This window comes from Andrographis paniculata, unplaced genomic scaffold (genome assembly GCF_009805555.1).
Source record: "Andrographis paniculata isolate CXL003 unplaced genomic scaffold, ASM980555v1 Contig78END, whole genome shotgun sequence".
Lineage (NCBI taxonomy): Eukaryota > Viridiplantae > Streptophyta > Magnoliopsida > Lamiales > Acanthaceae > Andrographis > Andrographis paniculata.
In genome coordinates, this window is record NW_026137615.1 from 4,390,311 (window position 1) to 4,527,806 (window position 137,496).

At 32.8% G+C, this 137,496-nt stretch overlaps 18 protein-coding genes, 4 long non-coding RNA genes and 2 other non-coding genes across 52 annotated transcripts in view; 10 read left to right on the top strand and 14 right to left on the bottom strand.

Moving 5' to 3' along the window:
- Positions 1-438: 438 nt before the first annotated feature.
- LOC127239649 (uncharacterized) lies at positions 439-3,523 on the bottom strand. Its single transcript, XM_051257895.1, has 2 exons — positions 2,269-3,523; positions 439-670 (listed from the first exon to the last, which is right to left on the bottom strand). Exons 1-2 carry the CDS (start codon positions 3,132-3,134, stop codon positions 664-666), a joined length of 873 nt encoding a protein of 290 aa, XP_051113852.1. The 5' UTR covers positions 3,135-3,523; the 3' UTR covers positions 439-663.
- An 837-nt stretch (positions 3,524-4,360) lies between these two features.
- On the top strand, positions 4,361-10,203 carry LOC127239648 (importin subunit alpha-9). 2 transcript variants are annotated; one of them, XM_051257894.1, is made up of 12 exons: positions 4,361-4,412; positions 5,661-5,733; positions 5,997-6,219; positions 6,503-6,656; positions 6,756-6,858; positions 7,720-7,904; positions 8,170-8,249; positions 8,353-8,503; positions 9,023-9,104; positions 9,182-9,240; positions 9,353-9,658; positions 9,854-10,203. In XM_051257894.1, exons 2-12 carry the CDS (start codon positions 5,682-5,684, stop codon positions 10,016-10,018), a joined length of 1,560 nt encoding a protein of 519 aa, XP_051113851.1. In that variant the 5' UTR covers positions 4,361-4,412; positions 5,661-5,681; the 3' UTR covers positions 10,019-10,203. The 2 variants fall into 2 exon arrangements, with proteins under 2 accessions (XP_051113851.1, XP_051113850.1); XM_051257893.1 differs by lacking the exon at positions 4,361-4,412 and having other exon boundaries at positions 5,484-5,733.
- A 77-nt stretch (positions 10,204-10,280) lies between these two features.
- On the bottom strand, positions 10,281-10,352 carry TRNAE-UUC (transfer RNA glutamic acid (anticodon UUC)). The gene has a single exon. It is a non-coding gene; the product is annotated as a tRNA-Glu (tRNA).
- Positions 10,353-10,439: 87 nt separating this feature from the next.
- On the top strand, positions 10,440-15,285 carry LOC127239647 (DEAD-box ATP-dependent RNA helicase 57). Its single transcript, XM_051257892.1, has 12 exons — positions 10,440-10,852; positions 10,987-11,101; positions 11,617-11,735; positions 11,905-11,996; positions 12,504-12,600; positions 12,801-12,881; positions 12,968-13,200; positions 13,369-13,563; positions 13,753-13,843; positions 14,088-14,210; positions 14,391-14,541; positions 14,877-15,285. Exons 1-12 carry the CDS (start codon positions 10,778-10,780, stop codon positions 15,077-15,079), a joined length of 1,575 nt encoding a protein of 524 aa, XP_051113849.1. The 5' UTR covers positions 10,440-10,777; the 3' UTR covers positions 15,080-15,285.
- Positions 15,286-15,721: 436 nt separating this feature from the next.
- LOC127239943 (protein OSB2, chloroplastic-like) lies at positions 15,722-17,204 on the top strand. Its single transcript, XM_051258329.1, has one exon. It carries the CDS (start codon positions 15,894-15,896, stop codon positions 17,202-17,204), a length of 1,311 nt encoding a protein of 436 aa, XP_051114286.1. The 5' UTR covers positions 15,722-15,893.
- Positions 17,205-17,881: 677 nt separating this feature from the next.
- LOC127239944 (beta-1,4-xylosyltransferase IRX9) lies at positions 17,882-19,446 on the top strand. Its single transcript, XM_051258330.1, has 3 exons — positions 17,882-18,573; positions 18,778-19,018; positions 19,149-19,446. The coding sequence occupies exons 1-3, from the start codon at positions 17,882-17,884 to the stop codon at positions 19,257-19,259; spliced, it is 1,044 nt and encodes a 347-aa protein (XP_051114287.1). The 3' UTR covers positions 19,260-19,446.
- Positions 19,447-21,756: 2,310 nt separating this feature from the next.
- LOC127239777 (tyrosine--tRNA ligase, chloroplastic/mitochondrial-like) lies at positions 21,757-28,899 on the top strand. Of its 9 annotated transcripts, none has more exons than XM_051258089.1 (8): positions 21,757-22,047; positions 22,131-22,254; positions 23,260-23,388; positions 23,655-23,832; positions 24,158-25,736; positions 25,812-26,446; positions 26,784-26,920; positions 27,253-27,264. In XM_051258089.1, the coding sequence occupies exons 3-5, from the start codon at positions 23,369-23,371 to the stop codon at positions 25,715-25,717; spliced, it is 1,758 nt and encodes a 585-aa protein (XP_051114046.1). In that variant the 5' UTR covers positions 21,757-22,047; positions 22,131-22,254; positions 23,260-23,368; the 3' UTR covers positions 25,718-25,736; positions 25,812-26,446; positions 26,784-26,920; positions 27,253-27,264. The 9 variants fall into 9 exon arrangements, with proteins under 9 accessions (XP_051114046.1, XP_051114047.1, XP_051114048.1 ...); XM_051258090.1 differs by having other exon boundaries at positions 21,757-21,910; positions 23,255-23,388; XM_051258091.1 differs by having other exon boundaries at positions 21,757-21,910; positions 26,781-26,920.
- Positions 28,900-31,206: 2,307 nt separating this feature from the next.
- On the bottom strand, positions 31,207-36,080 carry LOC127239566 (haze protective factor 1-like). Of its 4 annotated transcripts, XM_051257774.1 has the most exons (10): positions 35,844-36,080; positions 35,276-35,431; positions 34,920-35,189; positions 34,334-34,374; positions 34,131-34,259; positions 33,902-34,061; positions 33,132-33,763; positions 32,332-33,012; positions 31,704-32,247; positions 31,207-31,533 (listed from the first exon to the last, which is right to left on the bottom strand). In XM_051257774.1, exons 1-9 carry the CDS (start codon positions 35,917-35,919, stop codon positions 31,720-31,722), a joined length of 2,673 nt encoding a protein of 890 aa, XP_051113731.1. In that variant the 5' UTR covers positions 35,920-36,080; the 3' UTR covers positions 31,207-31,533; positions 31,704-31,719. The 4 variants fall into 4 exon arrangements, with proteins under 4 accessions (XP_051113731.1, XP_051113729.1, XP_051113728.1 ...); XM_051257772.1 differs by having other exon boundaries at positions 31,207-31,530; positions 31,704-33,012; XM_051257771.1 differs by having other exon boundaries at positions 31,704-33,012.
- Positions 36,081-38,149: 2,069 nt separating this feature from the next.
- On the top strand, positions 38,150-40,945 carry LOC127239719 (probable glycosyltransferase At5g20260). The gene is made up of 4 exons (XM_051257997.1): positions 38,150-38,379; positions 38,470-38,619; positions 39,089-40,096; positions 40,833-40,945. Exons 1-4 carry the CDS (start codon positions 38,150-38,152, stop codon positions 40,930-40,932), a joined length of 1,488 nt encoding a protein of 495 aa, XP_051113954.1. The 3' UTR covers positions 40,933-40,945.
- A 1,346-nt stretch (positions 40,946-42,291) lies between these two features.
- Positions 42,292-42,410, bottom strand: LOC127240021 (U5 spliceosomal RNA). The gene has a single exon (XR_007836286.1). It is a non-coding gene; the product is annotated as a U5 spliceosomal RNA (small nuclear RNA).
- A 3,860-nt stretch (positions 42,411-46,270) lies between these two features.
- Positions 46,271-49,718, bottom strand: LOC127239836 (AP2-like ethylene-responsive transcription factor TOE3). 5 transcript variants are annotated; one of them, XR_007836243.1, is made up of 12 exons: positions 49,585-49,718; positions 48,896-49,464; positions 48,446-48,471; positions 48,316-48,346; positions 48,145-48,232; positions 47,910-48,055; positions 47,774-47,818; positions 47,577-47,680; positions 47,401-47,486; positions 46,882-47,296; positions 46,718-46,799; positions 46,273-46,622 (listed from the first exon to the last, which is right to left on the bottom strand). XR_007836243.1 is itself a non-coding variant. In XM_051258178.1 (10 exons), exons 2-10 carry the CDS (start codon positions 49,363-49,365, stop codon positions 47,099-47,101), a joined length of 1,194 nt encoding a protein of 397 aa, XP_051114135.1. In that variant the 5' UTR covers positions 49,366-49,464; positions 49,585-49,718; the 3' UTR covers positions 46,271-47,098. The 5 variants fall into 5 exon arrangements, 1 of the variants encoding a protein (XP_051114135.1); XR_007836245.1 differs by having other exon boundaries at positions 46,271-46,622; positions 46,718-47,296; positions 48,896-49,276; positions 49,585-49,712; XR_007836244.1 differs by having other exon boundaries at positions 46,272-46,616; positions 46,718-47,296.
- Positions 49,719-54,699: 4,981 nt separating this feature from the next.
- On the bottom strand, positions 54,700-58,254 carry LOC127239924 (zinc finger CCCH domain-containing protein 11). The gene is made up of 8 exons (XM_051258308.1): positions 57,948-58,254; positions 57,762-57,846; positions 57,517-57,657; positions 57,311-57,402; positions 56,215-56,403; positions 55,926-56,056; positions 55,750-55,846; positions 54,700-55,229 (listed from the first exon to the last, which is right to left on the bottom strand). The coding sequence occupies exons 1-8, from the start codon at positions 58,116-58,118 to the stop codon at positions 55,041-55,043; spliced, it is 1,095 nt and encodes a 364-aa protein (XP_051114265.1). The 5' UTR covers positions 58,119-58,254; the 3' UTR covers positions 54,700-55,040.
- A 3,946-nt stretch (positions 58,255-62,200) lies between these two features.
- LOC127239850 (uncharacterized) lies at positions 62,201-64,020 on the bottom strand. Of its 2 annotated transcripts, none has more exons than XR_007836253.1 (3): positions 63,852-64,020; positions 63,065-63,676; positions 62,201-62,764 (listed from the first exon to the last, which is right to left on the bottom strand). It is a non-coding gene; the product is annotated as an uncharacterized LOC127239850 (long non-coding RNA). The 2 variants fall into 2 exon arrangements; XR_007836252.1 differs by having other exon boundaries at positions 62,201-62,397; positions 62,689-62,764; positions 63,065-64,020.
- Positions 64,021-68,872: 4,852 nt separating this feature from the next.
- Positions 68,873-84,041, top strand: LOC127239668 (uncharacterized). 6 transcript variants are annotated; one of them, XR_007836190.1, is made up of 8 exons: positions 68,873-69,095; positions 69,159-69,414; positions 70,079-70,280; positions 70,569-70,659; positions 70,935-70,999; positions 71,173-71,277; positions 72,557-72,647; positions 83,682-84,041. It is a non-coding gene; the product is annotated as an uncharacterized LOC127239668 (long non-coding RNA). The 6 variants fall into 6 exon arrangements; XR_007836192.1 differs by having other exon boundaries at positions 71,176-71,277; XR_007836191.1 differs by having other exon boundaries at positions 70,952-70,999.
- On the bottom strand, positions 71,980-78,103 carry LOC127239669 (uncharacterized). The gene is made up of 9 exons (XR_007836193.1): positions 78,043-78,103; positions 77,708-77,974; positions 77,038-77,639; positions 75,698-75,964; positions 74,754-74,957; positions 74,021-74,083; positions 73,687-73,951; positions 73,352-73,618; positions 71,980-73,283 (listed from the first exon to the last, which is right to left on the bottom strand). It is a non-coding gene; the product is annotated as an uncharacterized LOC127239669 (long non-coding RNA).
- On the bottom strand, positions 79,918-80,912 carry LOC127239670 (uncharacterized). Its single transcript, XR_007836194.1, has 4 exons — positions 80,800-80,912; positions 80,646-80,715; positions 80,063-80,125; positions 79,918-79,992 (listed from the first exon to the last, which is right to left on the bottom strand). It is a non-coding gene; the product is annotated as an uncharacterized LOC127239670 (long non-coding RNA).
- A 4,200-nt stretch (positions 84,042-88,241) lies between the features above and the next one.
- Positions 88,242-91,088, bottom strand: LOC127240005 (thioredoxin-like protein AAED1, chloroplastic). Of its 2 annotated transcripts, none has more exons than XM_051258424.1 (9): positions 90,831-91,088; positions 90,530-90,674; positions 90,391-90,436; positions 89,926-89,985; positions 89,779-89,815; positions 89,136-89,215; positions 88,947-89,038; positions 88,539-88,599; positions 88,242-88,425 (listed from the first exon to the last, which is right to left on the bottom strand). In XM_051258424.1, the coding sequence occupies exons 1-9, from the start codon at positions 91,024-91,026 to the stop codon at positions 88,357-88,359; spliced, it is 786 nt and encodes a 261-aa protein (XP_051114381.1). In that variant the 5' UTR covers positions 91,027-91,088; the 3' UTR covers positions 88,242-88,356. The 2 variants fall into 2 exon arrangements, with proteins under 2 accessions (XP_051114381.1, XP_051114382.1); XM_051258425.1 differs by having other exon boundaries at positions 90,530-90,671; positions 90,831-91,087.
- A 772-nt stretch (positions 91,089-91,860) lies between these two features.
- Positions 91,861-94,263, top strand: LOC127239664 (adenylate kinase). The gene is made up of 4 exons (XM_051257913.1): positions 91,861-92,295; positions 92,593-92,733; positions 93,441-93,713; positions 93,811-94,263. The coding sequence occupies exons 1-4, from the start codon at positions 91,876-91,878 to the stop codon at positions 93,952-93,954; spliced, it is 978 nt and encodes a 325-aa protein (XP_051113870.1). The 5' UTR covers positions 91,861-91,875; the 3' UTR covers positions 93,955-94,263.
- Positions 94,264-94,567: 304 nt separating this feature from the next.
- On the bottom strand, positions 94,568-100,062 carry LOC127239663 (uncharacterized). The gene is made up of 5 exons (XM_051257912.1): positions 99,160-100,062; positions 96,032-96,073; positions 95,807-95,945; positions 95,338-95,720; positions 94,568-94,927 (listed from the first exon to the last, which is right to left on the bottom strand). The coding sequence occupies exons 1-5, from the start codon at positions 100,032-100,034 to the stop codon at positions 94,678-94,680; spliced, it is 1,689 nt and encodes a 562-aa protein (XP_051113869.1). The 5' UTR covers positions 100,035-100,062; the 3' UTR covers positions 94,568-94,677.
- Positions 100,063-100,546: 484 nt separating this feature from the next.
- LOC127239948 (kinesin-like protein KIN-5D) lies at positions 100,547-106,495 on the bottom strand. 4 transcript variants are annotated; one of them, XM_051258336.1, is made up of 23 exons: positions 106,207-106,495; positions 105,852-105,889; positions 105,566-105,746; positions 105,343-105,472; positions 105,085-105,243; positions 104,536-104,997; positions 104,361-104,458; positions 104,117-104,273; positions 103,940-104,009; positions 103,770-103,858; positions 103,615-103,695; positions 103,415-103,526; positions 103,252-103,338; positions 102,994-103,169; positions 102,746-102,907; positions 102,549-102,656; positions 102,290-102,448; positions 102,115-102,198; positions 101,815-102,020; positions 101,617-101,718; positions 101,429-101,538; positions 101,183-101,334; positions 100,547-100,966 (listed from the first exon to the last, which is right to left on the bottom strand). In XM_051258336.1, the coding sequence occupies exons 3-23, from the start codon at positions 105,694-105,696 to the stop codon at positions 100,799-100,801; spliced, it is 3,003 nt and encodes a 1,000-aa protein (XP_051114293.1). In that variant the 5' UTR covers positions 105,697-105,746; positions 105,852-105,889; positions 106,207-106,495; the 3' UTR covers positions 100,547-100,798. The 4 variants fall into 4 exon arrangements, with proteins under 4 accessions (XP_051114293.1, XP_051114294.1, XP_051114295.1 ...); XM_051258337.1 differs by lacking the exon at positions 105,852-105,889; XM_051258338.1 differs by lacking the exons at positions 105,566-105,746; positions 105,852-105,889; positions 106,207-106,495 and having other exon boundaries at positions 105,105-105,243; positions 105,343-105,471.
- A 4,633-nt stretch (positions 106,496-111,128) lies between these two features.
- On the top strand, positions 111,129-114,544 carry LOC127239949 (ankyrin repeat-containing protein At5g02620-like). The gene is made up of 6 exons (XM_051258340.1): positions 111,129-111,295; positions 111,373-111,582; positions 111,663-111,984; positions 112,456-112,865; positions 112,962-113,343; positions 113,889-114,544. Exons 3-6 carry the CDS (start codon positions 111,669-111,671, stop codon positions 114,395-114,397), a joined length of 1,617 nt encoding a protein of 538 aa, XP_051114297.1. The 5' UTR covers positions 111,129-111,295; positions 111,373-111,582; positions 111,663-111,668; the 3' UTR covers positions 114,398-114,544.
- A 5,316-nt stretch (positions 114,545-119,860) lies between these two features.
- Positions 119,861-126,742, bottom strand: LOC127239947 (phosphatidate phosphatase PAH1-like). Its single transcript, XM_051258335.1, has 10 exons — positions 124,471-126,742; positions 123,807-124,384; positions 123,587-123,660; positions 123,182-123,266; positions 121,071-121,157; positions 120,830-120,902; positions 120,647-120,690; positions 120,441-120,569; positions 120,278-120,376; positions 119,861-120,191 (listed from the first exon to the last, which is right to left on the bottom strand). The coding sequence occupies exons 1-10, from the start codon at positions 126,740-126,742 to the stop codon at positions 120,132-120,134; spliced, it is 3,501 nt and encodes a 1,166-aa protein (XP_051114292.1). The 3' UTR covers positions 119,861-120,131.
- Positions 126,743-126,744: 2 nt separating this feature from the next.
- LOC127239950 (uncharacterized) lies at positions 126,745-130,941 on the bottom strand. Of its 3 annotated transcripts, none has more exons than XM_051258343.1 (5): positions 130,823-130,941; positions 128,997-129,472; positions 128,752-128,900; positions 127,271-127,417; positions 126,745-126,892 (listed from the first exon to the last, which is right to left on the bottom strand). In XM_051258343.1, exons 2-5 carry the CDS (start codon positions 129,438-129,440, stop codon positions 126,847-126,849), a joined length of 786 nt encoding a protein of 261 aa, XP_051114300.1. In that variant the 5' UTR covers positions 129,441-129,472; positions 130,823-130,941; the 3' UTR covers positions 126,745-126,846. The 3 variants fall into 3 exon arrangements, with proteins under 3 accessions (XP_051114300.1, XP_051114301.1, XP_051114298.1); XM_051258344.1 differs by having other exon boundaries at positions 128,752-128,894; positions 130,787-130,938; XM_051258341.1 differs by having other exon boundaries at positions 130,787-130,938.
- Positions 130,942-134,709: 3,768 nt separating this feature from the next.
- The window catches only part of LOC127239860 (ABC transporter G family member 6-like), a 3,093-nt gene continuing 306 nt past the window's right edge, over positions 134,710-137,496 (top strand). The window contains exons 1-3 of the mRNA XM_051258206.1: positions 134,710-135,130; positions 135,416-136,001; positions 136,563-137,496. The exon at positions 136,563-137,496 is cut by the window's right edge and continues 306 nt beyond it. Coding sequence (XP_051114163.1) covers positions 134,723-135,130; positions 135,416-136,001; positions 136,563-137,496 — 1,928 coding nt within the window. The 5' untranslated portion in view covers positions 134,710-134,722. The remainder of the gene's footprint in view (positions 135,131-135,415; positions 136,002-136,562) is intronic.

Genomic DNA, 137,496 nt, shown 5'->3' on the forward strand with positions numbered 1-137,496 from the left:
AATTTAGTAATATCTAGGAATTCGTAACTCAACTAAAATTGCTAATTTAATAATATTTAGGAATTCGTAACTCAACTAAAATTGCTAATTTAATAATATCTAGAAATTCGTAATTCAGCTAAAATTGACAAATTAGTTAACATGCAAAGAGTACTCTCTCTGTCCCAATACATCCCAATATAATAATTTTGTTTATTATTTTTGTCCGTCCCAAAACAATAGCCTTATTTTTATAAATAATCTATCACTGTATAACTACCCTTACTCTTTGGGTGTGTTTGTTTGGGGGTTTGTATGATGTGATATAAATAGGGTTTGATGTGATGTTTTGAATGTAAAATTGATTTTTAGTATAATATAAAAAATGAAAAATAGGTGTTTGATTTGATGTTTTTGGGGGGAAAAAATTGGATGAATAGTGAAAATCTACCAAAATCCTTCAAACAAACACACCCTTTCATTATTATTACACAATTGCCACTATATTTTACACTAATACACTCACAAAGACAAAAATATTTTTTATCTATATTTTTTACTCACTGTTAATATAATATCAATATTCCTTAAATCTCGTACCGAATATAACCATACTATTGTTTAGGGACGGGGGGAGGAGTATTATTTATGCTGTCAACAGTCAGTCCCATGTGCATGCGTAAGTTAATATCTGCAACAATAAAAACGGTCAATAAATAGAAGTAACTCGTGGCTGTGCCTATAAGAATCCCAAATTTGTTGTTTCGTTATTGAACTAATTAATAATAATACTAATTTAATTAAATTAATTTATATTTTTTAACTATATAAAAAATTAATAAATTTGTCGAAAATAAAAATAAATATTTTTTTATGAAATGAAAAAAAAAGAAAAAAAAAAAAAAAAGTCGACCGGACAAAAAAGGAGTATTATTATTTATGTACCATACTTTCATAAACGTAACATTAAATAATCATTTCATTACAATAGGCTTTTTAAGAATAAAAAAATTTTAAACTTAAAAAAACATCTATATAACAGATTAATTTATATATATAATATATGTGTGTGATATAATTACAATTTAAAATTGATTTGAAATAAAAAATTAATTTAAATTTTTGTATAAATAGGAGTAATATTCGAGGAGATCACAGTTCAAAATATTATTTTTATTATTTTTACATGTTAAATTAAAAAATATCAATTTTTTAATACAGTAAAAATACTTTATATACAAATATCAAAAAATATTTTTTTTACATAATTTACAAAAATATATTAAATTTTTTTACAAACTTTCACTGTCCCAAGAAATACTAATACTTTTTAATCAATTAAAAAAAATAAATGACCGTTTTACAATGTAACAAACGAAGTATATATTTTTATCGAAACATGTACTAGTTTCATCCACTTAAAATAGTAGACATTTATTTGGATGGGACAAAGTTTGACGAAAATTTTGATATGTAAAAATTACTTGCACTCTATGATGTGTAAAATGTGATGTATCTATGTAAATAAAAATATATACATATATTTGTTGAGTAATGGGATCATACATATTAACAAGTGGATGAAGAAATACTTCAACCATTTAAGTATATTAGTAATAAAATTTTAAAAAAAATGTAAAAAATGTTATGACTCATTGCATTTTTTATAGTTGTCATTTGTTGCTTTTGCCAAGTCATCTGTTCAACAACTCATTGCATTATTATAAGTGTCATTATATTATGATGACACACATCTAATTTTAATGACTAATTGAATTGAAAATAACTTATAAATAAGCACTGTAATTAATAAAAATAAAATGATAGAATTTAGTCTCACTTTATCTTTCTTCTCTCGGTTCTCTCTCCATCAATCCCTATATCTCTATCTAAATTATATACACACCTATACATATATATATATATTATATTATTACTATAATATTATTACTATACTTATATTTGATATTCTCTCTGTCCAAAAAAAAAATATATATACAATTATTTTTAATATGGGCAGTTAAAAATAATGTAATGACATTTTTGTTCTTATTTTTTAGTGTAAAAGTAATGATGTGATGTAAAGTAGGGGGGTATTTGTGAAAAAAAAGTAAGGTATTTAATGAAACTTTTACTTTGTAATTGGACGTTCCAAAATAAAACATATATATTTTCTAATTTTTTTTTTGTTTTTTTTTTTCATTTGAATGGTAAGCAGCAGCAAAGTCACAATTAGCCTAAACAGTATATATAAATTCAAACTCTTTGAATGTTAAATGAAGAAATTACTTGGAACTATGCAAAGAACAAAGAAGGCTCTGCTCCACTGTGCTGCCGAATCTTCTCTGCCGCCAAAAACTGGTCTCTGGATTCAGCCTTTCCCCTGTTTTTGCCGGCTCCGATTTACATCTTGTCAGCAGCAATGGGTGGATTGCATCAACGGTGATTCCCTTCGATTCGTCGACGCAATTACTCGTTGAATTCCGCATTTCGTTTGTATTTTCATGGCTAACCCTAGTTTTTGATTCAACAGGCATTTTCGAGCCCTCTGGTTTCGCATTAGTTGCAGTTTCGGCGTCGCGGAATGGAGAGCCCCAAATTCTGCCGGCCAGGGATGAAGATCTGTACGGAGCGGATCTGCACCTCGTCAAAATTAGGGCATTTGTCGGTACGGAAATCGAATCGGTTTTGGTTTCTGACTGCGGAAGGCGCGGATTTTGCGGTAATGAATTGTTCTTCTGATCGGAATAGGTCGAAATTGAATTCTTCGTTGTGTCGATTTCCGTGCAGTAGCTCGATTTCGAAAATAATCCGCAGTTGCAGAATATTCGCCGGAAAATCCCTTTCTGGCGCCGGAACCCTAGGGAGAGATTTCCGGTGGTCCTCCTAAACAGCCAGCTGCGGCGGCGGTTGCCGGAGGTGGTTTTGGCGTTGGATTTGGCGGTTCTGACCTGGCCGAAGCAAGTGACCTTCGGGGAAGACGGTTCCTGAGCCGTTTCGGCAGCGCTTCTTTTGGTGCGGATGTAGAACATAGGGCTGGAACGTGATCTTCCTCTGCTTCTACTGGCTGTGTTGGTCCTCGAGAATCTCAGTAATGGCGGCGGGAAATTCTCTGCTCTGTTTGGACTCGAAATCGGCATTGGTATACCTTTCATCTTTTGGTTAGTTCCTAATACGCAGGAGATTGATTCTTCTTGACTAGACTATCGAAGCACCTTAAAAAATTGCAGAGAGAGAAATTCTCTGGTTCTTGATTATCTGAAATTTGTCTTTCTCTCACTATATCTGTGTGTATGTGGCTGTGGGAGAGAGACGACAATGGCTGTTTTTCAAGAAATTCCCTTGCGTTGTTCTTGTGTGAGAATTTGCAGAATTTTTTTGTTTCCTTTTCTCTTTTGTTGTTTTTTGGGATGAATAGATGGGTTAGGCTTTTCTTGCATTTACACCCATTTATTACTCTCTCTCTAGATCTCTCTCTCTCTCTACATGGAATTGAATATTTGTGTTTCAGTTCCTATTCAGCTTTATTTCTTTCTGTACTGTTTTTGTTGCAGGGAAGTTGAACCAAAATTTGACTATCATTGAAAAAAGGGCTGTTCTTGAAATGGAGGGATGGTATTTATTTTAAATGATATCAAGTTTGTTTAGATAGAGTTTTTCGAAATTTTTGAAGACTTGGAAGTATGAAAATAAATAAATAATATATTAGTATTTGATGTGATATTTTTTTGAAAAATGAATAATATCAAATGAGTAAAAAAAAAAAATTACTTATATAAACAGAGTTAATTATTTAATATAATATAAATAAATATTTAATATGATTGTATATTGAAATTGTTGTGCTCAATGATGCTGATGGGTTGTAATATAAATTTAATTCAAAATAAAATGTTAACTTAAAATTTTTATTTAAATAATAATTTTTTCTTTTTTTTTTCTTTTGTATGTTTCATTAAAAGATACTCTTTTTCGTCAAATTCTACATAATTTGTTATTTTTATAAATGTTTATAGTATTTTAAATTTTAAATTTATAATTTTTTAATCTATTAAACTATTATTTTAATTTTAAAATATAATTTTTTTACTAATATACTTTTTAATTATTTATTAATTATATTTTACATGAATTCTCGTATCTACATTAATACGCCCGTATTATCTAGGACGGAATGACTAATAATTTTTTATTTTTAATAAATTTATTTAATAAATATAATTATTTATGTGGGTGGAAATTGGGGTTTTGTGGGAAATGTGAGGAAGAGGACAGTTTGATTTGAAGTGTAAACTAGTCCTAGTTGTTTTTTTGCGAGTGGATTGATTATGGTTGTGGTAGGCCACGTTTTGAACTTGATCAAATTTTGGATCTAAATAAAAGGCCGTACCATACCAAGCTGGCTTGCTGGTGGAGACCAAATGTCACCTTAGGTACGTACACGCACTTATGGTTATGTCATATGTGTGTTCTTTTATTTTCCTTTTCTTCTAATCCAAGCCCACCGCAGGCTTTTACATGGCTTTCCAACATTAACAAATAAAATGGCTTTAGAATATAGGGTTCCTTAACTTTATGATACTTTCTTATATCAAATTTTTATTATTTAATATTTTTTTCTCTTAAAAAAATTAAATTACATTTATTTTTTTATTATTTATATTATATGAAAAATTAATTTTACGATCAAAATATCATATTAATACTTACTTATAATTAAATTAAATTAAATTAAAATGTATAACTTTTTTTTGACATGATAAGTGGGACGTAGAGAGTATATTTTAAATTTCTAAAAATTAACATATGTCTAAAAAATACTATAAATTAAAAAACACTTTAAATTAAATTTTTATTTTTTATGTTATATTAAAATTTAATTATATATTATATTGAGATATTTTAGATATTTAGTAAATTTATATTTATATTTGATCTTATCCATAGATTAGATTACGAATGTATCGAATCTGTTTTTGTATAATCTGAATAGACAATTTTATTATTTCTCCCAAAATTTATAAGATATTATATTAGTGAAAAGACTATTAGGATGTAAATTGAAATTCCACAAAATTTTCAAAAAATTCTCAATCCAAAACTTTTGTGGTGTGTTTGTTTGGGGAATGGATTTAATTTTTACTATATATCCCTTTTTTTTCCAAAAATATCAAATCAAACACTTATTTTTATTTTTTATATTATACTAAAAGTTAATTTTACATTTAAACATCACATCAACACCTATTTATATCACATTATACAACTATTTAAATTCAAAATTTTTGAGTTCAAATCCCAACTCAAAATCCAAAACCCCAAAACAAACACACCCCAAATGGATGAAGTATATACGGTGTGTTTTCCTTGTACATCTTATAAATTTATTTAATGTTTAATTTAATTTTTATACTAAGAAAAATTGAACTAATCTTACAAACAAAACAAGCAAGGCTGTCAAAAGTATTTTTTCAAGGCTCACATGTTTTTAGGGAAATGTTTGAAATGAACAAAAAAGGGTCAACCTAAACGCAGCCTTAAATATCTCCCTTTGATTTGGTCCCCCAATTCGGACAAACCCACCACCTTCTTTGGCCGGCGATCTCCCCAACCCTCCGGTGGGCTGAAATTCAAACATTTCCCTCCGGCGCGGGTTTTCAATTGCTTGTTTTTGCCGTCAGGAAGCCGAAAGGATCGAAGTGATGGCAGAAGATACTTCAACGCCGCACAAAAGAGCACCCATGAAGTCATCAGGCAAACTTCATTCTCTGTTCCTTATGCATTTCTATGGCGCGACTGAAAGCAGTTACTAGTTTGTTTGAAGATGCTATAGTCATTTCGGGCGAGCATATTATTTTTTAGTACCTCTGCGAGGGTTTTGCTGTATCTTTACTGTTATTTTGGAACGATACGATTGTTTGGTTAGATTCTTCAATTGATTTGAGTGAGTAGCAGTTATTGTATGTTTTTTGTTCTTTGATTTTTCGAATGAGGATGTATTGGCTTCTGTTTTTCAGTTGGAAGTGTTGCGGTGCAGAGGAGACGGGAAATTGCAGTATCGGTAGGGAAGGAAAGGAGAGAAGCTTTAATGCGATCAAAGCGTCTGTGCAGACAGGGCGTTAGCAATGAGGATGCAGACTCTGCTATTGATGAAACAATGGAGACCGATGAAGAGCAATCAGTTTTGGTGGATCAGACGTTGAAAGCAGTAGAAGACTTGAAACACGCCATTGGATATCAGTATGCTGAATTACCTTTTCATTTTCTCGAGTTTATCCACATTCTGATGGTTGGTAGTATCTTGTGTTCATATATATATATGTATATATATCATCCAAATTGAACATTATCTTGAATTCTTATTCATATATATTAATCATGCTACTGCACATTTGGTTAAATTTAGGGACTGCAGGAAAGTAGTTTTATATGTTTTTTGAAATATATTCTATTTATTAGTTAGAATCGTTTGAGATCGTTTGATGGGGAAATGTGGGTTGTATAAACATTTTCTGTCACCTAGGGGAAAAGGAGCAATACATAAAAGAGTTAGTGCTCTTCGGCAGTTAAGACGACTGTTATCAAAATCGGAATGCCCACCAGTTGAAGCTGCTCTCAATGTTGGAGCAATGTCTACCCTAATTCAGTGCCTTTCCTTTGGTTCACCTGATGAGCAGGTTTGAGAATTTGTGCTAATTTCTATGTGAAGGGTTATAAAAGTTTATTGTCAATTGAGTGGCCTTTTGATGGTAAATTTTGTGAAATGGTACAAATAGTTACTCGAGGCAGCTTGGTGTCTGACAAATATAGCAGCTGGAAAACCAGAAGAAACCAAAGCGTTGTTGCCTGCATTACCATTACTTATTGCTCATATGGGAGGTTGGTATTTTACGGGTGTTTTATTTTGTTTTAATTTTTGTATTTCTTGATTCCTCATATCTAGGGCATTTGAGCTTTGGTTTTATTGGATGGTAATGATGCATAAAATTGGTGGGTTCATTGCTTACACTTGGTTCACGAATTAGCCAAGCTTAATTGGGTAGACAAGCATTTTCTTCTCTTGCATGACCTTTTGTAAGTGTGGGATTCATCATCTTGGAGGTTGTCTTTGTGTCTTGTGATCTAATCAAGCACTATATAAATCGTATTGAAGCTGGGTTGATTCTTTTGATATTATTAAATTCCAGGCAATTGCTACACTGCTATCCTTAAATGTCTTAATCCAAGCCACTTCAGATAACCTTTGGTGTGACTAAGATAATGATTGGAAAAGATTCATCTTGGCTTAGAAAACTGTATTCCAATTGTTCCAGAAACTACTTTATTTTGTATCTCCCCAAAAATATTTAGGGTGGTTTGTTGTCACTGAGATTGGAGATTTATTCTAGCATATAAAATAATTTGGAAGGGAGAGACTGTTGGTTCCAACCTGCTCGTTGGAACTTCCTACCTATATTACTGTGGATGATAAGTAGATGGTTATGATGGTTGTGTCGCCGTTGTTCTTGGGTTTATGAACCATCTATTCTGCCCATTTGTTATCTTCTGTCGTTCGTGTAAACGAAGATGGATCATTGATCTCTCTCTCTCCCCAGCTCTCCTTATGTGTGTGGTTATATTATCCAGATTAATCCTATATAACATAAGAGGTTCACCAACGCAGTCATTATTCATTCATGATAATTTCTGTAGTGATCTTCTACATTCTCTTTAAATGTCAAGAAACTAACTGCGTTGCAGAAAAAAGTCCGCTCCCTGTTGCAGAGCAATGTGCGTGGGCACTGGGAAATGTTGCTGGTGAAGGCGAGGAGCTAAGGAACATTTTGCTATCGCAAGGAGCTTTACAGCCTCTCGCAAGGATGATGCTGCCAAACAAGGGGTCAACTGTGAGAACAGCTGCTTGGGCATTATCAAACTTAATTAAGGTGAAGCATGTTCTGAGCTGCACGTGTTTGCATCAATTTTAAAATTTTGCCTTATTAATATGACAACGATATATAATATCAACTTTAGAATGGTCGTTTTCTTGTTATTTTCAAAGTCTGCATCAGCTTATGCCGCCATCTTGCATTGTATTTTTACTATATATAACTACTCTGTTGGTACCTTGGTCCTGAAACGGTGCAGCTTAGTTTTGAAAGTCTACTTTCTTCATTTGAGATATATGCATGGCTTGCTATATTTGTGCAGGGACCAAGCGGAAAAGCTGCAACAGATTTAATAAGGATTGATGGTGTTCTTAGTGCGATTCTTCGACACCTGAAGAGGGGGTGAGTACTAAACTTTGTGTTTGTTAATCAATATTTGAATACTTAAATTTGTTTTTCACACTTGTATGGAGTTCTTTCATAATTTATTTTCTGAATTAATCAGGGAAGAGGAATTGGCAACCGAGGTAGCATGGGTGGTTGTGTATCTCACTGCTCTGTCCAAAGTTGCTACCAGTATGCTAGCAAAAAGCGATCTTCTGCAAATACTTGTAGAGAGATTGGAATCTTCAAATAGCTTCCAACTTCTTATTCCGGTAATGGGCTATAACTAGCTTATATTCTAATAGAATATTTTGTTCAAATGCTGCTTAAAATGTATTGAGTAAATCTAATATACTAACGGTATATTTGAGTGCTAAAACATGTTGTAAGCCTCTCTTCTAGATCTATTTTTAATTTGATATACTTTTAATCCATAATGAGCACACATAAAATAGGGGCTAGTACTTGTTTTATCTGATTCTCAATATACACACACTATCAGAAACATTAACTGGCTGATTAAATATGACCATGGAAATATCCAATATCCGTACAATATTTTCTTGTTAGCAATATTTATTTCAAATGGCATCTTTCAGAGTTTGTAGATTTCAGTGAGAAAATCTGTGAGCTGCAAGAATGCTGCTTACTCTTGCACTAATATATTTGAATTGATAAAGAATCACTGAATATCGCCATTCTCCACAACCTGAATGTTACTGTGCTTTTAGAGTTCATTTAGGTTCTTACTATGTCATGATGTTGGGCGTGCTGCTTTTTATGATATACAGGTGTTGCGGGGTTTAGGTAACATGGTTGCTGGCGACGCTTATGTAACTGATAATATTCTTATTGTCGGGCATGAGATCACAGGTGAATCCAATTCAGTATCTTGTTGTATGTTAAGAGATGCCCCCTATGCTGACACTTTTCATTTTCTAACCCTGCAGCAAATTTAAACAAAGCAATTATCAAATGTTTGAAAAGCGAACATCGTGTCTTAAAAAAGGTGGTGTGAAAATATTCTTGCCTGGAATCATCTTGATCAGATTCAGATTAATACAGCTACTGCTATTTTTTGTAGTGTGAATATCTGATGTGTCTGTCTGTGTAACTTTCAGGAATCCGCTTGGGTGCTGTCTAATTTAGCTGCTGGTTCTATTGATCATAAAAAATATATACATTCTAGTGATGCTGTGCCCACATTAATACATCTGCTGTCTAATGCGCCATTCGATATAAGAAAGGAAGTGGCATATGTTCTTGGTAACCTCTGTGTTGCACCTGCTGAAGACACTGGAAGACCAAAGTTGATTCTTGATCACCTAGTTTCTCTTGTCAGAAGTGGGTCTCTCAGTGGTTTCCTCGACTTGATTAGATCTGCAGATATAGAGGCTGCCCGACTCGGTCTTCAGTTCACAGAACTGGTAAGCAAACTCTGACTATCACCATCGATCATGAAGCCTTGACGACAATTTTCCATATACTGGTTGTCATTAAAATTGAAAAAATGAGCTGATATGAAATCAGTCTTTTTACAACATGACCAAAAAAAAAAAAACTCTCATATCATGGTTTGAACCTAGCATTGATGTCAAAAAAATATGCCCCTTATCCCACAGGTTCTAAGGGGAATCCCAAATGGCGAAGGGCCGAAGCTTGTTGAGGAAGAGGATGGAATCGAGGCGATGGAAAGATTCCAGTTTCATGAAAACGAAGAGCTAAGAAACATGGCGAATGAGCTAATTGACAAGTACTTCGGTGAGGATTATAAGTTGGATTCATAGAAACTAGTTGATGTGAATTGAATTATGTTGTTGGCATTCGAACATTGAAATCTTGGTTGTGTTAAAAGTCAAAGCTTTTTCTTGGTGGAGCGTGTATTTGTTGTTAGTGGTAATTATTTAAAACAGACTACTCTCGGCTACTTCTAACGTTTACTAGTGTGGTAATTTTGTGTTTTTATTGTTCAGAGAGATGTGCATTGATTTCTTCTTATGTGTAAAGATTTGGTTGGTAAAAATAAAAATTTGATGGCAGGTGAAAAAATTCCGTTGCCGGGAATCGAACCCGGGTCTCCTGGGTGAAAGCCAGATATCCTAACCGCTGGACGACAACGGAATTGTTGATGTTTGTAGTGTAAATTAATCTATGTAATTGTAACCTTGGATGAGTATATATTATATAATAATTAATCTTTTTGATTAGGAATGGGCCTAAACTCAAGTCCAAGAAGAAAGTGGGTCTTGTAAGCCCTCTCTGTCGTGGTGTCGCCGGATTCCTCCAGGGTTCTCTCTCTCTAGGATTTTTTCCACTCCTCTCTCTAGTCACAGGAAGGCATTGGAATTTGGAACTGTTTTCTGGTGGGGTGGCGGTGGAACTGCTCCGGCAGGACGGGATCAGTGCTGAAATTGTGTTGCCGGGCTGCACCTGCTGTTTGATTGAGACTTGCTGCTTGTGGGTTGCAGCGGCGGTGAGACCCAAAAATCAATTTGTAGTCCCGAAGGTTTGGTTAAGTATTGCTGATTTGTTCGGTACGACTGGTAATGGACTCCTCGTTTCTCTTCGCTGGGATCACATTCAATCGGAAGAAATTTGCCAATGATTTTTCCAGGTTCAAGGTGAATTTATTGTATAGTACCTAATCTTCGTTAAATTTTCGATACATGAGGTTCTTCGTTGTTACCGTTGTGACTTAAATCGATTTATTTGTACTATTTTTTTGCTTATCAATTGTTATTGAACTCGAAATTAGGAGAAGAAAGAAAGTGATGATGTGGTGGAAAATGCGAACTTAGTTGGGTATGAGAGTATGGCCATGGAGGAGGGCATTTCAGATAGAAAGAGAAAGAGAAAGGCTGGTGCCTCAGGTAAACTTTAATTGAGGGGTTTGACACTGTAGAAAAGGAAGGATATCTTGTTAAACAATGTTTTTTTGTTGGTGTTCAGTTCAGCTAGATAAGCAGATTTTTTTATCTTATTTATTTCATTTTATTTAAATTTAAATTTAAATTCAATTAATAATTGTAATTGTTAATTATTAGAATAGATTTATATTAAAAAAATTAGAATGATGTATAATATTCTAAAGAGATATATATATTTATTAAATATAAAAATATCAATTTAACTTGTTAACAAATACTATCTAACATTAGTTCGAACCGGTTCACTAATATATCGAACTAAAATTTATATTCGCGTTCGATTTGTTTAGTTTAGCGAACGAGTTTTTAATAAGCAAACTGAGCTGAGTTCGTGAACACCTTGTTTGCTTTACAGCTCTAGATAACACATATTGTGTGTAGTGTATACTATCGAATTTTCTTGTTAGCTAAGAATTAACGAGCTAAACTTTTTCATATCCCATTCCTTTGGTTTTCAGACCCAGTTGAAGGATTCAGTCTGTTTAAAAAGTCGAAATCAGAGGGTGTAGCTGGTGAAGGAAAGCATGATGAAGATGAGCTTTTACAACAGAAGAAGGAATATCATAGGCAGTTGGAGGTTCAATCTTATTCATTTGCTGCTATTTTATTCTAAATATTTGAATGATATAATCCAATTTGAATTGTAGTCAATAAAAGAAAATGTTTGAGTCTGCATTGATTTTGTATTAAAGTTTTATCAAGGTAATATATCTCAATCTTTGTCTGTCATTGTTCTTGGTTTATAGAGGGATGCTCTTTTACGGAAGAGGCATAATATTCATGTGTCAAGGAGCAATATACCATCTCCGCTTCAAGACTTTGAGGATTTGAGATCTAGGTAATAACTGATCCTTTTGATATTTGGTATGGGTTCAAATTTGCTTCAGTTTTTGCTTGCTTAGTTTCCGCTACTTAAGCATTGGCTTTCGCTGTTGTATCCTAAGAATGCAAGACGTATACATAATATACATTTTTTCGCTAAATATAGTAAAAGATATAGGGATATTTGAAGTATACTAGTGTATCTGTAATGTGACTATTCAGGACAGCATTTTAAAATATAGACATGAATGGGATTTCTGGAAAATATGTATTTAAAAAATAAAAGTGAATGAAATTACTAATTTACTCAATGAAGTTGGTTAAACTTCACTGTTTTGTAGGTCCTGCACTTATACATGGTTGAACATTCCTTTCAATTCTAATATGTACCTTTGCCAGTTTGTTGCTGTATCTGGACCCAAATGCTTTATTCTAATTAATATCATCACTCATCAAGTACATAATATTTGTCCTTTCCCTATATTATTATCACCAAAATTAATTTAATAATCATCCTGTGCAGGTATAAGTGCAAACCTTACCTTTTACGGAACTTGATGGAACTGGGTTTTAAGGAGCCAACACCAATCCAAAGGCAGGCTATTCCCGTCTTATTATCCGTATGTCAAATATTTGAGCTGTTTGTTATATGTTCCTCACTTTTTTTTCTTCTCTATGGAATTGTCTGGGAACTTTTGTGAAATATAACGCTCCTCTAAATCCTGTTGCTATTTGAGTGTATCCAGGCCCAATATATTTTGTGTTATATGAACATGTGTGTGCACAAAACTTTTATATGGTAACATTGTATCTTCTCCAGGGAATGGAGTGCTTTGCATGTGCCCCTACTGGTTCAGGCAAAACCTTTGCATTTGTCTGCCCGATCCTTATGAAACTCAAGGTATCTAAGATACAATAAAATTCTTGACAGGTATATTTATTATATTTGTCAAAGTTATTGCTAAATTATCTCTTTCCAATTATAAGCATGCTTCGAAAGATGGTATACGGGCTGTGATTCTGTGCCCTACACGGGAGCTAGCAGCCCAGACAGCAAGAGAATGCAACAAGTTGGCAAAAGGGAAGAAGTTTTACATTAAGTTAATGACTAAGCAGCTGGCTAAAGGAGCTGATTTTTCAAAACTGCATTGTGATATTCTCATATCTACTCCTTTCCGGGTGCAGTTTGCTCTCCGAAAAAGAAAACTTGATTTAAGCAAGTAAGATATATTCTCTACTGGTTTTGCAGCTTCAATTATGCAATGCATCTTGATATACTATTTTTAGATATTAATTACTCCCTTGATCCATGAAATAGATAAATGAAAGTTTAAAACCATGGTTCTGCTTAAACATGTAACACATTTTACCCTCTCTATTACGTTTAGGGTCGAATTTCTTGTCCTGGATGAATCCGACAAGCTTTTTGAGTTAGGATTGGTTGAGCAGGTTGATGCGGTCGTCAAAGCATGCTCCAACCCTTCAATCTTGCGCTCGTTGTTCAGTGCTACTTTGCCTGATACTGTTGAAGAGCTTGCGCGTACCATTATGCATGATGCTGTCCGTGTTATCATTGGGAGAAAGTAACTAACTTTTTTGCATTATATATTGTATATTATGTTTATCATTTTTTGATGGGATATGTACAAACAATAACTATTGTCAATTAATATGTAGAAGTATGTATTTACTGATAGCCAATATCAAGATGGTATCTGTTGGATATGTTTTCCCACCAGGTTCGTGACGGGTTGTTTTTTTATTTTGAACAGGAACTCTGCTTCCGAATCAATAAAGCAAAAGCTCGTATTTGTAGGAAGTGAGGAGGGGAAACTCCTTGCTCTTCGTCTTAATTTTGCTGAGGTATGCATCTTACAAGCAAAGTTATTTTTCTTCGTCTTTATTTAATGTTTGGCCTGATTAAAGATGTATATATGTATTTTTTGATCTCATCAAATATGTTATAGAGGGATCTTTCTCCTACCTATTACACTCGTTATTGTTCATATTTGTAATTTTATTGTCGATGCCTCGAAGGCGCTACTTTTGCTAGTAGAATGAAGATTGTCATTTTGTCACAACGTACTGATTTAAATGGTTATTTCAGAGCTTGAACCCACCAGTTCTACTTTTTGTCCAAAACAAGGAGCGAGCCAAAGAACTCTACAATGAACTGAAGTACGAAGACTTTAGAGCTGATGTCATCCATGCCGATCTTTCCCAAATACAGGTAGTATTCTTTCTCATGTCTGAATCGAATATTAAGTGTACAGAGTGGGGACAGGAAATCCACGGTTCTTCCGGAACGGAGCAAAATATTAATTGTTACTGTATTTCAAGATGGTGGGTTTTTAGCTTTGCACAGAACTGATGTTTTGCTTGATGCATCATTATAAAAATTTAAATGCAGAGAGAAGATGCTGTCAGTAACTTCCGGTCGGGGAAGACTTGGGTCTTGATTGCCACTGATGTTATTGCCCGTGGCATGGACTTCAAAGGCGTCAATTGTGTCATTAACTACGATTTCCCTGATTCACCTGCAGCTTACATTCATAGGATTGGTATGTTGATCTCTATGTTTCTTGCGGCCCGAGCTTTTATTATCGTCTGCTTGGCCCTGCACGGCTTTAGGGGTTGCTTTGTTTACTTGCTACTGCTTTCTACCTACCAATATCCAATTTAATCTAGCTTCCTGCGAGATCTCTACCTTCTATTAATATCTGTGTTTCATTGCTTCAAATACGAGTAAATGGAGTCATTGGTGGGAAGTTTACTCAACCCGAAAAAATAGGACTAAGAATGCTCTTCAGACATTTTACCTGTAGTTCCTTATCTGTATTTGGATTGAAGTATTTATTGGTCGAGCTTTAATAAAGATGTTTCCCTTTGTGTAAAGGTCGATCTGGAAGGGCCGGGAGGAGTGGGGAAGCCATAACCTTTTACACTGAAGCTGATGTGCCGTTCCTGCGGAATGTGGCCAATGTTATGAAAGCCTCCGGGTGCGAAGTTCCCGAATGGATCATGTCTCTGCCCAAGAAAAAATGGAGGAAGCATAGGCCGCAGAGGGAATCAATTTCTTCTACCAAATCTCAAGATTAGGATTGATATTTACATGAAAAAAAATAAAAAAAATGAAGAAAGAAAGAAAGATATTGAGAGCCTTCAATTTTGTTGTGAATCCCTATTCAATAGGGCCTTTTTTTGTTGTGCTTAACATAGATTGTTTATTTATTCTTGTTTGACATGTTCTAATTTAATTCCTGAAAATTTTTGTTAATGTTTGATGAGGTGATGCTTTGGTTAGAGATTGTTGCCTTGTGAATTGTGTGTTTTGGGTTAGAATTAGTTCAACTGATATTTGAGAATATTTTGTTTTAGTTAAAATAATATTTTAGCTCATTTTATAAAAAAAAAAAATAGAAAAATGAATATTAAAGTTTAGTTAGTAACTAAATATAACGTAGATATAACATGGTAGTATTTATTGTAAAGAAATATTAAATAAATAATAATAATTAGATATTATATCTTTTAAACGTAATAACGAGGTAAATATAGTAATTAAAAAAGTAAATTGAGAGTATTTTTAAAAATGAATTATATTTTATTGTTATTTAAATTTATGTAATAATTTATTTTAATAAACAATTTCATCACTTGTAATTTTATTATCTTCTTAAGAAATAATAATCCATTTGACGGGAAAACTTCTATGAGTGTATTAACAATTCAAAAAAAATGTGGAAGGCAAACAGACTAACAGAGCCATAGCATTCTGGCTGAGTCGGCATTAATGCTATCCGCTATCTTCGTCTTCGGTCCTCGCTACGTCTTCTACAAATAACAAATCTCACTAAACCCTAAAGTTTCTTCTGCACTGATTATTTCTTTAGTAACATTTCTTCTACGCGGCATGAATTTACTCGCCAGATCGAAATCATTGACCAGGATTAGGTCTTTTGTCGTCAGACAACTGGATTTGTATTCCACGAAAACTGCCGATTCGATCCCCAAAACCGTGAAGTTAACCAGAGCTAGAACACAGAAAGCTTCTGGATCGTCGAAGTTTTCTCAGGGAGTCAAGAAGCAGAATGAGGCGCGAACAGTTTGGCCGAGGCCAACGAGCATTCCATACCAAGCAAAAATGGCTAACTCCTTGAATTTGATAGGCTACGTCAAAGCTCCAGTACGATTCGACGCAGCTGCTGATGGGAAGCACTTCGCCGCCGTTTTGATTTCTCCGGAAAATAGCGATGGTGAGAAAAGTTCCTCGCTCATTCCTGTTGTGTGCGAAGGGGATTTGGCTCACGCCGTCGCTTATCATGTGAAGGAGAATGATCGCGTCTTCGTGTCGGGGCAATTGCGTGCAGAACCGTTAGGGTTTACTTTTAGCGATAGCGTTGGGGGGTTGCATGTTGTGACGGAAAATCTTAAATATGTTGAAGGCATTGATTCTGGTAACGATTTGGATGTGCAAATTGGGAAGCAGAGCTCTGGAAAAAGTGAGGAAGTCAGAAAATCGATGGATAAACATGATCTTAATTTGATTGTTCAACACTTGTTTGATCATCTGAAGAGTATACTGATCGAAAAGGACAATGCTGAAGCTGTTGAAGTTAAACCAGCTGAAGAAGGAGATGAGAACAAGCAGAGGACAGATAGGGATGAATCTTGGAACAATCTGCTGATAAGATCCCATGAGTGGTGGGATTTTCGATCTCACAAAGCTAATGGATTGGTGAAAAGAAAATTCCCGGATTTTAGGCACAAGAACACCGGCAAGGGACTTTGGATCAATACAGCGCCGGAGTGGGCATTGCTGCAGATTAAAATGTTGAAGTTTGATGTTAAGTCTATGGAAGCGAATCCGGTTGAGGGAGGTGGGAATAAAAGTGAGTATAGCTCTAAGAAAGCGAATCCTGTCGAGGGAGGTGGGAAAAAAAGTGAGAATAAGTTTATGAAAGCGAATCCGGTCAAGGGAGGTGGGAAGAAGAGTGAGAATAAAAGGGAAGATTCATGGAAGCATTTGGTGGAGAATCCGAAGAAATGGTGGGATAATAGATTGACAAAGAAATCCTCGAAATGGCCGGACTTTAAGCATAAAGAGACTGGTGAAGCTCTGTGGTTGCAAACTGCCCCTGATCAGATATTGTCAAAGTTGCCGACATTAGAAGATGGCAAAAATGCTTCGAATGGCAAGAAGAAGAATGGACGTACACCTTGAGGTCTATCTTTAATCGGGAGTATGGTGTGCTCTAGGTTTTGTAAGTAGTTATGATCTCCCTTTTCCGTTAGTTTTGATGCATAGACTTGTGTTCTAATGAGCTCTTCTGATTGTAGGAACCTGTGATCTTTTCAATTTGATCTCTTTTTATTGATAGTTATTATAATCTTCGAGGTGACTTGATAACAACATTATTGAACAATTTTTTAGTAACACTTTTGTACCAAAATCCCAACAATTTATGTTATAAATTCTCCCTCTTATGTTTTGAATTTGAAGTTTTTGGGCTGTGTGGACTTTAATTGTTTAGTGATGATGAAGCAGACAGTGTGTAAACTTCTTAAGAAGGAATTAATTCACTGTCAAGATTAGTATTTTACAATCCAAACTATTTGGTGTTATTCTTTTCAAAATAAATTTAGGTGTATGAATGCACATCTCAACTACTATTTGGTGCAGAAAGCAATATTATATTTTCATATCTTATGTTTCAAGTCATTGCTTTGTGAAGCAAAGCTGAGTGTTTGCTATATGATTGAATTTACCTACAAGGGATTCTTGATTATTTCTCGAATCCCGCCGTTTTTTGCTTCTTTTTTCAAAAACATATAACATCCTGCAGGCTAGGGATCGAACGAGCGAACGATCTCTATTTTCTTTTTGTCGTTTTTAGGATTATGGGATCGCAGGAGAGATCGAAGAAGAAGGTACACTTGTGGAAGAAAGCCATAGTTCATTTTTTGTTGTGCTTTGTTATGGGTTTCTTCACAGGTTTTGCGCCGACGGGCAAGTCGTCGATATTCTCGAGCCATGTGACAATGTCCCTCTCGGCCAGCCAGCCGGTGGAAGTCTTTCATCAGCCAAGGACTGAAAACTTCAACCGAAGTTTGTTGGATGATTCGGAGCCTGTTTCCGGGAAAAGCCATGGTGTAAAAGGAGCAGTGATTCGGAAAGACGACGACCACGACGAAGAAGACGAGGATAAACAACAGCAAAAAGGGAGTGAGGATTTGTCTGCGAGACGACTAGTGATCGTTGTTACGCCGACAAGTACCAAGGACAAGCTTCGAACAGTGCTGTTGAGGAGGCTGGCGAACACGTTGAAGTTAGTGGCTCCGCCGCTGCTGTGGATCGTGATCGAGCAGAAATCCGATGGCTCCCGAGTCTCGGAGATCCTGCGGAGAACCGGGATCATGTACAGACACGTCGTATTCGGCGAGAATTTCACCGACGCGAGTTCGGAAATGGATCATCAGAGGAACATTGCGCTGAATCACATCGAGCACCACCGCCTCAGCGGGATAGTTCACTTTGCAGGGCTATCCAATGTTTACGATCTCAGTTTCTTCGACGAGATCAGAGCCGTCGAGTGAGTTTCCTTCTTTTGATTCCAATCCTTTCCTCATCAGTCCATGTATACATATTATGTTTCATTCTCGTATTTTAAAAACTATTGTATAAAATTATTTTTTTGAAATTTTATGCAATATTTTGTAAAGTACGAGAAAGCTTCTTGCAATTTCCTACAATTTTTACTTCAATATTATCGTGTCTGACTTGTGTTTTCTTGCAGGGCGTTTGGGACATGGCCAATGGCGAGATTATCGGCAAACAGGAAGAGGGTTGTAATAGAAGGACCGGTGTGCGATTCTTCCGAAGTATTGGGATGGCATTTGAAGAGAAGGAAAAATTCGACAGGCGCGGATGCCACAACGCCTCGTCGCATCCATATATCGAGCTTTGCGTTCAATAGCTCCATTCTTTGGGATCCCGAGAGATGGGGCCGGACATCGTCTGCTCAAGACACTTCCCAGGTTTCTGACTCTCTCTCGACTTCCTCGGCCTTCTTTACATGACTGTCTGTTCCTAACATTGAAATTTCGAGCTTGATTGCGTTAAGGTGTGATTAGAATGGATAAAATAATTTCGATATAATTGGTGCAGAGTTCGCTGAAGTTTTTAAGAGAAGGAGTTCTTGAAGAAGAATCGAAGCTGAAGGGAATTCCTGCAGAGGGTTGCTCTAAAGTTCTGCTATGGGATCTCAATATTTCTTAGATTTTACAAAAATATTATATATAGAAAGAAGAGAATTGATTCATTACATTAAATTTTAGGATATTTTAGCAAAAATTAATAATATGGTAACAAAATTTGTATAATTTTCAATGTTGTAAACTTATAATTTTGTAATGTGGATTGTAAATGATCATATTGTTTGCAATATTCGAAATTCAATTTTATATTTCGGTTTTGTTTCCTTTAGCTTTATAGCTATTAATATAGTTTTATAAATATTTAGAGTTTGTTCTATTGTAATTTTAAACTAAAATAACACTAATTATTTTAAAAAATTGTCATATTAAAATATTATTTAAACAAAAATTAAAATTAAATATATTTTATTTCAAATCAATTTTAAATTACAATCAAATAAATTCTAGTTTACTTTAAATACATATAATACTAATATTTTTAAAATTTCGTACAAAAAAATAAACGGATAGACAATACGAGAGGAGAATATCTTATTAGAGTGTGTTCGTCTATGAGTTTTTTCAAAAATTTATTATTCATCAATTTTTTTTTTAAAATTTCAAATCAAATATTTATTTTTATTTTTTATATTATGTTAAAAATTATTTTTATATTTAAAATATAAAATCACACAAGGACATAGGAAACACGAGACACTTTTATAATGCATTATTTTTATTGTTTTTACTTATTTATTTTATTATTATTATTATTATTATTATTGTTATTATTTGTATTAATATGATTTGTTTTTGCTGTGTTTTGAATTTAAAATTATCAATATTTATTTAATATGATTTTTAATAAAAATATATTTTATTTGTCCCATAAAAAAGAATATTATTTATTTTTTATATATAATTCTTTTTAATATAAGTATTATATTAATTATAGTAAAAAAATAGAAATATTATTTTAATTATAAAGTAAAAATGGTGCAAATATAATTTTATTTTTGTATTTTAGTATAAAAATAATTATGTAAAATAAAATATAAATATTTATAAAAAATAAACAAAAAAATTAATATTTATTAACTTTTTATTTATTTTGGGAGTTGCAGGGGTTGTGTGCGGTTGTCCACGCTATATATATGAAATCTGCTTATGTTTTGGTTGGATTTTTTATTTGAAATTTGAATATTAAACTTTTAAAATTAAAATATAATATAAATAGATATTGATAAGATATTTTATATATAAAATAATTTTTTGATATATTATAAAAACATAATAATAAGTAATTTTTGATATTTTTTTAGAAAAAAATAAAAATAAAAAATTTCAAAAAAATTCAAAAATCTAGTAATTTATTTCATTGTCAGTGTTGGTAGAGTTACATCAAATAAGCTTTGGAAAGCAGACAATGCATGTTGTCTTTTTCTTATATTTTTTTATTTTTATATTGATGACATTGATTTTATTTTAAATTCAAAGGATTTATATATTTTTATAATTTATATAGAGAGTACTTTTATTTTTTATTTATTATTATTTATTTATTTATTTATTTATGTTTTTTAGGTGAAATAAAAAATAAATGTAAAATTTTATATAAAAATAAACATAATTTTATAATAACCACATTACGCAATAAAAGATTTTAAAACTTTAAGGATTCAAGTAACTTTTTAATGTTTATAAAAAATAATTAAATTAAAATAAAATTATAAAATCTTACTATTATTATATCGCATAAAATCAAATTAAAATTAAGACAAATAAAAATTGTTTTCAACGTTTATAAAAATGATTAAATTAAAATAAAATAATAAAATTTTACTAAAATTATATCTCATAAAATCAAATTAAAATTAAGACAAATAAAAATTGTAGGACAAATGTTTTCTCAATTAAACAAATTAATTATAAATTTTTAGGGTTCAAAATCCAATATTGTGGTATGGGGTATTTTTTTATCTTTTAACATTTTTCTAAAAATTTAATTTAGTGTATATATTTATAATACTCTTCAGTCTCATTTCGTCCAATTCAAAACACATTTTATCTTTCTGGCCATTTTCGGCTATTTCATCTAAAATTATCAATTTTTTTATTTAAAAAATAATAATTATATAATAATATTAAAATATCGTTAATATTTACTTAAATTATAAATATATTATTATTTTCGTCCGACTCTAAATATCTAATTTATTTTTTGTGTATTATTTTTGAATATTAATTATTATATAAAAACTTAATATAAATTAAAAAAAAAATTGTAAAAATATTTCTATTAATGTTATGTCACATTTATAATATACCATTAAAACTTCTTATACGCTTTACTAAATAATAAAAAAAAAAAAATACTTTCCTCCGTTTCTTAATAATTTATCTATTTTTTTATTTTGGTCGTTACATAACATAGTAATTGTACAAATACCTTTTCAATTTATAATATATTACACAAATCGCATTATCCTTATATTTGGAAGGAAGGCAGCATATTTAAAAAAAAAAAAAAAAAAAAAACACGAAGGCAATATTATTGCAACCATCTCCCTCCCCCTCTCTGTTTATATTGTTTTTCTCTCTCTGCAGAAAACGAAGGAAGGAGTGGCGTGGGATTGGGAACAGCGACATAGCAGCAACTGCGCACGCATCGTACGACGCCCAACTTTCTCCCTCGAGTTCTCCACGCCATTGCATCTCATCTCCACCTATTCGGTAGGGTTTTCTACTCTCCTTCACCGTTTCCTTCAAAAGCAACAACGCTATGAAGTCAGAGTCACCTGCTAATTAGTTTAGTTTATCGCTGTGAAGAGAGAACCTCCTCGAAACTACTTAATCGCATTTCTCTTTCGGTATGTCTTCTGGATATTTAGTTTGATATGATGAAGGTTTTGCTTACATTTGCTTCTTCTTCTTCTTTTGTTTTTGGTCACAGTTTCTTCTCAGCTTAGTAAGCTTAATATGTTGTTCCGGAGAGCAATGTATGTGTAGTACGAGCTCGTTTTAGGTCAAAGTCTGTGACATTTCTTCTTGTTTTTGAGGAGAGCCTTGGATGCCAGGTGAGCTTTATTTCTCTGTTGCCATTCTGCAACACTTTCATTATTATATATATATGTGTGTGTGTGTGTGTATTTGGCGTTCGGACAGGAAAATATGTTCTTCTTTAGATCTAAATAGTTCAGAAGAAATGCGTGAGTATGGTTATATCAGTTTGTTTATTATGAGTTTGTATTCGTATTTCAGCGCGAGTACTGTATTATTCCCTGAGAAAGATGGTGTTGTTTGAAACCCTAATTTCTGGCTGATAGATGCCGCTATCAATTCGTTCAGTACCCGGATTTTACAGTTTTCTGCTTCTTTCCTGTATTGTGCTATTATTGGTTATTTTTGCTTTTTCTACATATTACATTTGCGGTAGAAAGACTCGAATATGGAATTTACTGGTAATTTTCGCTTTTGACATCATTAAGGACAAATAATAATGCTTAAAAGAAATGTATGCAAAATAAACAAGTAAATTATCAGGTGACTTTGAAAATTTGAGTTTGGGCATCTTGCATTTTTTGAAAATTCAATTCTGGGAATAGAATTGGATGTTGGTGATGAACATTGAGTTCGTGATCATGCATTTGGCCTGAGTGGTGCTATTCTCAGAACTTATATTCCAAGTTATCCTGCTACTGAATTGTGGGTTATATTGTGGTATTTTTCACTCTACCTTCTCAATAGTGATATTTATAAAGTGTGCAAATCACGGAGTAGTAAAGAGGAAAAGAGAGGGAAAAAGTGAATGACTGACTGACTGGCTTGCATGATAATATTAGTATTTCCCTAAATTGTTACTTTATTTTTCCCTTTTCTCTTTTATGATAAAACCAATGTTCTTCTGTTGCCCCGGGTTGGTTGAAGTGGAGGCTGTTTCATTGGCTAAGCTTCCCTTTGAAGGGACAGCTTGGTGTCTTTTTCTTCTTACTTTGGTTTGTTAGAGGAATGTCGATGAGAGGTTAGAGTTCCTATTTGAATGTTTGACTCACTGTTATTTGTATATGTATATGAAAGAACAGATAGATTCTCCCACAGCAGAATTTGGTTGAAGGTTGGGGTCGGGTGGGCCTCTGAGCAAATATAGTTTCCTACATATTTCATCTCTGTTGATCGGGAAGATAATAAAATATGCAGAATCCTAAATCAAGGTAATTCTACTATTGTAGCTTCTTTCAACCAAGTCATATTCTCTATGTAAGTTTTCATTGTTTTTATACTAATTGCTTCCCTTACTACTAAATGACATGTTGCAATCGTATATATGCATCATATGTAGTATGCAATTCTAATTATCTGAAATTGAGAGTTGGTTTATTATTGAATTCAAAGATTGCGTGTCATTCTTTATTTTTAAATGTCGTATTGTGGTCTGATATTAAGGAAGATTTGTACATTTTGATTATTGCATGCGCAGACCCGGTTCGCTTGAATTGCCTCAGAAACAATCACCTTCCACGCCTAATACCGGTCGGAAACTCAGAACTCCGGGATCGGATTGTAAGTCTGGTTCATCTCCAAATATGGCAAGCAAAACATCTAAAGAGAGAAGTCCTAGAGTTGATCGCCAATCACCTCGGAGTCCAGCAACTGAGGTATTCATACATGTCCTTTCATTAACACAATAAAACTTTAGGATTCCAAATTTTGTATGAACATAATGTGTTAAAATACTACAAGTATTAAACAAATGCTTAATATTTCAGTAGTGCCGATTCTCCTTTAGCTCCACATGCTGCCGTTCTTGTCGTTGAAATTTTTGCTTGGCCATCTGATTCTATTTCATCTCTGTATTATAATTACTATAGCATTGGGTGTGACATCATTTACATATAAGCTGCGTAGTCTTTCTCTGAATGTTGGTTGGCGTGTCGCTGTTTTTATCATTTCTTGATGTGTACTTTTACCAAAAAAACTCAGAAGAAACGACTTGGCCGAGTTTCTGAATTGGGATCTCAGCTGGCCAATCTCCAAGAGGAGCTGAAGAGGGCGAAGGACCAGCTGAGCTCATCTGAATCATCGAAGGCTAAGGCTGAGCAGGAAGCAGAAGCTGCTAAAAACGAGCTTGCATCCATGTTAGCAAAACTTGATGAAGCTCAGAAGCAGCTGAATGAACTTTCAAATTCCGAGGAAGCTCGAGTTCAGGAACTCCGGAAAATCTCTCAGGATCGAGACCGAGCATGGAAGTCCGAGCTGGAGGCTGTCCAAAATCAGCATTCGATGGATTCGGCTGCCTTAGCTTCGGCTCTGAGTGAAATACAGAGGTTAAAGATTCAACTGGACAAAATTTCCGAATCGGAAGCTTCTCAGGCGCAGCAGGTTGAAATGGCTCGAGCTGAGATTGAGAGCATGAGGCTCAAAATTACCGAGATGAATGAGTTGATAGGGAATCTGAAGATTCAGTTGAACGACAGCCGGGAATCCGAGGGTCGCCTCCTTGAAGAACTCAGTCGAGTGCAAATTCAAGTCGGCGTTGTGAAGACTGCCGAGGAGGCTTTACTGTCGGAACATGCTAGAGCAATCAAATCGTATCAATCTGTGGTTTTGGAGTTAGAGCAGTCGAAGACGAAAGTGAATTCGTTGGAAGAACTTGTCCGCGACCTTCGGGCAGATCTTGCCGATAATGAGAAATCTGATCCGTCGAAAATTGAGCTCGATAAATTGAGACTTGAAGTATCTCAATTGAAGGATGCACTCGAGGATGCCGAAAAAAGGCGCCGCGACGAAACTCTTCAGGGTGATTTGCAGATTAGAAACGCTTATGAACTGGTGGAGCGTGCCAAGATCGAGTCCTGTGAAAGAGAAGCTGACTTGGCGGCGAAGTTGAAAGAGTCTCGGGATGAAGTTGAGGAGCTGAAAACGGCGTTGATTCAAAAAGAAGACGCAATACAGATCATTTCACGCGAGAATGCGCAGATTCGGGAGGCAGAACAAAACAAGATTTCTGAGCTAAAGAACACTGAATCCGTTCTACAAGATCTGAAAACGAGTTTACTCGACAAAGAGATGCGGCTGCAAAGCGTCACCGACGAAAACGAGATTCTGAAATCCGAAATCGCCGTCGAGAGAAACGACGAGGCCCTTGAAGCTGCCAGAGCTGCAGAACAGGATGCTTTGAAGAAGATTACATATCTAACGGAGGAAGCCGAGAAAAGCTCGAAAAAAGCTGCGTGTTTCGCCGAACAGCTCGATGCGACGCAGGCGGCGAACGCCGAGATTGAAGCTGAACTACGGAAACTAAAGGTGCAATCGGATCAATGGAGAAAGGCTGCCGAGGCAGCTGCGACGATGCTGTCCACCGCAGGGAACAACGGGAAGGTGTCTGAAAGATCGAGACAGGTGGATCGCTTCAACACAATTGGCGGTAAGCTCGGGTCGCCGTACTTGGAAGACGTCGTCGACGACGAAGATTCGCCCAAGAAGAAGAACGGCAGCATGCTGAAGAAGATCGGCGTGCTTTTGAAGAAAAGCCAGAAATGAACACAGCTTGTTTGTTCAGGTCTCTCTTCCTTTTTCTGCATTTTATGATTAGTTTGTGTCATTTTATTTAGCTGATTAGTGATTGCTTTTTCAGGTGGGAAGTGATATATGGCGGGAAAATTGGTGCAAGAGAATTGACTCTGGGTGGTAACGTTGTGTAGATTACCATTTATGAATCATTGTCCTTGCAATTTGGTGTTATTATATTTAATGGTTTTTGGTCTTGTCTCGTTTGGAACCATTCTCTTGTGGCGACAGTTGTTTTACTTTGGTTTACAGTTTGTGTATTTGGACTAAGAGTCGATGATGCCATTTATTGTACCTGCCCTGCTTGTTATTGTTATCTATGTTATGTTGGGCCTGTTTGTGGGCTATGCTTATATGGGCTTGGGTTGTTTTATATTTTTTTTAATATATTAGTTTGTCATTTTTTTTAAAAAAAATATTTTTTTTAATTATAATTTTTTAGTTTTAATTATTTGCTAAAATAACACACTTTTTTTTTCGTTTTGCCCCGGTTCGATGCCGTTTCGGTTGATAGAGAACCGGTAATTCGAACCGCCGGGTCGGAACTAGTATATATATATCAATGTATAGATAGGTCTGGAGGAGGGCAGGGGTGCGGATCTGTTCCACTTCGGATTAGGGTCTTGTTCCGCTGCGTGCCGTTGGTTCTTCGGTCGAGCGTCTTTTTCCATGGTTAAACGCACCATGGCACAGTGTCCGAAGGTGCTAGTTTGGCAGTCAATAATACATTTTATTTTATTTTTTGGTATATGAATTGCTTTTGTGAAAGTTTGTTTTGTCGGGTTGGTTTGTAGTGTGTGTATAGCATGGTTGGTTTGGGTAAACGTGTGCATCTTTTCCAGTTACCTTTGCATTATATATCATGACTTTCTTAGCTTGAACTCGAGTTCAAATCCAGATGGTAGATTGCTTTCTGCTTCATTTGTATGATTTTTTATTTTTATCTAATACCATATGTAAACAAGGACTCACTTTAATTCAAAGTCGGTGTGATTGATTTATTTGAAATTTACATACATGTTTTGACTAATTTTAGCAGTGAAGAGAAGTTATCTGGATGGAGATTTGTGCAAAATTTCAGAATACGACGGGACGACGATAAAAAGAAAGGGCTGCCGGAGTGAGCGTGGGTCTTTGAAATCAAATAACTGATTTGGGTTCGTCAAGTTCATTTCGGTAATTTTGGTTTCTTAACAACTGTTCTTTACTTTTTGTTGTATGGCCTGTATAAAGATGCATTTCGACCCTAAATCGGTAGAATTTTTATGCTTTAATCTGGATAATGTTTGGTTAGGGGGATTGGATTTTGAGTTTTGAATAGGAAAAAAAGTGAATTAGAAAAGTTGTATGTTTTGAATTAAAAGTTGAGTTTTAGTATAATATAGAAGATAGAAAAATAGGGTTTGATTTGATGTTTTTCTGAGAAAAAAATTGATAACTAGTTTTTCATTACTCGGGGTTCTTAGTTTTGATTCATCCAGTTAAATTACTAGTTTGACATTTTTCAGGCGATTGTGGATGGCTTTTCCAGTTCTAAATTTACTTGGAACACTTAGGTTCAGCTACATTGGTTCGAGGCAAAAGGCAGTTTTCTCATTCTTTCGAATCCGTCGATATCGGTTCTATTGTCAGTGTTCACAGCAGAATGTGGTGGAAATTCTCCAAGAGAGAGGACTTGTGGACTCCCTCACCAGCAATAACCTCCGCCGTCCGGATCCCCTTACTCCCTTCCGAGTTTACTGCGGCTTCGATCCCACTGCTGAGAGCCTTCACCTTGGCAACCTTCTAGGCATAATCGTACTTTCCTGGTTCCTCCGCTGTGGCCACCAGGTGGTGGCTCTAGTTGGTGGCGCCACTGGACGTATTGGTGATCCCTCTGGAAAGAGTCTGGAGAGGCCAGAACTCGACCCCATCTCACTGGACAGGAATGTCTCTGCTATTTCGGCCACCATTCGTAGCATTTTGGGACGGGACTCCTTGCTGTCTCCATCATCTTTCAAGATTTTGAATAACTATGAGTGGTGGAAGGATGTGAAGTTACTGGATTTCATGAGGGATGTGGGCAGATTTGCTAGGGTCGGTACTATGATGTCCAAGGAGAGTGTCCGGAAGAGGCTTGAATCGGAGCAGGGAATGAGTTACACTGAGTTCACTTACCAGCTCCTTCAGGGCTACGATTTTCTCCACCTCTTCCGCGCAGAAGGCGTCAACGTTCAAATTGGAGGAAGCGACCAATGGGGTAACATCACTGCTGGCACAGATCTGATTCGCAGAATCCTTCAGACAGAAGGAGCTTATGGAATCACATTCCCTCTTCTCCTGAAGAGTGACGGAACCAAGTTTGGAAAGTCCGAGGATGGCGCCATCTGGCTGTCTCCTTCCCTGCTGTCGTCTTATCAGTTCTATCAATATTTCTTCACTATTGCAGATGCTGAAGTTATCAGGTTTCTCAAGATGCTCACTTTCCTCGACATGGATGAGATTTCTCAAATTGAGAGGGAAATGCAGGATAACACTGGCTATGTGCCCAATACTGCCCAACGCCGGTTGGCAGAGGAAGTCACTCGATTTGTCCATGGCGAGGAGGGATTGCAGGAGGCACTCAATGCCACACAGGCCTTGAGGCCGGGTGCAGAGACCAGATTAGATTGGAAGGCTATTGAAACTATTGCCAACGATGTTCCCTCCTGTTCTTTGCCGAGGGATCAAGTTTTGAACATCTCTCTCTTGGATCTCTCTGCCCGAACTGGCTTGCTTGAGAGTAAATCAGCTGCCCGCCGTCTGCTGAAGCAAGGAGGACTCTACTTGAACAACACCAGGATTGATAATGAAGCCAAGGTGATTGATCATGAAGATGTAGTCGATGGAAAAGTTATCCTTTTATCTGCTGGTAAGAAGAATAAGATGATTGTCAGAATATCCTGATTCTTGCAGCTTCAAGTGCTGCCTATGAATTAAATCATTGAACTAGCACCAAAGGTAATTATTTTTTGTTCTTCCTCCCCTTTCCATATTGGATAATATGTAAAGTAATGTTGGTGCACTGTCATAAGGGTTGCATGTTTGTCAAATTTTCCAATGAGTTTGAAGGATATACTTTTCATTTTTTCTAGTGATTCCTTATGTAAAAGTTCATCAATGTGAGCAATTAGAGATCTGTTCTTGTTACTAAAAACAACTGGAACTAAGGTGTTGAATGTAGATAATCTAAATCTTCATGAAAATGATCGCACAAATATTAAATGTTCATTCAATTTAAAATTCTAATAGCTTGATTGTATGTTGTGTGCTTTGGTAATGATATATTATGATTTGAGATGGCCTCTGGCTAGTCAAGAATAGTAGTTTGTACTTGTCAATTATACTATTCGATACGGGGACGATGGGGTATGTGCATTGATCTATGGTTGGTTTGGGTTTTGATTTTGTGAGGTGTTGATTTGGGTTGATTATTAATCGTTGCAGAGGCATTGAAGCTAAACTCTGCTATTCTAAGATTGCTACTTTTGTTGTTCAATGATGTTTGTCCTAATTTCAATGAAGGAAATGGAAATGTGAGTTATGGCTGTTATAATTATCGAGTTATAACTTATATATATATATATATATACTTAAATATAGAGGATGAATTGTTGATTGCTGGATTTGGTTGGCTGTTCTAATGATTGCCTGCTCTGCCCCTGCCCTGGTGTTACATTTAATTTAAGGTGGTGAAAACGCGTCTGGTCTTTCTCTGTCGGCACTCTTCAAAGAGGAGGAGGAGGAGGAGGAAAAGCCAAGGTCGTAAATGTTGAATCTGTCTCTATGTATGTATCATATCATCATGTGGCATGCAATGCAATAGGGAGGGTTTTGATAGTTGATTTTAATTTCTTAGATAATTGTGTGGTATATTCATTAGATTGCTTTGCATTAAAATTTGGGGTTATGAGTCGTTATGACTTATGTCGTCCTGAGTTAGGTGGGCCGGTAATACGGGAGTTTTTGTTTTGGGCCTCAAGGCCCAGTTCAAATGTTATATTGGGGTCTGATGGAAATGGCCGACAGGCAATCTGATGCCACGTGGAACTGTCGGAAGTGATCCGACAACATGCGAGTAACCGTGAGGCCTTAAGGCCCAGTGTTGAAGGTTATATTGGGCCGGTGAGGCCCGTTGACATTACACGGAAGTGAGCCGAAATGTGAATAACCGTTATAGGCCTGTCTGAAATGGGCCAACATCACATGATCCTAATTTGGGCCTTAAGGCCCAGTGTTGAAGGTTAGATTGGGCCGGCAAGTCCCGTTTACATTACATGGCCCTGTCGGAGATGGGCCGACAGGCAGTTTGATGCCACGTGGAAGTGTCGGAAATGAGCTGACAATGTGAGTAGCCGTTATAGGCCTGTACTAGATGGGCCGACATCACGTGATCTAGATTTGGGCCTTAAGGTCTAGTATGGAAGGTTATTTTGGGCCGGTAAGGCCCGTTTTTAATACATGGGCCTGTACCAGATGGGCCGACATATGCCAGGTGCAACTGTCAGAAGTGAGCCGACAAAATGTAAGTAACCGTTAGAGCCTTGTCGGATATGGGCCGACATCATTCAATATCAATTTGGGCCTTATTTGGGCTAAGAAGGCCTGTTTACATTAATTGGGCATGTCTGAGATGGGCCGACAGGCAGTCTGATGCCAAGTGACACTGTCGGAAGTGAGCTGACAAAATGTGAGTAACCGTTATATGTGTCCGAGATGGGCCGACAGCACGTAATCTAATTTGGGCCTTAAGGTCCAGCATTGAAGGTTATATTGGACCGTTAAGACCCTACGTTATATTGGGCCTGTAAGGCCCACCGACATCATTAGGTCTGTCAGAGATGGGCCGACAGCCAGTGAAATGCCACGTGTAACATGTGCAAAATAAGCGGACAACGCCCAAGTAACCGTTATTGGCCTGTCGGAGATGGGCCAGCAGCTTCTGGGCACTAGATCTGGGCCTCAAGGCCCAGCTCAAAGACGATATTGGGCCTATCATACCAGCCCACATATTGTGGGCCTGTCGGTGATGGGCCGACAGCAGGCTGGTGCCACATGTGACTGTAGGAAGGCCTGTGAAGGCCCATTGCGAAGATGACATTAGGCCTCTAAGGCATTCGACCTTACATGGGCCTGTCTGAGATGGCCGAAAGGAAAGTGCAAACAGGTGAGAATGTTGGCAACGCGTCTATAGGCCTGTCTGAAATGGGCCGGCAGCAAGGGGGCTTATTATTTCTGTCTCCAGGCCCAGTATAAAAGTGACGTTGGGCCGTTAAGGCCAGGCAACACATCAAGCGTATGTTGTACTGTTGGGCTGTCCTAATTGTCCTTAATAATTTAGCTCTATTGGGCTTGGGCCGACAACATATAGACATTTTACACAATCAGACTCAATGGCAGGATGTATGCTATACTCTTAAAAAGGGTGTTCCTCTTTTGGGCCATAAACTTTTTATGCCTTTTGGGCCTTAATTTCCTTAGTAACAAAAGGTGAATTAAAATGAAGAAACTACAAGTATAAGCACGTGAGTGAATAGCCTAAAACTTCCAAGATGCCTTAAACTGCGAGCGAAGGATGATATTCTCTATGTATTTTTTTTTTTTTTTAAATTTACAGTCATACAAACGCACTAACGAATAAAATGAGACAGTCGAGAGTTGCTTACTTTACCAATTACCGGGCAGAGAGCATTCCAGAGCATATTTCCCCTGCTGATTAATAGACGTATGGGATGATGCATACCCACCCCTCCTCAATCATGCCCACTCTGCTGCAGAGAAAGGAAAGGAAAACACATAATATAATATCCCATACTTGCTTTTTCTTACAACCAAACAAAACTCAAGTTTAGCACGACACCATATCAAAAATCAATTTCAATGATTGAATGAGTAAAAAAAAAAAAGAAAAAACTCTGCATTGTGACATACATTTACGTACCTGATAGATAGATTTGCTACATGAGTGGCTCTCTTGCTGATGTTCTTTCATCTCCAACGAGGCTGCTGCTGCTATCCAATCTGAATTCTTCGGGCCCTTCGTTCTTGAGAGCCAAAGGGGACCGAAGCTCTTCACAAGAGTCTTCATTATTCTTCGGGTTTAAGGGGCTACAATCTTTTTTATTAGATTCTGTTACACCCTCTCCTTGATTCTCGTTGTGTGAGTTTTCCTTTTCGGTAGCAGCAGCAGCATAGCAAGATTGAATCAAACTTTGATCCTTTCCAATAGCAATTGATTCAGAATCTGCAACTTCACCACTCCCCTTCACAATGCCATCTTGCTTCGTCATTTCATTATCCAAAAGAAATGTCTTGCTATTTCGGCATTCTTCTTCATGTTGGTTCCCTTTATCATTTTCAATAAACAAGCTGGAAGAATCTTTGATGTCCAGCAAAACGCAAGAATCTAGTGAATGCTCTGAGCCTCCTTTCAGTAATCCGTTCGAAATTTGCCTTGGACTGACTGCAGCAGCAGCAGCTCCATCCTGGGGGGACATAGTGCACAACAAATCAGGGATATCCTCGGAAACCATCAACTCATTTATACTCATGTTGCCTAAATTCCCTACCACTTGTTTCACCCCACCATCGTCAACCTGGATTTTCTCTTCATGTTGGTACTCCTTGACAGTTCCATTCCCTTCAACTCCAACAGGAGAAGAACTTACCGACTTCTCTTGAAAAGATGAGTGTGAAGTGACGACCTCTAGAGAATCAGGTGCCAAAGGAGCTGACATTCCAGTCGTAGGAGCCTTGCTATCCTTCAATTTGCCATTCGAAATTTCACTTGGACAGCCAGTTACTGGCAATACATCATGCAAGCCAGGGATATCCTCGGGAACCATGAACTCATCTATATTAAAGTCGCCTAAATTCCCTTCGACAACAACATCTGCATCTGCATCAGCATCTACCATTTGCTTCACATAATCATCAACTTGAACTTTCTCAGCCTTCACATAATCATTCCCTTTAATCCCAACAGATAAGCTGCAAGAATCTTTTCCATCTGAAGGAACAGAAGAATTTACCCAATCATGTGACTGTTTAAGAGATGTTGCCTTTGCTGAATCAGGCTTTGAGCTTGCTGAAGAAGCTGACATCCTACTTGTTGGAGTCTTAACACTTTTCGCTTTGCTGTTAGAGGTTAGACCTGGACTGCTAGCAGCAACTCCATTTCTGGGTAACATTGCGCGCAAACCAGGTTGAGTAGGCTTGTGGTCATTGGGAGTGCGAGGGGATGATTTCACCTGAAAGGAAAAAGAAAAGAGAGAATACTTCGGTAATACAGCTCATAGAGTATGATATCCGAAACTCAGTAAATGTAATTAAGATCACTTGCAATGGGATTTTTGTATGCATTACTAACCCCATCGAAGAACCCGATTTTGGGAGAAGGCATTCGTAATCCTGTTGGTTTCCCTAAAGACTGAACAACACTTGTTGTGGTTTTGTTGGAAATGCCATTTGCCATATGAACTTTTGAGTTCTCATGTCCACCAGTTGTTGGGTCAGCAGAAGGATTCTTTGAATGCAAAGGCTGGGTGCTCCTCCCATCTGTAGATTTAGAAGAGCTGATTTCTACGCTTGCCTTAGTGTTGTTAAACTTTCGGATGGCCAAAGAGGACGATGATGAAGATACAGAAGACCAGTCGCCAATTGAACTACCTGATGAGACACTTGAGGAGACCTTAGTAGTCGAAGATGGTGGTTTGTTCTGCACTGCAGTTCTTGTCAATGTCTTAGGGATGGAACCAGGACCAGTAACTGTCTTGCTGCTGCTTCCTCCTGGATTTCTTCTTGCCGGGAGAAGTTTAGATGCTGCTCCAGATGACAAACCATTAGAACTGTTGCTTGATGTGGAGGACCTAGTGGACTGCCCTCTGCCTGAAGTAGAAGAATTTTTTAGACAAGTCTTCGATGACACTGCAGGCCTAGGCAACATCCTTCCTGCGCTGACAGCTACTTTTGGGAGTTGGGTTCCTTTACTTGTAGTAGTTACTGCCAATAAATAATAACATTAGGCACAAGATGATTTCTGATTTCATTTAAACACACAAACACGCACAAGATGAGTTCCTTGGCAATGATTTCTGGTTTCATTGTTAAACACACACAAACACGAACTAGATAGTTCACCTGGAGCTCCAAGTTTTGAGCTTCCACATTCAGATTTGCCACGACCGATTCCCATTGAGTCCCGTTGGACAGTGGCTGGATTGGTAACAGGCTTGATGATATTCCTTGGAGTTTTACCAAGTGTTACTTTTTTATCACCAGTCTTAGCAACAGATAGCATCTAACAACAAGAAGGTGATGTCAGTTGTTTCCAATGATAAAAGATTAATGATAAACATTTAACTCTAACCTGTGAGTGACCAGAATCTTGCTTGATTCCCGTCCTCAATGCTTGCCGCTGAACATTTTGTTTTACTAGAGACTTTGGCATCGTAGCAGTTTCTGGGGCACTGGTCCCCTTTGAACGAGGTTTTGAATTCTGAAGAATGGGTATATCATATCAAATATTCAGATAAATTAATAATGAGTCAATAATGATTACGTGAAAACTACCTTGTCTTGGGATCTAGGAGTGACACCTTCATTTTTCAGAGCTGCATTGCATGCCAACTCAGTTAGAACAATTTGACAAAAAAAATATGTAATTGAGAAAACTTACTTGATCAAAGAAACAAGTAAAAGTGGTAAGAAAACAACTAGCGGGAGTAGAAAGCTTAGATCTCAACAACTATTTTCCTACTGAAAGGTGTGTCCTCAAGCCAATAATTAAGATACAGCAATTCCAACAAATCTTAGACTTAAACTTGATAGCTACTGAAGAACTCTAAATGCAAAATATCTAGATCCGAGCATGAAAAACAGAAGAGAATATTCATATGCATTGCACCAAAATAGAAAAAAAATCATGTAAACCTTAAAATCTACTTGTGTGGCCATATAAATAAGAATCAGGACTTTTTTACCATAAGATTGCTAACCACTGAAACACTCTAAATACATACATTTAAATCAAAGAGAATGAAAAAGTAAAGAAAATATTAACATACATGATGCAAAAATAGAAAAAAATCATGCAAAATTGAAATTAATCTTCTTGTCTACCCAAATAAAAAGAGGCACAATTGATGAAACTACTTACATGAAATGGACGAACTGTCTACCTCCACATTGGCCTTCTTATCACTTAAGCGTGACAAATTGGGTAGTTTTTTATTTGATCTCTGTATAGAAGCTCTAATGTCAACAAACAATTCCTCCTCAAGAGTTTCCAGATCAAAATGATCACTTTCAAGGCTTGAAATTGACTCAGTTGATGCTGTAATATCTTCTTGAATGCCAGGTAAGAGTTTCTTTTTACTCTTATCTGCTCCGGTAATCATGCTTGACAATTCTTCTGCATCTAGCACCCCTAGAAATTGATAAAAATTTATTATAACTAAAGATAGTCCATTTTCCTTTTAAATTAGGAGAGAAAGATTCAATGAGAAATATTACCAGCGCTAGTGAAGAAGGCAGAGTCCCAAGCAAGACTTTTTCGTAGATTATACCTCCCCCTTGATTGTGTTCGTTCAGCCTCCATTGATTGATGGAGATCATGCAAGAGATCAAGGTCATCAATACCAAGATCTACTTCTTGTCCAGCATTGAAAGCTATAAACAAATAACAAGTAGTGAGATATGCCTGATTTTTGTAAAATTATTAATCAGCACACCGGAAACACAAACAAAGGAAAACATAATACATAAAACATTGGGTATGTTTCTTTCGAGAGTTCTCTATTTCAAATAAATCGACACACGGCAAACTGGCTTTCGTATCCAACAATTATGCTATACTCCTTAACCAATCGCTCTATTTTTCACTTGAATTTTAAAAATCGTCACAGATCCAAACCAACTAGTTAGTAAAAAGGACTTCGTTCATAGCTCCAACATACCAAACCAGCGATTAATTGCACACACAGGGTATACTAACGCTCAATCGACGATTTTCCGGAACATCGTCAACAGATTCATGCACTTAAAGAGCGAAAAAGTTAAAATAAGAAAATACGGTACTCACCTGAAAATTTATTGTCGTCCGTGCAATCGCGGGCTTCTGGATCAAGATGGATCTCCCGACACTCCTCAATTTCCATTGTTCCGATTAATCAAATATCCCGATTCGACAGTCGCCCAAGAAACTAACTGTATCTGCAATTGCGAGTGAGCGGCTGCGAGCAATCGGAGATGGCAGGGAGGGAAACTGAAGACAGAACAAATTTGAACTGCAGAGAGGCGGTTTCTCAAAAACTCAAAACGAAAAGGAAGGGCGTGTTTGGCTGTGAAGGTAAAAAGGCAAAAATTGAAGTAAGGTAGCGGATTTGGTGGCTGAATTATTTTGGATTTTATTTTTTGTTTTAATAACAGTTAGGATATTATTGAATGAATTTGTAAAAATTATGCATAAATAATTAAATAAACCCTAAAAAGTTTCAATTATATAGCTGAATTTTTTTTTCCATTTTGATATATTTTATTATTATTTTTTAAGTTTAATTTTAATAATGTATTAAAGTTAAAAAATTTCAATCCAATGATGATAAAGAACTTTTTTTTCAAAAAGAAAAAATTATATTTATATAAAATTATATTTATATTTTTTAAAAAACAATTAATATATAATAAATATTTATTATTTTTATATTATCTATATAAATTTTATATTTAATATAAGAAAAAAAAAAATTCTTTTAAACTATTTAACGGAACACACACCCTTGGAAAATAGGCTACCGAGTCGGTCAACTAGACCGATAAAAATTAAGTTGAATAAGATATACAAATTTTTTAATTAAATCACTATTAATTCTCAATCCTCCCATTCTAACGCGTGGGTTTCTCCACTAAAATTCAAAATTTTATTATTTAGAACTTTTATTTTTTAAAAATATATTTTTTTTATTTCACTGACATTTAAATTCTTTTTATTTATTTAATTATTTTTTAACTAACCTTTTAAGACAATTAATTGATTTGTTGACAACTTTTTTTCTTTCTTTTCACGAATTAGAATATTATTATTACGCACCTCTCTGTACGTCTAAGATGCAACTCGAGTGTATCAATGGAGTCCCTCCAACGTACCACCACTGTTGCCATTTCTATAGCAAAACCATTCCCGTTGATCTCCTATCTAACCTTTTTTTTGTTGGCAGCGCTTATCAGTTCTTTTGTCCTGCAAATGTACACCATAGAGCACATTTGATATATGGTTTCAGTAGCAACAACACACACGAAATCGACATAATTGAAAAAAAAACAACTGATTTAGATTAGGAACGTGACTGCTTTGAGCAAGGAATGCAATTAATGATAGAATACTTGCAAGCTATCACCACGCCAACAAACATTATATTCAACAAACTATTGGTGTATGCAGATTTCACAAGGTAAAATGAAATCATGGCAGAAGATCAAGAGCAATGGCGGAAAATTCAGAACGCCATACACTTATTTACCAGCTGGAAACCAAACACAAATTTGCTTGGTGCAGCACCACTCTCGGCAGTAGCAAATAATGAATGAAATGAGCAAAACTCACAAAAAAAGAAGTTCCAACTGTATCCAAAGTACTCCAAAAACACTCACCAATAAACTTCGAAACGCGTTCCTGAACACTCTCCAATTTTCGAAACCTGATCGCCTTGAGCAATGAATGCAATTAATGATAAATACTTGCAATCACAAGGTTTAACAAGGTAAACGCAACTCCTGATAGAAGACCAAGAGCAATGGCGGAAATTCAGAACGCTATGCACTAATTTACCAGGTGTAAACCAAGCCCAAACTTGCTCGGTGGTCGGTGCAGCATACACTCTCGATCTCGGCTACCAAATCATGAATGAAATAAGCAAATTTCACAAAAAAGTTAACTGAATCCAAAGTCCAAACACACTCACCAATGAACTTCGAAATGCTTTCCTGAACACTCTCCAATTTTCGCATTATCAAGGAACGCCTTCATAGCTTCCCGTCCAGTGCGAGAAAATGGAGGGAAGGAGAACGAGATCGTGGATATTTATATCTGGACGAGAAGATCGGACGGTGGAGAAAGATCGGGGTCTGACGGCTGAGATTGCAAGATGGTTAACTAGGTTAACTATAAGTTGTTAGTATTCATTAATTAATTAATTAATATTGTTTATTTTGATTGAAATCTATATATTTAGTATAAATAAACTGTACAGTTGCACTGCCCCTGCTACGTTTACGCGATAAGATCTAGAGTATCTGAAATCTTCGTCTCTATCGGAATCGTATACCTCGCAGTAACCTAGCCGCCTCTTGTTCTTCTTTTTCTTCCTCCTCCGCCATAATCAATGGCGAATGCGTTTTCAGATGCAGGCAACGCTAAATACCTGTGCGGAGATCGAACTCATGGCTAGAAGTACGAAGACGATCTACAGCGCCACTTCCACTTTGATCGCCAATTCGTTGTTATACTCTTCGCTTTTTCTCATCGTTCTTTTCTCTCTAATCAGCATAAATTCTCGAATTCGCTCCTCGCCTCTGTCTCCGTCTTCGTCTTCTCCTCACACTGACAAACAGGTACCTACGTACATTGCTTGCGCATCTGTATCTGTATTTAATTTCCGATATGAATTGACTGATTGTGTGATATTCGATTAGGTGAGAAGAATTTTCAGGAATGAAAAATTGGAGAGGCTGGAAATAGGTTTGGCTCGAGCTCGAGCCGACATACTTGCAGCCGGACGTAAACGCCGCTATGTGTCCTACGAGAACGACACTTTCATTCCAAGAGGTTCCATTTACAGAAATCCCTACGCCTTTCATCAGTTAAGAAAATTGTATTCTTTATTGCGTTTTACGGTATTCAATTTATTTCATTATTCATTCATGTCAACATTACCTTACTATATACAAATTTATTTTGCTTTAGAGATAAAATATCTACATGTTTCCATGCAAACTCAAACCTACTGCTTACATTCGAATATGATCAACGTATGAAATTTTCTGTGTTCAATTGATAGTTGATTTTGCTTGCAAATTGCAGGAATTTTGCACATGCTAATTTACATTGCTTTGGTGAATTTGTATTAGTCACTTGAAGTTTGATAATAAATATGAGATACAACATTTTAGCTATTATAGTTTCTATTATCTCACTTGAAGTGGAATCAAAATTTAGGAAATCACAAATAATGTATTTAATTATATCATGTTACAGTAATAAGCAAATAACAATCTTCCATTGATGTACATGAACTAAACCTGTAAATGGAAATTATTGGATTGATTCAGGAGCTACAGAGAAATGGAGAATAAGCTAAGAATATGGGTGTACAAAGAAGGCGAGCCTCCAATTTTCCACAGCGGTCCTATGAAAGACATCTACTCCATCGAAGGTCACCTTCTGGAGCACCTCCACAACCGCCGGAACCCTCTCGCCGCCGCCGCGCCGGAAGAGGCCACCGCCTTCTACCTCCCCATCGGCTTCACCAACATCATTCACTACCTCTACACCCCGCGCGTGCACTACAACCGCCGCCTCCTCCAGAACGTCGTCGAGGACTACGTATCCCTCCTCGCCGAAAAGTACCCATACTGGAACCGCACGGGCGGCGCCGACCACTTCTTCGTCGGCTGCCACGACTGGGCTCCCGACGCCTCCGCCGCCAATCCCGACCTCTTCCGCAACCTCATCCGCGTCCTCTGCAATGCCAACGCCTCCGAAAGCTTCCGGCCTGAGAGAGACGTCTCGCTGCCGGAAATCAACGTTCCAGATGACGCCCTCGGCCCGCCGGACGTCACCTCCACGGCGGCGCGCAACCGGAGCATTCTCGCATTCTTCGCCGGCGGGCGGCACGGGTACGTGCGGGAGAAGCTTCTAGATTATTGGAAGGGCCGGGACCCGGAGGTCCAGGTGCACGAGTATTTACCGGGGGGCGTGAACTACTTTGAAGAGATGGCACGTGCGAAGTACTGCCTGTGTCCGAGCGGGTGGGAGGTGGCGAGCCCCCGGCTGGTGGAGTCGATGCACGTGGGGTGCGTGCCGGTGGTGGTTTCCGATGGGTACGTGCTGCCGTTCAGCGACGTCCTGGACTGGGGGAGGTTCTCGGTGCACGTGCCGGTGGGGAGAATAGCGGAGATAAAGAAGATTCTAGAAGGTATAAAGGAGGAGGAGTATTTGGAGCTGCAGAGAGGGGTGGCGGCGGCGAAGCGCCACTTCCTGCTGCACCGCCCGGCGAGGCCGTACGATTTGTTGCACATGGTTTTGCATTCGGTGTGGCTCCGACGCATAAACATCAGGTTAGATTGAGATTATATTGGGTTTTAGATTTATAGATATTTTTTTGATTATTTGTAATTGTTAATATAAATAAAGGAAGACGATTTTTTTATTTTTATTCTTTATTCTATTGGTGTGTTTTATTTACATATTGTATTTTGATTTGGATTTTTTTTGAGTTTTTTTATTGTTTTTGGAATGGGAATGGTGGTGATATTGGTTTGTATGTAAAACTAGAGTTTGAAATTTATTTATATTTTTAGAAGAGATATTGAATATATATATATGGCAGAGTGAATAAATTTATTTTGATTTAATATTTTATAATTATATTTTAATTAATGATGTTAAAAGCCAACTACTCTTTCATAAATAAATATTTATAAAATATGTGATATCTTATTAAATTATCTATGGTTTAATTTGGCCGAACGCACCCATAACGAGTTCTCGCTTACTTGATATGAATTGGTGTTATTTTTCTAATAAAAAATAGGATATATTTCACTTTGGTACTTGTGTTATTTGAAATTTGCCTAATACACTTTATGTTTATTTTATTGCATAATTTACATTTATGATATAACCCCAATACACGCGTTATTTATGCCTGTGTCATAGAAATAAGCTCTCAAAGTTCTTATGAAATAACATAAATGCCCTTCGTTGTATCTGAATATTTTTTCAATAAATATAATTTTTTTTTTTTTGTCGATCATATGCCCTAACTCAAGCATTGTTTCTTTCCTGTCGAAGCCCTCTTCACCGAAAGCAATTGATATTCGCAAGGGAGGGATTCAAAAATAACCTCAACAAATTCGTTGCACAGGTAAAAATTTATAGTTTCTTAAATTAGTGTTATTGTTTCTAAGTAATTTGATTTCATGTAAGAATTTTCATTGGGTTAAAACCCTCGATCATGGATATAAACTGGGCATTCATTGAAAGTTAATTTCATTTAATTAATAAAAGAATTATTTATGATTTATCATAAAAGAGATATTAATGAGTTTAAATGCAAATGGTATAACGGTTACTTCACCAACTAAATCAACTCTGTTAGTAATTGTGGGGAGTCTGCAATATCTTTGTAATAGAGGAGATTTTGATATGATTTTTTTTAATACAGAAGATTTCATGAAAATTTATTAAAATACAGATATGATATACACAATTTACTCTAAAAAAAATATAACAGTAAAATTGAAGTTTCCTAAAATTTTGAAAAGATTAGTAGATATTTTATTTGAGTATAAAATTTATTTTCTAAGGGTGTGTTTGTTTGGGGGTTTGGATTGGAATTTGAATAGTAAAAATTTTGAATTTGAATAGTTGTATGATGTGATATAAATAGGGTTTGATGTGATGTTTTGAATGTAAAATTGATTTTTAGTATAATATAAAAAATGAAAAATAGTTGTTTGATTTGATATTTTTGGGGGAAAAAATTTGGATGAATAGTGGAAATCCTCCAAAATCCTTCAAACAAACACACCCTAAAAGTATCATACTCTTTCTATTTTGCTATTTTCCAACTCAAATTTATTTATTTTTAGTGAAAGTACTCCCTCAGTCGATACTGTCCACTATATTGTAATTAGTAGATAATTAAAAATATATTAGTAAAAATAATTATCCTATAATATAAATAATTATAAATTAAAATTAAAATAACAAATTAGTTTAATTAAAATTAAAAAAAAATTAAAAAATTTTAATAAAAATATATTCATATACTTTACATATTACAAATAATATAATTATAAAATAAATAAATTTAAAGGTATTTTTTTATTTTTCATCTAAGAAAAGTACATATGACTTGGGAAAAAGTATAAAAAAAAATATATATTTTTAATAAAAAAATTCAAATAAATTTACTATTGATAAAAAAGTGTACATAGTAAGATTTTTCTAAAAAGAAAAATATATATTAAAAATATTTTAGCTTACGCAAATTTAAATTAAGAACTGATTTCAAATCACAATTATACACACACCTTCATTCGGTTTTATCTTTATACAACTACAAACACAAATTTTCTGATAACATAACACATTTGACTTAAAATCAAAACACAAAAGAGCAAGAAGATATGATACGCACTAAAATGAAAGTGTTCATAGGAAATATGAAAAGATCATGTGCCAGGGAAATCACACCTTGCTAAAAAGACCAACAGTGGCATAAACTTATAACTTAAAATTGATGGGGAGTTCCAAATAAAGGAATACCCCTCCAAAAAGTAGCGTATGCCACTTAATTGCAGCAGACACACGGTATTCTTTAGTAAAAGGCGAAAGAATAGTTCGCTATGTGCCTACTGCGCGGCTGCGTGAATTTGAAGAAAGGCTGTGAGTCTCTATTTATAGCGCTGGATGGTGTCTCGTTGCAGTGTACATCCGATGTGGGATAAAAAAACAAAGTATAGGTGTGTATTAATTGAGTAAAGAATCAGTGGGCTAAAATTAATGGGCTATTGAGAGACATATTGGTTCGTTTATTTGGGCCTTATAACCTGGCCCGCTAATATGTCTTAACAAATTTTCACTGCCGATTTTCTTTACTTAAACTTTTGTGTTCAATTTTTAACTTTCCAATTAGAGCATTTATTATAGTCATTACCTCTAGCCTAGATAAAATCCACGTCATAATCATTTCAATATTCAAATTACTTTTTTTATCACCCTTTGTTGTTAATTACCTGTAATTCATTATCTTTACTATTTTATAATATCTACAATAATTTATTTATTTCTATATATTTTTATTACGTAGTATTATAATAAAAATAATTTATTTATTTATACATAGTCCTATATTTCTATTGTATAATAATATTTTTATATAATATTATATTTTAATTTTTAAATATTAATCTATGTAAATTTTAATAATTTGAAGCATATAATTCACTATTTTAAAATTTGAATATGAAAAATCAGAGACCAAAAAAAATAATTTTAAAATAAGATAGATAAAACGTTATAATTGGTTAATGAGTTTTAAATATATTTATAGATAATTTTTATTGAATTTAAAATTTGAAATTTTAAGATTAAAAAAAAAAGAAAAGATAATACTTGATTAATTTTTATTATTTTTGTTGAAGGTAACCGGTTCTTGACAAAGGTAATAAATTTAGATTAATTGTATTTCTTATTAAAGGTAACGAGTATTATTATAGTAAAAACCGGAAAGATAATCACAAAGGCAATGAAAGAGGTGACTGTAACGGATGTTCTTAATCCTATTAAAAGAATTTCATTAAAGATACATATATATATATTACAAAATATGGCATTAAATAATTATTTCTCTTAAAAAAATACCCAGTAAAATATAAAATAAACTAAACCATGTGTATGTGTTTGTAAAATTAATATTTTATCGAAATAATTTTTAATATATATTTTATTATTTTTTATAAAATAAATTATTTATATTAAATACTCTATCTGTCCCAATACAATAGTTTGTTTACCATTTTTATTTGTCTCAAAACAATAGTCTCATTTTCATAAATAACCATATCACCATAAATTTATTCTTACTTTTTCATTATTATTACATAATTGCCATTACTTTTTACACTAATATACTCACAAGGGCAAAAAAATATTTTATACTTACTTTTCACCAACTACCAATATAATATCAATATTCATTAAATCTCGTGCTCAATACAACAAGACTATACTTTTGGGACGGAGGAAGTATTATTTTTTATACCTAATATACAAAAAGTACTTAAATTAAAATACTAAACAATTAATCCCTCAAAATATATTTCAGTCTCCTTATGTAATGTTTCGATGATAGGACAAAAATAAGAAGAGGGGTTTTTTTTCATTATTATTATTTCGTTGTCATAATCAATTTTTATTTATTTAACACTATTTGTTTTAAAAATTATTATATTAAATACATTTATTTTTACAAAATCAAATCAAAAATTACTTTTTTTTAAAAAAAAAACTTTCAAAATTAATTTTTTTTTTTTATATCTAAAACAGCGTCCACATCTTAGCTTAACATAGTAGCATGTAGCATAGGATAGCATATATTTATTTATACGTATTAAGCAATGAGAGAGCAGTAACAAGGAGTGTTGTCAAATCAATTGGATTTATAATTCTTGAGTGGACTTTGGAAGAAACAGCCAAAACTGATCCATCAGAAAGTGTTGTCCTTTCTGATTGGATCATAACTGTACAGCTGACAGGCTCTTACTCTCAGAATATAATAATAATAATAATACTATTATTTATTAATTAATTAATTTATGGTACTTAGTAAGTGCATAGACCTGCCTCTGCTTATGACTTGTCATGTAGCCTTACAACAATAAAAGGCCATCCATCCATACACGGATATCCTCACAATAAATGTATCAGTTATGGTATAACTCACAAACCTGTATCACTGCTTTTAGGTTAAATTATTAATACCACCCAACGCCACCTTTTAGGTCTAAATAATTAAATAAACATATGTATACATTTATATGTTATTTAAGATTTTTTTATATATTTTTCATACAAAATATTATATCATACATATTAAATTTAAATTAAATTTTTTTAAACCAAATAAAAAAAAAAATACACCATTAAGTAAGTACTCCCTCTTTTCTATATTTTGGTCATTACTACAATAGATACAAAAGTTTTAGAAGAATTATAATTAATAGTAAATAATTTAAAATATATTAATAAAATAAATAAAATACAATACAATTAATGTTAAAATAATTAATTAAGCTATTTAAGACTTAAAATTTTAAAATTAAAAATAATTAAAATGTGTAATTTTTATATAGAAAAAATAACATGAAATATGATAAGCATATAAATGACAACATGAGATGTGATATGAAAAGAATAAAATTTATTGAATATATACTCACTCGGTCCAATAATAAAGTATATATTTTTATTTTTTTATATTACTTTTAAAATATTAAATCACTTTATTTATTTCATTAATTTCAACTTCAATCCAACTCAAAATCCCATATGCAATAAAAATGTAAAGTACTCCTTAATTGTTTCCTATATCAATTGCCTGTAGTAAGCCATTCAAATCTCTATTCTTATTTTTATTTTTATTATTATAACGTGAGAAATTACGGCCGCTACTCGAAAAATGATAAATTTTTTTATCGAACCTAACAGACTCCAAATTAGGCCCAACAATGTATATATAATTAAAAAAAATTAAAATATGCATTTAAATCATTTAAACATTATTTTTTTAATAAATAAAATTTTATATCATATAATTTAAAAGTATATATATTTATTTATAATTAATATAAATTAATTTTTTTTAAATAGAAAAATTTAAATATAGATACAAACATATATATTTATTAATATAAAATTTCTAATTTAATGTTTTAACAAATACTATCAAATATTCGCTAATTGGTTCGAATTTGTTTGTGAATATAATGAATTAAAATTTATATTTCATTTATTTTAGCAAACAAGTTTTTACGAATTAATCGGACGTGAACCGTACATTTTTTTATCCAGCTCTATAATTACCGAATAAAGGGTGAATCAAGAGGATCTACACACATATACATAGGAGTACACAAAATATAAAAAATAAAAAATAAAAAAATCTTGTGGCGAGGCGCATGCAGAAACAATGGTGTCAAATTTCAAAAGTGTGTGTCAGTGACTCCTATTCACACTGAGATACAGTTATACGCCTATTAATTAGATATCATCATATAATAGGGTAACGTGGTAAAGGCCAGGTAAAAAAAAAAAAAAAAGCATAAAAAGGCATGCGTGATGTGGACAGGTGTCAGGGCAACTTAGAGTAGGAGGAATTTACCAACAGTAGTAAATGATCATTTAGCTATTATTATTGTTTTTCTTTATGATTTGAGGTAGTATGATACTTGGAACTCATAATTTGATGGTTAAGTATTTCATATTGAAATTTGTTGAAGTATTTTACATTGAAATTCATGTTGAGATTATATTATCTTTCAATAATCCTGTTTTATTAGGGCAAAACTATTCTACTTAACAACGATTAATTTTAAATTAAAATATTTATTTTATTTTAATTTTTAAATATGATATAAAGACATAATGTCCCTATTGGGTATGAATCCCGGTTGAATTATTTTTTACCAAAGTTCATCCCATAATACAAGGTCATATTCCTTATGTTCATTTTTTGTATTTCAGTCTGTTTCACTTATTTCTTTATTTTTTAGAATAAAATTATATACAAAATAATTAATTTTTACTAATTACATTCCTTTTAAATGATAGTATCTACAGTAATTATACATCTCCTAAACTTTAGTATCTATAGTTAAAAAGAAAAGAAAATAAATAAATAAATTAGTAGCTAGGATAGAGAGAGTTTTATTCAAACATTATTTATTCTGAAGAAGGTTATGGCAGTAGCTGTAAGTGTACCTGCAGTGCAGTCCTGGAGTGGGCTTGGTAAGGTTGACATGGATGGTTGGATGGATGTGTGAGCGGTCCAAAGGCTTTTTTACATCTTTTCTGCTCCTTCGTGTTATGACATCAGAGGACAAAAACATAAGCAAACAGTAGAGTACTAGGATTAGGATACTTCATTTAACCTTTTCCCTTCCCTTACTTACAGTGTAGAGAGAGAGGAGACCAATAATGGAGTAGTAGTCCCCACAACTCCTTTGCAACCTTCTCCTGTACGATCAGCACCTCCTGCACCAGGTAATAAGAATTGTTGCATTTAGTGGATCATGATTCATTGCCCAACAAAAAACATCACTTACTCATTACATACCTGATGATGGATAAGAATTGGATATATATCTAATTTATGTAAAACAAAAGCATCTGTTGTTGTAGTAACAAAGTTTTATAGCATTTAAAAGAAAGAGTAGTCTTTGAATTGAATAGTGAAAAACAGAATATTATGGGGAATATTTGTAATAATGTGTTGTCTGTCTCTCTTTAAAACTTTTGATTTATCAAGTCTCTGATTCTGCCGATGATCCTGATCACGTCCGGTGATAGTGAGATGTGTTTTGGCAATAATCGTCGGCTAAGGAAGGAGTGAAACTTGAGTTAGTTGCGAATCCTGATGATGCTGCAGTGGCTACGAGAGGGTAAGGACTGTTCACTTGGACATGGTATTGGGGAATCCATGTCCAATTTGCTGACGAATTTATTCCTTTCTCCGTCGTTGCCGCAGTTCCCTGGACATGAGTGAACTTTTCTTAAATAGGATGAATAAACAATCGAATCGAATGAAAATGTACTATTTAAACTAAAACTCGAATCAATTGTTTTTCACACAAACCTTCATGTCATTGTTCTCAATTGGAGCGTCAGGCCGAGGAGGGGGAGCTATGCACAAGTTCAGATCAAGATCATGGTGCTCGGCGGCTAGAGATGTCGAAAACAGAACCAAATAAGTCAGACAACAATTCTAGAAGCAAAAGGAAATCAGAGTAGACATGTTTTATATTTATTTACCTCCAGTGATCGCTTCAGAGCTTAGCTCCTCTCCATATGTGCTCGGCTCGAAATTGGTAACTGCTTCCCTTCCATTGCACTTGATTGCTGCCTTATCATATGCCCTATAAACAAAATCAAGAGAAAATATTACGAGCGTCGTATGGGAATCAAAAGCTTTATTCGATAAACAAAGAAAGAATGTTAACAGGCTTGACCTTGCAGCTTCTATCTCACTGTCAAACAATCCAAGATAGATATACCTGCAATGAGATTGCAATTGCTAACATGAAGATGAACTGGTTCAGAAAAACATGTAATGAATTATCTCGACAGATGTAATGTTAATCTTACTTCTTGCCAAGAAACTGTCCCATTCGAGCCTCCCATCGACCACATTTGTGCAATGTTACTCCCCTGTATTTAGAACTTCCCCTTGAGAACCCCGTGCTCTGGCGACGTAGTATGTGTACAAATTCCTCCTTGGTCAGATTCTTCATCTACGAGGCAAAGAAAAAGAAACAGCTCTGCTTAGCTCTGAAGAAATACAAATAAAAAGTTTCAATTGAATCACACCAGCATAGCCAACCTGCTTAAGATCATCTTCGTAATCACTGACGTTAAAATTAATATCAGCATCCAGTCCACGGAATTTAATTGCGGCGCGATCATATGCCCTAGAGTTAGATTCATGTTTTTTGTCATCACAACTTGCTCAATCTCAGAGGTAGTGTCAACTTTGCAATAGAAACAATCTTACCGAGCTGCAGCATGTGCGGTGTCAAATCCTCCTACAATAAATTTCCATTTGACAATGAGTTTCTCAAATATCAGCACATAACATAGAACATCAATGAACAAACGGGGGACTTATCACTTAGGCATCTTACCTAAATAGACTTGTTTGCCACAGTCCCTGTACAAATCACAAGGGAAGGATTAGCTCAATCAAAGTTACTACTCACATTAACAACACAATCAAGATGAACACATTGAGTGAAGATCAACTTAAATTGACAATCAGTATCAGATGTATAAATGTTGAATCCAATTTCTTCGCTGTTTTTTTTATATGTGGATTCGTCGATGTATAGTCACAAAATTGGTGCGCACTAATCTTCACCCTGAATGGCATATACTAGATTGGCACCACTGAGTGCTAGCATTTTCCTACTCCTAATTAAAGAAGATCCGATACTTGGTGCTCGAATCATAAGCAATTTGTGTTCATCACAATAAAAAAATTGAAGCGGCTAAACTTGTCAATACAGTCCTCGCTAACAAGCTAATGAAACGACTGGGAATCAGTTCAAACTTTATTTATACTGTTTACAACGTACCATATGTGAGATTCCCAACGTCCAGTGCGGCGATAAAATGTGACGCCGCGATACTGAGAACTGCGAGACCTCGGTCCCCTCCTACTCTTCTGCACATGCTGCCGCTTAAGTTGCTGCTGCTGCTGAGCAATAATCCTTTGCTCATGGTTATTTCCAGAGAGATCCATCGATTGATTCATCTGCCCTTCGCTAGTAGCCGGAAAAAACTCCTTCATCACGTAACCGCAGCTCGATTTGTCACTCTCTCCAAACTCACCACTGCTCTTCCATATATCAAAACCGACCAATTGACTCGAACTAGAGTTCTCGTCGCCGGCGGCGCTAGAAGTCTCCACATTAACCACCGAGGAATTAGAGCTGCCGGAGTATTCCATTTGATCGCTGGAGAGTGCGATGTGGTTATCCGACGCCGATTCAGTTCGATCGGAAGTCGGTGCAGAAGGATCAATAGTCAAATCGAGGTTCAACATCACAGAATCCAAACTACACTCAATTTCACCTACATATGCATCCACCTAAAGCCACAATGCATGCGAAAAGCAAAAATTCGCGAAGAAAGAAAGGAATACCTGCACAGGAAATCATATATCGCTCTTTTAATCCATAGAACCATTCAGATACACATTTAAAAATCTACCAGCGAATCCTAATACATCAAACAAAAAATCATTTAGCAAAGAATTCGGTACCTTCGCTATCACCTGGTTTTAGAGTCTCTCCCAAGCCTCCTCCACTGAGGTTGAAGAAAAGGCGAAAAAGTGAAGAAATGCAAATGAATGAAAGCCTACTATTTATTTAAGACGCAGCAGCAGCAGAGAGAAATATAGCGAGCTAGTAAAGGAGGAGTTTTCGAGAATGACTATATATTATTTATTATTCATTTTAAATAATAATAATAATAATACCTCCGATGAAACCAGGAGGAAAGGAGAATGGAGCGATGATTTTACGAGATCCTGGATCTTTTAAGCACCAATTTTATGACCATTGAGATAGCAAGATCAACGGTTTGGATCAATCGGGTGTTTGAAGTCCAGGAGCAGTGAGTAATATAACCAAGTTTTAGTTGAGGTGGGGGCCGAGAGGGAGGCCGTTCATCACGTGACGCGTGTAAAAAATCAAAACAGTGACATGCACGGGCAGTGCCAGCGCGTTGGTTTCTCTCTCTGCTGAATAAAAAACAAATTAACCAACGAGGAATAACGTGAAACAAACTTTTCTGTTTTTTATAATCGAGTCCTCTCACATTAGCCTTTTTGCGAAAATGCCCCCCTCAGTTTTGGAATATTTTCGAAATTTTCGATGTTCACTTATTTTTTTTATGCCATTATTATTTCATTTCAAAAATATTTAAATAATATAAAAATGCAATGACATTAAAAAAATAACTGCTGAATAGGATATAGTATATTTAAATTTTTTGGTAAATTAAGATAAATAACTAACTTATTTAATTAAAATTAAAATAATTATATATAAAAATTAAAATATACAATCTTTAAAAAATAAGGTAAAAGATGTAAGAACGACAAAAAAATATTTAGATATAGAAAGGAAACTCTTTTTCATTTAAAGGTGTGTTTGTTTGGAGGATAGGGAAGGATTTACACTATTAATATAAAATTTTTTTCTAAAAACATAAAATTAAACATTTATTTTTTATTTTTATATTATATTAAAAATCAATTTTACATTCAAAACATAACATCAATATTTATTTATATCACATCATACTACTATTTCAATTAAAATTTCTTACTATAGCAACAATCTTTTTACTTTAATATAAATATATATATTAATGTATATAACAAATTTATCATTGTTATAGTATAACAATTTTACACACAAATTATTATAGTAAATTATTTTTATTTAAAACTTTATTATTCAAAATTCCAAATTCAACTTGCAAAATCCACAAACAAACACATGCAGAAAGAGTGACCATTGTGGGTCGTAATTTATATTGGAATACTAAAATTTGTTGGTTTTGTATTTTGGAGTGTTTTAAATGACTTTGGAAATAATAGAAGTTTTAATATAAAATAAATTATCGACTCATATTTGTAATTAACAAATAAAAATAAAAAATAAAAAAAATTAACATTGTGTGATATTTTTGTATGATCATAAACATGCTTATATAAATTATACGTAGAAATGAAATTCCCTAATTCTTACATTGTTTTTTTTTTTTTTACTTTAACATTTTCAATAAAAATATATACACTACTTCTCTTGCTAAAATTATGTAGATTTGATTGAATACAAAACTAAAAAATAACAATATTTTAATATTAAAATAAGATAGTTAAAAATAAGTTAATAGTATTATAAGGAAATTATTAAAGAATTAATAATAAATAATCGGTAAGTAAAAAAATAATAATATATATTTTTTAATAACATAAGAACTCGCAGTTTCTACTATTCGAATGTACTTTAAGTGGACTCCCTATTGAACCTAATAATAACCTGCATACCAAGTCCAACAAACCAAGTCCACTAAATCATCCATTGTGAAACAATATATAAATTATTCATAAATTTAGTAGACGGCAAAAAACAATAGTTACGTAATTCTAGCGGGCGAAAAAAATAATTATTTTTTTAAAAAAAGAATACTATTCATTGCTGCATAATCTTCACTTGAAAATTTGATTATTGTTGTTTTTTTAAAGAAATAGTTATCGAATATAATATTTTATATTTTACATAAAATTATATAATTAAAAAAATAATAAATGAAGAGAATATACCCTCATTTTACAGTAGTAAAAAACACAAAAAAGGAGGAATGGGTCCAACTATGCTTTAAAGAAGAATGCAATAAATTAATAACAATAGCGATAAAGAGCTGTCAAATTAATCCTAAGTGAATGACAACGTTGGACATAAATTCGGTATAAATAACAGGAAAAGTGATAATTTGTATGTGCATATATTATTACTTCCAATAGCCGCTGTAATTATGTTACTATTTTTTATTGTTCGTTAAATTTATATTCAATTTTATTTTAATAAATAAATTATTCACTTACAGATTTATTATTTATATAATAAATTTAATAATTAATTTGTTCAATAGTCCATATTTAATTAATATTGTCGCTACAGCTCATCATTTTTCTTTTTCAAAACTTTTAGAATGGGTTTTGTTTATATATATAATTTATTTATTTTTTTTGTATTTTTTTATAAATAAGAATTAAATGTAATATATTTTATAAGAATTGTTATACTCTTGTCAATAAATATATAATAAAAAGATAAAAGAAAAATGAACTCTATAAAATTGAAAATTGAGAGCACTGTTTGGATTTCCCCACACACATCACAAGATTTCATAGGACACAAATTTCTTCAACTAAATATATATATATATATATATATTTTAGTTTTAAATATATCCAACCTACAAACACATAGGGCTAACATGTAACTACATAATTCGATGCACAAGCATTTATTATAATCTAATAATTTTAAATATATAGTCCCATAAATAATTCAAAAACTTATTTCTAAAATTATATTATTAAATTACTTTTTATAAAAGGAAATAGGGAGCATAGTTATGAGGAGGACTGGAAGAGAGGTTCATAAGTCTAATTAATTGATATTTGATTATTATTTTGTCCCCACAAATGAATAATAATAATAATAATAATAATAATAATAATAATAATAATAATTAGAAGGGGGAATGGGGATTTTAAGGAGCAAGCAGCCAACCTAAGAAAATAATAATAAAAAAATCTTCGATATGTTTCTTTCGCAGTTGGAACTCAAGTTAGTAGCACTATATTTTTATTTATTTTTTTTAACATAGACTCTTTTTCTTTCTTTTTTTTTAGATGAAGGTTTTGTTATTTCTATTATTATTTCATACATATTTTTTTTTAAAAAAAAAATTTAATACATTACATAATTTCATTAATTCTATATTTTTTATACGATTTCATATACCTAATTTTCAATCATCTTACACGACAAACACACTCGAAATAATCCGAACGTCTATCTTTAATAAATATATATTTATATAAACTATATTTACGTATATAATATTTACTTATATTATAAAATAATATTCAAAGTATAATATTTTAAAATTATTTTTATCAAGTTCTTTATACAATTTTATTTTTTACTTATTTTGACTTTTTTTTTTATTGAAAAAAATTATATCAAATGTGTTATATATATTTTTTAAAATCAAATTAAATATATATACCTTTCCACACAATATCATATTAAATATTTTATTCTTTTTACTATTTTAATTTTTTTAAAACTTTAAAATTTTGTAAATCAACGGAACCCAAACCTCCATCAATCTCTCACAGGTTGTGCCCAACTCCAGGCAATATCTACAGTACCAACCCTAAGACTACCACTATACAATAAGCTAATGGGATCTCACATCGCCGTGCAATTTCAGGCTTAATATTAATATTAATATTGTTATTGTTATTATTAATCATACCTCTAAATATCTACATTTTACTACGGGTCCCAGCAATTTACCACCTTTCTTTTAATGCAATTTTAATTTTTTGTTTTAATAGATTAGATAATTAAATAATTGAGTCAACCTTCTTTTTATTTTTATACTTTAATTACAATAATTTCGATATGAAAATAATTTTAAAATATAATAATAATAATAATAATAATAATAATAATAATAATAATAATATATTTAAATTATTTTAGACTCCTCCTTGATGGGCTTCACTACTCCCTACCTCATCCAACTTTCATGGCCCATGAAAGGCATCCAAGTGAACTTTCTTCCTAAAACTTACTTTTATTTTGATTTTATTTTCAGTATATTGTTTAGGTTAATATTTGAAAGACCACAAAACAATTCAACTTAGGGGAAATATTCTTTTGAAATCCAATTTTAATTTAATCCCCCCACACACAATTATCTCAATTAACAGGTTTGCTCTGTTTTAATTTAAATTTTAATATTACATTAATATAATAGTCATAGAAATATTAGGGCTCCGTTCAACCCGTCTTTAGAATTATTATTATTATTATTATGTATAATATAAATAATTATATCAAAAATATAAAATATATTATTTTAAATTAAATATTTTGACTTTTTTTTAAGGGAGTATTTGAATTTGTTTGATTATTATTTTTTAAGAATGGAATTGAAAAACAGTGTTGGATGAACAAAACCTAACACCATTTACCGTACCCCAAAATCTTTGCATTTTTAAAATTTATATTATTATAAAGTTTTAATACAAGTTATAAAATTATTATAAATAAAAAATAAAAGCAACATTATAGTAAATAATTATCAAAATTATACTACAAAAAAAAAAACAATACAAAAACACGGCCACAGATATAATACTTAAAAACATTCCAAAGAAAGATAAGGGTCATAGAATAGAATGAACACAATAACTATCTAACGAGATTGTCATTATTGGTAACTCTCTTTTATCTTTCCACATACAATTTTACTAATCTACAAAACATATAATAAATACATGTAAAAATAAAATGAACAAAAGATTATCAAAGCCTAATTTACATTAACAATTTTAGAAATTTTAATACTAATCAAACTGACTTACACATTCCTTGGTATTACTTATTTTTTTCTTAATTATCACAACTTTTCAAAATTCCAAAACTACAATCTAAACAATGCCGATATAACTTCCAGAAAATTGATGAAATTTACAACTTAAAATCAGCCCAAGCCACAAAATATTTTTAATCTAAAACACTTTGAAATAACTAAAAATACAAACAGTGCTCACAAAATATTAAGTTAAACATCATCTTCAAGTCACCTCATCAAAATCCAATAAATATTTGAAACTCAGCAGGCATATCAAAACAGGAAGTAACAATGACCTGGAATATCACAAGCATATATAATTCATGGGTAGGAAAGAAGATAACAACGCCAGCTCGGAATAATTGAAACAGACACAGCTGATGATCATGCGTAGGAAAGAAGATAAAAAACCTTGAAGATTCTTACCAAATTTGGCATGACAAAGAGCTCCTCGGTGTTAGCATTATTGGGGCTATGGAAAACTCCATATTATGGCATCCTCCAAATTCAATACCCCAATGCATAATGTTCCGCCAGGACTGTAAATCAGCTGTGTTCATTGATTGTTAAGGCTGTTTTTGAAAGGCTAGCTTCGAGCTCATCTAACTCATCCAGGTCAAGATCATCATCAATGTCATCTTCATCGTCGTAATCATCCTGGTCAGCTTTACTTTCTGTATCCTGCTTGGCGTGCATAGAAGAACTTGGGCCGTCCACAGGTGCATCTTTGTTGGCCTGCATGGATTCGTCGGCCAAGTGTGTGCTCAGAAAATGAATCGGAATTCAGTAACAAAAATGAAGTTGACTATAGTTAGGGTAAGTCAGATATATATCAGATACCATACAATTCAAAAATATTTATGTCCTTGATTATTGAGTTTGGTCATGAGATTGATAACAATTAAACCACCAAAGGCAGTATTCAGTGTAACGACAGTATGTCTGGAATGCTTAATGCTATATATATGTATGTTTGTGTGTGTGGATATAATGATAATCGCGTGAGTATTTTACATATCATCTGAACAATGGATCAGCTATATATTTTTCCTATTTGTCATCACCAATATTCTCATTCAACCTAGTACTGAAGTGGTCTATCCTCAAGTCTATGAAAATTTAACAGATAATAAAAGTAACAATTATAAAAAGATGTCAATTCTTACTAAAAACCAAGACATCTCATAAATTAGATAAATTCATTGAATTTCTGATCATAAAAGATTAAACATAGGAGCATGTTGAAAAAATTCACCTTTTGAGCCTCGTCTGGTTCTTCTCTTTGGTATTTATCATAAGCTTCAGCATCATCAACAAACAAGCTAGCATCCATGAGGAACAGTTCACGACCACTGGGTGCCAAAGAGGAAACTATATAAGTAAATACTTCACTAACTATACAGGAATTTAAGTGTTTTCAAGAAGACTAGCCTCATCCTGTCATTTTTAGCTCTCTCTGCTCTCTGCGTAGCTAGGCCTGCTTCTCTCTCCTCCACCTTTTTCTTCTTCCATTCCATGAATAACTCCGGGGTCATAGGAGTCGTAGTAGCTACCTTAGCACGCTGAAAAGAAAATAAAAGCATTAGTAAGAAAACTATGTCTGGGATGAGTGAAATTGTTAAATGCCAAGGAACTGACAGGACTACAATAAAGATTCTATAAAATTTAGTTAATGGATCAAACGTACTGACAGAAAAAAAAAAAAAAAAAAAGGTATCACCTGGTTTTCTATTTCCTCCTCTATGGGTATCTTGTCTCTCTCTTCCTCTAGAAGAGCTTTCATCTGAGATTTTAGGACGTATCCAGGAGGAAGAGCATGTCTATACATACAATCTTTACCACCATTTGGACAGACCCAAAACCAACCATATTGCTTCTTCTCCACTGCCTCCAGAAAGAATTTACAAACCTGTAACAAACATGAGACCATTGATAAATTATTAATCGTGATGTTTCAAATGACAACCCTACAGGAACTTAAATATGTGTCCATTCATCTCAGCATGAATGCATGACAAAGGGGAATTAAGAAAAATACGAAATGGAATGAAGAAGTGGTGTACATCTTCTACTATAGATTCATCCAGATCAACTGATTGATTATTGTTGCATCCTATGGAAATCATTAATTTGATCTTTACATACATAAATGTTTTAGGTTGCTGAATGGACTTTTGGCATACTGAACTATGTTCACTAACACACTAATTCCAGGTCTTAATGTAATCACTAAAAAAATCATTCATTTAAGGTCTCCCTTTTCGTATCCTCATTCTTTACAAAACCTTAAATTCTGTCAACCAGATATTGCTTGCTATATTTGAACTAAAATATGCACTAAAGGAAATCACATTTATAACAATCTAGTGCTTCAACTGGTCACTAAAACAAGTGTTCTCTGCTCAAGAAGTTTAAAAATTTTCTAGATCCCCTAATATACATGTTCAAGAAGATGACATGAATGCTTATCAGCAGGAAATCCTATTGACGGCCTAGCAATATAGAAAAAACAACCAATTCCAAAGCTTGGTAGCCAATAGCCATCTTCTCCCATCACCAAGAAAAAAAATACATATTATTCTGGAACACCACTTAAAATACACAGGATTTTCTCAAACATTAGAAATGACAAAAAAAGAAAAAGGAACATCTGGCGAACTCTTCAATGAGTGGAAACTATCTAAAAGGGTGTCCTATGTTTGCACAGAATTACCATGCATCATCATTGAAATCTCCCATAAAAATATTACGTAGCATATTCTAGAAGTAGTGATGTTTCACCACTAGGAAGAAGTTGAGAACAAAAGGGTGCTTACAATATCTGTAGGTTTATTCTTGTTATATTCCTTACTCTTGGACTCGACAACCTTCTCCAACGTCTCTTGATCCCAATCCTCCATGGATTCCTCTTTTTCATTTTAACACAATCCCAAAATTAAATAAAAACGATAAATCAACTAGACACTTCAACAAAAACACCAGAAAAATCACTTCACAGTAAGCTAAACTTTTTTATATTAACCTTGATCGCGCTTATCACTAAAGAGATCTATCTTCTCTCCTTTTCTCTGCACATTCAAGTCATGAGAGAATTTGCATTTAAAGCCTTTTGCACATTGCCCCACCTTAAAGTGCTCACACACAATTGACTTAGGATCGACCCCTGAAAAACAATACTGCATCACTCAAACATGATGAAGGCTCAAAATCCTCCTAACATATTTACTTCTCCCTAAACCACAATCGGAAATAAGTTAAGAAAGCTACCAGGGGGGACTTTGGGCTGTTTCACGGCAACTTTAAACAATTCGTTCAGCTCCTTCTCTCTAGCCTTCTCCTCCTCCTTTTTCTTCTGCTCTTCGAACAACAATCCAATCATCAAAAACAGAAATAATTGCGCAGCAATCACTAAACACCCCCGCATAAGAACAACAATAAAATTAGGCGTTTTACCTGAGCGTTAATCTTGGTGGCGTCAGGCTTCGGCTGCACTGACTGCTTTAGATTCTGCACGTACTTCTGAACATTCTTCGACTTGTTTTTATTCTTCAATCCGAACGTCTTGTCCTCAACAACCTTCTGTTTCTTCGCCAAATCTGCCTTCGACTGCTGCTTCGGAGGCATCTTCCACTTCGATTCAATAAAATCGATAGATGACCGGAATCCAATTGAGAGTAGACGGCGGAGACGATGTGTGGCCGGAAGTCGGGGGAGAAAGTTGAGTTCGTCTGGCTTCTGAGGTTGAGAGGCACTTTGGACTTTGGAGTGGCGAGAGAGGCCCGAAAATGCTTACCAAGGATTTCAAAAACTGGTCCCCAATAGGCCCAATACACCACCCTTGCAGCCCAATTCAAAAGATCTTACCGGACCGGTCCGGATTCGGATCCGAATCCGGATCTTTGTTGATTTGGGCTGAATACTACTACATGGGCTAAATAGGCGTTTAATTTTATTTTTCATTACAAACTCAATATAAGCATTTCAATATTACAAAGTCAAGTTTTAAATTATAAATTAATTATTTAGGGCTAAGGAAGTTTGTAACATTTGATACGACATAATGGATAACTTCGATTTTATTTCAAATATTTTCTTAGGAATCCGTATTATTTTTAATAAATATATTTCATTCTACGTTACAGTTTTTATTTATATATACCTCTTATATTAGATCATTTTTTTATTTTTTTAAAAACATATTTTTAATTTTATATTTTTTGAATTTTTTTAATTAAATTAATTAATTATCTTAATTTTAGTCATTAGTATTAAATTATATTATAATTAATTTTAATAATATATTCTTAATTATTTATTGATCGTAGTCTTTCTAATTAATTTTAAAATTCATTGAGACATCTATGTACACTCGATTCTTTTTAAATTGTTTTATATTTTGTCACTATGCAACTATTACAATAAAATAATAATAAAAAATATTATTATCTTTAATAAGATATCATATTAACTTATCATATTAAAAAAATTACAAATTAAACACATTCTTACTATTGCAAGTGGCTTTGTGTTTGTCTTTATAGCTTCTTTTAAAAAAAATAAAAATATATTAATCTCAAGTCTTTTTCTTTTGTAATTTTAAATAAAGTTATAAAATTATTACAAATAAAAAGTAAAGATATGATGACTTTAAAAAAAATAAAAATTATCTAAATTATATTATTTGAATGCAATATAATATGTATCTTCTCAATTAATCCATTTTATTTCCTTTTCTTTCACCACAGTAATTTAATTCGATTAGTTTGAATTCTTAGTGATTTTTAATTATAACAATGGTTTGTATAAGTAACACAATAAGCAATTAAGACTAGATGTGGGGAAAAATAAATGTTAAAAAAAAAAAATAATAGTCGAGAATATGTATATATATATTTATGTACAAATATAAAAATTGCAAATTAGTCCATATGCAGTTAAATGTAGAAAAGAAAAATTCCATACCAAACTTATTATGAGTGTCTCAAACAAAATTGACAAAATTAGGTCATACTCTCTCATTATTTGTGCATTTCCAATATATTTAGACTAATTTTTTTTAAAAAAAATAGTCAAACTTATTTAATGTTCAATTTACCTTCATAATTTTGAAAGTTTTAATATTGTTATTTATCAATAATATATATATTTTTTATTTCATAAAATATTGATTAGCTATTTTAAATCCAAACCAAACAAACCCTGATTTTTCAACAAAAGCAATAAATTCATTGATTTGTAGTTCAAATTAATACTTTTATTATTTAGTCTACATGGTTTTTATCAAAAAAAATATAATGTACATTAAAATATTATTTAAATAAAAAAAATTAAATTCAAATATATTTTTCTTTGAACGAATGGAGCATTTTATTATGATATATTGAGTTTAATGTAAAAATTGATTGTTCATAAATATTGACAATATATAAAATATATACTTATTAATAACACATATAAGGTATTAATAGATCATACAAAATATATAATAATATAATATAAATACGACAAATATATTGATAGTACGAATTTTAATTCCGTGAATAATGCCAAAATAAAAACCTTTGTCCTGCCCCCTTTCTTTTCCACCTCACACACATACAACAATGGTGGCTTTTTGGCGATAGAAGGCAACGGCGATGGAAACGGTAGCAGTCGATGAGAAAATCGTATTTTCCACCATATGCGATTTTTAAGAGCAAATTGTCGACATCACTTAAAAAATATTTAATTAGCTATAATATTTTTAACTACGAAATATATTTGTAGTTAAAATATATCATTCAACTATAAAATTTAATCATCATAAAAAATAATTATATACGATGCTTTATAATTTCGTAGTCATTTTTAACTTAATGGTAATAAACTAAAAAAAAACTCGTAATTAAACCTCTTTTTAAAAAATAATTTTAATCTTTTAATTTTTTTAAAAATATATGTTATTAATTTAATGAATTTTCATAAATAAATTGAAATATAATAAATGTATAGAAAAATTTATTAATAATTTTAATCTGAATATTTCTATTTTATACAAAGTAAATTACTCGTCCCGTTCTAAGGGTCTTATTTATTTATTTTTATATTGATGTTTGAATATTAATTATTATATCAAAACGTAGTACAAGAAAAAATTACCAAAATACTTCTATTAATGTCTTATAATATCAATAAAAAAGATATTTGTACAAAATTTTATAATATATAAAGTATTAAACAATATTTATTGGATAAAATTTTATATTTAGCATAGTGAAATTTTTTCTCTCATTTATATTAATTTATTCAAATTCATATAATTTCACACAAGATTTTAAGAGGAATTAATTTAATTATTGTAAGAAAAATTATTTATTTTCAAATTTTAATAGGAATTTAAGGAGGAATATAATTATCACAATTGTTATTTTATCCCTCACCAATTTTTTTTTTTTAAAATAATGGTACAATTTTCTAATTTAATAATTAACATAATAAATGTTTTCCTTTAAACATCCATATTAATTTTTTATTTGCTACATTATATTAATAACCTATTATATATACAAATCACATCTAATATTTGCCTACAATACATCGAATAGTTATCATTTATTTATTATATTTAAAACTTTTCAAATCTCTAAAATAATTCAAAACTTAAATAAAGACATCCCAATGCCTGAAAATGGACACTAATAATGCCATATTGTGTTTGTTTGGAGGTTTGAATTTTGAGTTGAGATTTGAATAGTAAAAATTTTGAATTTGAATAATTGTATGATGTGATATAAATAGGTGTTGATGTGATATTTTGAATGTAAAATTGATTTTCAGTATAATATAAAAAATAAAAAATAAGTGTTTGATTTGATTTTTTTTAAAAAAATATTGAATGAATAGTGTAAATCCAATCCAATCCCAAACAAACACCTAATGTTTGCTAAACATTAGATACACAATCATCAAAGGAATCAAAAATTGGATAAAGCCATATCCAAAATTCATTATTTAAGTCACGTGATGCACGTGCGTTAAAATGCGGCGATAACCGAATGCGCTAAGCAGTAAACCCTAACGAGTAAAACGGCGAGAGTGCGAGTGAATGTTAGCTCATCCGATCAGAGCAATGGGGGTAGAGAAGGAGGTCCTGAGAGCCGGCACCGGTTCGAAGCCTGCTATAGGTCAAAACGTCACAGTCCACCGCACTGGTTTCAGAAAGAATGGCGATTTTGCGCAAAAATTCTGGAGGTAGGTTGTTTTGTGTTTGGGTGGTTTTTCTCCGCGTCATCGTCATGAGTTGAAGTAGTATTGATTTTGTGTGGTGAAATGTCGGTTTGGATTTGAATTTGTTGAAATGTCTTGATTATATTGTAAGTTTTCAATCATGAATTTTTCATCTGTTTTGGAATGTCATATTGTAGTTTGAATCATGGTTTGGTTTGTTCATTGTTTGATTCATATACTTGCTGTGATGTTGATGGTGCTCACATAAAGACATTACTATTGCTCTTAAGTATGTAATCCGAGGCTTCAATCTATGGTTGTATAACACATCTAAATCAACAAAATAAACTAGTATTATCAAAAAAATGACATTTTGTAACAGCTAAACTGACCGTAACAATAAATCCGTCACAAAAATAATATTAAAATGATTTACTTTGGATTTGAAATCGAAAGATTTTTGCGGATCCCCTCGTAACCTAATAAGTTTTACCTACAAATTAAACACTTAAAAATAAATTAGTATAAAATATAGAAACAAAATTAATGTATGTAAGTCTCGGGACGTAAAAATAAATCTATATGCATAGTGCTAAAAATAAATTAAATGCATAAATGTAAATGGAAAGCGACGTGTTGGCCCGCCACGTTCAAATTTATTGTTTCGGAAAGTTGTTTGCGCCTTTCGTGTAGAAATCTGAGAAATGAGACTAGTGAGCGCAAACAATCAGCATCAACAAAAACCTTCTACATAACGATTTATTTAAAAATAATTAAAACTAGTCAACTTTGTATCGGATCGAACAACAATTGAATTATCTATCGGTTGTCCCTATATATAACAATCGATTAACAAAATCATTCTATCAACATTCTACTGTATCCCGTTCGATTTGATTCAATTCATCCAAATGCCATTCATAGATCGATAACACTATTTATAGAAACAAATTGAACAAGACAACACAATCGAATTATCGAATCATACCGAACTTGGGCGGGCGGCAAGAATCAGCTTCCTCCCTCTATTTAGCAGCAGAATCTAATGAACCACCTCTGACATGCTGAAAAAGTGCATAGATCAATCGAACATCATCGTCTCTACACAATTGACTAACCATAAGAACCCTAAATAGGAAAGCTTTAACAATCGAATTTGTTATAATCAAGAATGATGTGAAGAGTGACTAGACTAATTGAGATTAAGATGTAACAAGAAGCAATTAATTAGCATGTGAAAGACAAAATTGGAATCAACCAATCAAGATCAATGATAAATTCATAAACAGACTGTAATCAATCATCAAGAATTAAATCATAAATTAAAGAAACCCTAGAAGGAAAAGGGAAAGGGGGAACGGAACCTTGTGCAGAAGAGAAGAGACTCAGGGAAGCCATGGATATAGAACCTTCCGATCCTTCACCCCCTCAAAAATCAAATTTCATCTTGAACACAAGCAAGCAGGACGGATGAGAATGTTGACATGGCCAAAAGCTTTCTCCGAAGACACCAAGATTGAAATAGTCTTGCCGGTGGATGAGTTTCATTTCTTGCAATTGCAATTGTATGCATACATGTATGTGTGACTATGATATCTTTATATACATATTGTAACCATTGGAAAAAAGACACACTATTAATTAATTAATTGTTTTTTTTATAATTTACCATATTTACAAATTATTAAATATTTTCAGTTATTTATTTTTTTAAAACTTACCATATTTTCAAATTATTAAATATTTTCAGTTTTTTATTTTTATTTTACATGTTACTCTTGTTTTTTTATTAATTTTAATGAATTGAAAATTTTTCAACAAAGCAATAAATTTTTAGACTACATGGTTTTTACTAAAAAAAAAAATATTATTTTTGGTATAAAATATAATGATCAATCAGTATTGTTCTATCAGTTTTATTGCAAATGATACTTATGTTGGAGATGTTCTTAGTTTGTTAAGACAAACCTGTCGACCTATATTGAACACAATCACCATTAATTACAACATAAATAAATTCTTCAAGAAGATTATGTAAATAATTAATAATAAGAATAATAATTGGGGGTTTTGTAATTGTAGATCGTGCCCTATTATGCGTAATGAAGCTGTCCTTTCTGTAAAAGTTTTTAAAAATAATAATAATCTTACATTTGCAAATCTTGGTGTGGGCTTTCCAATAAGACTGGACAGCGTATTTCCTGGAGCATTTATCGCACTTCCATTTCTTCTCGCCATGTAATGTTTCTTGATTTCTGCAGATGAATCTGTTCGTCGCCATTAGAGACTTTGGAGAGAGAGCTATCACTTGTGCATCTCTGAGACTGCAAAATTAATTATATATCAATCAGAAACAATAATTGAATCGATTTAATTAGGGTTAATTTCTGCAATTTGGGGGCTTGCCTAGGAGATTCCTTTTCCTCTTCGACACGACGGTTGATTTGGATTTGGGATTAAGGTTTTCTGAATAGCTGCTGAAATTGGAGATTGGAATTGGGATTAATTGGAATTGGGATCTTGGATTAAACCATTCATCATCTTCTTCGATTGGTTTCGATTTCTTGGATGAAAATGGAGTTATTATAAGAAGAGGAGACCAATACACTACCCTTACAGCCCAATTCAAAAGATCCGACCGGACGGGATCCGGATCCGGATCTTGTTGATTTGGGCTGAATACTTCTACATGGGTTTAACTTTAACTGTAATAATATGCACAAATTCAAATTAATATCGAATTCCAACTATTTCCAGCTCTTCAAAATAAATTACATCAAATCTATATCTATCACCAAAAGTATCATATAAAATATTTTAATTTATTATTATTTTTTTTAAAAAAAAACCTCTATCTAAATAACCCATGGGATGACGGAAAATGAACTTGTTTACTTTTTATTAGAATTTTAATACATCGTATATTTTATATACATATATATATATAGTAAAAAATAATAGGAAAAATAGTAAAAATATTATAGTTTACTTGTGAGGTTTTAGTTTTGGATTTTGATTTTGAATAGTAAAATTTTGAATTGAAATAGTTGTTTGTTGTGATATAAATATGTGTTGATGTGCTGTTTTGAATGTAAAATTAGATTATAGTGCAATAAAATAAATAAAAATTAGGTGTTTGATTTGATATTTTTTAAGGAAAAAAAAAGTTGGAATAGTAAAATCAGATAGTAAACGCATCCATATATTTTTTTACTTAAAAAAAGAAAAATATGCCTATTTTTCTATTACAAACAAAAAAATATAATGAATCCATTTTTTATGACATAGTGAATAAAAATGTTAATAATTTTAGATACAATATGAAATTATTTTATAATTTGCGATTAAATAATATTTTATGAAAAAAAAAACAAATATATTGTCTTGAAGTCGCCATGCTTGAACCAAAGGACTTTGTGATTACTTTTTCCACCACATATATGTAATAATCATTGGATGTACGAATTTGGATGAAAATATGTTTGATGTTTTAATAGAAATTTATTACTAGAATAATATAAAAAATTGATATTACATGAAATATGTTTTAAACCAAAACAAATATATATATATATATATACTTTATTTAATTATTATAAAAACTTTAAATCATTGATCGTGCAAAATATGTGGTTTCCAAACGGTTTGTCAGACAAATATTTTATTATTTTAGTAAATTTTCCAATTAATAAAATAAAGACAGATTAATTCATAATTAGGGCATTACACTTCTGGCTGCATTTTAATTTATCTATATTATAGAATTAAGTAAAAGCGCTATTATGCTGTCTTATAGTATACAATTAATTTTATTCTCTGAGGTTAGTTGAATGTTGTTATAAAAATACATATAATTAATGTGTGTATGTGTGAAAAAGGGGAGTCAAATTAGGGACGTGTTCATTTTTTTTATATATATATAATTGTGTTTTTTATATTTCATCCGACCATTGTCTATCTATCCGTTTATTTTTCTACGAAGTTTTAGAAATATTAGTATTATATTGAGGTGTGGTACGAATAAAATAGAAAATACTAAAATAACCTTTTTACTATTTTGTGACATAAAAGTAATGACATTTGTGTAATATATTTTAAGTTATAAGAATAATTTTAATGTTAGCCGAAAGAACAATTACTAAAAAAAAAAAAAGAAATAGATTCTTTGTTACGAGACATACCAAAATAGAAAAATAGATAGATTGTTAATGGACGGGGATATTAAATATATTTATTTGTTTTTTGCACGTAGTTTTAGAAATATTAGTATTATATTGGGATACAGTAGGAATAAAGTTGAAATGACTAAAATAACCTTATTAATATATGTGATATAAATATAATGACATTTGTGTAATATATTCTAAATTGTAAGGGTATTTGTATGTTAGGTAGATAGTACAGTTACTAAAAAAAAGAAATGGATATTTTGTTATGGGACGGACTAAAATGAAAAAATGGATACTTTGTTATAGGACGGAGAAAGTATGAGAAATCCTATTGTTAATATAAGAAATATTATGTTGTGTTGAATTTTTTATTTTTTGTTGGCGAATAGAATATATATTATGTTAATATATAAATATTGTATTTTTTATAGTATATATGAGAAATCCTAATGTGGTGTTTGATAGGGAGAATGAAATTGAAATGAGAGTAGAGAATGAAATTGGAGAGAAAATAAATTGAGTAGAAAATGAAATTAATTCTCTTATTTAATAAACAATTTTTGGTGATTTTTTTCTAAAAAGTTATACTTACGATGTTTTGCAATATTATATTTTAACACAATTTTTTAAAAAATCGTAAAAAATTAAATACTTGAATAATAAATTAAATGTGATTTTTGTAAATGGAAATAATATAATTTTAAAGATTATAAAAATTAAATAATAAAAAAAATAAATAATAATAATATACTACAATATCATTTTTCTTCATTTGTCAGGATACGAGAGAAAAATGAAAATTAATTTATTTTTAAGTTTTATTTCTTTAATTCAAATAAACAAGAGAAATAGAAACATTTTATTCGGTTAATTCCCTGTACCAAACACACCCTAAATATATATATCAAAATTATTTTATTCGTTTGTTATTTTTAATACAAAAATCTATTGCTTAAAATTTATATTTAACATAACTTTTCACTAAAAACAATATATCAATCTTTTTAAAATTAAATATGAAAATAAAGAAATATATATAACAAATAAAAACATAACTTAATTGTCAGGAAAATTTAAGAATAATAAAATTTGGTGGGTTTTTGGTAAGTAACAACTAATTAAGTTCATTATTTATTAATGCAATTATTATAATGGTTATTCTATAAAGCTCGTATACTATTTCGTAAATTAAAATTAATTATTAATATTAAGGGTGTGTTGTTTGTGAGATTTATTTTAGTTTTTCTATTCTTAAAATTTTTTACTAAAAAAAGAGTATTAAATCAAATATATATTTTCATTATAATAAAATTTAATTTTATATTCAAAATATCATTTCAATATATATTTATATCAAATCAAATAATTATTTGAATCCAAAATTTTACTATTTTAAAAACAATACCTCGTAAACAAACACAACGTAAGCTATATTGAAATTTAGTTTGATTTACTCTGCTATTTGTTGTAACATTAATTGTAGTAGCATTTGAATACTAAACTATATATTTACTTTTATATTTTTTGAATTTTTGGTAAATATAATTATTTTATTGCACATCAAATATTCAATTAGTTTTATTATTTTCATTCTTAAAAAATAAAAAATAAAAAAATAAAACTCTAAATAGAGCTTAACTTATTGTTGATATTTTGAATTTTTTTTTTTTTTTTTTTTTATAACATTTTAAATAGAAAAAATATTTTAATGGTATGGTTAATTAAATACAAAATAAGTATTCGATAATCGATATTTATATTAAAAAAAAATTATATTTATTGAAACAAAAAAAATAATAATAAACATAGCCTCAAAATTGTAAATGAATGATGTTTTTTTGTTTATATTTTGTCGATTTAAGTTTTTGGGTTTTGTTCATTAAAATATATATTTTTTAAAACTAACATAATTCTCAATATATATTACATGTCTTATAAAAAAGAGTACTATTTTTTATTTTTTTGCATATTTAACATTAAAATAATTTTATATTTGTCTAATTTATTTCATATAGAGACTAATAAAGATTATTTTTATTTTTTATAATAATTTGCACTATGTATCAATATAAAATTATTTTCATTTATTTTTCATAGTAAAAAATCATAATATTTTCATTTTTTAAACTATTTTGTATATTTTTTACTATAAAAAAAATACAAAATACACACTATATTATACATACAATTACTTTATATATAAAGTCAAAAGACAAAAATATCAAAAAACTCTTACACACTTTCGCTAACTAATAAAATACTACTACCTCGTTTCGTAAGCGATGGCCTAGTGGTGTCGGAATGGACTCGTGACCGTGAAATAATGAGTTCAAACTCCAACTCCTTCAGGTCTTGCCTTGCCACACATGGTTTGCCTAGTGTGACTATTAATTAATAAATATTTCTTTATTAAAAATTAGGGATATTTTAATATGATTATTTTTATTATAATTATAAATTAAGACAAAAAAATTAAATAATTAATTTCTTATTGGATAATAATTAAATTATTTGACATTTGGATCATTTTCATCCCAAATAAGAAATAATAATCATCAATGTTTAAAATTAGACTACTATTATAATATTTTTATCATACTTTGTTTGACAGTAGTCACTAAATTAATATTTAATACATCTACATTATATAAATAATGACTAAATTACATATATTATTCGATTAATTGCTTCAATTCGATTAAAATTTAAAAGTATAAATTTAGATTTCGATTTATTTATAATTTATAATTTTGGTTAATAAAAATATCCGAATTTTTAGAAAAATAAAAATGATGAATATTAATAAATACTCTTTCCGTCACGTAAAAATAAGTAGGTTTTGTTGAATACAAAGACTGATAGATAATAATATTTTAATATTAAAATTAAATATCTAAAAAATAAAGTAAGTGTATTATATAAAAAAGAAAGTTATATCAACTTATTAAGATCTAATTTTTGAAAAAAATAATTGACTTAACACATTTATTTGAAAAACCCCAAATGCCAATGCCAATGCGCTCTGCCGCCGACATGCGCGCGACCTCCTCTTCTTCTACGCTACGGCCTCATCATACTTCTCTTTCTTCCTCATCCTCCTCCTCCTCCTCCGCTGCACCGTCGTCTTCGTCTTCCTCCTCCTCCTCTGCTCCGACGCCGTCTACGCACTCTATTCTCTACTATGTCCTCGATGAACTCGCCGCAGGAGGAGGCCTCTGTCAAAACAGTAAGCGATTTCTCAATTTCATTAATAAATTTCTGTTTCGTTCTAATTTGGTGTTTGAATCAGGTGAGAATGGTGATAAGGGGGAGAGTGCAAGGTGTGTTCTATCGGAATTGGACGATTGATAATGCAAAGGGGATGGATCTGTGGAGGCGTTGTTTCCGGGAGAAGGTTGAGGAGATGGAGCAGCGGTGTAGGAGAGGTGAGGTCCGCCTGATGCTATGGTGACTGGAATTCAGGCATTTCCGAGCACGGATGATCCTGGGAATGAATTCGAGCGGAAGCCTACCGTGTGAGTGAATGAATCAGCGATTCTGATCAGGTATGACTTCGAAGCTCTCCTTGTTCCAGTTAATAATACAACTTTATGTTGATCATCTTGTGAGTATTGTAGCAGTGTAGTGATGATTATGGTGATGATCTGATCTGATCCTGATATATTTCAATGAGTAGATTAAAGATCAGTGAGTGATTGAATGATGATATAGAATAATGCTTTTGCAGTTTTAGTTGTTTCTCATGGATGGGGTCTTCAAAGTTGATTTACTATACTGGCTTTGGCTTTTGAGATCTTGCTAGTGTTTACTTGTGTGGTTTGGGATGTTTTCGATGTTTTGGATTTGAATTTTTTGAATAGAAAAATAGGGGTTTGATTTGATTTGATTTTTTGCATAGAGCCGAGGTATAGAAAATTGTATTTGCAAAAGGATTCATAAAAGCACAAGTAAATGATCCCCGACATTTTGGAAGGAAATGAGTAGAAGATAGCACCCGCTGTAGAACAAAACCGTGCTCATTTAAGATTTCGGTTTCGTTTTGGTTGGTTGTTGTAATTTGGTGTTTGTATTAGGTGAGAATAGTGATAAAGGGGAGAGTGCATGCCGTATGCTGTATGTTGTATGTTGTCTTTGGGTGTTCAATTTCAAAAATTAACTGCAGTTTAAAATTTTATCAACGTCTATTTCCTCTTATTCTTTTCATTGTAGAGGAGCAGCTAAATGCTACAACATGACTCTTTGTGAGGAACATCTTAATGTGCTCCTACCTGCAAAGCCACCCTTTCATCCTCACATGTTTCAAACTTGTGCTGTTGTTGGAAATTCGAGGGATCTTCTGAAGACAGAATTTGGAAAGGAAATCGACGGGCATGATGCACTTATAAGAGACAATGAGGCCCCTGTCAATGAGGTAAAAAGCAACTTGTTGCACATTCATCTTCCTAGAATTTTCTTATTATATTTGCTTTGTATCACTGGCTTGATGCCTAAACCAATATGGAGGAGCTTTGGTTTGAGAAGTTCAATGTTGATATATATATATATATATAATGTATTGTTATTTGAAAAATTGTTTTAAAGTGCAATTTGAAGTTTTTTTATACCAATTATAATTATATCTATAGTCTCATCATCTTGACGTAGATTCTGAAATTTGGGCTCTCATTTATTATTAGTTATTTATTTTCTTGTTGTATAGAAATATGCCAAGTATGTTGGTTTGAAGAGAGACTTCTGCCTTGTGGTTAGGGGTGCTGCTCGTAACATGATCAAGATTCTCAATGGATCAGGTAAGTCAACAAATTTTTGTTTGAGTTAAATCACAGTAATTATTTGTACTACCGATGGATTTCATATCTACGTACATATGGTTTTTACTTTTTGTTCCATGAGCATCCTCCTTAGCACTTGTCCATCAAACCTGACATTAGTGCTAGATGCATGGAGATTCTCAATGCATTTTGGCATACCAGTTTCTGAACAGTTAGTCTTATTCTATATGCTAGTGAAAACTTTTAGGCATCTATGTATATAACATGTCAATTTTGGTATATATTTTATCTAGATTTTCACAATCAATAGAGATCCTTCTTGGAGGAAGTCAGAAAGCTAAAAAGGTCACATGATTCGGTAATTAAGAGAGCATCAGTCACAATGCAGATTTTAATTCATTCATTCATTCCATCATTTATTTAAATAGATTTTTGATGGTCTCGTTGTGTCGACTTAAGTTTTGTTTTGCTGTAAGAAAAACAAAAGTATTGGATGTTATATTATATGTGTTCCCTTTCCTTTCTCTGCAGCAGAGTGAGTGGGCATTGCTGAGGAGGGGTGGGGGTATGTATATGCATCACTCAGTCCGTAGGGGAAATATGTGCTGCAATGCTCTCTGCTCTCTGCCTGCTCAAGTAAGTAACTAACTCTCTCGACTGTCTCATTTTATTCAGAATATTTTCCATTTCCATCTCCATCTCTTCTCTCCACCTCCATCCCTAGCTCGTCTACCTTTCCTTCATTCTTTGTTCTTGCCCAATCCAAGTCTGTTGGTGATTAGTAATTAAGGAAACCATTAGTGATATTATATTATGTATGACAGCTATGGTCTCTATTTATTTTTACAAGTAATTTTTTTTTTAAAAAAATCTTTATAATTAAAAATTATTCATATTATATATATATATTACTATAATACTAATGAAATCATTCGGATAAAAAAAAATCTTTTAAAATATGACCGTTTTGTTTTTATTTATTTTTAGAAATAACTTTTTAAAATTTTTATAATTTAAATATTAATATTTTTATATTTATAATACTAATGAAATCACTAGTGATGGGACGTACGTCTCGAGCATGTAAAATCCTGCAAGATTTAATCTTATTTTTTCATTATTGTTACACAAATCCTACTATTTTTTATACTCATATATATATTTTTTTTTATCAACTATCAATTTAATGTGAAATATTCTGATTTTTTAAAATTTTTTTATAGCTTCATTTTTTTTTCTATTTTATAATTAAAAAAAATTATAAAAGTATTGCAAATAAAAATTGAAGAGAGCAGGATTAGAAATTTTCTTTTATCTAAATTATATTATTTAAATGCAATATTTATCTTCTCAATTAATATATTTTATTTCCTCTTACAAATAAAACTATTGCAAATAAACCTACGGGTGTTGCAGGTATGCGCAGTCGAATGTGTGTTTGAAGTATTGCAACATGTTACTTAAATGAATATGTACTTTTTGTTACATTTTGAGTTTTATAATAAAAAAAATGTACAAAAAGAGTAATATGATTTCTAGTATTCATGTGTATGTATGTGTGAACATTAATTTTTGTCCACTAATTGTTGAACATATTTCCATAAGACAAATGGGTCAAATTTTATTTAAAAAGTTTAAAATAGTAGTCATGTTGTGCTTAATAATTTTCTCATGGGCATTTTTGTCTTCCCCTGAGTTATGAACAGATTGTTTGCGAGCTGGTACAAAGTAGTCTTAGTATAGAGAATTTGATGAACTGTATTTCGTAATAATAATGCTTTGGGCAATTTCATAATAACAGTTATATAAAAGACCAGTATAAGCATGATTTGTGTTTTTTTTTACTTAAATCTCTTACTTTCAAGAGGTATATGCAAAAGTATTGGGAAATGACTTCTCTGGTGCACCATTGCAGTTCGATACAAAGGTATTCCTGGGAAAAGCTTCAGCATATCGGCGGATTTAAAGAAAAAAGCTTCAGCATATTGGTGGATTCATATTTCAAGGTATCTTGCTTCCATTATTTGATAAAGTTATATCATTTTTGAAAAAAAAATGTGGCAATTTATAAAGCTGGTATTACTCCCCCGCCACGCAAAAAATTTGTGCATTTTTCGCGAGGGAGGGAGTAATATTTTTTTTGGGCTGGCACGGGCCGTTTTAAAATTCAAGCCCGATAGGCCCGGCCTGATTTTGCATTGGGCTTGAAAACCCAAACCAAGGCATGGCCCGGTTTGAAATTATACCGGGCCAGCCCAGCCCAAATTTTTAATATTAGATTTAAAAATAATTTGTCTTTTTTTATTAAAAAATAAATTATATTAATCTAAATTGATATAATTAGGACAAAATACTTTTATTGATAATTAAGAAATTAAACGTTAATTAATTATTAATTTTATTTTAAAGTTAATATTATATTAAAAAATATTTTTACTTCAATTATTTTAATAAATTGGACCGTGCCTAGCACGTAACAATTTGCAGAAATTAATGCATGCATGTCCCGGGACCGACGTAAAAATAAATCTATTTCTGTATGCATAATGCTAAATTTAATTAAATGCATAAATGTAAAAGGATAGGGACGAATTACTCCCTATGTTGTGTTCGGTCGTCCGGCCGCTCCCTCTCGTATGCATCTAAAAAGATTTAAAATAGATATTAGTATATATATAGGAAACAAAAAAATAATATTAAAATCAGTTACCTTGGATTTGAAATCGAGATCGAAGGATCTTTGCGAATCCCTTCGTCTCCACATAAGCTTTACCTACAAATTGAAAACACTTGAAAATAAGTTAGTATAAAATATAGAAACAAAATTAATGCATGCATGTCCCGGGACCGACGTAAAAATAAATCTATTTTTATATGCATAATGCTAAATTAAACTAAATGCGTAAATGTAAAAGGATAGGGACGAATTACTCCCTATGTTTTGTTTGGTCGTCCGGCCGCTCCCTATGGTATGCATCTAAAAAGATTTAAAATAGATATTAGTATATATATATGAAACAAAAAAATAATATTAAAATCAGTTACCTTGGATTTGAAATCGAGATCGAAGATCTTGCGGATCCCCTAGTCTCCACATAAGCTTTACCTACAAAATAAAAACACTTGAAAATAAGTTAGTATAAATTATCGAAACAAAATTAATGCATGCATGTCCCGGGACTGACGTAAAAATAAATCTATTTCTATTTGCATAATGCTAAATTAAACTAAATGCGTAAATGTAAAAGGATAGGGACGAATTACTCCCTATGTTTTGTTCGGTCGTCCGGCCGCTCCCTATGGTATGCATCTAAAAAAATTTAAAATAGATATTAGTATATATATAAAAAAACAAAAAAATAATATTAAAATCACTTACCTTGGATTTGAAATCGAGATCGAAGGATCTTTGCGGATCCCCTCGTCTCCACATATGCTTTACCTACAAATTGAAAACACTTGAAAATAAGTTAGTACAAAATATAGAAACAAAATTAATGCATGCATGTCCCGGGACTGACGTAAAAATAAATCTATTTCTATATGCATAATGCTAAATTAAATTAAATGCATAAATGTAAAAGGATAGGGACGAATTACTCCCTATGTTGTGTTCGGTCGTCCGGCCGCTCCCTCTCGTATGCATCTAAAAAGATTTAAAATAGATATTAGTATATATATAGGAAACGAAAAAATAATATTAAAATCACTTACCTTGGATTTGAAATCGAGATCGAAGGATCTTTGCGGATCCCCTCGTCTCCACCTAAGCTTTACCTACAAATTAAAAACACTTGAAAATAAGTTAGTATAAAATATAGAAACAAAATTAATGCATGCATGTCCCGGGACTGACGTAAAAATAAATCTATTTCTATATGCATAATGCTAAATTAAATTAAATGCATAAATGTAAAAGGATAGGGACGAATTACTCCCTATGTTGTGTTCGGTCGTCCGGCCGCTCCCTCTCGTATGCATCTAAAAAGATTTAAAATAGATATTAGTATATATATAGGAAACGAAAAAATAATATTAAAATCACTTACCTTGGATTTGAAATCGAGATCGAAGGATCTTTGCGGATCCCCTCGTCTCCACCTAAGCTTTACCTACAAATTAAAAACACTTGAAAATAAGTTAGTATAAAATATAGAAACAAAATTAATGCATGCATGTCCCGGGACTGACGTAAAAATAAATCTATTTCTATATGCATAATGCTAAATTAAATTAAAAGCATAAATGTGAAAGGAAAGGGACGGATTACTCCCTATGTTGTGTTCGGTCGTCCGGCCGCTCCCTCTCGTATGCATCTAAAAAGATTTAAAATAGATATTAGTATATATATATAGGAAACGAAAAAATAATATTAAAATCACTTACCTTGGATTTGAAATCGAGATCGAAGGATCTTTGCGGATCCCCTCGTCTCCACCTAAGCTTTACCTACAAATTAAAAACACTTGAAAATAAGTTAGTATAAAATATAGAAACAAAATTAATGCATGCATGTCCCGGGACTGACGTAAAAATAAATCTATTTCTATATGCATAATGCTAAATTAAATTAAATGCATAAATGTAAAAGGATAGGGACGAATTACTCCCTATGTTGTGTTCGGTCGTCCGGCCGCTCCCTCTCGTATGCATCTAAAAAGATTTAAAATAGATATTAGTATATATATAGGAAACGAAAAAATAATATTAAAATCACTTACCTTGGATTTGAAATCGAGATCGAAGGATCTTTGCGGATCCCCTCGTCTCCACCTAAGCTTTACCTACAAATTAAAAACACTTGAAAATAAGTTAGTATAAAATATAGAAACAAAATTAATGCATGCATGTCCCGGGACTGACGTAAAAATAAATCTATTTCTATATGCATAATGCTAAATTAAATTAAATGCATAAATGTAAAAGGATAGGGACGAATTACTCCCTATGTTGTGTTCGGTCGTCCGGCCGCTCCCTCTCGTATGCATCTAAAAAGATTTAAAATAGATATTAGTATATATATAGGAAACGAAAAAATAATATTAAAATCACTTACCTTGGATTTGAAATCGAGATCGAAGGATCTTTGCGGATCCCCTCGTCTCCACCTAAGCTTTACCTACAAATTAAAAACACTTGAAAATAAGTTAGTATAAAATATAGAAACAAAATTAATGCATGCATGTCCCGGGACTGACGTAAAAATAAATCTATTTCTATATGCATAATGCTAAATTAAATTAAATGCATAAATGTAAAAGGATAGGGACGAATTACTCCCTATGTTGTGTTCGGTCGTCCGGCCGCTCCCTCTCGTATGCATCTAAAAAGATTTAAAATAGATATTAGTATATATATAGGAAACGAAAAAATAATATTAAAATCACTTACCTTGGATTTGAAATCGAGATCGAAGGATCTTTGCGGATCCCCTCGTCTCCACCTAAGCTTTACCTACAAATTAAAAACACTTGAAAATAAGTTAGTATAAAATATAGAAACAAAATTAATGCATGCATGTCCCGGGACTGACGTAAAAATAAATCTATTTCTATATGCATAATGCTAAATTAAATTAAATACATAAATGTAAAAGGATAGGGACGAATTACTCCCTATGTTGTGTTCGGTCGTCCGGCCGCTCCCTCTCGTATGCATCTAAAAAGATTTAAAATAGATATTAGTATATATATAGGAAACGAAAAAATAATATTAAAATCACTTACCTTGGATTTGAAATCGAGATCGAAGGATCTTTGCGGATCCCCTCGTCTCCACCTAAGCTTTACCTACAAATTAAAAACACTTGAAAATAAGTTAGTATAAAATATAGAAACAAAATTAATGCATGCATGTCCCGGGACTGACGTAAAAATAAATCTATTTCTATATGCATAATGCTAAATTAAATTAAATGCATAAATGTAAAAGGATAGGGACGAATTACTCCCTATGTTGTGTTCGGTCGTCCGGCCGCTCCCTCTCGTATGCATCTAAAAAGATTTAAAATAGATATTAGTATATATATAGGAAACGAAAAAATAATATTAAAATCACTTACCTTGGATTTGAAATCGAGATCGAAGGATCTTTGCGGATCCCCTCGTCTCCACCTAAGCTTTACCTACAAATTAAAAACACTTGAAAATAAGTTAGTATAAAATATAGAAACAAAATTAATGCATGCATGTCCCGGGACTGACGTAAAAATAAATCTATTTCTATATGCATAATGCTAAATTAAATTAAATGCATAAATGTAAAAGGATAGGGACGAATTACTCCCTATGTTGTGTTCGGTCGTCCGGCCGCTCCCTCTCGTATGCATCTAAAAAGATTTAAAATAGATATTAGTATATATATAGGAAACGAAAAAATAATATTAAAATCACTTACCTTGGATTTGAAATCGAGATCGAAGGATATTTGCGGATCCCCTCGTCTCCACCTAAGCTTTACCTACAAATTAAAAACACTTGAAAATAAGTTAGTATAAAATATAGAAACAAAATTAATGCATGCATGTCCCGGGACTGACGTAAAAATAAATCTATTTCTATATGCATAATGCTAAATTAAATTAAATGCATAAATGTAAAAGGATAGGGACGAATTACTCCCTATGTTGTGTTCGGTCGTCCGGCCGCTCCCTCTCGTATGCATCTAAAAAGATTTAAAATAGATATTAGTATATATATAGGAAACGAAAAAATAATATTAAAATCACTTACCTTGGATTTGAAATCGAGATCGAAGGATATTTGCGGATCCCCTCGTCTCCACCTAAGCTTTACCTACAAATTAAAAACACTTTAAAATAAGTTAGTATAAAATATAGAAACAAAATTAATGCATGCATGTCCCGGGACTGACGTAAAAATAAATCTATTTCTATATGCATAATGCTAAATTAAATTAAATGCATAAATGTAAAAGGATAGGGACGAATTACTCCCTATGTTGTGTTCGGTCGTCCGGCCGCTCCCTCTCGTATGCATCTAAAAAGATTTAAAATAGATATTAGTATATATATAGGAAACGAAAAAATAATATTAAAATCACTTACCTCGGATTTGAAATCGAGATCGAAGGATCTTTGCGGATCCCCTCGTCTCCACCTAAGCTTTACCTACAAATTAAAAACACTTGAAAATAAGTTAGTATAAAATATAGAAACAAAATTAATGCATGCATGTCCCGGGACTGACGTAAAAATAAATCTATTTCTATATGCATAATGCTAAATTAAATTAAAAGCATAAATGTGAAAGGATAGGGACGAATTACTCCCTATGTTGTGTTCGGTCGTCCGGCCGCTCCCTCTCGTATGCATCTAAAAAGATTTAAAATAGATATTAGTATATATATAGGAAACGAAAAAATAATATTAAAATCACTTACCTTGGATTTGAAATCGAGATCGAAGGATATTTGCGGATCCCCTCGTCTCCACCTAAGCTTTACCTACAAATTAAAAACACTTGAAAATAAGTTAGTATAAAATATAGAAACAAAATTAATGCATGCATGTCCCGGGACTGACGTAAAAATAAATCTATTTCTATATGCATAATGCTAAATTAAATTAAATGCATAAATGTAAAAGGATAGGGACGAATTACTCCCTATGTTGTGTTCGGTCGTCCGGCCGCTCCCTCTCGTATGCATCTAAAAAGATTTAAAATAGATATTAGTATATATATAGGAAACGAAAAAATAATATTAAAATCACTTACCTTGGATTTGAAATCGAGATCGAAGGATCTTTGCGGATCCCCTCGTCTCCACCTAAGCTTTACCTACAAATTAAAAACACTTGAAAATAAGTTAGTATAAAATATAGAAACAAAATTAATGCATGCATGTCCCGGGACTGACGTAAAAATAAATCTATTTCTATATGCATAATGCTAAATTAAATTAAATGCATAAATGTAAAAGGATAGGGACGAATTACTCCCTATGTTGTGTTCGGTCGTCCGGCCGCTCCCTCTCGTATGCATCTAAAAAGATTTAAAATAGATATTAGTATATATATAGGAAACGAAAAAATAATATTAAAATCACTTACCTTGGATTTGAAATCGAGATCGAAGGATCTTTGCGGATCCCCTCGTCTCCACCTAAGCTTTACCTACAAATTAAAAACACTTGAAAATAAGTTAGTATAAAATATAGAAACAAAATTAATGCATGCATGTCCCGGGACTGACGTAAAAATAAATCTATTTCTATATGCATAATGCTAAATTAAATTAAATGCATAAATGTAAAAGGATAGGGACGAATTACTCCCTATGTTGTGTTCGGTCGTCCGGCCGCTCCCTCTCGTATGCATCTAAAAAGATTTAAAATAGATATTAGTATATATATAGGAAACGAAAAAATAATATTAAAATCACTTACCTTGGATTTGAAATCGAGATCGAAGGATCTTTGCGGATCCCCTCGTCTCCACCTAAGCTTTACCTACAAATTAAAAACACTTGAAAATAAGTTAGTATAAAATATAGAAACAAAATTAATGCATGCATGTCCCGGGACTGACGTAAAAATAAATCTATTTCTATATGCATAATGCTAAATTAAATTAAATGCATAAATGTGAAAGGATAGGGACGACTTACTCCCTATGTTGTGTTCGGTCGTCCGGCCGCTCCCTCTCGTATGCATCTAAAAAGATTTAAAATAGATATTAGTATATATATAGGAAACGAAAAAATAATATTAAAATCACTTACCTTGGATTTGAAATCGAGATCGAAGGATCTTTGCGGATCCCCTCGTCTCCACCTAAGCTTTACCTACAAATTAAAAACACTTGAAAATAAGTTAGTATAAAATATAGAAACAAAATTAATGCATGCATGTCCCGGGACTGACGTAAAAATAAATCTATTTCTATATGCATAATGCTAAATTAAATTAAATGCATAAATGTAAAAGGATAGGGACGAATTACTCCCTATGTTGTGTTCGGTCGTCCGGCCGCTCCCTCTCGTATGCATCTAAAAAGATTTAAAATAGATATTAGTATATATATAGGAAACGAAAAAATAATATTAAAATCACTTACCTTGGATTTGAAATCGAGATCGAAGGATCTTTGCGGATCCCCTCGTCTCCACCTAAGCTTTACCTACAAATTAAAAACACTTGAAAATAAGTTAGTATAAAATATAGAAACAAAATTAATGCATGCATGTCCCGGGACTGACGTAAAAATAAATCTATTTCTATATGCATAATGCTAAATTAAATTAAAAGCATAAATGTGAAAGGAAAGGGACGGATTACTCCCTATGATGTATTCGGTCGTCCGATCATCCGGCCACTCCCGATCGTATGTATCTAGAAAGATTCAAAATAGATATTAGTATATATGTATAGGAAACAATAAAATAATATTAATATCACTTACCTTGGATTTAAAATCGAGATTGAAGGATCTTTGCGGATCCCCTCGTCTCCACATGAGCTTTACCTACAAATTAAAAACATTTGAAAATAAGTTAGTATAAAATATAGAAACAAAATTAATGCATGCAAGTCCCGGGATATAAAAATAATTCTAACTCTATATGCAATATGAGAAAATAAATGCGATTTTCCAAGATAAAAATTCCAAAATTGGATTCTAAAATTTTTCAAGAAAAGTTTTCTTGAATGATTAACACAAGACAAAAAGAAATCCTCTAAACATCAGCATCATGTGTTCTAACTGCTAGCCTGTGAGTGCCAACTCAATCAATTCGATTCAACCATAATCATACACAGCAAACACCAGTCATGCAACCGTGTCGAAAACAACACTCAGATGCTTGAGCATCACCCAAGACTTAAAAAGAAACATATAGAAATAACCACTTAAAATAAAGTAACAATTAATTTGTATTTTACCAATGAATATAGCAGCAAAAAAGGCTCTAAACCCTTGTAAATATTGAAGACTTCACCAAAATTACATTACCACTGGAGCAGTAAAAGTAAATCTCAGAACTTACTCGTCGAGAACACAAACACAAGTGTCGACCGCTGGATCCCTGAAATTCTCCAGAACCCTCTTCACAAAACCTTCTTCATCCCCTTATCGGAATTCCCCCTGCGCCTGCGCCTGCCCCTGCCCCCCGAAATTCTCCAGAACCCTCTTCACAAAACCTTCTTCATCCCCTTCTCGGAATTCTCCCTGCGCCTGCGCCTGCCCCTGCCCCCCGAAATTCTCCAGAACCCTCCTCACAAAACCTTATTCATCCCCTTCTTGGAATTCCAGCTGCCCCTACCCCTGCCCCCCGAAATTCTCCAGAACCCTCTTCACAAAACCTTCTTCATCCCCTTCTCGGAATTCCCCCTGCGCCTGCCCCTGCCCCTGCCCCTGCCCTGCTCGTACCCCCCATTGCATTTGCATTGCAGCCCCAAAAACTTATAATAATGTATACAAAATCAAAATCTAAAATATTTATAATGTATGCTTTAACGGCTACTTACCTAAAATAAAAAACTTACCATATATAATTTCAAATTTTAATATTATGTGTATATTAAAATTAAAATCAAAATCAAAATCAAAATCAAAATCTATGCTTAACGGCTACTTACCTAAAATAAAAAACTTACCATATATAATTTCACATTTTAATATTATATGTATATTAAAATTAAAATCAAAATCAAAATCAAAATCAAAATCTATGCTTAACGGCTACTTACCTAAAATAAAAAACTTACCATATATAATTTCAAATTTTAATATTATGTGTATATTAAAATTAAAATCAAAATCAAAATCAAAATCAAAATCTATGCTTAACGGCTACTTACCTAAAATAAAAAACTTACCATATATAATTTCACATTTTAATATTATATGTATATTAAAATTAAAATCAAAATCAAAATCAAAATCAAAATCTATGCTTAACGGCTACTTACCTAAAATAAAAAACTTACCATATATAATTTCAAATTTTAATATTATGTGTATATTAAAATTAAAATCAAAATCAAAATCAAAATCTATGCTTAACGGCTACTTACCTAAAATAAAAAACTTACCATATATAATTTTAATATTTTGTGTATATTTAAAATTAAAATCAAAATCAAAATCAAAATCTATGCTTAACGGCTACTTACCTAATATAAAACTTACCATATATAATTTCACATTTTAATATTATGTATATACTAAAATTAAAATAATTTCTTTTTTTAATATTATGTGTATATTAAAATTAAAATTAAAATCAAAATCAAAATCATTATGTTTAACGGCTACTTACCTAATTTAAAAACTTACCAAAAATATATTACCCTCCTATCTAATGTAATAAAAATTAAAATAATTTCTTTTTTTAATATTATATGTATATATATATGTATATATAAATTATATTTTATTGCTTCTATAAAAATATAATATTTTATTTGAATATACTGTTACAATTACATATATTTATTTATAATCATTAATTCTGATATTTTAAATAGATTAATAATTTAAAATTTATTTTACTGGTCTTAATTTTGTATTTTTAGTTTAAAGTAGTGTAAAAGAAATAATACCCAACTAATTTGTCCATTTTAGTTGGGGCACAAAGTTTTAGGTATGATGTAATTAGTAACTAATTAAGAAATATATCAGTGAAAATAATTATAGATTAAAATGACTGAAGTTAATTAAAATAAAAAATTATAAATTATGAATTTTAAAATACGATTAAAGTGTATAATTATATTTCAAAAAAATAAAAGAGAATTTATATAGGACAGATAGATATAGAAAAAGTGGATAAATTAAGTGGGACGGATGGAGTAATATTTTATGTTAAACTATTATATTTTTTAGTGGATAAATTATATATTATATATTATATATTTCGTACAAAACTATATATATTATATTTTTTAATATAAATCTAAAACCGTATTAAAAATTAAGTGGCGATAGGTCACCTGCATGCCAACAGAACCAAGAGAATAAAGCTTTGCAAATACGAAGGAGAAATGTTTTCCTAACTACCATTACCATTGTATTTATTTATTAGATTTATCCTTATCTCTATAGACCCAGATAGAGTGTATTCCTTCTCGCCGAACTCTAATTTACTCGGTGTCACGGTCACTTCCACGCTGTCCGGTGCGTGCACTGTCACCTCGTACACGGCATTCGCCTCCTTCCCGACATTTCTTATGCTTCGTTTATACTTCACAACGCTTTTATAGCCGGAGAAGGCAGCCGAGAACGACGGGTAGTTCAAATCCCCCGGAGTTTCAGCCCGACTGCGTTGCAATCCACGATCGACGAATCTTTCGTGAATGCCGTAATTTGCCGCGCATTGTACCCGATGCTGCACAAAAACGCGACGTAGTTTTGGGTATCGATGTTGTAGATCAGGCCGGGATTCGTTGCTCGGTTTGGATCGACGTGGCCCGAGAACGGATGGGACACGTCCCCGGTGGCGAGGTCCGTTAAATTATTCCCGTTGTTGTCGACGTTGTACGCCGTGGTCATCAATGCTGACTTGATCGCCGCCGGCGACCACTCAGGGTGGGCCTGTTCCAGCAGCGCCGCCAAGCCAAGCCGCTATCGACCTGCCGGAGATGATGTTGAATTCGACCTCGCGATTATCGCTGTTGAGAGACATCAATTTACATTCTCCAAAAAATAAAATAACATAATTACATTGTCCAACTAAAATAAAATCCAAAGACTAAACTACCTTAACAATAACTTGTGAAATATAGTTCATCCCCAAACTATTTCTCAGAAATACACTTACTACTTAACCTAACCTAACCAGTGAAAGAAATTGAGAGAGAGAAAACCGACCGAACCACTTACAACGTCCGTCCGCCCGTCATCTACCATTCCTCATTTGGTTCCTCTTCGACACCACATCATCAAGCTCAAGAGAACTGCCTGGCTCAGATCAGCCGAGAGTGAAATCGGTTGTCGCAGCTCTCTCCCCCTCCTCTTGATCGATTGATTTATCGTTTTCTTCTACGGAAGTTATCCAACTCTCAACACTTTAATTCTGCAGATTTATTTGGAAGTGTAAAACTTGAGGAGAAGAAGAAAGACGAAGCCCTCACAGAGACAGAGAGGAGGAGGAGGAAGAAGAGAGGAGAAGACGAGGAAGATGGAGAAACAAGTCAAGCCGGAGACGAGGACTCGACGACTCGCTTAGTATTATAGATTTTAATTATATTATGGAGAAGATCATACACTTAAAAATAAAAATATTAGTTCAATCCAATCCATGTTGGATTTTATCATTAGGACCCGACCCGACCCGCTTTAATACATTCTTGAACCCGTTTGAGATTTAAAATTGGATCCTTTTCAAAATCTCATGCAATTAGCTTATAGATTTTAGTTAATTTAATTACTTGTTATCTAATTTGATTACTTGACATATGACTAAGTAGTTAGGTAGTTATATTCGTTGTTTATATTAAACTATTTGTAAAACAGCATATTAATATTAGTTGTTTACAAATGACAATTAAAAGCATTTGAATATTTTATTTTTAGAATAGATATTAAAATAAAAAATACTGTTCTCAAAAATACTATAGCTTTTTTCATTTTGAAACAATTAATTTACCAAATAACTTAATTAATTGGTCAAACAACAAAAAAATTAACAGTTATTTAATAAGTTATTTGTCAAACAGTTCGAAGTCGATGCTTTAAGGGTGATCTATTCCGTTTTCTTTGGTCTTATTCAAATTTGATTCTCTTTCGGTCCTTTGTTCTTCAATTAACAAGGTAGGTTTGTTATTGATTTTGAGGCTCTATGTGGTTTATTGGTTGCCTATATATATATATATATATATTGAGACGATGGGTTTAAGGTCTCGTTTGGATTGACTTTTGGCATGAACTTTTGACTTCTCCTTGTAGAAAAAATATTTTCCATGTGTTTTGCAGTCTAAAAAAACAACCTTTGAAGTTTAAAAGTATTTTTTTTAAGAAGCACCTTGAGGGCAGCGGAAGCACATTTCATTAAAATTACATGTTTTATTCTTAATAATAATACTCTCTCTGTCCCAAAACTGGGTTATGTTTGGTACAAGATTTAAGAAATATTGATATTATATTGGTAGTTGGTAAAAAGTAGAATAAATGACTTTTTTTGTCCTTCTGAGTGTATTAATGTAAAAAGTAGTGACAATTGTGTAATAATAATGAAAAAGTAAGTGTAGTTTTATAGTAATATGATTATTTATGGAAATAAGACTATTATTTTAGAATGGACAAAAATGGTAGATAGAACTATTGTACTGGGACGGAGGGAGTAATAAATACAATAATATAATATAAAAATAATTAATTTATATATATACATATTATATTTTAATAAAAAAAAATCCAATTATTATTTTTAGTTTCTATGCTATACTTTAAATAAAATTTAAAATTATAATTAAGATATAAAATTTAAATAGGAGTATATAAAATTTTTAATTATACTAAAATTATTAATATAATTTATAACATTTTAAAATACAAATAATTTAATATTGGATTGTAAATTTTATTTTTAATTTATATAGTAATCCTTAAATTAAAATTTTAAAATATAAATAATTAAATTTTATAAGTATACTCCTTTAACAATCTATCTATTTTTTCTATTTTGGTCCACCCCATAACAAAGTATAGTAACTGTACTTTCTACTAACATTAAAAATACTCTTACAAATTACTCCCTCCGTCCCACATAATTTGTCCCTATTTTCTATTTTCGTCCGTCCCACATAATTTATCCATCATTGAACCCCGAGACCCGGACCCGATAAGGGATACACACAACTGATCCGATACGAATCCAATATCCGAATAATTGGACCAATCCCAAATAAATGGGTTGGATCTCAGGTCTGCCCATTGTCATCCCTACAAATTTCTAACCATCCAACATGTTAATTTTTATTTTTATATTGTTTATGTTTGGTATTTAATTAAATTGGTGAAAGAGAAATAAATTATTTGCATAGAATAAATACAAAATAATCTGAAAATTTATAATATATAGTATTATATTTTCCTTCCTATGTTGAAATACGGAAAATTCTTTCTTCTAAATCTTAAAAAAAATTTCTAATTCGGTTTGCGAAATCTATTATTTTGTTGATAATTCCTTCTATCCTGGGAGGCCATTAGTGGAGGGCCGAATTTGCTTTAAGGAAATCGTGTTCCACGCGAGGCTCGAATTTGATTTTGCATCTATTTGATTTTGTATTTTCGGATTTCGTTATATCTTATATTTCGCTAAAAACTATTTTCCAACAGTTTACTGATAAATACTGCTAGTATCTATTAAAATACATACTTCTATAGTTTTTAAATAACTGAAGTACATTATTGGTATTAAAAGATGTAAATTTAAGGTGTGTGCTTGTTTTGGGGTTTAATTTTTTGTTTGAGATTTGAGATTTTAATTGTAAAAGTTTTGAATATAAATAATTGTGTGATATGACATAAATATATATTGGTTTTATGTTTTGAATATAAAATCATTTTTAATATAATATAAAAAGTGAAAAATAAGTATTTGTTTTAATATTTTATATATATATAAAAAAATAATAATAATAATAGAGATTCGGTAACACATGGTGTTTTTGTTTTGTGAGATTTTTTTAAATGATTTTTTTTTTTTTTTGTAAGGAGTAGGAAATTGTGCATGAAATCAAATATAATGAATACGTGTAGTGTATTATTTTTTAAAATATATATATATGAAAAAAAATAATAATAATAATAGAAAGAATACAACGCTACTATTTTTCGGTATATAAATTGCATGAATATTGTGAAGACTAAAATGAATAATAATACTAAGTGCAATGCATAGTTGCCAAAAGGAAAAAATAAAAGTTTAAAGTAGCAAAAATTTTAGGGTTTGTTTCTTTAATATATATTTTTTTTTCAAAAAAATAATATATTACACACATTCTACTTTTATATTATATACACAATTTTTTATACTTTACATAAAATAAAATTCTTCACATCAAAATACGAAACAAACACACCCTTCTTCTTTACAATGCTATCTGACAATTCATTATGTTTCTTTGGATTATCAATCTCCGTTGCATATGAAATTATATAATATATATATATATTTGAAAATAGATTTTTTTTTAGATAAAAATTTTGAAAAAAAAAATACTAAAAAAAAATCTTAAATATTTATGAGAATTATTATTATATTTTTTAAAATGACAACCTTAAAAAAGTGTCTATATAAAGAAAGCTTGCTATCATTCATTTTGATTGAAATTTCTTAGGAATATGTTCTTAAATATTAATTAATTTCATCCATACATATATTAAATGGGAAGTCTATTGCGTAAATCTCCGGACGAATCTAATACTCTGCAAATTAAGTTCAACAAAGCAAGTCATACTAGACGAACTATGTATGACATGTGAATCTGAAAGCATCGGGATTTGAACCTCGTAAAATTTTATAAATGAACACACCTATGGTGTGTTTGTTTTGTAAGATTTTTTAATAGAAAATTTTTTTATATGAGACGTAGGGAATTGTGTATAAAATATAAATATAATGAATATATGTAGTGTACTCATATTTTTAAAAAAAATATGTGAAAAAAAATAATAGAAAGATTTTTCGGTATAGAAATTGCATGAATATTTGTGAGGACTAAAATGGTAATAATACTAAGTAGTGCAATACATAGTTGCCAAAAAGTAAAAAGAAAAAAGAAAATTTTAAAGTAGCAAAAAATTTTAAGATTGGTTTCTTTAATATTTTTTTTTTCAAAAAATTAATATATTACACAAATTTTATTTTTATTTTTTATACACAATTCTCAAATAAATTTCTCTACATTAAAACACAAAATAAACACACGCTTCGGCTTTACAATGCTATATGTCAAATTCACAAGTTTAAAATTTTAAAAATTAAACAAAAAAATTTAGTGTAAGAATTTTATAATCCCCTTGCAATAACCCGATGACCATATTGCAAACAAAATATAAAAAATACGAAAAATTTTATTTTAAAATAAAATAAAAATCACGATCAACCAAATGAAATAGAAAATCTATTACGATAATAAAAAATAAAAGATAAAAAAAATAAAAAAATCTTTTAAGAATGTGTGTAAACATGCTCCAATCACCACATTATTAATCGATGAAAATAAGAAAAATTAAGATCAAAATTACAAAATAAAAAATCTGTCACATATATTATATAAAATTGTGGTCGAACATTCCTTCAAAATTTTAACTTTATCAGATTGTTAACAAAACATCGATGTTTATCTTCGTTAAAGAATCAAAGAAAATATATTAATATGTATAAAAAGAATATGATTTATAAAAACAAAATCAAAAGTTTTAAAACGAACAATTTATAAAATTAAGAGTCAGCTATATATATACGAAACCCTAATATTATCCATAATTTGTTATTTATTATCTCGATAAATCAAATTTTGCTAGATTATTTGTTATTCTAACAAATTTTAACTAATTATCCAAACTTATTATTTTAAAAAAAAAAAATCCAAAATTATGAGAATGCACAAATTGATATCCCTTGTCAAAAATATATGATAATATATAATATATATATATATGATTATAAGTATTATTTATAAAAATATTAAATCAGTATATAAAAATAACAATACACAGAATGTTGCATGAAGAGACAACTACTTATCTCAGCTGCCTTGCAAACAACAGGCCTTCAAAATCTCATCTATGTTTGGATCATCTCCAGCTTCTTTGTCCTACACAAGGAAAACCAACGACAATAAGCCTCAAACATACGAATACAAGCCAGAATTTCCAAGTTAGCTACGCGCAAAGTAAGTTTCGCAGTGTAGTAAGAATCGAGATCAACCTTGTGGAGATAGGAGATGTTATTTTTACCCGGGCCAGCAACAATGATGCCTCCCTGCTGCCTGTGGGGGTAAAATGGTCAAATACTCGAGAGAAAAACGAGCCAATATATATGCATTTGAAGCCACGATTCAACAGTCGAATAAATGCATATACATTTGATTTATCAGATGGAATAGAGAAGATCAAAAGTAACAATAATCAAAAGACAGGTTGAAATGTTGTGGACAATTGCTATGAAACGTCGGTTCATGTATTGTATTTGTATTATTTTAACATAAATGATGTGTTATCTGTTGTCATATAATGTGCCCTTCATTCTTGATAAATTAAAAAATTCAGTACACCTTTTTGCTAAGTATAAGAAGACGGATAATATTTCACTTGAAACTCGAGTCGAGAAACATACCATCCACCTCTTGTCCTCGTATCCTTCTCGAAGGAGAGCGCCCAGTCTTGCCGATATCCTTCAACATATGCTTGTATTATTTTCAAACCTGCCTGAGATGCAGATATACAATGTTCAAAGTCAAGAAAAGTGTCCGAAGAAGCTATAAGAGCTCATGGATGTCGTACAAGATCTAGATCATTGTTTTACCCCAGGAGTAAATGTGGTGGAGACACCGGATACCAAGTTTAGTGCCTTATATGATGAATGGCTAGGGTCTGCATATACCTCTGTAATGGACAAAAAAGCACAACAAAAGGTTGTAATAAGATAGCCACGAAAGAAGAACTTGCACCATTTTGACAACATATGTGTGCAAGGTGCAACCATCACTAATCGACAAATTACACTAGATGTTGTTTTAAGTTTTATGTCGGGCAGCGCTAACAACCATTCCCTCTTTATGACTAATGCTATGGGGGGAGTGTATAAAAATTCACATGGTGTCCAAACTAAAATTTTACATGATATTTGCTTAAGACATTTTGAATAAAAAACATGAAGAGAAACTCCTAAATAAGTGTTTCTTTTGGTTGAGTTTGGAAAAAATTGGTTTGATTTTGATATAAAAATAATGTTTGATGAGATGTTTTGTGAGAGAAAAAAGTGTATTTTTTTTTTTAAAAAACACAAAATCCAAATAGTAAAGTTGGTTAAAGAAACAGATGGCCAAGTAACCATGCTCAACATGTACCTTGTCCGTCTTGAAGATCATTCTCAAGCCTAATTTACAGTTTCCACTTTCCATACTGAATATATAACAATATTTATAATATAAAATAAAAAAACTCACCCCCTTTGAACTTTGTTTGCTCAGAGAATTTTCTTGCCTGCCACAACAAGATAAACCACCACTCAAATGAAGAGTTTCAGCAAAAGGGAGGGACTATAAATACTTCAAATGAAAATGGCCATCAAACAAGAATTGCTTAGTCATTACCTGATCAATACTACCAGGGCCAATCAAAACAAGTGACACCCCAGCTGCATCCATCTTGTCCTATTAAATAAGCGAAACCCCTAAATCAGGACAAGATGGAGATTGCAACCCCAAATCACATAATCTTGAAACTTTTGCAAGATAATTAGAGCACTATGGTTGTAGCTAGCAAAACGCAACCAAGAGAGTGCTTTTTAACAAAAAAGAAGAATTAAGCACAGTAGCATAAGCATGGATTAAACACTGATACTATCATCAGAAGAAAGTTTAGAGTGACTTATATCTCTCATATGTGGATATGCCTATAACTAGTGACAGAGAAGTAGCAAAAAGATTAAGTTAATTTGCAGCAATAAACTAGGATCTGATGTGTTTGTATGGTTTTCATTCATCTTCTATGTTCTTCACATTTTCTTAACAATTCGCTCTTCGATAATCCAGAGAGATTTTCGTGTTGCAGTTTACCTTCACGGCTGCGAGGTAGTCTGCTCTTTTTCGACAGAGCACACATCTGAAGCAGCAAAAAAATGGAAGTAACAGTTATAACACTTGTTTATATACACAAGTATTGATGCACAGTGTTTCAAATTTGACTCAAATTCACCCGAAATGACGAGCAAATGCAACCACAGCTTTCCTTTCTTTCCATAGATCAGAAATCCGAACTTCATTCCCATTCAAGTCATACACTAGAACACTGTCCAGTGAGTCATAAGTACCCTCAACCATGGACGAAGTGTCAGCTCCTGCTTCTCAACGCAATTCGAAATTAAAAAGTATTACTCCCACTTTGAGAATCAATTTGATCAACTCATATGCAATAACGATCGATTAGAAAACGATAACCTCACAATTGAAACACAGGAAACTTACTGAAAAGAAAACATTTCCAATTTGACGCTTACCTGCGGAACCGGAGACTGCGTAGGCACTGACGAACCTCTTAGGGATTGAATCTTCAACAATCGATTTGGCACGGAGAGGATTGCATCTTCGAGGCACTATTGCGATGACGCCCGGTGATTGGACATGAATAGAAATTTTGTTAGCGGCGGCGCCACCGCCGGTGAATGGTGCGACTGGCGAGAGAGACGCTGCCATTGTAGTGGAAACTTCTGGAAGGGCGGTGGTCGTGGCGGATGCCTTAACCGTTGGAATGCTAGTGGAAAATCCGCGTCCACGTGGCAAGTATTTAATTTTATTTTCACGTTTTTTTTGTTTAATAAAATAAAACTGTATAAGAAGCAAGAGCACGCGGCTCTGTTTGGTTGAGGCTAAAATATCTGCTCACGGGCCATGTTGTGTTTGTTTTTTATCTCAATTTTTTAAAATTTTATTATTTAGATTATCTGTATTTTTAAAAAAATATATTTTTTTAATAAAATATTTTATTAAAAATTATTTTAATATTAAATCAAATTCAAAATTTTTTAAACTCAACCAAAAGAATTATACCCAATTTGTTTCTTCTCTCTTTTTTTAGACAAAAATAAAATAATTGTACTAAGGATATTATATTTTAATTTTATAATTATATTACATATTTAACATTATTAAAATATTATTACAATTATATAATTAATATTCCCTCGAATCATTTAAATTTATTCATTTTTTTTTAATTGTCCTAAAAATATTTTTACATTTTTCTATTAAATTTTGAATCGATCAAATAAGCACACATATATTTTTTTTAAGTAATTGTATTATCTATTTAACATTATAAATACCTTTACAACTTACAATATATTAATGTCATTAATTTTATATCACACGTACTAATAAATACTAATAAATATCACACGTATTAATAAAATTATTTTAGTTATTTCTATTTTATTTCTATTATATTTTAATACAATAATAATATTTTTAATACTAAGATGAAAAAGTAAATGAATATTAAATTTTGGACCGAAAGAGTATTAAAAATATATATACACATAAAATATGCGTAACGTTTTTCCAAACAAGGCCTTGGATCAATTGGGAATCTCGAGAAATATTCGCCCAATTCTTCTCTCAAAGCCTAGAAAACTACACGGCGTTGCTAACCCTAACTCTCTTTTGGCTCCGGAGTCAATGGCGGCCGCGATCCGTCTGATTAGATCAGTATCCTCGCCGTCCTCGGCGAGTGTTCTCGTCCGGAGGTCTGCATCGACGGCGGCCGGCGCCGAATTGAAGTCCCATTCGTGCCCTACCGGGATAGATCCCAAGGGCAGGAGTGTCCAGTGGGTATTTTTGGGAAGTCCTGGTGTAGGAAAAGGAACATACGCGAGTCGGCTGTCGACTCTATTGGGCGTTCCTCACATCGCCACCGGGGATCTGGTTCGTGAGGAGCTCGCGACGTCTAGTCCTCTGTCGAAGCAGGTATGTGCTGCCATCGATCGTTTGAACCTATCTTGCGTTTTTTATTTCTGGAATTGACACCAATTCCGGTAGTTTCGGATGAAATGATGTCTAAGAAATGAGATTATGAGATTCCCATGTATACTCTACCAGTTTGATTTAGATTATTTCAGCAGATCTTGAACATTCCTTAAGTTTAATGATGCGAGGGATGCATTCTAATCTCAAATTTTGATATTCAAGTCTTGTTATTTCACTATTTGATGATTTCGTGATTTTTCTTCTCTGTTTTAAACTTTGATGCTGTTGCTCTTGCAGCTTGCTGACATTGTAAACCAGGGTAAATTGGTGTCAGATGAGATAATCATAAATTTATTGTCAAAGAGGCTTGAGGTGGGAGAATCCAGAGGAGAATCTGGGTTTATACTCGACGGGTTCCCGCGCACAGTGAGACAAGCTGTAAGTAAAATTTCTATCCTGAAGCTATTGAAAAGATGGATGCTGTAAACGATTGAAATGAATAATTACATGTGCTTCTTGTGCCGATTGCTTTTGTGAGAAATTTTGGCTTTTAGTATTGCTGTATAATGATAATTAGGCAGTTATTCAAGTGTTTCCTTAGCTCGTTGATTTTCTGATGCTGTCGCTCTATGCGATCCATATATCATATGTTGCATTCTCTTTACTATAAGCTTCAGTAATATTCGGTTCATGTTGGTAAATATATGATCGAAATTTATGTTACTTAGTTCAGTGAACCGATTTGCAACGCTTATAGCATATGTTGCACTCTCTTCGCTATAAGCTTCTTTAATATTTGGTCCTTGTCGGTAAAGATATGGCTGAAAGTTATGTTAATTAGTTCAATGAAACGATTTGCTATCCTTATAGTGTATGTTGCATTTGCTTCACTATACGCTTCATTAATATCCGGTTCTTGTTGGTAAATATACGGTCGAAATTTATGTTACTTAGTTCAGTGAATCAATTGGCTTGTACAAATTATAAAGAGATGTTACAGTCACATCTGCTCGCGTGAAGAATTTATGTTTTGTTGTTTTTTTTCGAAGAATGCTCTTAAACAAATTGTTAACTTTTGCGCACATACAACACTAATTTTAATCTATTAGTGTTATTATTCAAATACATGGTTCATTTTCACACAGGAAATATTGGATGATGTGACAGACATTGATCTCGTGGTAAATCTCAAGCTCCCAGAAAAGGTACTAATAGAGAAATGCCTAGGAAGAAGACTTTGTGGCCAATGTGGTAAGAACTTCAATGTGGCCTCGATTAATGTCAAAGGCGAAAATGGGGAACCCGACATAAGCATGGCACCTCTCCTCCCTCCATCCAAGTGTGTTTCAAAGCTCATCACTCGTGCAGATGATACTGAAGCTATTGTAAAAGAACGGCTCCGTATATATAATGAAAAGGTACCATTCTATAGATAAGATACTTGTGTAAATCATTAGTTTTCTTCCAAGATTCGATTTCTTACACAATAATTGTGTTTTATTTGGACAACTGCAGAGTCAGCCCGTGGAGGGCTTCTATCGCAGCCAAGGGAAGTTGCTGGAATTTGATTTGCCGGGAGGCATACCAGAGTCGTGGCCGAAACTTCTAGAAGCCCTGAACCTTGATGAGAGCGAAGACAAACAGTCGGCCACTGCTTAATTTTCTTACAGTTGCTTCGCATGGTTTGTTCATGCTTAAAAGTTTTGCAGAAAGCGTAATCCTTTCCGTCTGTCTTTACAAGGCTTAAATAACATAAGAGTGGCGACCCGTGCGCCATTAAAACCTTGATACTCTTTTTTTTTTTTTTTTGGTTTTTTTAAAATATCTAAATTATTTGTGAGACTATAGTTGTTGTAACATTCTTACACCCAGCAAGGGAAGGGGTGTGATAATAATTCCTCGCCCCGATGCTTCCAGTATTGTTGTTCTTAACATTGTATTCGATGCTTATTATTATTATTATTATTATTTAAATTAATTTGCCGAGATTCTTGAGGTATGCTGTTAAATGTGATACTAATGATCTTGTGTTGAAGAATAGGTCGAGTAGGTCTTTGTGGAGCTATCGAAGAAAGGAGATATTTACAGGTACGAAACATCAAAGTATATACACCGTAAGTTGTGTTTTATTTTCTTCCTCGAAATACATTTATATAATGTGTAATTGTGTCCATTTCTACACCATCAGATAGATGATCTCTTGAGTATTGTTAAAAGTATTGTCAAGTGTATGTATTGTAATTTTTTATTAATATTTTTTAACGTTAAAATACTAAATTGGACACATTCTAAATCGAATCTAAAATGGAGTCCATTTTTATTCACAAACACATCAAATGTCTCTTTTTCATCAAACAACAGAAAGAATATTTTAAGCCTCTTTTAACCAACCCTGATCATGTTCCGGCCACGGCTGCGGCGCTCCATCGAACTCTGCAGCTGTTCTTTAGCATACTTCAAAGCATCGAGAACTTCTTTCACAGTTTTGTCGAGAACTTGGGGATCGATTCTTGTCTGCTCTTGCTGCTGCTCCGCCTTCACCGGAACTAAAGCCATTGAGTTATCCACTCCATCATCATCGTCGTCTTTGTCTTGCTCGATTGGTTCTTCCCTCCAAGATTTTACAGTGGTACTACATGAACATGAATCATGAATGAGCAAAATTACAAAACTAGTATATCTACTGCTAATTTTATTCGAAAACGCCTTCGTCCACCAAATTAAATTTATTTTCACTTACTTGTATTATATTTTATTTCTATGCTCACTTTAATAATAATGAAAATTTTAAAAGTACCATCAATTATATATATATATATTTTTAATAAAATATCCATTTCTTTTATTATTATTATTATTATTATTTTTTGTAATCTAAATTTATTTTTAAAAAACATACTATTTTTTCTACTTTTTATTTATCAAAAAAATAATTATTATTTTACCTATTTTTCTTAGAATCTCGGTGAAATGAGTATACAATTGGACTGAAAGAGTAATTAAATTAACTAGTTAATACGTAGTAGTAGTAGTAGTAGTTACCTTTGGTCATAATCCATGTTGGAGAAGTTGTTGCAAGAGGAGATCGATTTCTCCCAATAAGAAGAAGAAGAAAAAAAAGATCTCTCCTCAATCTCAACCTCAACCTCATCTTCAAATTTCTCATTCTTATTTGTCGAATTGAAATTGCCATTGACTATGGTCATGATGCTTTCTCCAACATCTTTGGTGCACAACGAAGAATCAGAAGAAGAAGAAGAAGATACAGAAACCTCAGATTTGTCGAACTCATCAGATATCAATGTTGTAGTTGTAGTAATACTAATATTCAGAGATTCCATCTTCTTCATCACACGCTTCAGCCTCCTCTCTGCTCTCCTCCTCCTCTTCTCCTCATCTTCTAGAAGCTTCTCCAGCTCCATCATCTTAATTCAATTCAATTAAATAATTACAAACAAATCAATCAATTAATAAATAAATTTCAAAAAACAATTAATTAATTAATTAATACTTTGTTCCCTAAAATGTGCGCCTCCTCTTTGGCGTGTTTGGAAGCCATTCTTTCTGCAAGCAATCTGCCCCTCAGACAATTCACTGTCCGTACATTCACACTCTCTGCTTCTCCTTCTCCCTCCATTTTCACCTTCTCACTGAAAATTACAATTTCAAAAAAAACCCTAAATGAGACCACAATACTCAGAGATGAATTATTTAATTTAAATAAATAAAAACTTACCCAAAGAGCGGTTTTGATTCTGCATTGTCTTCCATATATGTCCTGATCTTGACCAAACTCTAAATCGATCAAAAATAGCACTTCTTTGGGGAGATTTTATACTGTGTGAGGACTGATATGATAAAAAGTTATATATATAGGTATTATAAATAAATAAATAAAGATTGATTTTTTTATTTTTTGGGGCAGTGCCATTATTGAACTTAGCAATATCAGGAGGGGTCTGGTGATGTGTTTCTTGAGCACTCCCAGGACTCCAGCGCTGGGGGAGAATCTACACAGTTGATTAGTTTGGGGGACACAGTCTGGAGTCGAACTCCCTGGAGTTTCTAAAAGGTGTCTCCACCACACAACCAACCAATGAACCATTGATGAGACCACCTTAGCTTCTATGTTACCTTTAAATTTAAAGTTGCAATAATAACTGCTCTCTCTCTCTCTCTCCCCCTCTCTCTCTCTAACTAAACTGTTAACTTTAAGCTGATCAAAATGAGAATGCAAATAAGCTTTGATTCAAACGGAGAGAGAGAGACAGAGAAACAAGACAAAAAAGTATTTGCAGAGAGAGAGAATGGAGGGAGAGAGAGAGAGAAAGAGTCACATGGTGGCAAGATGTGGGGACCACCTCTGTGACTGGATCTATGGGAGGTGAGGTCTCTCGTGTTCACTTCACTTTTAACTTGTTGTCTTCTTCAATGGTGAAATTGCAGTAATACTACATAAATGGATAACAAAAATGTTATCTCGTTATATAAATATTTTTAGAATTATTTTGTAGCTACTATTTATTTTATTTTTTTTAAAAAAAAAAAATTAAAATTTTTATTTATACACATCCATATAATTTGCTTGTGTTCTATTCTCACTGCCATTTTCAGACAATCTTTTTATCATTTTTGGTTTGTAGTAAAATGAAGATGGAGATGGTTTTGGATCTGCTTTGGGAATGAAGGACGAATGATTCATCTACCTTTCAAATTGGGAAATAGCCCTACCCTACAAAAATATTGTTGTCTTCCCATAAAAATAATATTCACTCCGTCTCAAACATCGTGCAATATTTCTTTTTTGGTATGTCCCGAACATCCTGCAATATTTATAAATTAGATAATAATTAATTATACTTAATCTATATCTTCACACTTTATCACGTAACATCGCCCTAATAAAAAAAATAAAATATATATTTTTCTCTCAATTACATCATCTAATTACTCAATTATCTCATTTAATATTTCTCACATAAAATCCTGTGTCCAACTTAAATGTACCACCTTGTTTGGGACGGAGGGAGTATCATTTTTTATGTTTGTCCGTCTCAAAACAAGGGTACTATTTTCTTATTTAATAACTGTATTATCTACCTAACATAATAAATACTGTTACAACTTACAATATATTACACAAATGTCATCATTTTTATAACATATCATACTAATAGGAGCATTTTCGTTTTTTTACTACAAACTAATATAATACTAATATTAAAAAAGTTTTACGTGCAAAAAGCAAATGGTGCTTTTTTTACGGAACCGGGAGAGTATTTTTTTAAAATCAAAATATTTTTTTAAAAAAATTATACTCTTTTGCCCAAATAAAAGAGATTATTTGGAGTTTTATATTAAAAATTAGATACTTTTAAAGACGGATAAAAATGCTAAAAAAATATTTTGAATTGAGACGAATAAATTATTAATTTATTTTTTAAAATATCTTATTAAATATATTCATTTTATAAAATATCAAATCATATACAAACTCCTAATTAAATTCAAGATTTAGGTATGTCTGTTTGATTTTTTAATTTTTTTTAATCTATTTTTGTAGTGAACATTATAAGAAAAGAAATTCAAATAAACAAAGCACGCATCTTTTTTATTTTTGGGCAACAAAAGAAAAAGAAAAGGAAAACTTGGAGTGAAATCCAAATGATCATTCATTTCAATAGATTCACAAACACTACACAACATTGCAAATCATTACAGTGACCAAATTAATATTAAAATTTAATAAAATCCAGCAAAACCTCTCTAGCTCACTTTTGATGATTGCAGATTAATTATTACAAGAAGCGCGCATGAAAATCCCCAAACTCATCATCAAAGAATATTCATTAAATTAAGCAACTCTATTTAAATAAATAATAATAAACTTACTACCAAAATAAATATTCTGATAAGGAAGCTAATTATGGCCCAATCGATTAGCCCAGCCCAGCCCATTACTAAGTATTTTTGGGCCTACTTTAAACCTGACGATGGGTTTAGGGTCGTACTGGACTAAAGAATTTGACTTGATTATTATAATGTCCAATTCATATTTAGCTTTTTTCTTGTTCTCGTATACAGATTTAATTATTTAAAATTAAATTTAATTATCAAATTAGAATATACGAATTAATATTAATATTTTATAATTAAATTATCATATCATATTCAAGTTGAGGACCTATTAACTTTTATATATATATATATAATCGGATCGAAAATTTTAATCCAAATTCGATAATTTTGTATTGAATTCATGTTTAACTATGGTCTCGTGTCAATTTTTGTTAGGCCTGAATACAACATATTTTATTAATTTTTGAATTATATTTCATATATTAATTAGGACTAATTTATACTGCAATCATTCGATGATTAAATTATTTGTGTTAGACTTCAGACAAATGTGACGTGTCCAACAATCGAATGCCACGTAAGATAAGCGACCGACAAATCAGCATGTTAAAACAAAGACGTGAGCCTAAAAATGTCTAGTGATGGAATAATTTCATTTACGTCCATCTTGTGGTGTGCGTTTGGCTTTCGATGTAACATCCAAAATTTGAGGTGCGAATTCCTACAGCTAGTCCTAATCCAAAACCACACATCCAAACAGGCCCTAGACAACCGCCTTTGTTATCATCAGCCAGTTATGTCGCTGTTACTCATCAACGTTCAGTTTTCATTTCATTTAATTATATTAAAATTTAATTCCAATATATCCCTATCACGAAAACAATATTTATAACTAATTATAAAATTGTACCTCAAATTAAATTAAATACTAAATAGAATATATACCATTAATTTAAAATGATTTTCTAATTATTATTTTTTGCAAATTAATTAATTAATAATTACCGTACGGAGCAATGGTCTCGATGCGAGCTTCCTCCACCGTCGATCCTCGCGAGATCCTCCAACAACCGTTCGATCTCACGGCGGACGTCGTCGGTCGGGAGGCGGCGCCGGCAGTACGGACACGAGTCGCGCTTCTTCAGCCACCGCAGTATACACATCCAATGGAACAAATGGCGGCAGGGCAACTCACAAACCTCTCGCCGTTCGCTAATCTCCTCCGTACAAATCGCGCAAATTCCGCCGCCGGTCGCCGCCACGGACGGCAGCGCGACCACCGCCGCAGCTGAAGCCGGAACCTCCTTCCGTTCCACGCCACAACCGCCGCCGATTGCACTAACCAAACCCCAGCATCTTCCAATTGATTCAACGTACTGCACCAGAACGTCGCTGCTAGAAGTTCCGGCGAAATTCGAAATCCGCAGAATCGAATCCGAGACGTAACCGCTCAGAACCACGCGCCAACGCGCGAGCGGGGCGTCGAGCAGCAATCTCCGATCGTGTTGGTGGATTTCGCAGAGGAGGAGGAGGAGAAGCACCGCATCGAGGTCGCGGAGCTTCACGGCGGAGCACAGAGGTGCAATTCGATGACCTCCGACGACGTCGTTTACAGCGAATTGTTTGAGAAGCTCGATGCTGGATAAAAGGTATTTTGCGACAATGAGCGATTTGTGGTGCAGAGAGAGGGACTGGAGGCGGCGGAGAGTGAGCGAAAAGAGTACCGGCGATGAGAGGATGGCGGAGAGCCGGCGGAGGCGGCGGCGGGAGACGGCGGAGGCGGCGAGAGTGAATCGGCGGAGGAGAGGAGAGGTTAGGGTGGAGAGAGAGGACATGAGTATGTTATGTATGGAGTCGATGTGGTTTGCCATCATGCCCATGCTTCTATGCTTACTACTTACGTCTATATGTATTAAAAATAATAGTATTTTAAAAATATATATAAGTATGAGAATATTTTTAACCAATCATAATTATATTTTAATATAGAAAATTAAATTAAATTAAATTACTATTATTGTTATTGGATTTTTGAAAATAAAATTAAAAACAATATTTAATACAATATCTTGTAAATAAAAATAGATACCTGACAGTATAATTTTTATTTAAAAAAAAAATAATATAAAAAATTAGAAATACCTATATAAATAAAAATATAAGTTCCAGACAATAGAGAATAGACAACATGTGTGCATTATTGAAGATGGTAACATAAATAGGAACAATGGTCATGTCACGTGTCAAAATTGGACTAAATGTCTAAATGTAAGCAAGTGTATGAAACTGTTGCCTCTTGTCCCCATGCATTTATCCATTTCCGTCACTAATCTTAGAACAAAGATTGACCAAAAATAAAATAAAATTTATTAATAAACTAAGAAAAATAAAATAGTATCAACACACTCATAAAAACTTGGGTTATAAAAATACATCGTCTAAAGAATTCATGTACAAACTCGGACAGTCAACATCTCATCGTCGATGTGGGATTCAAACACCACAAAAATATGAGACTGTGATTTCACAAACAGAACTCACTGTTAAAAGCATGTTCTACTGCACAACACCACAAAGAATAATGTCACGTTTCTATTCTTCTTCACCTGCCTACCATACCATCGATGTAATAATTCTAGCCAAGTTAGTTCGGACATGGCTCGATCGAGTTTCCAACATTAATGTCGGGGGGTGGCGAATGCGATAATTCTAATGAATTTCCAACACAAACATTCATGAGACCTTCTATCGATTCCTTACTTGCCAACTTGAAGTCTCGTTTCCTCGGGCTCAAATCTGACGAGTCGTCCACCTGATAAGTATATATATATATATGACGGTTGTTATTGTATATATTGTATATATATAGTTATGTAATTATGATAATAAGAACGTTGACGAATGAGATATATAACTATTTTCAGATACGGCTCATTTCAAATTCTCAAAATAATGATAAAAGATCGCTACTTATTGAACCAAACCTACATTTTCCCTTTCTTTTTAAAATAGTCAGTTAAATTCTTACCAAGTAATCCTCGACAAGGGATTTTCTTGCATTTCGAGAAATCTCAGCCACCTTTTCTGAATGGAAGCTGTTCATCTCTCTCGTACCATCAAGGAAGCAACGACTCATAGAGCTGAATTTCTCGGTCGCTTCATGGTCTAATTTTGCTAAACCTGTAGGAGACACAACGGCACAATCTCAGCACGCGCGTTTTGTAATAAACATGGTTTAGAACATGTAAGAAAATGTAATTTTAAATTTTCCTACATTCTACTGAAGACATAGCATTTTCTCCGGCACCATTTGTTTCTTCAAGAATTGACGAGGCAACAGATGAATATTGGGCTTTGATTATTTCGATGTCCTCTGTGACATTCCTGATCAAAATGGAGGCAGAGAATGAATTACTAAATACAATACATATGTAATGTAGTACTAACAGTATATGAGCTCACTTTATAAACGAATCGACTGATTTGGCATTTTCCTCAAGAACATGCAAAAGGGATTCTTCAGCAACTCTATATTGCTTTGCAACTTTTGTCGACTTTATAATGCTGCATATGTAATACGAAAAGTTCGGTAAAATTTTCTATTTTCTAGAAAACTTGAATAAAGAAGCTACAAAAGGGTCAGATATTTCATTGGTTTACCAGCACTGAAGATCATCCCCAAGAATGCTTTTTCCAGCTTCGACGACAGCAGAATCTTCCACACAATTTGCTTCCATTTTCTGAATGTAATTGGTCCAATTTTCTTCAGCAGCCACTGTAGAAATTTGCATCTCGGAAATTTCTTGATTTATGCCGCTGTGTTGTGTACGGGTGCTGTCTATAATATCATCGGCCGCTGCTTGAATCTGGCAAACGAAATGGACAATAGTTTGTTAAGAGGGAAAAACATAATCAATTGAATCTTAAAAAACATGAGAATTCTCGAATGGAAGTACTCACCATTTTTTCCTTTCTAGTTCTTGAACTCGCTAAAAGCTCGGTTATTTTGTCTACCAAAAGGAGTTCCTCGTCAAGAGCGAAATCCTGCAGTCGACAATGAATCAAATAAGTCCGTGTAGTTTACAGGAAATAACGGTAAGAATATATATATGTTATTACATTCTTAGTGAAATACCTTAAACTTCTTTGTGAAGTCACTTATTTTCCGAGTTGTGACGGTACGGGAATCTTCTTGCATGAGTGTCAATTTAGAAATGTAAATCCTTAAAGTCTCGAAGAAGTTAAGAAGACTGTATGAGATGGACCTGGTTCCATCGTACGTTCTGACATGATTCTGATGACAAAATGTTGTATCACGAACATCATCAAATGTTCGTAAAAAACAATAAAACAAGAAAATGCAAAAAAACGAGGACTAAAGCACTTCTTTATACCTCTTGCTGCTGCTTTATGAATGCGTCTATACATGATCGGAGACTGTGGAGGTTGAGTTTTAGATCGTTGCTAGCTGAATCGGTAATCGATGAGCTTTTCACGACAAGCTGCTCACCAGAAACACTAATGAAATACAAATACATATAAAAGAAGTCGGATTATAGTAAGGATAAATGGAAATCGAACAAATACATACATCGGCAGCGCATGAAGAATGGATTGATAATTCATTGCTCAATCCACCGAAACCTAATTGAGATCTTCGATACATTTCTTCAGCTGAGTCGTCCAACTGCTTAACGCCGGATGCATACAAATCCTTTAAAGTTTGGATTTGTTTGAGCAGCTCGTTCGTTGCCTGCAAAATTATCGGAAAACATTATGTGAGACTGTAGTACCACCATAGACAAACTGAGGATAGACAAATTTGAAATTCTAAGGTACCTCGGATTTTGATGTTACAAATGACCTTGTCTCGTCTTGAACCACTTCAAATTTCTGTTCTTGGTGTGCGGCTGAAGACGAGACAACTTTACTTAACTCGTCGAGCTCTTTAGCTAACTGTGTGTAAAAATTCTGCATATCGTCCCTGTTACTGTCTTCCAAACGCGTCTTATGCTCTGTTGGACAGAAAGTGTGACTAAGAATCAATTGAGAAAACATTATAATATCGAATCAAACTTCGTATCTATAAACACAAACCAATTCGAGCAAGCAAGGTGGATACATCCGATGCGGCGCCCTCAAGGTCAGACCGAAATTCAAGTGCTCTCTCTGTAAGTGCTTTTCCTGTTATGAATAATTTTCTGACTTAATTATAAATCCCTTCAGAAATTCGCATTTATTTGATTGAATAAACTTTTACCTGAACAGAGGATTTTATGTATCATTGTCTCCTTATCTTTGATAACATCTTTGGCTTGCTGATATTCATCTTCCAGATGACGTAAAGATTGGCGAGTCTTGATCAGTTCTCTCTGGTGAAGAACGCAATTACGTTATTAGTGAAGGCGAAATAAAAAGTACGACGAAAGATGGTTTCAAAAACCTTATCATGCAGGTTACCTCGGTGCTTTCGAGTTTATCTTTTAAATCTTCTGTGAACTGTTGCTGAATAAGGTACATCTCCTGTAGCTCCATCAATTGCTTCACAGAACAATCTTTTACATCAGATTATGCAAAAAAATGGCAAATTATCGAATTACTTGAAGCAAAGTCACCTTCTTGGTTCTCTCTTCAGCGCGTTGATTATTGTCATGTGATACATAAACTCCATTGCTTTCATTGCTTTCCCGTTTCACGCGCAGTTCTGATGCAAGAAAAATAGACACATAGTTAACTTTATCCTGCATTCGGTTAAACTGAATTCATTTTCAGAGAGTGACCAAACCTCGTTTCAGAATGTCTATTTGAGTATACAGATCCTTTAGCACTGTCGACTTCATCACTTTTCGGTTCATCTGAAAAACCAACTTATTAACTACTTCACAACTCAAATAGTGTCAAAATTGTTATCTCAACTAACTAAAAGTAAGTCGAATCATAGAGCAACGAACAGCTGTCGTACCTCCGGTCTATTCTTAATATTTCTGGCACGAGACGCAATATCAAGAGTGCAGAGTGTCTCTTCCTGAGAGAGAATCGATTGCGAAGCTGTTGCAATAATGCACGCTTTTGCCGTACCACCCAACGAATCCCTCAACAATCTTGTTAATTTGCTATCCCTGCGACCAATCGATCGTTCCACACTCAGCTTCACGACGAAAAACAGCAACTTTAATCAGCATAACAGGTAATCGAATAAAACATGCCTGTAGGGAACATGTGCAGAATTCTCAGCCAACGCATTGATAACACGGCTAAGTGTAAGCAAGCTCTTGTTGATCTCACCAGCTTCCCTCGCTATTACCTACAGAGAGAGTCGAATTCTCAAATCAAAACACAGCTGTCTTACTAAATGGAATGAAGTAAAAAACACTGTCGTACATTTATCGCCTCTCTTCCGCCCCATCGAAGTATGTTCTCTGATCCAGCAAGATCGACAAGATTCAACTTCCCCCACTTGATTAGCTCCGAACCCACAGCACTCAACTCCTTAATTTGCACCGTGATTGATAGAATCGAGTGAGCCCGGTTGCTTCGATTGTGAAAAATGGTTGCTGTGCGTTTTCTAGTTGCTCCCTTCTCCAGTATTTCATAGATTTCATCTGCACTGAATACAATCTCCTCCTCTAAACCTCTAACAAAAACGGAACCTTTTCCGTCTTCCATTAACACTAATTGCCCCCTCGATTCCTCATCCGGGACCAAAAGATCCGTTACCTCTTCATTATAAAGCTCCAAGTATGTCACTTTAACACTATAATCAGCATGCTCGCCTTCCAAAATGTCGAAAATCTGCTGGACAGCTCTCGGAATAACTCCGGCATTTTCATTGAATTGCCCGCTCTACAATGAAACTTATAATTGAAGCCAAAGTAGCAAAAGATTAAAGAAATTTACTTTCATCATAAAATTTTCAAAATGGTATGAAACCTTGTCTTTTCGTCCTTCACCTTCCATTGTGTAAGTTTTGCCGGTTCCCGTCTGGCCATAAGCAAAGACGGTCCAACTGTATCCTTCGAGAATCTCATTAACAATGGGAGCCACAACATCGTCGTATAGCTCTTTCTGCTGTGTTTCCGGGCTGAAAACCTTAACCAGAGAACCGATATAATCAATCATCCAACGACAAATGGACGAACTCCTCAAGAAACAGAAGCACTGACTGGTACAGCATCTTAACAAACAAACCTTGTCGAACGCAAAAATCCGATTCGTCTGCTTGTGAGCTGTGGTGTGAGTTAAGGTCACTTCTTGTTTTTTATCATCACAAGAAATTATTACAGGAGTTCCTGCCCCGACTTCAACTTCAGTCAGAGGCCTAATCACATTGAACATTTAAATTAAAAAACATAATCTTTGTGATCAAATTAAGATGCAAATACGAGGAACAAAAGAAAGATTGCCAATCCACCTGCATCGAAGAACAACTTGCACGTTCGATTGTGCATCTTTGGTGGGGCTTCTTGTGGACCACAGAGTCCTGGGCATCAAAGAAGGAGACATGGTCCACCTTCTTTGCTGCTTAGCTTTTGCACTGTCCATTAACGTGCTCACTTTCTTTTGCTCTGTTCAATTATCAGCCAACCTGAGACCTAAAAAAACATCAAAGAAGTGAAATATAGCAAACAAACAAGAGGAAAATCAGTCAGACTGAATTTAAAAAAAAAAAAAAAAAAAACTGAATTATGACAGCTAACCTTATATCACTTCTCCTTGGTTTTGCCCTAAACAATTTCTTTTTTAAAAGAAAAAAAAAAATCGAAATTAGGTGGGGGGCGATGAATTCTAAGTTGTTTGTTGACAGATGTTGAACTTTGTGCACAAATGACAGCAACAATGGTTTCTTAAGCAAATGGCTAAATGACTTTTAATAGTTATTTAGATTTCAAGCATCTTACTCTAAAAACACACAATCGATTTGAGATTACAACGTTTCTTCTTCGAACAGTGATCCTCAACTCATTGAAGAAAAAAAAAAGAAGGTAGAAGAGTGATTTTTCATATGCAGACAATTCATCGAACAGTTGGTGATCAGACTGAAGAAATACATACTTTGGATTCCTCTTGACAGCTTAAAAAGAAATCGAATTCTGAAATCCCTCCTTCGGGCGTATCTGTTCAGTAAGAAAAGAAGAGCAACAAGTAATCAATCACAAGAATATAAAAATGAAATCGATTTCAAAAACCCTAATGGCGATTGTTGTCGATCAAATTGAGGAGATGAAGCCTGAAATGTGGACGACAGCCGGGAATAAATTCTTTACTTGGAAAGTTAAAAAGAAGGGAATGATTCATGAATTAATAATTAAAAAATGCATTGCAGTGCAGTATTACTTTATTAAATCCGGCAATGGTTTGAACTTTGAACGTGGGAGAGTGTCTTAAAGTCAGCTGTTGTTATGACTCCGCCATTGAATTTTCTTCAATTCCGCCATAATTTCATCCACTTCTTCTTTACATTTTTACTGTTACCTTTCTCAATTTACCAACATATTTTTTAAAAATTTTAATATTCAATTAAAAAATATATATATCAAATTAAATATTTTGTCCATAGTAACATATTTTACAATTTGATATTTTTAATGTATTTTTCTTTTTTAATTTAAATTCAAATCAAACATTATTCATCTTTTTCCAATCAAAATAAAATATATTTTTTTTAAAAAAATCACATAAAAATATTATTTAATTCATATTAAAATCAAAACTCAAATTAAAACTCAAAACTCAAATCAAAGTCAAACAAAATAATTTTTTTTTTTAACTATTTAAGAAAAATATTAAACCAAACAAACCCTTAATATTTTTACCATTAAAAAAAAAATTCAAAACTTTAAAACTTCTTAAACTCTATCTAATTTTACTAGTAATGTTGTTGTTTTTATTGTCTTGGTAATTGTATTTACTATGAATTTATCTGTATAGTATTTCAATTTGATATATATTTTATATATAATATATAAACAATCATGTATATAATATAAAAATAATATTTTATATTAAAATATTAATTTTTTTTATGAAACATTACAATATATTACTCCTTCTTCGTCCCAAATATCGGTGTCTGTTACACCGTAGATATGATATTTTAATAAGAGTGTAATTAGTAGATAATTAAGAATATATTAGTGAAAATAATTATCCTATAATATAAATAATTATAAATTAAGATTAAGATAAACAATTAGTTTAATTAAAATTAAAAAAAATTAAAAAAAAATTAAAATAAGATTAAAGTATGTAATTATTTTCCAAAAAAAGAAAGTGACATAGTACGTGTGACGAACAGAAACAGTAACATGACATGGTACGTGGGACGGAGGGAGTATATTTTATTTTGTCTCTGTGACTCCATCTCAATTCTTTACACGGGTTCCCATAGGACTATTTTTTACGGCCTTAATGAGTATAAAATTTATCATATTAGTAGACAAAGGAATGGTAGAGAAAATAAATTGACCGAAGAATTAAAACTAATTAGTATTTTATTTGATATAATAAATAATTTATACCCAAATTTGTAAAAAATATTTAAAAATTGGATATATAGATTTAGATTAAACTTCAAAATGAAAAAAATAAAGAAAAATGAATTAATTACTGAAAAACAATGAATTAAGTAAAAATTTGTGAATAAATCTTATCATGTTTAATTAGTATTTTTTTAATAATAATAGTTTTGATATGAATTTTATAAAATCGAAATAATATATTTTAAAAAAATAAATAAATAAAAATATAAGTACACAAATTTTATCTATGTGCAAATGAGAGATAAATTAAACTAGAGAAAGAAAGGTTATTTATTTCTCAATTTTGATTTATCAAAATTAGAGAAATAAGATAAATATAGATATTTCTACTTCACTTCTTCATTTTTTATGTTTTATTTTATTTTATTTTATTTTTTGTTGGCACCAAACACAGCCTAATTGTTCAATTATTTACTAATTAGTCAAAGCTTCAGTTATTTTAAGTATGTTTTATGTAGTGCGTAATGTTAAAGAAGTTGAAGAAAAGGCGATGATATCCATTTTGTTCGAATGGATTTCTTCGACCACCTTGCCATGCTCCTATGGAGGCATCTAAAAGAATATAAAAGAAATATGACGTAGGCAACAAAAAAATTTAATTATATAATTTGTTTTAATATAAATTTAACAAGAAATGATAATTTCACAATCAAAGTAATTTGTTGCAATCTGATTGGATGATTTAAGGGCGTCTTGTGTATGTTTTTTTAAAGAATAAGGATGAAGATTCTGAAATTCTTTCTCAGGTCAAATTAGAATTACAATGTAAAAGTATTTTTAAAAGACCAAAATACTCCTACAGTTATATATACGAGTATAATTTATTAAAAATAAAAATATATCAATTAAGGTGGGACAAAATAGACAGGAAAACGTATCAATTGATTTGGATGGGATGACCAAGTAATATATATTTGGTCGTTCTCAATATCATTTTTGTTAGCTATTGTTTGCCTTAATTAAATTATTGGTCTAAGAAAATGAAATATATATTTTTTCTTTTTGTGGATATGAACATGATATTAAATTTAGTTTGTCAATAGATATTACAAGGAGAATAATTTTTGTAAACTATTTTTTAAGGATAGTCAATATGTACGACAATGCATGTATCCTCAGCAAGTCTTCTACTCCCTCCGTCTCAAACATCGTGCAACATTTTTTTTTTGGTATAACTCAAACATCCTGCAATATTTTCCAAAATAAAAAATAATTAATTATACTTAATTTCTATCCTACATTTTATCTCATTCCATCACCCAAATAAAATAAAATAAAATATACATTTATCTCTCAATCAGATTACCTGATTTCTAAATTATCCTACTTAATATTATCAACCTAAAATCTGCGCCCAAAACAAATGTTGCACCTTGATTGGGACGGAGAGAGTACTAAACTTCCTAATTTTCGTCTAGCAGCCTTGAGTGATAAACACAGTTAAACATCTATTAATTTTTTGAAAAAATAATAATTAAGGACTACATCTTAACTATATTAATTAATTGAAAGAGGTCAAAATTATTATTTTAAAAATTGAAGGACTAATTCGCTCCAAATATGAATAAAATATATCAAAATTATTATTTTAATAATATAGATAACTAAAATTGATACGAATATAAACAAAGGGGACTAAAAATCGTATTTTACTCTTCTTTTTTTTTTAATGATATTTATATAAATTATACTATCTAAAAACATTTATTTATTTATTTTGTTGGAATTTAGAATGAATGAATAAACTATTGATTCCCGGAGTGTGAAGTGTTGGAAGTCCGGGAGCTCTCTTCAATCACTCCTGATTTTGTGACTGTCTTTATTCATGACTATGAATAGCCATCAGTCGTCTTACCATTTTTTAAAGTGAAACTGCAAACTTGGCTATATATATTTAATTCATTTTATTAAATTATTTATTATTTTTTATAAAAATATATTCATTTCGTAATTATTCAAAAATCATCATACACTGATACAAATAAAAAATATTTTAATTTTTACTTAAATTATAAATATATTATATATGTAATTATTTTATACATAAAATTAAATTATATAAATTTAAATTTTTTTTACACATTTGTACTAGATAATAGTAAAATATTACTTTTTTTTTTTAAATAATTACTACTATTGTTTTGTATGGAATAGAAAATATGTTATATATAATAGTATAAAAATATACTTGCTCCGTCTTTCCCAAGACGATAGTATTGTTTCATTTTTATTTTTGGTAACTGTCTTCTCAATTTTTTAAAAATTATCCTCAATTTTTTTACAATAATGAAATAAAGTAGGGGAATTTTGGTCTTTTAAAAATACTTTTACACATATTATCAATATAATACTACTCCCTCCGTCCCATTGAAAGGTTACCATTTTTCATTTTCGTCCGTCCCAAAACAAGGTTACCGTTTCCTAATTTAGTAATTGTACTACCTACTTAAGATAATAAATATCATTTCAACTTACAATATATTACACAAATGTCATTACTTTTATATTACACCATACTATGAGGGGTATTTTTGTCTTTTTTATTACAATCCAATATAATACTAATATTAAAAAATCTACGTACAAAAAACAAACGTTACCCTTCAAACGGGACGGAGAGAGTATTATTCCTTAATTCTCGTATTCATCTCAAATATCCCTATTGTTTTGAGACGGAAGAAGTATTAAATGTTGTATTGTTCCTTAGAAAATATTTTTTTGATATAATATTATAAATAAAAAATATGTATATTAATATATATATATTTTTTAAAAAAGACTGTTAATAGAATAATACAAAAGCATAATTGAAAAGATTAGTAATAGAGAACCGTGTTTTAAATTAAAATGGCTCAATGATAATTTAATGGCCTTATTTTCATAAAATAATATATATATACATATAAGTTTTAACGTGACAAATAATTTTCGGGTATGTTTAAATAGAGATTTTTTTGGATGTTCTTGAAATTTTGAAAATTTGAAAAAATAAAATAAAAAATTAGTATTTGATTTAATATTTTATGATAAAAAAATTGTATTTAATGTAATATTTTTTATAAATAAATAATATCAAATAAAATAAGTGAAAATACGTTAGCTGATCAATTATTAAGTTCAAGACGAATATTGTATGGGAAAACACAGGACTTGATGACCAGATGGATCGGCACCACGCGTCATGTAAACTCCACACGGAAAAGAACGCCTGGTTTCTGAAGTCCTGGACCATCCAAAAATAACTGCAATTATTTTATTCCTAGCCATGTAACGAAGCAGAACCGGTTCTATCTGAACTTGAAATTGTTTTTACAAATTTCACAGTAAAAATGGAGTCTAAAAGAGGACCATTCGACAGTCGTACCCCAAATTGATCCATTAACTAATCATTGTTAGTGTCCTCTTCCATAATTATACTCCATTATTGCTTTCTTTCTTTATTTTTATTTTTTATTATTTTTAAATTTGTTCACAATATGAACCCATGTGTCGCCTTTTTGTGCACTTAATTTACTTCCCTCTCTCTTCTCCAACCATTTCTTGAATCTCACAAATTTTGGGGAGCTGCAATTTTGGAATCTCAATCTGGGTTTGATTTTCAGGTAAAGAATCTTTGTCCCCTTTCTTACAGAATCATGTGATTTTGATGTTCTTTTTTTTGATGAGATTTCAATTTTAGGGTTCTTCAATGGCGGAATGATTGCTGCTCATAAAGTTGAAAAACGTGTGGGGAATGAAATACTGTGTTTATGGTTATGGAGTGTGAAAGGAATTTCAAAAATTAGTTCAGATCGAATTCTTAGACAAGAACTTTATCCATATGCTTCACGTGTGCACTCTGCAATTTTCTTACAGTTCTTCGATCTGAGCTTTCGGAATTTCCTAAAACGTAAAATCCCCCTTTTCTGTGCCCTAATTTGAAACCCGATCGAATTTTTCGCATTTGACTTTCAAATTAATTTCAAACAGTTAGCGATGGAGCTGAAGCCATTGAAGAAGCAGTTGACCGGCGGCAAGCGCGACGACACGCCGCTGCACGCCGCCGCCAGGGCGGCGGATTCCGGCGCCGTTTCCGACATCATCGCCGGATGTAAAGACGATGAGGAAGAGCTGGAGCAGCTTCTGTCCAAGCAGAATCAGTCCGGCGAAACCGCCCTCTACGTCGCGGCGGAGTGTGGACACGTGGCAGTCGTCCAGACGTTGATCAAGCACTATGACGTCGTTTCCGCTGGCCTCAAAGCTCAAAACGGCTACGACGCTTTTCACATCGCCGCCAAGCTCGGCCGATTAGGTCCATTTCCTTATTACATTTACATATACATATATACCTGTATCTATATGTGGTGTGCAATTAAAAATTAGTATTCAATTTTTAAGAAAAAATATATTTTTTCGCTTCAAAATTTAAAAATAATAAAAAAAATTAGTATTCAATAGGATGTTTTAGAGAAATTTTATTTTTATGTTATAATTATGAAAAAGTAATTACAAAGTAAATATAATTTTTCTAAAAATATTAATATATACGACTAATATAAAAATAATATTTTATACTTTCTTTGTTATCAAAATTGGTGCTTATTTTCTTTTTGTATTTTACAAAGGAATTGAGCATGAATTTAGAAGACAAAGGTAAGTATCGAATAATTTTGATTTTTTCAAAAAAAAAAATAAATATATAAATATTGAAAATCGTATCGAAAAATATTTAAATGAACTAGTTCACAGAGTCTAATGTTTAGGACATTTTCTTTCACTGCAGAAGTAGTTAAGGTTCTAATGGAGGCGATGCCCCAACTGGTGGCGACGGTGGACCCATCGAATACGACGCCGCTACACTCGGCGGCGGCGCAGGGCCACATCGGCGTCGTCGATTTCCTTCTGGACAGAAACAGCAGCCTCGCGACGATAGCGCGAAACAACAGCAAGACAGCGCTGCATTCATCGGCGAGAAACTGCCATTTGGAGGTCGTCGTCGCCATTCTAACCAAAGAGCCGGGAATCGTGACATGGAGCGATAAAAAGGGACAGACGGCGCTGCATATGGCCGTCAAGGGCAATAGCACCCGCGTCGTCGACGAGCTTATCGCTGCCGACGAGTCTTTGCTCGCCATTGTCGACGGAAAAGGCAATACCGCTTTGCATATCGCCACTCGCAAAGGCCGCGCCGAAGTATGTTAATTTATAAGTCTTTATAAATTTTATTTTATTTTGAATTAACGACGTTCAATCATTATTTTATATATGTATGTGTTTTTCTTTTTATAGATTGTTCGGACTCTGTTGAAACACAAAGGGCTTTGCAAAGAAGTCGTGAATAAGTCGGGGGAGACGGCGTTGGACACCGCCGAGAAAACCGGAAAAGCGGAAATCACGAGCATTTTGATCGAGCACGGAGTTAAGAGTGCAAAGTCGATGGCGGCGGCGCCTCCGAGCGCCGCTCGGGAGCTTAAGCAAACGGTGAGCGACATAAAGCACGAGGTGCACGATCAACTCGAGCACACACGGCAAACACGTCGACGGGTGCGCGGCATCGCTAAGCGCCTCAACAAGATGCAATCCGAAGGGCTCAACAACGCCATAACTTCGACCACCGTCGTCGCCGTCCTCATCGCCACCGTCGCTTTTGCTGCCATTTTCACACTTCCCGGTAATTTACCACAATACTTTTATCGTAAAGATTTGATTTTTTAATTTTATAAATAAATTCAGCATATGAACTAAGAGCCCATTATCATTGAACTTAGAGGTAGGAAATTGAGATAGATCCATTTTTACGTGCTAGCCTGGCCCGGCCCGGCCCGATAATGTCTTCGGGCGGGACGGGCATGGCAATTAGTATAAGAATTGAACTCATAACCTAATATTAACAAGATAAAAACTAAGTTATTACACTATACTTTCATTGTTGACATACATTTACTTGTTAATGTATTGTTAAAATTATATTTAATTTAAAAATTAGGCTGGGCCAGGCTAGGCCACACGCGCCATGACAATAGACTTTTTCCTAACATGTTTTTTAGGCGTAAGCACACTTTTTCTTGTCGGATTCGGCTCGAATTTTTCGAGTTGTGTTTATTTTTGTCAACTCTAATTGAGCTAAACAGATAAACTATGAAACTTATTACATGATTTCAGTTAACACAATATACGCTATGTTAACAAAAAAAAAAAAACCATGTTGGTCACCAGGTCAATACGCGGACAATCCCAAAAACGTCGCGGCGGGGTATTCTCTGGGGGAGGCGAACATCGGGCCGAACATTGAGTTCGCGATCTTCTTGATCTTCGACTCGCTGGCGCTGTTCATATCGCTGGCGGTGGTGGTGGTGCAGACGTCGGTGGTGGTGGTGGAGAGGAACGCGAAGAGGCAGCTGATGGCGATCATCAACAAGCTGATGTGGCTGGCGTGCACGTTCGTGTCGGTGGCGTTCCTCGCCCTCTGCTACATTGTCGTCGGGAAGAAGGAGCGGTGGCTGGCTGTGGGCGTCACGGTCGTCGGGACGGTGATCATGGCCACGACGCTCGGGACGCTCTGCTACTGGGTGGTTGTGTACCGCATCGAGGCCAGGCGGAGCCTGCGGCGGTCGTCGACGAGGAACAGCACCAGGTGGGGGTCGTGGCCGGCCACCGGCGCCGCCGTGTCGGAAAATTCGGATGTGGCTGCGGAGGATGAACATAAGATCCTCTATGCTCTGTGATGCTGAATTAATGTTTATATATATATAATTTTTACAATGTTTTTTTTTGGGATTTTAAGGTTTTAATTTGTAAATATGGCTAGAAATTAATGCAATGGTCACATTCTCATCCTCGGGTGATACACTCTCTCTAATTTTCAAATTAAGTACATAAGTATTCTTTTTGTTACGTAAATTTATGTCTATTTGATGCGAGGTGAGTTTTACAAAAATATGGATAAAATTATAAATTCTTTTTATGGTAAAAAAGAAAATAGAAAAGAATTATATTTTTTTACTAGAAACAAATAACGGAAATAAATTTAGATGATAATTAAAAAAAAAAAGTTAAATAAAGTTTGAATGACAGTGAGAATATATATTTATGTTATGCTTCTGTGTGGCATATGTTAAGATTAATTGTAATATGTGTAATGTAAAATTATTTTATACTTATACTATCTCCGTCCGGTTCTAAAGGTCTAATTTATTTTTTGCGTGTTAATTTTTGAATATTAATTATTATATCAAAATATAGTAAAAATTAAAAAGAAAATTGCAAAAATATTTGCATTATTGTCTTATAATACTAATAGAAGGATATTTGTAAAAAAAAAAATTATATAAATATAAAAATATTTTTAATGTTAAATAGTTAAATACGACTTTTACTTTTAGACGCAGACGGAAGGGAAAGGAGTATGAATTTAACATGCAGTGACATCACATGCTGAGATGAAATATGACTTGTATTGTATCAGTACTCAAATGGACATACAAATAAAATATAACAATAGTTTTTTTTGTCACATATGTCAGAAATCAAGCTACCAAATCTAAACAATAGTTGCCAAGCAGGACTTCTTAAATAATAAGTACTCAATTAAAAAACTGATAGTAAAATAAAATAACTAATGATCTTAATGGGCCGGTTAGGAGCCCAATACAATTATAATGGACCGGTCGGCCCAAATATGATTGGGCTCAAAGCCTACTAAACCATTAATATGTCTATAGAATATATATTAAATTATTTTGAATACAACATTTTATTTTAAATTATATATATATATATAAATATAATGAAAAGGCCTGAAAACGATTAACATGATGATGGTCATGATGTGGATAAAACACGACATGTCGTTGCCAGCCAATTTGTAATTTTATTAATTTTGGGGCCCACTTTTAAATTTGACTTTATTCTAAACAGCATTTCTCTTGATTGATACTAATAAATACAAACAACATACATACACGTGCCACAGTGCTTCAGTTCCATTCTATTGTTTTTGAAAGCACCCGGGACCTCGAGTCCATAACATCACTGGTTTGGATTTCTCCACGTGGCGTTCGCAGAGCCGCGGATCCGGAAGACGACAAAACACACGTTGTATATCATTTTATGATGACAATGGATTTGTAAGGTTGCGTTTGTTAGAATATCTTAATATTATATTATAAATTATGTTTTTTTTATTAATATACCTAAAAAAAAGTATTTTATAATGTTTAAATCCATGTGTATCGCAAGTACAATATGTGTTTTCCCTTTTTTTTTAATATATATATATATATATATAAAATGTTATATTCTGCATTTACTTTTGGGTATAAAAAAATATTTTAATAATTACTTTATTTTTTAAAATGCCCTTATTTTGCTCGACAACTTTATATAAGAATTGATCATTTTGGCGTGAAATGATATTTAGTGTGTAATATGAAAAATTAAGTTAAAAATATAAAATATATTATTTTAAGTTGAATTTGATTTTTTGACTTTTAGCGACGAGTATTTGAAATTTATTTTTAATTTTTTATAATGAGTAGTTAATTTTTTTTTGACTTTTTTATTTTTTTATAAAATATTTTGTATTTATTATTATTATTATTATTTAAAAATGTAATTCAGTTGTGTTTTATGTTAGACATGAAAAATTAATATTATCATAAAATATATTTTTTTCGTTGTTCAAATTTATACTCAATTTTTTTTTTGGAAAAATATTTTCATTCCTTTTTTAAGTAAAAAATCATTCCACTTTTGTACTGTTTTTTACTATAAAATAAAAAATTAAGAATTATTACTCATTTTTATTAAAACTGTGTCTGATCAAATGAGCACACATTTGTATGATAGAAGGAGTAATATTTTTCTGTTATTATTAATTTTATGAATATGTAAAGTATATATATTGCAGTCTTTTAATAATATTCATGCAAACTCATACCATCTAAAAATTATTGAACGAACAAACTCTATATTTTTTGACGTCAAGATAATAATTGTATTTATTTTGAATATTAATTATTTTCAAATAGAATTTCAAATAAAAAATATATTATTTTATTTTATCAAATATCAAATCAAACTATTATTACATATACTCAAATAATATCTACAAATCCAACATTGTCGAAGATATGATATATTATCCATTATTTTATTGTATGAATTTAAATTGTGTTAAATAATGCTATCTATATTCTTGTATTGTAATAATAATTTGAATATTTGTACATTTAAATAAATATTTATATGAATTTACAGATCTTTTTATATTTTCCACTCATATAATTATCTAATATTTATAATAAAAAATTATTATGGTGTTAAATTAAGCCTAGTCAATATTTTAAACAATGTGTTAATTGAAATCATATATTGACAATGTGGAATGTGATTTATAAACATAAAAATAGATCAATGACAATATTTGTTACATGGAATATTATATTTATTATTGATTTATATATTATATTTGTATTATATTAATATAAATTATATTATATTTTATATACTGGTCAATTCTATTTAAAATGTTGTCGAAAGAGTGTTTTTATAGCACCTTAAGCACGCTAACCCCAATTATTTATAATATAATATAAAAGACATGTTGATTGAATGTAGTTTGGAATTTGTGAAAGTTAAAATTGAAATAAAATTTTGATTTGGTATTTTGAATCAAATAAATTATTTTACATAATATATTAAATAAAAATAAATATATATTCAATTTATAATTTTAAAGAAAGAAATAAAGAAAAAATTGTATTTGAAGTTTTAATAATATTAAAAAAAGAAAAAAGGTTTTTAATGTGATGTAAGTATGTATTAATTGTAATATTTATATACAATTAAAATTTTAATATAATAATTTAAATAAAAATATGAATGTGATGTAATGTATTTTTAAAAGTAAACTATTGACAAAAACTGTAAGAAAAAAAAAATAATAATTTGAAACATAAGTAAAGTCTTAATTAGTGAAAAATTACAAAAAATTTGGAGATTTCATCCGGACAAGTTACTACATTTGTAATGTAAAATTTATACAAATCTAATTATTTTTAATTTGTCATAAACAATATTTTTATTATATTTTTTTTATTATAAAAGAGAATTATTGTTTATTTTTATTAAAATTCATATTTAAGTATTTGAATATTTATTTGAATGAATAATCAATCATTAGCATTTTTCTTTAACTTTTAATAGTGTTTTATATATATATATATATATATATAATTGTTTGGTAAGATAAACAATATATTTTTAAATCGATAACATACAAGTCGACTTAAAAAAGGTTTGAATGCTTTGCAAAATAAGTAATAACATATCGATCCATTACATTACATTACATTACACCACATATATATATATATATATATTACTTGGAACAATTGATCACATAAAAATATCAAAATAACAAACATCCTCCTCGAAATGTTTGCCCAAACTTGTGTTGTTCATAGGTGATTTGCAAGACTTGTTACAATAAGCAATGGCTGCATTGATCGAAACATCGTCGTCGTCGTCGTCATCATCGCTAAGAAAATGAACCTCACGAGTACTCCAAGCGCGAAACGAGCAAGAAGAAGCATCGGAAGATGAACAAGAAAAACGAGAACTCGACGAGGACAAAGGAAGACTCGTCATCAATAAAGACTTGTTATCCTCAACACGGCGGTTCATTACATCCGAGGTTGTCGGAGCGGTTAATGTCCTATTCTCAACTAACGTCGCGTAACACGAACGCGACGCCAATTTTACGAGTAAGGATTTGAGATAAGCCCTCGAGGCGCTCGTTTTGCGAACGAGTACCAGCCTCGCTTTCTTGATCCAAGAAGTCGCTACAAATCGATTCGAATCTATCGACGGAATTTTAGAGATGTCGTCGAGGCAAGGGGGCGACCACCGATGAGGAATATCGACGACGGGGGCAACGTCATCGACGTCGTCACTCGCAGTTGCGAATGTAATGGTATAGTAATGTTCTTCTTCGACGAGCTCGATCGAATTGGGTCGTCGAGAGGCGAGTTTCCCCTCGTTAAAAAGGTTGTATCGGCGGGACAAAGAGGGTTCGTCCCGATCGAGCGTGAAGGACGTTTGGAACTCGAATTCGATGGAAGAACGGCGACGACGACGATGGCGACGGAGAGATTGGGATGAGTAGGTGTTAGATGGGGTGTGGGGTGGTGAAGAGGGGGTGAAGATTATGTCTATGTAAGATTGATCATCTTGGTTTGATGTAGTAAAAATGGATGAGGCCATATGTTGTTTGTAATAGTTATTATTGTAAAGAAAGAAGACAGAGGGAGCATGCATGTATTGTTGGGGTGTGGTCTTCTTTATATAAGAAGCCAAATGTACTATTAATTAATTAATAACATTTTTTAAGAAAATATATAGAATAATACATTGTGTAATAGTAGGAATAAAGTAGAAATGACTAAAATAATCTTATTAGTATGTGTGATATAAAGGTAATGACAATTGTGTAATATATTGTAAGTTGTAAGGTATTAGTAACGTTAGATAGATAGTACGATTACTAAAAAAAATAAATGAATACTTTGTTATGAGGACTAAAATAAAAAAATAGATAGATAGATAGTACGGTTACTAAAAAAGTAAATAAATACTTTGTTATGGGGACTAAAATAGAAAAATAGATATTTTGTTATGGGACAGGAGAAGTATTTATTTTTATTTATGATAGTGTTATATTAAAAACTTTATATCAACTACTATTACATTTGACATTTAATTTAATCATAGCAAATATTTAATACTTTCTTAGTTGTGTGTGTGTTCGGAATTTAAATAGTAAAAATTTTGATTTTTTACCCACAAAATAAATATAATTGGCTGGCTGATGGAGTATTTTATTATTTTAAAAAAATTTCAAAAATATAGTTAAAAATAAGTGAATAATGAAATCTAGTTAAAATTCAGGAGTCCCTAACGGTTCCCCCACCTTCAAACAACAATAATAAAAATAATTCACTTTTAAGTAATTGGAGTGGTTATGTAGCTAATTTTGTCATGTTCAATAGAAAAGTGTAAAAATATACATTAACACTAAAAGTATAAACAAACTGAATCATAAATTTCTCAAACAAAATAAATGAGAATGGAATGAAATAAATGAATGAATGTCCAGAAAGAATTTTGTAAGAATGATGCAGAGCATATTTCATCATCAAAAACTGCTTTATTCACCAGAGAACTTCTAACTTCTTCATAAGGCATCAATGGCGTACAACATGATTAGATTACAGGAATGGTTTTCTACATTTGCCAAAAATTCAATGTTCTCTACTGTACTTACTGATACGCAATATAGCCGGAGGAAGAAAGGCGACAAAAAATTCATTGAACGTACGTACGGGGAGCAGGAGAAGAAGAATACCGGTGGCGCAAAAATCTGCCCAGTATCTCCGGGCCTGAGCTAAAGCTTCTTTTCTACAAGTTGTCGATGTCGGGCAACGGCATTTTCCAGTAATTCCACGAGTTATAATCTTCCTGCGAAGATGAAACAAAACGAGTATGAGCGAGTAGTTATAATTTCTGGTTTCGATATCATCGTATGATTGTAGCGATTATCAGACCTGTTCGAGCAGTTCCGTTGGTGGGAACATGTCGTGTACGAGTGTGTGCAACGAAGTGTATGATTTCACATCAATTCGGTTGTTTATCGCCACTTCTCCCTGAGAAAAAAATTACGAGTGTCATTGAAAGTTTTTGGATTCAAATATATGAAAGACAATGTACCTTGGGGTTAATTATAAAGATTTTGCCCTTGGGGATCCCAATCTTCCGGTAACTGAGCTCGTCAGTGTCCCTGTTTCCAAATCCGGCGTAGAATGGATTGTGATCTGGAGGGAATAGTGCCTTGATGTCCTGCAAAAATGGGACTCACATGAGCATCATGAGCGAGAGATGATCGACCAGTGAGGGATTAAGTTTCGAATATTTACCTCTAAACAGGCAATCTTGAATTCATGAGGCGCTCTTCTTATTACTGCCATCACGAAAAGATTTCATAATGTTCTAATTAAGTTTAGAATGAGAGTTCTATATCATAACAAGTCGTTGGATAGATGTTCTAATATTGGATATTTGTTTGGATAAGTAAGAAGTAGAAATGAAACTGAAAGCACCTTCTCTGTACAAGGATGGAAACAAGCCGTCTGGGGAAATAACAACAGGTCCGATCGGTAAGCTCTTCCCATCCTGCAAGGTTGTAAGAAAATTTGGAGCTGAAGTAATACATTCAGGAAATCGCACAAGAGAAAAGCAGAAGCATACAATAATCTTGGTGATTTTTAACCAGATGTCGATCAGAATTACAAGGTAAAGTAAAGCAGATTCCAGTAAAATTTGATAGTCCAAGAAAAATACCTGCTTCAGGTTGAACAAGAAGCTTTTGGTTAAATTGGATTGAACGATTGCGCGTGCACTCAAAAATAGGAGCTGGTATCCATTCTCCTGTAGCAGAAAAGCAAGGATATGACGACTGTAGAAATCAAGATATTGCATTCAAATTAATTAAAACTTTCATAATAAGCTAAAAAATGAAAACTTCCAGGTTCCATTGCCAGTCTCACAGCCCTCCCATAACATAGGTGTAACAGATAGACCTTCGAGAGACTTTAATGCTAATATCAAGTTAAAGAGCTATTCCATTTTGTCAAATACAAGAATTTCTGCAGGGTTTGCTAGTGCATCTTCAAATCACATACTAAAGTATTCTCAAAATTTTGTTACAGTTTCCCAAAAATCTTTCAACAGAGCAGCTTGACATATAGTCAAATTCTAGAAAATAAAGATACCTAACACAGGCATACTCAGGATGATTTAAGAGATCTTTATCCAGTGTCAAATGGAACTAAATAGGAACACATACAAACTTGTAAAATATGATAATTTGCAGAATTCATTGAATGAACATTTGTGTGGATGATGATGTTCATGGGTTACTAGTAAGACCACTACACTTGATATAAAAATCTAAATTCTCTGCGTAACATACGACCCTATTAGTTATTTTGTACAGCAAAATTTATGTGCACACCTTCCAATTTTAATGCAGCATCAGAGAAATCGAATAATTTAGCTAATAGAACTCAAGATTAGCACAAAACTACTAACTTGCAAAGCATCCTCAGAATAAATACATTTACTAATATTTATGTGCAACATATCTTATTCACTGCAAGTACTCAAAATTTCTTATGATGAGAAACTTAAGTCATTAGAAGTATCATAGAGGATCCACTACTCTTGCCACAAGAACCGAAGACAAGGAGCTGAGCCCAGAAGTCTCAACAAACAGAAGCACCTACTTTTTTTCGAACAATAGAGATTATGGATGACCAAGCATGGAGCCAAGACAATCGTTTTAAGCAATAAAGGACAGTAAGAGCTCGTCCCATGTGATGGCATCTCAATCAGAAGTTTCAGAAATTGGATATTGACCTTTGGTCAAAATATATTGTTTTGTCAATTTTTTAATTCAACACAGAAATAAGAATCCGTTTATGCTCAGTCGGTTTGTGCAACTGAAGGTTTCCTTCACTCCCTTACAACAAATTTCCATACTTCAACAAGTTTTCAATCTCTGTCTGCTCTAATGATTGTTGAGTTCCTTCAACAAACCCACATATCACCCCAAATATTTCGACTCCTGATAAGATTTCAGCAGTATCATTTTGGTTTCTAGAATTGACAGTTTTTAATATACAGCAAAGTTCCGGGATAACCTCTTATATTCAACAAAAATTTCTTCATTTATCTGATATATCTTCATAGTGCGATTATAAAACTCCCAATTGATAGCCCAGCTATAACTCACTCACACTTTACCTAAATTCCCATCACTGTTGGATATCTATAACCAATGGAATTAATCATCTAACAACCTAATCTTAAGCCAGCTTCATGCTTCACCAAATTCCCACTCTATCGAGTACACCTTCTAACCAACAAACCTTGTTTGAACAGACAATTCACCTTGTCTGACAGAACCTCTTGATGACAACCAATATTGATCAAGCTTTATATAATCTTATTCATCATCTTCCACCACCAAAATTTTTCCTGACTAGGTCCTAAGTTTCTAATTATCTATTCTTACAAATGATTCTTATCTCTATATAATTTTTATCCAACTTAATTTTAAGTCTTAAATTGCACGAGGGTTTTCATTTATATAGCAACCCTTAGTTAACTTATGCAATTGTAGCCACTTTCACGAACAACATTTCTTTTAGATTTTGAGATTGATTCTTGGAACTTGTATTCGTCAAACACTGTGAGTAATACCTTGCACCCTGTATTAGATCATTCAAGAGTGATTCCCAATAATTTAATTGCATTTAAAAAAATCTCATTCTGTGGTGTGGAAATCCTACTCACTTATGTCAGGTATGGGCAGAGGCAAAATAAGTAGCATAAGTCCAGAAGCGATACAATGCCTTTAGGCCAAGGAAACAACATATATTAGTAAGTACCTTTATTGCAGAGAAAAGACGAGCTATCCCTGAATGTGTCCAGTCTTTTCCAACCAGAGGCATGAACTGACCAAGAACATCAGACCTAAAAACAAGAATACAAAACTGTAATGCATCCATCAAAATGTGAGATAGATCTCTGTCCAACTTATGCAGTTTTATCAAATCTCAGAAGCATGGTAATGAGCCAAAAACCACAATAACATTTCAGGATTAGGGTCAGCAGCAATGCATCCAGCCAAATGTCAAATGCTAGATACAGAATTTTGCATCATGAATAACAAGTTACAACACAATATTACTAAGAAATTTGTCTTCAAAATAATAACAATAATAATAATAATAATAATACTAATACAGCTTGCATTGTGCCGTAAAAATTTAAGTCAGTTATGAGAATCTTACTTGGTAATTGTGCCATCCACGTCAGAAATTACAATTCGTGTGTTCCACTTCCACAGGTATATATGAGCTTCAACCTGGTGCAGTAAGGTGTGGTACAATATGAAGGCTTGCAAAATTCCCATAAAATCATTATTTATATCTATATCGATGCACAGAGGCAGACAGTAGATGGATAGATAGAAACATGGACAGATATGTTGATTGTGTATAAATTACCAACCTTTTGGGACCCAAGAACTCTAGTCGAGAACACAAAGTTTATCATATTCTGTCCCTCTTTCAGATTCAAAGATACAATCTCCTCAGTTGTGGGAACATTGGTTCTTATGATTTGTTTTCGAGGAGAATCAGTGAATGCACGGGCAGTGGGAGTTGAAAGTGAAAATTGGCTATTTGATTCAGAGTTGGGTTCAGCTAATACTACCACATTAGACGAGTTATTCTGGCCTTTCTCAGGTGTCTTCACCCTCCTAAATGTCGACCAGAGACTCCATCCCCGTGATGGTGCTGGATTACCTTCCTTGGTTTTTTGTGTCTCCTGTTCTACCGGAATTACATCATGTGGATCAACTGATAGATCTGGACCACAATCTGTCTTACAAAGAATGACACGTTCAGCCTTACTCCATGGTACATACTGCCCATTTATTCTAACAATTAGGCTCGCATTCTTCACAATCGATTTGGCTGCAAGTTTAAATTCTTCCAATGGTATACGGTTTGCTTCAAAGGCTTCTTGTGCTGCATTTAAACCCATCCCAGCAGACAGCAAGTGCCCGCAGAGAGACAGGTCTAATCCTGTAACAAATAGTGTTAGGTAGAGCAGCATAAAATAAACAAAGGAAGGCTACAAATTTTATGCTATAGAAAAATGGCACTCTTACTTGTAAGTACATCTGAATTGATATCTTTAAGCAAATCACCATTTTCAGGTTCTGCAAGTTCACTGTTGCCAGCTTCAGGTTCTGCATGTTCATTTTCACCATTTTCAGGTTTTGTGTGTTCATCTTCACCAGTTTGAGGTTCTGCGCATTCATTTTCACCATTTTCAGGTTCTGTGTGGTCATCTTCACCAGTTTGAGGTTCTGCGCATTCATTTTCACCATTTTCAGGTTCTGCGTGTTCAACTTCACCAGTTTGAGCTTCTGGGCGTTCATTTTCATCACTTTTGGGTTCTCCATGTTCATTTTCACCATTTTCAAGTTCTGGGTGTTCATCTTCATCAGTTGGAGCTTCAGTGCGTTCATTTTCACCATTTTCCAGTTCTGCATGTTCACCTTCACCAATTTTAGATTCTGGGCATTCATTTTCACCATTTTCAGGTTCTCCATGTTCATCTTCACCAGTTTGAGGTTCTCCGTGTTTATTTTCACCATTTTCAGGTTCTGCTTGTTCATTTTCACCACTTTCAGGTTCTGCGTGTCCATCTTCAGGTTCTGGCTGTTCATTTTCACCACTTTCAGGTACTGCATGTCCATCTTCAGGTTCTGGTTGTTCATTTTCACAACTTTCAGGTACTGCATGTCCATCTTCAGGTTCTGGTTGTTCATTTTCACCACTTTTAGGTTCTGCGTGTCCATCTTCAGGTTCTGGTTGTTCATTTTCACCACTTTCAGGTACTGCGTGTCCATCTTCAGGTTCTGCTTGTTCACTTTCACCACTTTCAGGTTCTGTGTGTCCATCTTCACCAGTGTGAGGTTCTGCGTGTTCATTTTCACCATTTTCAGGTTCTGCGTGTTCGTTTTTGCCATTTTCAGGTTCTGAGTGTTCAGTTTCACCATTTTCATCTGAAAAACAACTCTCCCCATTGTTGTGCATACTTCTGTCTGACACATCTCCTTCCACTTGTTGCGGCGGGTCCTCATCATTGCCAACAGATTGAACAGGGGCATTATCAGAACCATCACGTTCCATATCAGAAGCAGTTCTTGCATCACTTGTAGCTTCAACCACTGGTGAAGAGACGCCGAGGAGGTTTCCAGAATCCTTGGGGGACAATTCGTCATTATCTCTCAATGTTTCAAGATTCTCCCCTTCAGTTTTATCCGTTGAAGGGCTTAAATGAGAGTTCTCTTTCGATTCATCTATGGCCTCGGGACTATTCACTGAAGCATCCACATTTTCCTGGTTGTCAATTGGGGGCTGCTCCTCCAAATTTTCAAGCTCCAAGCAAGTCCTGACAATGTCACTATTGTGTTCGGCACAAGGCCCTTTATCCTGATCATCTAACACCTTGGCATCTTGCCCATCACACGTATGCTCGCCATCATCACCTACAGATGGTTCTAAGTCATGTGCAGAAGATAGAGTCTCAGAGTTCCCCTCGCAATTGCTTTCAGTCGTAACTTCAGACTCATTCAAACAGTCACCACCATCTTCAGCTATGGTATACTTTTCAGTCCCTTCATCAGGGCTTGCATTCAATTGCAGGGAACTGAATTCTTCGTCGTCATCTTTCCTCCCAGACGATGATAGAGGTGCTGTAAGTATATGCCCATCCACACTTACCAAAACGACCTCTGAATTTGAATCCTGTGATTCTATTGCATGTTGGACATCCTCTATATTTGTTTCATATGCACTACTTGAACCCCCAAAATCAGAATATTCAAGTGACGACCCCTCCAAAGAAGATCTTTCATCATCTTGCATCTCATAGTATATCCTCCCACAATCAGAATCAACTCTATCTAACCAGTCCATACCTAGTGTGTGTCGCTCATCCCGCACCTCTACATCATCATTTGTAAAGTCAGGTGCATCTTGATTAAGAATGTCGCTTTCCTGAAGACAACTGTCACTCGTACTGCAACCATTGTTATTATCCTCCCTTCTCTCTTCGAGCATTTCCAGCTCCTTTTTAAAACCATCCTGTCCTGGATCTACTTCTCTAATAAAATAAGCTTCACCAGAATTATCGAGATACATGTTAAAATTGGCTTCGACACCATTAACTTCCATTCGCACAATCTTCTCTGCCCCTTTAAGGACACCTTGAAATTTACCAAATCTTACATACCAAGGTGTGCTCTTAAAAGTTCCATCACTCTGCTCAACAACTATGATGTCCACTGCACCACCAAACGGATGAAACGGCGTGGCAACCGAGAACACACCTTGAGTGATCAAACTGCCTACTTTACCCACCACATTCATTTCTTTAACCCACAAATCTCCAGCAGCAAAAGTTAATCATAAAAACATATATTCACAATTCGATATTCGATATCGAAATCAATATCAACCCAAATACATTTCACTTATAGATTCAAACTCTTGCTTTCCCTCAGGTGCAGTTGAGGAAGTCTGCATTCATAAAATCAATCACACATAATAACCACAACTGATCATCAATATCTTCAGCATATTTTACTTTGCCAAGAAATACTTTGTTTCAATAATCCAAACACCTAACACACAATCACACATTCTCAAGTTACCATCACTTCAAATATAATTGAGGAACAATTAAGAACCCTAAGAACGTGATTCCACACCATACATCACTATTTATTTTTTTCTTAAAATAAATAAACCCAAAACAATCAATGCAACACAGGAAAAATTGACAATCACATTTTCACAAATTATACTAGCATATCGGAAACAAGGAGATTTTCTATATAATAATAATAATAAATTGAAACTCGCGGTCCAAAGATTGACGATGTAATTGAAACATACAGGCGAAAAAAGGATTCAATCGTCGAATTCTTTCCGCAAGAAGATTCCCGGAATCCAATTTCCCCAGAATCACAAAGCGATCGTGGCGAAAATTTTCTTCTACTGGGTTGAATCTTCTCCCTCCTCCACCGCCGATGATTCACGTCGCTTACAAATGTCATTAAATAACAGTCATATTTACAGATTTCTTGAAATTTGGACTGCTCGAGAAATTTTTGGATAAAAAATCAAGTCAGACCCATTAAATTTCCAATTTCTTAAGCAATAAATAGTTAATCCTTAACCGGCCAAATTAAAATAATAATAATAAATAATCCCAGAACAATATTATCTTTATTTAAAATAAATACATAAATATATTGCTCATCAAATTAAAATTTTCTTCTCCAATTCACAAAATTATACTCCCCGTTCTGTAAGTAAATATTCATTTGCTTGAAATATTAGTATTATATTGAAATATAGTAGGAATAAAGTAAAAATAACTAAAATAACCTTACTAATAGGTTTGATACGAAAGTAGTGATATTTGTAAGGATATTTCAGGTAGATAATACAGTTACTTAAAAATAAATAATAATAATAAATACTTTGTTATGGACATACTAAAATAAAAAAATGAATGTTCACGAGGAGGGAGTAATTATAGTGATAAATATAGGAGTATAATTTTTACATCAATTAAGCGAGTAAATTTATTTTTGACTTCCTTAATTAATGTATTAGGTAGGGACTTTGAAGCATCACATCACCAACTAAAAAATTTGTCAAGTTGGTCGAAAAAACAATAAATAAATTTCCATTCGGACACTATTCAATAAAATATGTGCAATGAGAAAGAAATTAAATAAAAGATTATAAGGATAAACATGTTAATTTAAATATTTAATACTCCAAAGATACTATAGCCGCCATAGATTATATATAATTAATTTAATAAAAACTAATAGTAGTATTTTACATAGAAAAGTTAGCTCTATTTTGAATACTTTATTTCATGGAATATCAATTTTTTACCATTTGCAATAAAATTACAAAACTTCCAAACTTTCTTCCTTAACTTATCCTAATATTCAATCATTCCAAAAATAATTTTTTTTTCTCTACAAAAGGTAACTTATTACAAAATTTCTTTATTTTTATCTATCTTCTCATTCTTTAAAAATCATTATTTGTTTATGTAGTAATAAGAAATAAATAAATACATTTTTTTTATTTATTTGTATTATATATTTTCACTAAGCTTTACTATCTAAATAAATAATTAACGTATACTACTTAAATTCCTGTACTTGATAAAATTTATAGAATTGAAATACTTAGCTCCATTACCTCTTGAACTGAACAATCCTTGCATCATAAATTTCTCAAACTACTTTACGATGATAGCTTTATGTACAAAGAAACTAAGATGAAGAAGATCGCCATTGACGCTACCTTTGCAAACCTCAATTCAGACATGTAAGAAAACTGAGCATCACCTGTCAATGCCATTGCTTCCGTATTGCCGCGAGAGGTGACTAACCGATCCATCGGTGCAGATTCGTTCGATCAGATCGAGCTTCTTACACTGAATTCCCAGTGTCTCGGCCTGTAACTTGTCGAGACGCTCCTCCTCGACAACCTGCCGCTGAGCAAAAGAAACAAATCCATCTTACGAAAAAAAAAAACAAATAAAAAATCGTTCGTCAGAGCAATCGAAGAGATGAAAGCGCGCGGGAATTACTTCGAGCACGAAGGAAGCTTCCTTCGAATGTTTAATCACCAGAGCTTTGATTTTTTGGGAAGTTTCGAAATTGGGATCTTTCCGGTGAAGCCACCGGCATTTTATCGTCATTCCGGGTTTCCTTGGACGGTCGTCGAACATCGTCACTTCGGCAGCCTTTGCTCGTACGGGTCGAGGCATCCCGGCGATCATGAAGGGGCAACTTTGCAATCCCTCGACGATTTGCACGGCTTGTTTTCGATTTTCCATCTCTAATAAGACGGCTTGTGGAGCGCCCGACGGTTGCATGAACGGAGGAATGAATTGGACTTCGATCACATTGCCGAACTGATTGAAAGCTGCTTTCATTACGGATTCGGTTACCTTTGGGGAGATGTTGTCGATGTATACGGTCCTTCTTACCTTCTTTATGAATTCGGCGTACTCTTCCTCGTCGGACTCCATGAGTCGTAGTAATGATTTGAAACAAAATAAGCCTAATACGATAATTTTATAATTCAGCACAGTGCTAACAGACAATAAAATATAACTACAAAAATAGTACACAATTTATGTTAACATATTACAAATTCAGCATTGACAACACATAGCAGATTATATAGTTCCACACAACACATGCTATCATTTATTTCAGTACAAGAAATATATTCAAACAGTACAACTATTTATTTATGCTGTGTTAAATAAAAACATGTGTCGTCTTCTTGTTTTATGCGTTGATTTGCTTCAGTCAGCACTGTAATTATATCGTGCAACATATGCATATTGTAAAAGGTTCTAAGGGTTCTCCAAGAATTCTACGCAAATGAACATCAATTTATCAAAAGTACACTTTGATTACTTGTCGGAGATGGCTTACAACTATAAAGGATTATATAGAGAATACACACCCAAAAAAGAAAGGGGTTTCAAATTGATAAAAGATTAACCATCTTTAGGGTATTAAATTTCGAGTTATTGCAAAGGAAAAAGACTAACGAGGTTATGAACATACATAAGTATTCTTACATCGTTGCTACGGCACTATTCATTCTAACTCCTACTGCAATTCTACTTAACATGTTCATCAAAACCACGAGCAAAATGACTAAATTCAATTGTACAACACAACACTACCATAATAAGTGAATCTCATTTTGAAAAATCTTATCGGCTATTGCTATACTACACTTTTGAACATACTTTTGTACATTAACAACGACGGGCATTGCTATATTTTCATTGCTTTGATGGGCGACAGAATAATGATCTAATCAATTAAAACCAAACAACGACGAGCAATTATATCCAGCAAAGGCATTGTAAGCACACAAAGATTTCATTCATGTGGTGAGAAATCAAGATCACCATTTCACCCAAAACTCAAAATCCACAAATCCAAGAAGCTGCAAGTTATTACAACACCTGACAGTGATTTCATTGCATCGAACAACATTTCTGAGTAGATACTCATTGCAAGATTCAAAATATTGTTCCAATAAACCTAAGTTTAAACGAAGAACCAACTGATTCTTGACAAACTAAACACATTGTCTTTTGAATTTTCGACTTCTTTAATGAAGTTTCTTTCGCCGGTATTTAAAATCGATCTTGCATTTACACACGACTACGATTCTTGAATGCAAGAACTGAACAGATTTCGCCAAGATCGTACTCTAAAACACGTCAAGAAATTTAACATATTAAAAACGAGAATTCCGCAAACACTACAGGAACAGGAACAGAGTGTTTAACCGATACATTAGACAATGATTCAATATAGCGCGAAACCCTAATAACAAAGCAGTCACCTGATTTAATAAAATCGACGAAAAGTTGCAGATTACCCAAATCTTTGAACAGTTCTGAGTTGTTTCTTCGAGCAAACAAGTAATTTTGCGAACCGAGCAACAGAGTTTAATGAATAGGGTTTTGATTTGGGGGGAAATTGTAGGAGGAAATTAACTACATTCGATTTTTATTTTATTTTTTTGCAAAAATGAGTGTAGTATTATTAGTAGTAGTAGTAAAATCTAATGGGTTTTTTTGTTTTGCTTTTTTTTTTTTTTTTTTTTTTTTTAATTTTATTTTTTTTATTTCTCTCAAAACTTCTTTTACCTTTCTTATTTTAAAATTAATATCTGATGGTGAAAATGAATGCGCAGAACCTCAAATTGGTGAACATGAACACACAAAACCTGAAAATGGTGATTTGCTTAAATAGTTTGTTACATGTAAGCACTCGAATTCAATTTTGGGTAATCATTTTGCCACCACCGTGTCGCAATAATAAACGAGTTGGGTTATAATCGAAGCTCTCAACTAGACACTATAATTTAATTATAATATATTAATATTAATTAATATTGTTATTATATATATAAAATAATTCTAATTTGATAATTAATTCACATGTTTATATATATATATATATATTAAGTTCAATCTTAAATAATTCAACTTAATTCACTATGCATATTAAGCTAAAGCAGACAAAACTAACATAACACCACAAAACAATTAGTTCGGTAATGTGATCGAAGTCCAATTCATTCCTCCGTTCATGCAACCGCCGGAATTACAGGTAGTCGAGACACTGGGAATTCAGTGTAAGAAGCTCGATCTGATCGAATGAATCTGCACCGATGGATCGGATATTCGACTCTCGCGGTCACACAGGATCAATGGCAATGATAGGCGATGGTCCTTAGTTCTCTCACCTGTCTGAATCGAGGTTTGCAAAGGTAGCATCAATGGCGATCGTCTTCATCTTAGTTTCTTTGTACATAAAGCTATCATCGTAAAGCAGTCTGAGAAATCTATAATGCAAGAACTGTTCAGTTCAAGAATTCTCTACAATAAAAAAATAATATTATATAGTCGTTCAAAATATTTTTTTGGCAGTTTATCGAAAGGAGTCAACAAAAAATTGGGTGGATTCTCGATTTCCTCCAAGGATGTGTTTGCTCGGGGGATTTGGATTTAGGGTTGGGATTTAAATAGTAAAAATTTTAAATTTAAATAGTTGTATGATGTGATATAAATGAGTGTTGATGTGATATTTTGAATGTAAAATTAATTTTTAGTATAATATAAAAAATAAAAATAAGTATTAGATTTGATATTTTTTAGAAAAAAAATTTGGATGAATATCTAGAACTGACTTCCTCAAAAAATGATCTGAAATTTGGGGTTTTCTTGTTTCCTTCCAAAAAATCAGAACAGTGGATGAAAAAAGAGAAGGGGTATGAAAATTATTAAATTATTAATAAGAAAATTGGGTTAAATTTCCGTCTTCCTCAAAAAAATCCGAAACCTCCTCCAAAAGATCCAAAACCATGTTTGCGAAAGTAATAAATCAAAAAACTGAGAAAAATAGGATTACGATAAAAGGAGAAAAAAGAGACAGGAAAGAAATTAAAGAAAGGAAAAATAAAAAATAAAAAGGAAGAAAAAAGACCAAAATATATATATATATATATAAGAAACGAGGCGAAGCAAGGAAAAGGAAAAAATTAAAGGAAATGAATTGAATAAGTTGGTTGAGAAAATATGGTATATGCGTATCACTCTTTTAAGCTACTAGACACACACATATATATATATATATATTTCTACCTAAATTTAATTTAATTAAAATTTTATTTTATTCAAATTTTATCATTATTCAAATAATATATATTTTTTGGAATAACATTAAAATTGATGCTAAAATATTATTGACATTTTTATGTGAAATATTCTATTTGTTCCACTAAACTTGATATTATTTTTATTTCTGTTTATTTCATAATAATTGATATATTTTTATGGGGTAAAACTTATTAAATTAAAATATATTTAACAAATATAAATCAACTTAATTAACTGTCTAACATATAGCATCGTACATACTTACTCAAAACCTCTTTATTTCTATTTTTTTTCAGAGAAATAATAATTTTTATCTACATTTAGAACTCCACATCTTTTATAAAATTAATTTATATTAATTATAAATAAATATTTTTTAGTTTACTTTTTCTTATAAAAAATTTTATTCTCTACAAAATGATATTCATATTAAATGTATTTTTTATTGCAATATAGTTTTTAAAATATTTAAATACATAATTTAATTTTGTTAATCATATATATTAAAATTACTTTAAAAATATCAATATTATTAACTAATTAAATATCATTACCTTAAATATTATGTCTATGTGAAAGATGTGGACTATGTTGTAACAACATAATGAGTATTTTAAAACAAACACACCTACTATATGAGCAGATGAAGTCTAAGTTTAAATTAAATATTTATTTGTATTATTTATTATTAAACAAGATATACCTGTTATTTATATTACTAAAATATATACTTCAAATTTATTATTCAATCATAAATATTAAAATTTATTTATATTTTCAAAATAAAATTGTTTATTACTAAAATATTTCTACTTAACATTATATTTAATATTTTTTTCTATACAAAAAAAAATAAACTTAATAATTTGAATTTTTACTTGACTTTTTTATGATTCATATTTATTTATTTTTTTTTAAAAAAATATCAAATCAAATAATTATTTTTCATTTTTATATCATATTATTATAAACCATTAACCTTTATTTATAACATATCAAATAACTATTCAAATTCAAACTTTTATTATTCAAAAATCCAAACCCACAAACAAACATATTCCGTCGAAAATTACCTAAAGCGCACTCGAAAAATAACGGCTGCAAAAAAAATAAAATCAAAGGTGTGTTGATTCATGGGATTTTTCCAAAAATATAACTATTTATAAAAAAAAAAAAAAAAATTCCCAAAAATATCAAATCAAACATATTTTTTTTTATATATTATACCTCAAATTAATTTTACATTTAAAATATCACATCAGATAACTATTACAATTCAATATTTTTACTATTTAAATTTCAGCTCAAAATTCAAAGTCTTAAACAAACACACCCTAACAGTTTATTTGAATTTGGTTCGAGTTTAAAATATTGATTGTGATTTTAATTTAAATAGTATTTGATATAAATTTTTGTTAAGTAATTTTTTATTTTTTATCATATAGATCGAATAATATTAATTTTTATTTTAAATAATAACCAAACAAATCACAATTGTCAAAAGTTTGTTTAGTTTTTATTTAAATTTTTTTATAGACTAATAACTTTTAAACCAAAAGCAAAATCAAACAAACTCAATTTTTTTAAGATTAAAGTTTTGTTTACGTTATAAATTTTTATTCATTTAACACCATTTTTAAAAAAACATCAGATGATCAAATATACATTTTTTTTTTTTTTTACAAAATACTATTAAATGAAATACTAATTTATATTTTTTCCAAATTTAAAAAATCTTAAGTAAGCGCTTGGAAACAATCCCTCTTTAAAAGAAAAATTGAAAATGCCTAATACAATATTTTTACATTTCATTACACGACACGGTTTACGGACAACTAATAACTTTGCGCACATTACTTAGAGCCCCACGACAGAAAACTGTCACATATATAATTATATTTATTTATTGGAAGATCATAATTAAATTATCACTAAACTTGTTAATTTCAAACCCTAATTTCCACACGAAAAAACAATCCACCAAATCCTCTCTATATAAATTAATTTTGTCTAAAACCAATCATCCAAATATAATTATATATAATACACTTGTAGGAGTATTACCTAATTATATATATATATATATATATCTCACCTGCAGCAGCTCATCATCCATGGCTGCCATGGAGCTCCAAGAATCAAATCACACTCTGGAAGACCAGGTCCTCGAAGTCCCGGGACCTGTATCCATGCCCTTCATCCTTTCCTTCCACAACCTCTCATACAGCGTTAAACTCCGCCGGAAAATCTTTCCGGCGAGCTGTTTCCGCCGCCGCGCCAATAATCCGACGGTGCCTGAGCTCGGCGAGTCTGGGACCAAAGTCTTGCTGGATAATATCTCCGGCGAGGCCAAGGAAGGCGAAATCTTGGCCGTTCTCGGCGCCAGCGGCTCCGGCAAATCGACGCTCATCGACGCCCTGGCCAACCGGATATCCAGAGAAAGCCTCGTAGGCGGCATCACCCTAAACGGCGACGTTTTGACGTCCAGCCTTCTAAAAGCGATCTCGGCCTACGTTATGCAGGTAATAATTAAATATATATATCTATAATATAAAAATATAATACTAGGGATTGAATCCAATAATTTTGTTTATTATTTTGTTCATTAAAAAAAAAAATAATTTTATTTTCATAAATAACTATATCACCGTAAAATTAATTTTGTTTTAGAAAAAAAAAAAAGTTTATTTGTATTTTCTACCGATTATCAACGTAATATCGGAGGAAGAAGTGTAATAATATTTTTTTTGATGTAAAATTATTTTTTTAATAAAATATATAAAAAATAATTATTTTATAATTACCAGGACGACCTCCTCTTCCCGATGCTAACCGTCGAAGAAACCCTAATGTTCTCGGCGGAGTTCCGGCTGCCGGCGGCGATGTCGAGATCGAGAAAAAAGGCGCGCGTCGGAGCCCTGATCGACCAACTAGGCCTCCGCGACGCCGCCGCGACGGTCATCGGAGACGAAGGCCACCGCGGCGTCTCCGGCGGCGAACGGCGGCGCGTGTCGATCGGAATCGACATCATCCACGACCCGATTCTGCTCTTCCTCGACGAGCCGACCTCCGGCCTCGACTCCACCAGCGCTTATATGGTCGTGAAAGTTCTCCGGCGAATCGCGCAGACCGGAAGCATCGTCGTCATGTCGATTCACCAGCCGAGCTATCGAATCCTCACCCAGTTGGACCGCCTGCTCATACTTTCCGGCGGCCGGACTGTCTTCAACCACTCCCCCCACCTTCTCCCCCAATTCTTCGCTGATTTCGGCCGCCCAATCCCTTCCGACGACGATACGACGGAATTCGCCATGGATTTAATCCGGGACCTCGAATCCACTTCCGGAGGAACTCAATCGCTCGTCGATTTCAACCGGACATGGCTGCAGCCTGGTAAAATCACAAACCCTAATCCCAAACAACAACAAATTAGCAAACTAAATTGAAATAATTAGCAAATTATCCTCGTAGAGAGCATATTACTAAGTTAACATGTGAACAAAGCAAATCATCACAAAAAATAGCATATGTTATGTGATATATATTATATTAATATTTGTTATTTTTATTATAAATATTTATTGACCAGATCAAATTACAATTTTAATGAAAGCATAATATATTTTGGCAAAATCAATAAATTAATTTTTAAATATTATTATTTATTCAACCTTTATTTATAACATATGTGATTACTTTTATTTCATTTTCTTTAATTCCAACAAAATTTCTAAAAATATCATCAACTAACCTTAAAATATATATATATATATTTTCAATACTCCAATTTTATAGAAAATGTATCAATATTTATTATTATTATTATTATTATTATTATTATTATTTCAATAGATATTTGTTAATTGAATCAGCCTCGTACTAATTCGAGCCAATAAGCACGTTTACTAGAGGACAAATTTAATTTTAATGGCTAAAAAGAGTGTTCTCTTGCAGAGCAAATCCGAAACCCTAGTCCAAAACTGTCCCTGAAATCCGCCATAACCGCCAGCATTTCCGCCGGAAAGCTCGTTTCGGGATCACACATGAGCATAATCAACGACGACTCAAACCTCTCATCGTCATCGTCATCCTCGTCAGTCCAGAAATACGCAAACCCTATCTGGAGAGAAATCCTGGTACTCTGGAAACGAACAACCCTAAACTCGCGAAGAACGCCGGAGCAGCTGGGAGTCCGTTTGGGCGCCGTTCTGGTCACCGGAGTTCTGCTCGCCACCATCTTCTGGCAGCTCGACGACTCCCCCAAAGGCGTCCAGGAGCGCCTCGGCTTCTTCGCCTTCGCCATGTCCACAGCTTTCTACACCTGCGCGGAGGCCATTCCCGTCTTCCTTCTCCAACGCGACATCTTCCTTCGAGAAACTTCCTACAACGCTTACAGGCTGTCGTCGTACGTCCTCTCTCACTCCATGACCTCCCTGCCTTCCCTGCTCCTCCTCGCCCTAACCTTCTCCGCCACAACCTTCTGGGCGGTCGGGTTGAGCTCCGGGACCTCGGGAGGGTTTGTTTTCTACCTGAGCTTCGTGTTCGCGTCGTTCTGGGCGGGGAATTCGTACGTGACGTTTCTGTCTGGGGTTATATATAATGTGATGGTGGCGTACACGGTGGTGGTGGCGAGTCTGGCTTATTTCGTTTTGTTCAGCGGATTGTTCATCGGACGGGACCGGATTCCGGCGTACTGGATGTGGCTCCATTACGGGTCGCTGGTGAAGTATCCGTACGAGGGGGTGATGCAGAACGAGTTCGGGGATGCGTCGAGGTGTTTCGTGAGGGGGACTGAGGTATTCGACGTGACGCCATTGAAGGACGTGGCGGAGGCGACGAAGGTGAAGCTTCTGGAGACGATGGGGGAGGTTGTGGGGATGGAGATGAC

What these genes read in the sequence shown, in the direction of transcription:
- LOC127239647 (XM_051257892.1), top strand. Translation starts at nt 10,778, where the DNA reads ATGGACTCCTCGTTTCTCTTCGCTGGGATCACATTCAATCGGAAGAAA. An exon ending in ATGATTTTTCCAGGTTCAAG is followed by an intron (nt 10,853 to 10,986) that starts GTGAATTTATTG and finishes ACTCGAAATTAG; the next exon opens with GAGAAGAAAGAAAGTGATGA. An exon ending in CGATCCTTATGAAACTCAAG is followed by an intron (nt 12,882 to 12,967) that starts GTATCTAAGATA and finishes TCCAATTATAAG; the next exon opens with CATGCTTCGAAAGATGGTAT.
- LOC127239943 (XM_051258329.1), top strand. Translation starts at nt 15,894, where the DNA reads ATGAATTTACTCGCCAGATCGAAATCATTGACCAGGATTAGGTCTTTT.
- LOC127239949 (XM_051258340.1), top strand. Translation starts at nt 111,669, where the DNA reads ATGGAGCTGAAGCCATTGAAGAAGCAGTTGACCGGCGGCAAGCGCGAC. An exon ending in CTCGCAAAGGCCGCGCCGAA is followed by an intron (nt 112,866 to 112,961) that starts GTATGTTAATTT and finishes TTCTTTTTATAG; the next exon opens with ATTGTTCGGACTCTGTTGAA. An exon ending in TGCCATTTTCACACTTCCCG is followed by an intron (nt 113,344 to 113,888) that starts GTAATTTACCAC and finishes GTTGGTCACCAG; the next exon opens with GTCAATACGCGGACAATCCC.
- LOC127239663 (XM_051257912.1), bottom strand. Translation starts at nt 100,034, where the DNA reads ATGGGCATGATGGCAAACCACATCGACTCCATACATAACATACTCATG. An exon ending in CGAGACCATTGCTCCGTACG is followed by an intron (nt 96,074 to 99,159) that starts GTAATTATTAAT and finishes GGTCAAGATCAG; the next exon opens with GACATATATGGAAGACAATG. An exon ending in CGCACATTTTAGGGAACAAA is followed by an intron (nt 95,721 to 95,806) that starts GTATTAATTAAT and finishes AATTGAATTAAG; the next exon opens with ATGATGGAGCTGGAGAAGCT.
- LOC127239566 (XM_051257772.1), bottom strand. Translation starts at nt 35,919, where the DNA reads ATGGAAATTGAGGAGTGTCGGGAGATCCATCTTGATCCAGAAGCCCGC. An exon ending in TGCCTTCTTCACTAGCGCTG is followed by an intron (nt 35,190 to 35,275) that starts GTAATATTTCTC and finishes ATCAATTTCTAG; the next exon opens with GGGTGCTAGATGCAGAAGAA. An exon ending in CTCCTAGATCCCAAGACAAG is followed by an intron (nt 34,260 to 34,333) that starts GTAGTTTTCACG and finishes CCCATTCTTCAG; the next exon opens with AATTCAAAACCTCGTTCAAA.
- LOC127239924 (XM_051258308.1), bottom strand. Translation starts at nt 58,118, where the DNA reads ATGCCTCCGAAGCAGCAGTCGAAGGCAGATTTGGCGAAGAAACAGAAG. An exon ending in TAGTGATAAGCGCGATCAAG is followed by an intron (nt 57,403 to 57,516) that starts GTTAATATAAAA and finishes AAAATGAAAAAG; the next exon opens with AGGAATCCATGGAGGATTGG. An exon ending in AGGAGGAAATAGAAAACCAG is followed by an intron (nt 56,057 to 56,214) that starts GTGATACCTTTT and finishes TTTTCTTTTCAG; the next exon opens with CGTGCTAAGGTAGCTACTAC.
- LOC127239950 (XM_051258343.1), bottom strand. Translation starts at nt 129,440, where the DNA reads ATGGAGTCCGACGAGGAAGAGTACGCCGAATTCATAAAGAAGGTAAGA. An exon ending in AAGCTTCCTTCGTGCTCGAA is followed by an intron (nt 128,901 to 128,996) that starts GTAATTCCCGCG and finishes TCTTTTGCTCAG; the next exon opens with CGGCAGGTTGTCGAGGAGGA. An exon ending in ATTGAATCCTTTTTTCGCCT is followed by an intron (nt 126,893 to 127,270) that starts GTATGTTTCAAT and finishes TTATGAATGCAG; the next exon opens with ACTTCCTCAACTGCACCTGA.
- LOC127240005 (XM_051258424.1), bottom strand. Translation starts at nt 91,026, where the DNA reads ATGGCAGCGTCTCTCTCGCCAGTCGCACCATTCACCGGCGGTGGCGCC. An exon ending in GCAAACAAAGTTCAAAGGGG is followed by an intron (nt 89,216 to 89,778) that starts GTGAGTTTTTTT and finishes TGTCCATTACAG; the next exon opens with AGGTATATGCAGACCCTAGC. An exon ending in CCACCACATTTACTCCTGGG is followed by an intron (nt 89,039 to 89,135) that starts GTAAAACAATGA and finishes TCTGCATCTCAG; the next exon opens with GCAGGTTTGAAAATAATACA.
- LOC127239719 (XM_051257997.1), top strand. Translation starts at nt 38,150, where the DNA reads ATGCGTTTTCAGATGCAGGCAACGCTAAATACCTGTGCGGAGATCGAA. An exon ending in ACTGACAAACAGGTACCTAC is followed by an intron (nt 38,380 to 38,469) that starts GTACATTGCTTG and finishes AAGAATTTTCAG; the next exon opens with GAATGAAAAATTGGAGAGGC. An exon ending in CTCCGACGCATAAACATCAG is followed by an intron (nt 40,097 to 40,832) that starts GTTAGATTGAGA and finishes TTCCTGTCGAAG; the next exon opens with CCCTCTTCACCGAAAGCAAT.
- LOC127239836 (XM_051258178.1), bottom strand. Translation starts at nt 49,365, where the DNA reads ATGTTGAACCTCGATTTGACTATTGATCCTTCTGCACCGACTTCCGAT. An exon ending in CGTTGGGAATCTCACATATG is followed by an intron (nt 48,472 to 48,895) that starts GTACGTTGTAAA and finishes TGATTTGTACAG; the next exon opens with GGACTGTGGCAAACAAGTCT. An exon ending in GGACAGTTTCTTGGCAAGAA is followed by an intron (nt 47,819 to 47,909) that starts GTAAGATTAACA and finishes ATCTCATTGCAG; the next exon opens with GTATATCTATCTTGGATTGT.
- LOC127239947 (XM_051258335.1), bottom strand. Translation starts at nt 126,742, where the DNA reads ATGAATGTGGTGGGTAAAGTAGGCAGTTTGATCACTCAAGGTGTGTTC. An exon ending in GAGTTCTTGGGTCCCAAAAG is followed by an intron (nt 123,661 to 123,806) that starts GTTGGTAATTTA and finishes TTACTGCACCAG; the next exon opens with GTTGAAGCTCATATATACCT. An exon ending in GTCTTTTCTCTGCAATAAAG is followed by an intron (nt 121,158 to 123,181) that starts GTACTTACTAAT and finishes TTTCTGCTACAG; the next exon opens with GAGAATGGATACCAGCTCCT.
- LOC127239648 (XM_051257894.1), top strand. Translation starts at nt 5,682, where the DNA reads ATGGCAGAAGATACTTCAACGCCGCACAAAAGAGCACCCATGAAGTCA. An exon ending in GCTTCCAACTTCTTATTCCG is followed by an intron (nt 8,504 to 9,022) that starts GTAATGGGCTAT and finishes TATGATATACAG; the next exon opens with GTGTTGCGGGGTTTAGGTAA. An exon ending in GTCTTCAGTTCACAGAACTG is followed by an intron (nt 9,659 to 9,853) that starts GTAAGCAAACTC and finishes CTTATCCCACAG; the next exon opens with GTTCTAAGGGGAATCCCAAA.
- LOC127239649 (XM_051257895.1), bottom strand. Translation starts at nt 3,134, where the DNA reads ATGAAAGGTATACCAATGCCGATTTCGAGTCCAAACAGAGCAGAGAAT.
- LOC127239777 (XM_051258089.1), top strand. Translation starts at nt 23,369, where the DNA reads ATGCAGAATCCTAAATCAAG. An exon ending in ATGCAGAATCCTAAATCAAG is followed by an intron (nt 23,389 to 23,654) that starts GTAATTCTACTA and finishes TTGCATGCGCAG; the next exon opens with ACCCGGTTCGCTTGAATTGC. An exon ending in CTCGGAGTCCAGCAACTGAG is followed by an intron (nt 23,833 to 24,157) that starts GTATTCATACAT and finishes AAAAAAACTCAG; the next exon opens with AAGAAACGACTTGGCCGAGT.
- LOC127239948 (XM_051258337.1), bottom strand. Translation starts at nt 105,696, where the DNA reads ATGGACAGTGCAAAAGCTAAGCAGCAAAGAAGGTGGACCATGTCTCCT. An exon ending in CACCTTGCTTGCTCGAATTG is followed by an intron (nt 103,170 to 103,251) that starts GTTTGTGTTTAT and finishes TCTGTCCAACAG; the next exon opens with AGCATAAGACGCGTTTGGAA. An exon ending in GGGGATGATCTTCAGTGCTG is followed by an intron (nt 101,719 to 101,814) that starts GTAAACCAATGA and finishes TTACATATGCAG; the next exon opens with CATTATAAAGTCGACAAAAG.
- LOC127239944 (XM_051258330.1), top strand. Translation starts at nt 17,882, where the DNA reads ATGGGATCGCAGGAGAGATCGAAGAAGAAGGTACACTTGTGGAAGAAA. An exon ending in GACGAGATCAGAGCCGTCGA is followed by an intron (nt 18,574 to 18,777) that starts GTGAGTTTCCTT and finishes GTTTTCTTGCAG; the next exon opens with GGCGTTTGGGACATGGCCAA. An exon ending in CTGCTCAAGACACTTCCCAG is followed by an intron (nt 19,019 to 19,148) that starts GTTTCTGACTCT and finishes TAATTGGTGCAG; the next exon opens with AGTTCGCTGAAGTTTTTAAG.
- LOC127239664 (XM_051257913.1), top strand. Translation starts at nt 91,876, where the DNA reads ATGCGTAACGTTTTTCCAAACAAGGCCTTGGATCAATTGGGAATCTCG. An exon ending in CTAGTCCTCTGTCGAAGCAG is followed by an intron (nt 92,296 to 92,592) that starts GTATGTGCTGCC and finishes TTGCTCTTGCAG; the next exon opens with CTTGCTGACATTGTAAACCA. An exon ending in TCCGTATATATAATGAAAAG is followed by an intron (nt 93,714 to 93,810) that starts GTACCATTCTAT and finishes GGACAACTGCAG; the next exon opens with AGTCAGCCCGTGGAGGGCTT.